This window comes from Physcomitrium patens, chromosome 11 (assembly GCF_059467195.1).
Source record: "Physcomitrium patens ecotype Gransden chromosome 11, ASM5946719v1, whole genome shotgun sequence".
Taxonomy (NCBI): Eukaryota; Viridiplantae; Streptophyta; class Bryopsida; order Funariales; family Funariaceae; genus Physcomitrium; species Physcomitrium patens.
The window spans coordinates 87,670-231,848 of record NC_143420.1 but is presented as its reverse complement, the minus strand read 5'-3'; the positions used below and the strand labels follow the sequence as shown (position 1 = coordinate 231,848).

The following is a 144,179-nucleotide window of genomic DNA, read 5'->3' as shown; positions in this document are numbered from 1 at the left end:
CCGTTACATGATGACAGATGGCACCAAAAAAGTTCAAATTGGTTAGTTCAATTCCCGACCATGAATTCCCACTTTGCCTGATGGAAACTAGCACAAAGGTACCCCTGATACTAAAATAAACAAATAAATAAATAGAAGAGGCTGAAGCATAACATAGCATTTATGAGTAATGTTAACCCATGTTACAGCTAGCAAAATGGAAAAAACAGTAAAAGAAGCAAGCTCAGGTACTGACCACAATAAGAGTGGTGACAATTGAAGACGTTACTGTACAAATCAAATGCTATCCAAAGAAGCAGAACTACATCCCCTCTCCAATCACATCTCTTCTAAAATAATGGGTGTTTCAGGTCAGAAAACTGCCAGAGAGGGCTGTATCAATGCAGTCTGCTGGTAAATCGACCAATTTAAGTGTCTCTTCCCAAACCAGGTGAGCCTTCTCCACGTCAAGTGCCTGTTTAGCGACAGACCAGATCTTTAGATCTGGCCCAAAATATGGAGCCAAAGGGTAGCCGAGACTACGCAGATGGCGGGCATGATCTTGAACCAGCTTGTCAGTCGCACAGAATAACACACTCCGAGCACCTATGACAGACAAATCACACCTCAATCAGTAGGGCCACAAAATCCGAAAAAAATAACTGGAACTCCAAAAGAGTCTTACGTACGCACAAAACAAGAATGAAATATTTTGGATTTTAAATGTGAAAGATGGGCTGAAAAGGATAAATTGTGCAGAATTCACCTTCTTCAGAGTTAAAGAGAAAGAACAATTTATGATAAGCAATTTGAATGAGTTTAGGCAAGTCCCGTGCCTGCAGATCCACCAAAACCAAAGACGTGTAGTTTAATACAAACCCAAACAAGGATATCGATCTGTAATTAAAACCCACGGCAGCATTTCACGTTTTAAACCCCTGCAGGGAAACTGGAAAATACCACTTTGGATTTGACCTCCCCGGGGTGCACACAGACAACGTCAATTCCAGCTTCCTTAGGTAGCCTACGCTGGAGTAGATTGGAGAACATAACCTGCAAATATCACAACTTAAAGTTGAAATGATTACATAATATATTGATATCCATGACAAAAGAACCATCAAGAAAGCACATGAGTGTTAGCATAAGTGTCAGCTACCAAGACTTAGAATTAAAGCCATAGTTAACTAAGGCCGAGCAGGAGACAAACTCTACATGTCCAAGTTGGATAAAACCTCGACTAATATAGCATCGAGGATGAAAAAAATTAAACACTTGACGATGAGAATCTAAACCAAGCACAGCATACATCGAAGATCTTGCATGTGGGGATGCAGAACTATACAAATCAAGGCACAGCATACTTGGTAATATTTTCAGGTATTTTGCCGCTGAGCAACTGCAGGCGCTCTTCCAAAATGCATTTTAAGAAGTTGAGTAATACATTTTTCACACAGAAACCCAGCTGTACAAACCTGTGCAAGCTTGCTGTTCGAGTAAGCACAAGTATTATTATATTTTCTTCCTTCGGCTTTCATGCTCAAATCTCTTGGCGAAATAAAACCCACGTAATGCATCTGCAAAATAGGGTAGTTGCTAAAAATCTACTCGAAATTCAAAGACACAGTACCCTTCAGTCATACAAGTAATACCTTAATGTAAACACAAGGTGAACTAGGCTGCACAATATGTAAAAACCCCAGACACTAAACCCTAAACCAGCGGCACAGTAAATTAAGCTAAACGTACCATGTGCTAATTTAACACCGAGACAAGACCCGGGCCTCTTACCTACTGTGCGTCGAATTACTTGAAAGGCAGCATCAACAACAACACCATGACTGGTTGCGGACACACGAACCATCTCATTCACATGCAAGAAGAGATATGATATGGCGAGCAGAAAATTTCTGGTAATGAAAGCTTCAGATTAGTGAGCTTACTATGGAGTTAACCATAACCACTCGAGAAGGGGCTCCACGCGCTAATGATGGTAAAAGAAGCACGGTCAGAAGAGCTGGGGCGAGATGATTCACTTGCATGTGCTGCTCACAGCCATCTTTCGAAAATTTCTGGGGGCCTGACATCAAAAAATTTCACTCACAAGAAATATTAAGCCAAGGAGTGCGGAGATTTGACCTTCATGTGCGTCATGGTGGACATCAGAAAAAGCTCGAATATTTGCAATATCACAACTTCGTTCCCATCCATTATTCATCTATGCATCTGGATAATCTCCCAGATGTAGTTTTCAGAAGAAAGCCAGATTCGTGGCTTCTAAATGAGTGTGCAGAAGCTCAAACGAATGTGAAGGACAAAGGTGGAAGATGAATACCAGTCATGCAGAATATTCCAGCGTTGTTGATTAGTAGGTTCAGCGGTAGTTTTCGAGCCTCCCAAGTTTCACCAAGTGTGCGGACAGATTGTAAAGAAAGACAGTCCAGCTCCATCACCTACACTTGAGAATAATATACGGTGATTTGAATGAGCTGACAGAAATTTCCAGTGGAAGCATCGACGATGTATTAGATGTCAATATGCGATTGGGATGTGAGCAAGCGTGCACTAAGTGTCAACCGCTTGTGCTCGATGTGGAAGAGAAATATCAGATGGTACCTCGCACTGGAGGGGCGGTTGGCCATGAGGTTGACTGATCTGCCACTGAGATATGAGGTCATTGGCAGCATTGGTGTTGCGAACGGCGAAAACCACATGGGCTCCTGAGAGAGCCAGAGCTCTGCAAGGCAAGCAAGAATGAGGATGGTTGAATGGACAGAAACAGTGTAATGCCAAGGGAATTGTGCGTATTACCTGGCAGTGTCGAGGCCAATGCCGGAGGTGGCGCCAGTGATCATGACGGTGAGGTGAGAGAGGGAGGGAAGGGGCAGACGACGGGGAACATGGCGGGCATGGAAGCGTTGAACAAGCGTGTCCCAGCCAACGAATAGCAAGCCAGCGATCCAATCGGGCCAGGCGATGGAATGAGCGCGCGTAGACGCCATGGCATGAGGAGGAGGAGAGAAAGGAGACAGGGGAAATCACGAGAGGAGCGTCACATTAAAAGAGTGGAGGAGGAGGAGCAGGAGAAGAGGACACTCGGAGGGAGAGAGGAAGGGAGGGGGAGGAGAAAGCGGAGGGAGTAGGAGGAGGAAAGGAGTCGAGAAACAAGGGCAGCAGACAAGAAACTGCGAGGCAGGGCAGGGCAGGCATTCATTCAGGATTCCTTCCTTCCAGGTCTAGCAGCAAAGCACAGCAAAGCAAGCAAGCAAAGCAGGATTGCAGGAATGCAGGCTCCACGCCCTTTCTTCTCCTCCCCCTCCTCCTCCTTACATGTCCTTCTCCTCCGCCCCCCACCCACGCAAATCCCCGCGACCCCCGCCCTCCTCGCACACACCCCCCCCCCCCCCCCCCCCCCAGGTCAGAGAAAGGTGTGAGCTAAAGAGGCAGTAAAACACAAATTACTCAAATCCCATGAGGGTGGTATTCATTCTTAGAATCTAATCTGTCCCGGCGTGGGTCTCGGTCCCTTCCTTCTCTCCCTTCCCCAGCGCGGGTCTCGGCCCCCCTCCCTCTCTTGCTTGTCATGGAGCATTTCTAAGAGTGAAGCCACCGCGCCTACCTCAACATCAAGTGATTGAATTGCTTAAGGCTTCGGAAACCAACACTTCACTTGTCGAATCAAATATTAAAAAATAAATACGATGAACCCCTAATAATTGAAGATACATTTTGTTTTATAAATGACCATGGGCAGATAACTTACCGACGTCCATTCTCTCACAGCAAGCAGAGTGCCAGCTAAGTCTTGGTTGCCCATTTAACAAGTTTAAGATGATTCTCGTCGCGCATGAAATTGTTGAGCGCCTCCATCATTCCAGGGCATGCACCCATTGTTCCCTTCAATCCTTCCTCCAAAGAAAGTTTCTCGAGGAAAGACATGCGTTCTCATTTGCATTGATGCTCCCCTTGCACAAATACCATGTCACCACTAGCAAGAATTCCACTGTGGCCATCAACCGTGTCGCTGATTTATCTTCAGACAAGATCGTCAGGGCGACGAGTGAGTCCTCAAGCACGAGGGATGCGTGGCTCTCGTCGACCGAGTATCGAGCTCGACAGCAATAGATCCTTCTTGCCAAAATCTGGAATGCCTGGGGGGAGTGCGGGGACTCAACACCGAGCTGGCACAATTGCCGAGTATGCCTCATATGAAGAGCTGCATACCTCTAGCCTGCTGCAACCTCGAATCCGACCTCTGATATCGCATCCCTCTCTGCCTATCAACTGATCTCCCAATTTGCCTTCTAATTGGAACCTAACAGCCTAAGTTCACCACCCGGGTAATACACCACCAGTCTAGCAACCTCATTCCAATAAAATAGCATTACGTCTAGCAACCTCATTCCAATAAAATAGCATTACGTCTAGCAACCTCATTCCAATAAAATAGCATTACGTCTAGCAACCTCATTCCAATAAAATAGCATTACGTCTAGCAACCTCATTCCAATAAAATAGCATTACGTCTAGCAACCTCATTCCAATAAAATAGCATTACGTCTAGCAACCTCATTCCAATAAAATAGCATTACGTCTAGCAACCTCATTCCAATAAAATAGCATTACGTCTAGCAACCTCATTCCAATAAAATAACATTACGTCTAGCAACCTACCTCTTCAAAGCCCAGCATCCAATACCTACAGCGCAGTCCCCGTCATCACACAACACTGCCGTTGTATAATTTTTCCTGACAGGAAAACGCACCAGGGCAAGGGAGGGAAAGAAGGGACAGGATCCCATGTAGAGACAAGGAAAAGGGGATCTGTATGAGCCAATTAGAAACTTTGGGGTTGTGTATAGATATAATGGGTGTGTGTATAGCAACTTGGGGTGGGCTTGTAACCTAAGCCATATTTTTACTACTCTATTTCTTGATAATATTAAAATTTCTATACAAGTATCTCATGTCTATTTATGCATAATAGAAAGCATGTTAATAAAAAAAATATATATATATATATATATATATCATGATTTTAAAAATAATAATAATTTAGGTTTTATAAATACATTCACAATTATATACACATATCCATGTTTAATTTGTGAGAAAAATCATCTGAACTATTTATTTAATAAGTAACTAAAATAGGTCCAAATTATACACAATTAATTTAATAAAATTGGTATTTATAATTTTAATCTTTTAAACTACATACATAAATTAATTAAATATTAGAAAAACACAATCACAATTATATCCTTAATAAAATGATATACAAAGTCTTATTTTACAACAATTATCACAAAACTAGAAATTGTATTAATTTTTAAAGTAAAACTATAGTAAAATATAATATTTTATAATACATATCAATTAATTTTAACTTTCATTCTTTTGAAGTATAAACCTTTTATATATTATAAATTATATATATATAAATATATTTGGTTATTAATAAAATAATAATTTTATATATTTTTAATTTATTTTAAAAAAATATACTATAAATTACACAAAATATTTATATGAATTCATAATATTTAAATATTTTTATACAAGTTGATTTAAAAAAATTAAAATCAAAATATTTTTAAAACATATTTAATTATATATATATATTTTTAATTTTTTTTTCTTTTTTATTTTTTGTTAAAAAAATACTATAAAAAATAATATAATATATCAAGCTTAATAAGTTATGTTCAAAGAATTTCAAATAGTGTACCAAAAGATATCCAAGAAATCTTTTATATCTCATGCAAAGAGCATAAAGTCTTATCAAAAACCTCTAAATATAAAATAATTGTACTAAGGTAATCCAAATTGTTCTAAACATCTATATTCCTTATATACTTTTCTAAAATATTATTCAAAAATAGTAGAAAAGAAATTTTATTTAATGAAGCAAAGTTGTATTCAGCTCGATTTGGCTCAAATAAGTCAATTTTACTTAGTCAATGCACTTTAATTAAAATAGTTCATATCTATTAGAGACAAATATCAACTTTTGAATTAGTGTTCGAACAAAAATTACATAAATCTCTAAGAAGAAAATATATATATGAAAGATATAGAAAAGACTAAAGATTTATTTTAAATGATCTAACTTAATTCACTTTAAAGAATATATAATACTTATTCTTTTAATCTACTTAAAAAAAAATTCAAACATAGAATAACCACACAATTTTTTTTTTACGGATTTAAAGAATATGCCTCATTTTTAAAAAATAAATACCAAAAGGAGTTAAATATTTTTGATATAAAACATATCTTCTAGTATTAAAAAAATAGATTGTATAAAATATATATATATATAAAAGATAAATTAAAAAAATACCTCTAGCAATAATATATAGATATATATATATATATATATATATTTCAATAATAAATACAATATCAACTTAAAAATTAAAAACTTGATTCTTTTAATATTATTCATCACAATAATAAGCTTTTGCTTCTTTAAAAGAAACATTTTTTTTACAAAATTATCTTGTATTATATATATTATTTTCTACTATTTATTTTAAGTAATTTAATCATTTTAAAAAAATATAAAGTTAAAATTTGGTATTTAAACTAAAATTTATAATAAAACATAATTTTAAATTCAAATGATTAATATTATAATATTATTATCTTTTAAGTATATATTAATCACATTTAAGAAAAAAAAATATTAAAAAAATACATTTTAAAAAAATACATTTTAAAAACCAATCGAATTAGAAAAAAATTATAATAGTTTTTTTATAATAAAATATAATAATTAATATTTTAAATTTATTTTAATTATATATTATAAATTTTAGTGCCATAAATTACAAAAAAAATTAAACCTCAATATATTCTCATCTCATTAAAAAAGAATAGATTTTTATTCAAAGTTTGTATAAAATTAAAATTAGAATGGCTATTACCAACAACAAGAATACTAAATAGAGTTGAAACAAGATCAAAGAATATAAAAGCATTGATAAGAATAAAGAAGATTTCACTCTTGTATCTATATATACTATCTAACTAAGAACTACATGACAATGTTCTATAGAGCCCTTAATACATGTCCAACTTATGAGATATGTGTTAAATTTACAAGAGAAGTCTCACATTTATGCCACATGACAAACTTCTACTATAAGTAGTTAACTTGTTGGCTAAGTTTTTAATATACCAATTATCTATAAATACGAATAAAGTTATCTCATTGAAGTACTTTCACCTATGCATATATATTTTCCTCAATATTTTCATGATCACTATTAATTAAATGCAACAAGATCAAAAATTAAGTGGTTCATCTTACATCCATAGATATAGCATTACTTTCTATCTTAAGCTTATAAGAGGTTGTTTTTGAGTTATTACATACGTGCTCTTTTAGATGAAATATTGAATTCTTATAAGACCTACTTCATATAGTTGCAACGAACTAAATGCCAACTTAAAATTACTTGAATCTTAAACTTCTATTAATTTTTTTCAGCTTTTTAATATAAAAAGCTCATAATACATTATTTTTTTGTTCAAATTGTTAATTTAGACTACAAGATCTTAATGCAATATAGAACGTTGCACCATTACGACATTTCTTGACTAAATTTTTAAGTAAGATGTCATATATAAAACAAACTTCTATGAAGTTTTTAAGAAGCTTCATTACAAGCTATTATCAAATCTAATTACTTCTATTTATTTCTATCTATTTTCTTTGTTCTAAAAAAATATGTATATTGATGATATTACTTCTTTTTTTAAAAAAGAATTCTATAAAAAATAATAATTATATATTAATAATACCTAAGATGCAACAAAATGTATTGCCACATACTTTGATTTTTTTTTTTTTTTTATAGATAGTTAGTAGGTTGTCTTAGCCATGAATAATATTTTATATTAGGATGAAAAGACTACCTTGATATTTGATCATTGTTGAGGCATTAATAACTTTCTTCAAATAAAACATTTAAGAAAATAATAATGTGTGGTTTCAACTTTCAATAAAATCACCAAACATTAAAATTTCTTCTAAGGTCATGATACCAAATACATTGTATTTCACTATTAATTTAAAAAAATATATATTATTCTTGAAAATCTTTATTTCTATTACATTGTCTAGAAGGTAATAATAATTATAACATCTAGTTTGATAATTCAACAAACTATAGCTCCTAAGTTGAATTTGTAAGTTATTGATTCTCTATCTCTTTAGTATCATAAATACACAAAAACTACAAATATAGATAGAAGACAAAATGAAATATTTTCTTTATCTTGTTTCTTTTATAGCAAAGAATTACTATTTTTTATTTTGATTTTGATGTATGTTGTCAATAAAATTTTTTAACATTTTTTGTTTTATATACAAGATTATTTATAGGCTTCTATCTATATTTACTAATAATATATTTATATCAATTAATAAGATATTCTAACCTATTTTGGCATTGCATTTAGTCTTAGATTTCTTCAACTTCATATTCTTGATTATTTTTATTTTTGTAGGAGAAAGTGGAATTTGTCTTCTTTCAAATATATCTATTGTCTTGTATAGCTCAAAAAAAGATAGTTCGAACTTAGGATGAATCTTTATAGACTTTGGTAGGTATAATTGATAAGCAAGTTTATAGATCAATTGAAAAATAAGAAATAGTTTAAGTCTACAATAATCCAACTTGTTACAAAGGCAAATAATAATGATATCAGAATAAAATAACCATATCTTTTTGCCCACATAGAATTGTGGATGTTTTTTGGAATAGGCTTCTATTATCATATTATGTGTATTCTTGCTTAAGAATGCACTAGATACTTTGCTGTAGAAGATAAGTAAAAATGCAACAACAAAACCCTATAAAGTCCAATAAAATCTTAGATAAACCTTAAATAGTCTTTAACAATTCTAATAAAATTTTAACCAATTCAATAGAAATTTAAAAGGAATTTTAAAAAATATATATAAAGAATTTATAATTAATCTTTAAAAAATAATATAATTTTTTTAAGAAATAAAAAATAAAACCTTAAAGAAATATCAACAATTGTAAAATAATATTAGAAATAAGACTCTTTTTTTAATCTTGATGTTGATATTTTAGAGTCAAAATTACTTAATTTCACCATTCAATACATCTCAAAATTTTTATAATTGTTCAAAGTTAGGTTAACTATTTATATACAAATTTTAATTTTAATCTAATAAGTAAATTAATGAATATCTTAGAAATTCTTATTAATCCTCTGAATTCCAATTTTAAAGACCTAAATATATTTGAGCTTCAATAAACTTTGAATAAATTACCAAATCAAGTTGTCAAAGATAAGAATTTCATAAAAAAAAATAAACAAGTGAGACTTTTCTCAAAGAAAGATGACAAAATAGAAATAATCAAATATGTATATTAAGAAAGAAACTAGAATGGCTATTGCCAAAAGATAAGAAAACTAGAGACCCTTGAAACTAGACTAGAAGTAAGAAAGGAGTTGACAAGAGTGAAGAAGACTTCACTCTTGCTTCTATATATACTATCTATCTAGGAGCTATATAGCGACGTTCTATAGGATCTCCAAAAATGTTTTGACTTTGAACAATATGTATCTTAACTTGCAAGGCAAGTTTTCTATGTGGATGCCACATACTTAGCTTATTCCACAAGCTACCAATATGTGTGGCACGTGGTTAACTTGTTGACAAAGTTTCAAACCTATCAATGAAGTATAAATACATGTAAAGTCAAAGCAATGTTTATGAAGCTTCTAAAAAGTTTTTTTAGAAGATATTATGAAATTAATCTATTTTTACTTACTTCTACCTTTTCATATTACCTAAGTAACAACTATAGTAAATATATGCCCATGACATTATCCTCTTTTCTAGAGACGAGTTCCACAAGGAGCGGTGATCACATGTAGAGGAAGTCTAAGATGCAGCGAATTGTATTTGTTACATATTCTAATCTTTGTTCTCTTCAAAGATGATTGATAGGGCTTCTCAACCATTGATAGTGTCCTATACCAGGTTGGAAAGACCACCTACTTATTTGATTGTTGTTGAGGCCTTCATAACTTCTTTCAAATAAAACATTTGGAATACCGTCAAGAGTTCTTTATACTTCTAGTAAAATCACCAAACATTGAGAGTTCCTTCCAAGGTCGTGATACCAAATACATTATATCTCACCATCTATTCAAGGAAGAACATGTTGTTCTTGAGGATCTTCATCTCGATTGCATCGTCTTGAAGGTTGTGACAATCGTAATGTCTTGTGTGATAAGTCAACAAATAAAGGCTCTTGAGTCAAATCTGTTGGTTGTTGATTCTCCATTTCCTCAGCGTTACTGCCACAAAGAAGCTACAAATAAAGATTGAAAGTACAATGTTATCTTGCTTGGATCTTGTCTCTTTTGTAAGAAAGGTTTTCATCTTGATTTTTATGGATATCGTTGATGAAAAGCCTAAACCACATTTTTTACATTTGCAAGATACTTTTCTAGCTTCTATGTGCATTCATAGATATCATATCCGCGCTAATAGACAAGATATTTCAATTTATTTTGGTGACGCCTTGAATCTTGGACTTCTTCTACTTTGAACTCTTCATTATTGTCCACTTCTATAGGAGGAGGTGGAGCTTATCTTCTTCTTGGTATGTCCATTGTCTTATATGGATAAAAAAGAGACACGTGGAATACTGGATGGATTTTTATTTTATCCAATATGTATAAACAATATGTAATTGGATTATTTTATACAAAAATAGAAAACGGTCCAAGCCTTCGATAGTCCAACTTGTCACAAAGATGAGTGGTCTTGATATTGCGACAAAGTAAACATATCTTGTCACCTATGTGGAATGGTGGTTGTTCCTTTCGATAAACATCTGCATTGATCTTTTATTGTTCTTGAGCTTCTTTTAATTGTACATTTATTGTTGCATGTAGCTTTGACAAATGGTTTATCAAATCTTTTGCCATAGGATTATTAGCTTTTGAAAAGTCAAAAGTATCAAGTTATGGATGATAACCATAATTGATAAAAAAAGACGTTAATTTTGTAGAAGAATGTATTGTGTTATTATAAGCAAACTCTGTCAATGGCAAAAGAATTGTTTAATCATCTTATTGGTAGTTGATAGTAAATCTTAAATAGTACTCCAAAACTTGATTAACATGCTCCGTTTGTCGATGACTTTGAAAATAGAATACTAAAAATAATTTTATAACTACTTTTAGAATCTTAAAAAGTGTCCGCCAAAATCTTGATACAAATTGAGTTCCCCTATGTAATATAATATCTTTGGATAATTCATGATAGCAATAGATATTATCAAGAAAGAGCTTAGCTATTTCTTTACGTGTGATAGATTTTATATATGGTACAAAATGTGCCATCTTCGTAAAATAATCTACTATCACGAATATAGAGTCATAAGAACCTGAGATTGGAAGATCTATGATGAAATCCATAGAAACAAAAGACTATGGTTGTTTTGGAATGGATAATGGGTGAAGAAGTCCGTAAGGTCAATGACAAGGAGTTTTTGATCTTGAGCAAATATCACAAGATTGTACAAAATCTTTGACTGCCTTCTATATTTGGGGCCACCAAAAATCTTTGGATATTAGTTCTAAAGTTTTATTATACACAAAATATCCTCTTGTTAAAAAGTCATGATGAGCTTAAAGAACATGTAATCGAACTTCACCTTCTGAAACATATAGGCATCCCTCACAATATAGTAGATTGTTTTTAAATTCAAACTTAGAAGTATCATAAGACTTTGAAGGATTTCTCTTAATATTACAAATAAGAGGATCAAAAGACATACTTGATTGAACTTGCTTAATGAAAGTTGAATCCATAGTTAGAGTTAATTTCATTGCTTCAAGATGACGATGCTCTAGCTTCAGGAGAATTATCCGTTGTTGATAAAAAGTAGCATCTCTTTCCTTTGGTGCTAGATAAAATCGTCTAGAGAGTGCATCTGATAAATCTTATTGTTTTTTTAGTCCATAGGTGATCTTGAATTCAAATATTGACAAAAATATACTTCAATGGATTTGACGATAAATTAAAACACGTGCTGACATAAAATATTTAAGGTTCTTATGATCTATATATATGGTGATTGGACTAAGAGCACCATCTAGATAATGGCGCCATTCTTAAAACAAATCCATAATTGCAAGAAGTTCTTTGTCGTGGATCTTGTAATTGATCTCGGCTGTTGAAAATTTTCTGGAATAAAAATTTACTGAGTGAAGTTTATCATTTGTTCCTATTTGTGACAATACAGCACCCAAAGCAAAGTCTAATGTGCCTGTTTCTATAAAGAATGGCTTAGAAAAATCGATGCGATACAAGGTTGGTGCAAAAACAAAGGCTATCTTTAAAGCTTCAAATACTACTTCTGCTTCTTTAATCCATTGAAGTTTGTCTTTACAAATCAAACGTGTAAGTGGAGGTAGAATTTGAGAGAAGTCTTTGATGAAGATCCAATAGTAGTTGGAAAATCCTAAAAAATATTGGATATCTCTTACCGTTTTTGGGATCTTCTAATTTATAATAGCTTGAACTTTCTTAGGATCCATCATAAGTCCATCATTTGAAATGCTATATCCTAAGAAGTCGACTTGAGTAGTGTGAAATATACACTTTTCTATCTTGGCATAGAGTCCTCCATCTCTTAGTTTTGTAATACATGACAAACATGAAGTTCATGTTCTTCTATATTCTTAGAATAGATTAAGTTTTCATCTAGATAACAAACAACAAAATCATCTAAAAACTCTTGAAACACATCATTCATTAGATATTGGAATACTGCTGGTACATTTATAAATTCAAAAGGTATGACATTGTATTCAAAATATCTATATCTTGTTCAAAATACAGTCTTCTATTCATCTCCTTCTTTGATGCGTATTAGATTGTATGTTCTTTATAGATCTATTTTTGTATAGATATTAGCTTGATTCAATTAATCAAGGAGTTCAGATATCAAAGATAGCGGGTACTTCTTCTTGATGGTGATTTTCTTGAATCTTTGATAATTGACACACATCCACAATGATCCATCTTTTTTCTTCACAAATAAAATTGGAGCTCGTGCTAGACATTTGGAATGGCATATGAAGTTCTTAGCCAAATTCTCTTCAATTTACTCTTTGGGTTCAGCCAACTCATTTTGCGATAAATTGTAGATTGGTCTAAATGGCTGTTATATTCCTTTTTGAAGGTCAATTGAGCACTCATAAGAACAATGTTCCAAAAGAGTATTTGCATTTTTCTTCTCAAATATAACTTAAAAATCTTAATATTGGCTTGGAATGCGACTTCAAATCTTTCTACTAGTAGAAACACGTGCGGCATAAATGATACAAGGTGATATTTTTTTTATAGCATACAAGAAAGTTCTTGCACCTACAAATACAGGTTTAACTGTATTAGACTTATAACTTTCTACTTGATTAAATACGTTCTTAATTATACTTTCAAAAAAGTTAAGACTACGAGAAGTCCAATCTATTTTAGGGTTATATTTTTTTAGCCATGATAAATCTAAAATGATTGGATTAGAGGAAGATCTAATGATATTAAATATTACAAAGCTAGTATGACTATTGGTTGCTACTTCTATAGGAAGGGTTTTATGAATAACATCTCTTGAAGACAATGGATGACCATCTATGACTTTTACATGAATAAGTTTAGTTTTCTTCACTAAAAGTTTGCTATGTCTTTTAGCAAATTCTTCATCTAAAAAACATGCTGAGGCTCTTGAATCTAATCAGGCAAAGACTTCGTAATATTTAGATCCTAAAATAGCATTTATTGTAAAACAAAGAGAGGGTTTTGAGGAGAGATTAGGACCTTCACTAGGTGTTGTACAAGGTTCTAGCCGCATGGTCCCTATTATAGCTGAACTAACTTATTTTTTGACATACTAGCTTCTATGATAGCCATACTCTTCATTTTATAGTTGCATCATTTCTTTGAGCAATGTTGAGTAGTATGCTTAGATTCTCCATAATATAAGCATAATCCTTTTTGACAACAACAAGTCTTTTCTTGCTCAATAAGAAGTTTGAAACATGCAGCATCAATTTACATATCCTCTACTTCTAAATGTATGTATTGAAGACATGTTGGTATTGCCATTGAATTATAATAATGTTGAGGTTTACTTGTACGGTTCTCAAATTGAAATTGAAAAAGTTGATTGTCACACTTTACAGCAAAGTCAATTGCTTGACTCAATGTTTTAGGATCAGGTAAGTTGAGCATTAATTTTTTTATCTCATATTGTAATCCGTAGAGAATTTGGCTAACAAGTGCAACATCATCCTACTTGATATTAGTTGTAAGTTGTCAAAACTGTGAAGCATACAACATTACTCATCGATTGCCTTGTTGTCAAATACAAATCTTGTTGGTTGCAACACAAATTACATCATGTTCTCCATACATGGATCGAAATTTTGCCAAAAAAACCTCCAAATTATCTAATATTGGATCTTGTCATTCAAGAATAGATGAAAACCATAATAATGCTGAACTTAAAAGAAGCGTACTAATGAATCTAACTTGTAATCTTAGACTTGGATAGCTTTGAGATTGAAGTTCAATCACAAGTTGTACTTGATTGATAAATCCTCTAAACTTTGATCTAGTGCCATCAAACTTCTCAGGTAGGACAATTCTTGGTTTTTTAACACTAGAAGGATTTTCCACCATAAGACAAGGAACATGATTTGATGCAGATGTTGAAGTAACTCCAATCATTTTTATATTTTCACTTCCTCCCAATCTTGTTGTTTCTTGTGGTGGTAAATTGAATTAATACATCGCAAGCATTAACTCCCTCAATTATTCTTGCATTTGTGCCATTGCACTCTTTATTTCAACAAGTTCTACCATGATAACACTTAAAAAAGAAAAGATGTCTAATATCGCTCAAGGCAAATAAAAGAAAGGACTTGAGAACAAAGAAAATACTAAGAACAATATTAGTTTAGAAGAAGGTAATTCGTAACTTCTAATATGCTTATGTCTTATGAAGAAAAATAAGTAATCCACTCTTAATCAAGATTAGACAAAGCTCTGATAATATAAATGCACTCTTGTCAATCTATCAAGGACAAGAACTTGATAAAAATAAAAAACTAGTGAGACTTTTCTCAAATAAAGATGAAAAAATAGAAATAATCAAATATGTATATTAAGAAAGAAACTAGAATGGCTATTGCCAAAAGACAAGAAAACTAGGGATCCTTGAAACTAGACTAGAAGCAAGAAAAGAATTGACAAGAGTGAAGAAGGCTTCACTCTTGCCTCTATATATACTATCTACCTAAAAGCTATATGGCGACATTCTATAGGACCTCCAAAAATATCTTGACTTTGAATAATACGTATTTTAACTTGCAAGATAAGTTTTCTATGTGGGCGCCACATAGTTAGCTTGTTTTGCAAGCTACCAATATATGTTGCACGTGGTTAACTTGTTGACAAAGTTTCAAACCTATCAATGAAGTATAAATACATGTAAAGTCAAAGTAGCATCTATGAAGCTTCTAAAAAGCTTCTCAAAAAGATATTATGAAATTAATCTACTTTTACCTACTTCTATCTATTCATATCACCTATATAATAATTACAATAAATATATGTCCGTGACACAAGTTCAAACTTGTAATACAGATTATACACAATAATTATCATGTAATTACAAAAAAATTCTTATAGATCAGCTTTAAATTTTGCACAATTGTTCGAAGTACAAACTCTTTGAATTTCTTAAAATTCAAAGTCTCTTAAAAACATCTCTAACTATATAAATCCTTCATAAAGTTTTTATATATTCAAATCACTTAAAATCAATGATCAAAGCAGCTCTCTTTTGTTTGATTTTACATCTTGCTTTTTAATTAATCAAAAAATCCTAAAATCACTATAGGTGCCGAATTTTGTGCTTTGTGGTCTAATTTCAATCTTAGTTTATAATTGATAATCTTTGGATATCAATTCTTTATAATCTAAAATAATATTTGATAAAACTATTTTTGATCTTTTTTTAAATATGTCTATATATATATATTTTTATTTTTGGCTCATTTATGTCCATACAAAAGAAATAGAAATCTCTTCTACAAAAAAACAACATTAAAACTAAAGTTTATACTACCTTCTTCTTATTTATCTTTCCACTAAGTTCTTCTATAATAATTTCTATATTTTTATTTTTCACCATATAATTATATTATCATTTAATACTGTATTGATCTTTTTTTATTCTTGATTTTTTTTATTGTATTTTTATTATTACATATAGCTCTAATAAGTGATTTATAAAATCTTTTACTATACAATTATAGACTTTTAAAAAGTCAAAAGTATCAAGTTATAGATAACAATCATAATTAGAAAAGAATTATGTTCTTTTGATAGAACAATGTATAGTGTTATTATAAGCAAACTCTATCAATGGTAAAAGAATTGTTTAATCATCTTGATGATAATTGATGGTCCATCTTAGATATTATTCCAAAACTTAATTGATATGTTCTATTTGTCGATATTTTTAAGGTTGAAAAATAAAAGATAGTTTTATATCCATTTTTAAAATTTTAATGATGATTCTTTAAAATATTGATACAAATTGCATTCCTCTATTTGATATAATATTCTTTGATAATCCATAATAGCAATGAATGTTGTCAAAAAAAGTTTTAGTTATTATATCATTTTTAATAGATTTTTTTATATAATACAAAATATGTCATCTTGATTAAATAATCTACTATCATAAATATAAAAACATATAAACTTAAAATTGAAAGATCTGTAATAATATCCATAGAAATAATAAACTATGATGGTTATAGAATAGGTTACGGTTGAAGAAGTCTATAAGGTCAATGACGAAGAGTTTTTAATCTTGAACAAATGTCAGATAATTGTACAAAGTCTTTGACTACTGTCCATATTTAATACCACTAAAAATCTCAAGATACTAACTTTAAGGTCTTATTTTATCCAAAATATCATATTATTGAGAAGTTGTGAGAAGCTCAAAGAGCAGGTAATTGTGCTTCATCTTCTAAAACATATAAGTTTCTCATTGAAATAAAATCAAATAATCTTGAACTCAAATTCAGAAGTATCATAAGACTTGGAAGACTTTTTCTAAATAATATGAATAAGATATTCAAAGGATATACTTAATTTAGATTTCTTGAAAAATATTATATCAATAATTAATATTGATTTCATTATTGAAAGATAAAATTATTTTTACTTCAAAAGAATAGTTTTTTGTTGATTAAAAGTTACATCTCTTTCTTTTGGTGTAAGATAAGAATGTTTAAAAAGAAAATTTGATAAATATTTTTATCTTTTTAATTGATAAATGAACTTGAATTCAAATTTTAATAAATATATGCTTCCATAGACTTCGCAATAATTTAAAATACGTGCTAACATGAAATATTTGAGATTCTTGTAATCTATACACATAGTAATTGAATAAAAAGCATCTTCTAGATAATAACACTATTTTTGAAATAAATCTATAATTACAAGAAATTCTTTATTATAAATCTTATAATAGATTTTAATTGCTAAAAATTTCTTAGAATAAAAATATATGAAGTAGAATTTGTTATTGCTATCATTTGTTGTAATAGTACATTTAAAGAAAAATTTGATGCTTTTATTTTACTAAAGAATGCTCTAAAAAAGTCAACACAATACAAAATTGGTGCAAATGTAAAAACTCTTTTAAAAGCTTCAATAATACTTTTATTTCTTTATTCTACTTAAGTTTTTTTCTACAAGTCAAATGTGTAGGTAGATCTGCAATTTGAAAAAAAAATCTTAACAAAGATTCAAAGGTAATTGAAAAATTCGAAAAAACATCAAATATCTCTTATTGTTCTTAGAATCTTCAAATTCATGATAGTTTGGACCTTCTTAGGATCCATCATAAGATCATCATTTGAAATAATGTATCTTAAGAAATCAACTTGAATAGTATAAAATATACATTTTTTTTATTTTTTATCTTGGCATATAATTTTATATTTCTAAGTTTTTATAATACATAAAAAAACATAAAATTCATATTATTTTATATTCTTGGAATGTATTAAAATATCATTTAGATAAAAAAAAAATGACAAAATCATCAAAAAACTCACAAAAAAATTTATTTATTAAATCTTAAAAAGCAACTAGTATATTAATGAATCTAAAAGATATGATATTATAGTCAAAATAACTATATTTGATTTAAAATGTAATCTTCTGTTCATGTCTTTTTTGATGTATATTAGATTATCTATTTTTTGTAGATCTATTTTATATAAATCATTACTTTATTGAGTTGATAAAAAAAATTATTAAAATCAATGGCAAAAGATACATATTCTTAATAGTAATCTAGTTGAATTCTTAATATTCCATACACATTTGTAATGATTCAACTTTTTTCTTTATATATAAGATTAGAACTTGTATTGAAGATTTTAAATTATACATAGAATTTCCAGCTAAGTTCTTATCAACATATTCTTTAAATAAAGCCAATTCATTTTTAATAAGCTATAGATTGATTCAAATGGAGGTTGAGGTCTTACTTGAAGATCAATTGAACAATCATAGAAACAATGCTTTAAAAGAATATTTATATTATTCTTTTTAAAAATATCTTGATAATATTGATATTAGCTTGGATTACATTATAAAGTCTTTTCACCATTAGAAATAGATGTGTAATATATAATATTAGGTGATTCTTGTCTTATAACATGCATAAAAGCTCTTACACCTATCAATAAAATTTGGTTGTATTGAATTAATAAATTTCTATTTCACTAATAAAATTTTGGATTAAACTATATAAAAAAAAAAAAAAAAAAAAAATCAAGAAATCTAAACTATTTAAGGATTATAATTTTTTACCCACAATAATCCTAAAATAATTAGAATAAAAAAAGATCTCATTACATTATATATTATTAAGCTATTATAATAATTATTTGCTATATTTAAAGAAACTATTTCATGGAAATATCTTCAAAAATAATTAACTACTTTCTATAACTTCTTCATCTACAAATTTAATTTTCTTGACTAAGGATATTTCTTATTTTTTTTACAAATTCTATATCTATAAAAAAAAATTGAAGCTCTTAAATTTAACTAAGTAAAGAATTAGTAATTTTTTGGTTCTAAACAAACTTCTATTATAAAGCAAGATGAGGAATTTGAGAAAAGAATAAAGCTTTTATAACATATTTCACAAGATTCCAGCCATACAATTCTTGTTATAACTTGAAAAACTTGTTTTTCAACATATTGTATTTTTTGCCAACCATGCTCTATTTTTTTTTTTTGATTATATTTCTTCTTTGGAAAATATTGAGTAATTTATTTAGATTCTCAACAATAAATGCACAAACCTTCTTCACGATTCAAATTTTTCTTTTACTTAGGAAGAGATTTGAAATATATCATGTTAATTTGCATAGATTTTTATCTTGATGAATTAGCTTTTGAAAACTTAAAAATTATCGCCATGACTTGACTTGTACTTCTTCAATCAAATCTTTGTTCTTAATGTCTTTTAAAAAATTGATTATTACATGCAATAGCTTGGATAATAAATTTATTCAAAGAATCTATTGTAGACATTGTTAATATTAAACCTATAATATTGTCTTTCAACTCATAACAAAATTGATTGATAAAGACTTTGTTATTTCAATCCATGTTGCAAGCAAGGTTTTGAAATTCAATAGCATATATGGTAGCTAAACATGACCATTATTGTAAAGGTAGATCTTTTTTTAAACACTTTTTTTAAATGTGATTGTAAACAATTCTAAGACTAAATTTAAATCATAAAAAAATTGTGATCATTTTTCATCAAAGATATAAACTAAAAAAGAATATTCTAAGATAGAAGTACATCTATAAATTCAACTTAGTTAAATCTACTAGGATATTAGAAAAGATGCAACTTTAGATAAAACTTCACTTGTTGTAAAAAATCCTTGAAATTTTGATCTTATTCTATTAAACTTCTTTGACATACTTATCATTACTTCCTTCATATTAATAATAATAAGACTTTTTAAATTTACTTGTGAAATAGATCTACTTGCTTTTCTTAATTGCACAATTTCTTGGCATAGACTTTCAACTTTATTATTAATTTCCTCTATAGGAATAGGAATAGTACCTCCATGGTTGACGTTGTTAATCTATAAAATTTTCAAGTTGAGAGTATTGATAAGCTTACAAAAATCAAAAATGGTTAAAAATTTATTTTTATTTTTATCAAATATAATATTTATTATTTTTTCTTCTATAAACAACTTCAAATTAATTCACAAGTTAAATTATAGAAATATAATCTACAACCTCTAATAAAAAATGAAATATTTTAGAAAAAGAAGTAATCAACTTCCTTCAAAAAAATAATTAGTCGAACAAAACTAAAATATTATTTTCATAATAGGTAGTCCACAACCTTTAAAATTATTAAGGACATGAACTTTAAAGAATTAAAAGATCAATTCATTCTTGTGTTACTCAAAAGGACTAGAAAATAACTTAAAGATGATATGATATTAAATTAGAATGGCTATTGCCAAAGACAAGAAGACTAGAAAGTCTTGAAATAAGACTAAGGACTAAAAAAAAATTGATAAGAGTAAAGAAGGCTTCACTCTTGCCTCCATATATACTCATAACCAAGAGCTATATGGCAATGTCCTATAAGACATCTAAAACATGTTGACTTTACAAGACATATATCTTAATTTGTAAGATAAAATTTCTATATGTGTGCCATATAGTTAACTTATTTTGCAAGCTATCAATACGTGGTTAATTTCTTGACCAAATTTCTAACTTATCAATCAACTATAAATACATGTAAAATCAAAGAAATTTCTATGAAGCTTCTAAAAAATATTTCTAAAAAATATTATCAAATAAATATACTTATCTTTTTCCACTTAATCATATAAATAAAGATTAGAATAAATATGTATGTTTGTGATATTATTCTCCCTTCTAGATACGAGTTTTCAAAGAAAACTCTTTAATATTTTGATATTATCATATATTAAGATAATCGAAGAATTGGCAAATTATATTTGTCACATATTTTGATATTTTTTTTCTTTGAAGATAATTGATAGGTCATTTTAACCTTCAATAGTGTCTCATATTAGGACAAAAAGACCACACTATCATTTAATCATTATTAAGGCCTTTATAACTTCCTTCAAATAAAATATTTGAAACACTATCAAGAGTCATTCCTACCTTTAATAAAATCATCAAATATTAGAAGTTTCTTCTAAAGTTGTAATATAAAACATATTATATTTTTTCATCTATTCAAGAAAGGATATGTTATTTTTGAAGATCTTCATTATAATTATGTTGTCTTAAAGGTTATGATAATCTCAATGTCTCTTTTGATAAGTTAGCAAGTGATAGCTCTTGAATTGAATCTACTTATTGTTGATTTTTCATCTTCTTAGCATCACAAATATACAAAAGTTACAAACAAAAGTAGAAGATAGAATGATATCTTTCTTATATCTTGTTTCTTTTATAGCAAATATTTCTTATTCTTTATCTTCATTTTTATAGATATCATTAATAAAAAGTTTCAACTTTCTTTGTTGTATTTATAAGATTCTTTGTTGTCTTCCATGTGTATTCATTAATATCATATCCACAATAATGAATAATATATTTTAATCTATTTTGGTTTCACCTTGAATCTAAGACTTCTTCTAAGTTGAATTTTTGATTATTATCCACTTTTATAGTAGGAGGTAGCATTTATCTTCTTTTCAAGAAATTCATTATTTTATATAGCTCAAAAAGAGACATGTAGATAGATTTTCATAGATTTTAATAGATGTAATTGATAAGCAACAAGATTGACTTGTTCACAAATAGAAAAAAGATCAAAGTTTATAATAATCTAACTTGTCACAAAGATCAATAGTCTTGATATTGTGATGAAGTAGCCATATTTTGTCACTTATAATGAATTGTGGTTATTTTTTATAATAGGCATCCACATTGATCTTTTATCATTTTTGAACTTTTTTTAATTATGCCTTCATTATTGCATGTAACTTTGATAAATAATTTTCCAAATCTTTTGTTACAAGATTATCAACTTTTAAAAGATCAAAAATATTAAGTTATAGATGATGAACTATGATTGATAAAAAATATATATTTATTGAATAGAAGAATGTACCAAATTAGTCTACATAAATTCTATCAATAATAAAAGAGTTGTCCAATCATCTTAATGATAGTTAATGGTACGCCTCAAATATTACTCCAAAATTTGATTTACCTATTTCATTTGCCCATTAGTTTCAGAATAAAAAATCAAAGAGAGTTTTATATCTACCTTTAGAATCTTAAAAAATATACTCCAAAATCTTGATACAAATTGAGTCTCTTTAGCTAATATAATATTTTTACATAATCCACAATAATAATAAATAATGTCAAAAAAAAGCTTAGTTCTTTCTTCACCTATAATAGATTTTGTATATAATACAAAATGTGCCATCTTGGTAAAATGATATATTATTAAAAATATAAACTTATATAAAAGTGAAATATGAAGATTTGTAATAAAATCCATAGAAATATAAGACCACGGTTGTTTTGAAATAGATAATGGCTCAAAAAGTCCATAAGATTGATAAAAAATAATTTTTCATCTTGAATAAATATTACATAATTGTACAAAGTCTTTAATTGCCTTTCACATTTGAAGCCACTAAAAATCTCTTGATATTAGCTCCAAAGTCTTATTGCATCCAAAATATTTGATTACTAAAAAGTCATGACAAACTTGAAGAACATATAATTGAACTTTCTTTCTAGAATTTATAATCATCTTTTCAAATAGAGTGGATTATTTTTGAACTTAAACTTAGAAGTATCATGAGATTTAGAAGAATTATTCTTAATAACATGAACAAGAAGTTTAGAGGACATATTTGATTGAATTTGACAAAAGTTGAATCAATAGTAAATTTTGATTTTATTCTTTAAAGATGAAAATGCTTTGAATTCAAGAGAATTTTTTTTTGTTGATCTAAAGTTACATCTCTTTTTTTTATGCAAAATAAGAACATCTAGAAAAGATATTTTATAAATTTTATTATTTTTGAAACCAATAAATAAACTTAAAATCAAATCTTGATAAATTCATATTCCAATAGGCTTAGCTATGATTCAAAACATGTGCCAACATAAAATAATCAAGGTTTTTATGATTTATATATATAGTGACTAGATTAGAAGTGCCTTTTAAATAATGATGCCATTCTTAAAATGAATCAATGAATGCAAGATACTTTTTATCATAGATCTCACAGTTAATCTCAACTATTGAAAATTTCTTAGAATGAAAAGCTCATGGATGGAGCTTTTCATCTACTTCTATTTTTGACAAAACAACACTCATAGCAAAGTTTGATGTATTTATTTTCATAAAGAACATCTTCAAAAAGTTGATACAATACAAGATTGGTGTAGAAATAAATTTTATTTTTAAGGCTTCAAAAGATGCTTCAACTTCTTTGCTCCATTCAAGTTTGTCTTTATATGTCAAGCAAATAAAAAAAGTCGTAACTTAAAAAAAAATCTTAATGAAGATTCAATAATAATTAGCAAATTTCAAAAAATATTATTTATCTTTAATTATTTTTGAGATCTTTAAATTTATGATAGTTTAGACCTTTTAAAAATCCATCATAAGACCATCATTTGAAATGATATATCATAAGATATTGACTTGAGTATGTGAAATACATACTTTTCTATCTTGGCATATAATCCTATATCTCTTGGTTTTTGTAACATATGATGAACATAAAATTCATATTTTTTTATGTTCTTTGAATAAATGAAGATATTACCTATACAATAAATAAAAAAATTATCAAGAAACTTACAAAATATATCATTTATTAGATGTTAAAAAATAGCTAGCATATTTGAAAGTCCAAAAGGCATGATATTATATTTGTAATATCCATACCTAATTTGAAATGTAATTTTTCATTCACATCTTTTTTTAATATTTATCAAATTATATATTATTCATAGATTTATTTTGTATAAATGTTTTTTTAATTTAGTTGAACAAAAATTCATAAAATCAATGATAAAAGGTACATATTCTTCATGGTGAACTTATTGAGTCTTTGATAGTCCACACACATCCATAGAAATACATCTTTTTTTCTTCATAAATAAGATAGGAGCCATGGCTAGAGATTTAGAATGGCGTATGAAGTTCTTTATCAAATTTTTATTAATGTATTCCTTAAGTGTAGTCAACTTATTTTGTAATAGGCTATAAATTGGTCCAAATTGTGGTTGAGCTTTTTCATGAAGATTGATGGAACTATCATAAGGACAAAGCTTTAAAAAAAATATTTGCATTCTTTTTTTCAAAAGCATCTTTATAATCTTAATATTAGCTTAGAATGCCACTTGAAAACTTTTCTCCATCAACAATAGGTGTAGTGTATATAACAAAAGTTGACACTTCTTTTAGAACATGCATGAAAGTTCTTACACCTATTAATAATGGTTTAGATATATTAATCTTATGGATTTTTACTTATCTAAGAAAAACTTGGACTAAAGTATGGAAAAAATAAATAAAAAATAAATCCGCTCTATTTGAGGATTATACCTTTTTAACCACAATATTCCTAAAATAATTAAATTAAAAAGAGATCTAATTTTATTAAATAGTATTAAATTATTATAACTAATAGTTGCTACTTCTACATGAATAACATCCCAAAAAGACAATGAACAATTATCTATGATTTCTACATGCAAAGGTCTAATTTTTTTAACTAAGAATATATCTTGTTTTTAACAAAGTCTTTGTCTATAAAACATGATGAGGCTTTTGAATCCAACAAAACTAAGACTTTGTGATTTTTTGATTATAAATAAACTTCTATTATAAAACAAGGTAAAAAAGCTGATGAGAGAATATGATCTTTATTAGGAATTACATAAGATTTCAACTGCTTGGTTCATATTATAATGGGAGAGACTTGTTTTTGGACACATCATCTTTTTTGGCAACCATGCTCCTCATTTTGTAATTGTGTTGCTTCTTAAGATAATGTTGAGCAATATATTTGGATTCTCTATAATATAGGTACAAACCTTCTTGAAGACAATGAGTCTTTGTTTGCTTAATAAGAGGTTTAAAATGTATTGTATCAATTTGCATTGGTTTCGGCTTTGATGAATAAGATTCTGAAAATTTGACAGCTACCATCATTACTTTGCTTGTACTTTAACAAAATCTTAGTTCTTGATGCCTTTCAAATAATTAATTTTTTCATGTAATGACTTAAGTAATAAATTATTCTAAAGATTCTATTTTTGGCATTATCAATTATAAATCTTTACTATTATTTTTCAATATATATCAAAATTGATTGATGAAGGCTTTGTCATTTCAATCTACGTAATAAACAAGGTTTTAGAATTCAGCAACAAATATGGAGGTTGAACATGATTTTTGACGTAAAGATAAGAATTTGTTTTTTATACTATTTTTTGATCACTTTCTCCAAATGTGGCTGTAAACACTTATAAGAATGAATTCTAATCATAAAGGAATCATGAATGTTTTTTCATCAAAGGAACAAATAAAGAGAAAGTACTTCTAGATAGAATTGTGTTTATGAATCCAAATTGAGTAAACCCATCATGATATTAGAAGGAATGCAACCTGAAATCTACAATAGTGGCAAATCTATTCTCATTTCCACCAAGTATAGTATCTATAATTTTTCTTCCATTTCAAATAACTTAAAAAATCTAAAATTCATATTAAAAGAAGATAATCTGCAACATCTAATGTCAAAAAAAGATTACTTTAAAGAAGAATAATTTAATTTTTTTTAAAAAAAATTAGTATTAGAAAACTATTTTTTTTTTAAAAGTGGATAATTTCCAACCTTCAAAATACAACAATAAAAGTGGAATAATCTACTTACTTCTAAAACAAAATAAGAAAAATGAATTAAAATTCTTGTCAAATTGTCAATAATATGAATTTTAAAAAATTAAAAGGTCAATAATCTCTTGTATTACTCAAAAAGACTAGAAAATAACTCAAAGCTGATATAGTATTAAACTAGAATGGCTATTTTCAAAGATAAGAAGATTAGAAAATCTTGAAAGAAGACTAAAGACTAAAAAGGCATCGTCAAGAATGAAAAAGGTTTTATTCTTCCTTCCATGTATATTCTTATCCAAGAGCTACTTAGCAATGTTCTATAGGACCTTCAAAACATGTTAAATTTGTAAGACACACATCTTAACTTGTAAACAAGTTTATTATATGTTTGCCACATATTTGGCTTATTCCACAAGCTATCAATATGTAGTTAATTTATTCACAAAGTTTCCAACCTATTAATTAATTACAAATACATGTAAAATCAAAAAAACTTCTACAAAGCTTCAAAGAAGCTTCTCTAAAAAGTATTATATATATAAAAAAAAATTATATACTTCTACTAAATCTTATATGTAAATATTAGAATAAATATATATATCTATTGTCAAGATAGAGAAAGTTGTCTTAAGAAAGTGTTAGGCTTTTGGCTATCATTAATTGCTCAATCAAGTCTTAAGCTAGAAAAGTACCAAGTTTATATATAAAATTATTCCTATAAAGGCAATTACATCAATATATAAGTCCTAAATACCAAAAAACATCCAAAATATAATAAAAATATTTTAAACACTTATATATCCTTAAAGGGATTTTTTTTAATTTCAATAATTCATATCTCATGATCAAACTATCTAAAAAAATTAAAATTTTACATGAAATATTGATGTAATTTTAATAATCATTAAAACAAATTTCAATTGCAAATTTATTATATATCTTGATATATCACTAAAATCCTAATAATAGCTTCAAATCCTTGCTTATATACATCTACATGCAATTTTCTTCATATCTCACAAATTAAGTATTCAAATTCCATAAAATTTTGATATATAGCTTTTTAAACTAATAATTTATATTTTTAAAAATTTTGAGCCAAAAATTCGTCCAAAAACTCAAGATATGGCTTCAATCATTATTATTGATAAAATAACTCACTTAATACCTTCAAGTTATATGTATTATCTTCAACACTCTAATTCATTCATTCAAATTCCAAATGTAGTACTTCTTTTGTAATAATTTTAGGTTTTGAAATCCCTTTGAAGGTGCACTCCTTGATTTTCAATATATCTTAAAAAGATACGTGAACTTCAAATGGCTATAACTTCATTATTTTAACTCCAAATCCTATAAAGTTTATATGCAAATTATAGCGTAAATCCCAAACCTTACAATCCTTACTTTTGATTTTCTAATGATCCTTTTGAAGTTGTCAAATTCTTATTATGGTCGTAGATAGCCTCTTGAGAGCCTATTAGATATGGTTTTTGACCAATAGTGATGAATACCTTTATCCCTTACCTTTATTTATCTATAACTTATTTTTATTCCTCTAAAGAAGCTTCTTAGTAGTTAAATCTTCATCTTTGAGTTCCTATCTTCTCTAAAATTTTATACCAAATATCTAAATATCATATAATTTAAATACTATAATCAAAATAGATGAACTTTAAAATAAATTTTCTTATATCAACTCTTTTTATTAACGTGATAACCATTCTAATATACATTGGGACTTATAAATATATTACATGTTTTAATTAATTTTTACATATCATAAGCAATTATAGTATAGTCTTGAAACAAAAATAAAGATTTAAAAGACATTAACAAGAATGAAGAATTCTTTATTCTTGTATATGTATATATTATCTAATTAAGAATTATATAGTAATATTTTATAGGACCTCCAACACATGTCCAACTTATAAGATACATGTCAAATTTACAAGATAAGTTTTACATGTGCATTATATGACAAACTTTTCTTATAGATAGCCAATTTATGAGCTAAGTTTTCAACCTATCAACCATCTACAAATATGTATAAAATCATACAACATCTATGAAGCTTTTAAAAAGCTTCATCATAAAATAATATCAAATTTTTTTACTTCTATTTACTTTTATTTAATTCCTTTATTTTCAATTAATATCTATGTTTATGATAGTAGATAAGATTTTATATTTTTATTTTATTAATAATTATATTTATTTTTTATTTTATTTTCATATAAATAAATAGATTAAAATTAAATTATTAAGAATCAATCTATTAATTATTAAATTTAAATTTATCTTATATCTAATTAGTTTTTCATTTTTTTTGTAATAAGATTTAAATTTGAAGAAGATTTTAGAAGTAGAAGATTTTTATATAATCTCATGATCTTATACTAGAGCTTTTTTTCATAGATCAACTAAAATATTTTTCATATTAACTAGTATCTTATAGGCATGTTTTAGATAAATCTTAATCATTCAAACATTAAATATGACCTTGATATGAATAAATTTGGAATAAAAATCTTTAAAAAAATATTTAAATATTAGTTATAATATTGCAAGTTAAAATGATGAATATAGAAGTTAAATTATCATACTTAAAAAAATTAAATCAAATTTAAGTCTAAATTTAAATCAATATATAAAATTATATTTTCTATTATCAAAAAATAATAATTATGATTTTTGGTTTAAATTATTATTTATGTATTAAAAATTCATTAAAGTTAAATATTTATTACATGAATTTTATAATAAATATTTAAATTTTTATACTTCTAAAACATTACCAATTTTTTTCTTTGATATCTTTATTGGGAAAAAAATAATGTTGCAAAAATATAGATCAAAGAGTATAATTCAACCTCTTCAAAATCTTCTTTATTCTAATAAATATTTTTTGAAATATTATAGTAGCTTAAAAAAATATATTAAAATTAATTTAGGAATTAAGTTATATTAGGTGATTTATTTAGGAGATTTTAAGACAGCTTAAAAATCAAACTATATTAGATGGCTTTTATAATAAGTTTGAATTAAAGCTTAGATAGTAAGTATTGTAAAACTCTTCTCAAATAGCTTTCTTATAACTTGCCTAAGAAGTATTTTAGGTTGATTGTGTAGCAAGGTGTTAAATGCTTTAGCAACAAGATTTTTGGCCTTATAAATAGTATAATTAGAATCAAGGTTTAAATATTTTCTATCTTATCATCTTATTTTTTAAATTAATAATTTCTTTGATTTCCAAGCCTTGTTATTTGTTAGTAATAATGATTTGGTTATTGTGATCTTTTTTGATCTTTGAATTTTTAGCATATCTTAAATTTCTTGCCTTAAAATCATCTCTTTTTGGTTGTAAAATCTATTATAAGTGTAATTTTTGTTTTTTAATTTTTAAAATTTTTATATAGTAGTTCTTTATAAAGATCTAAAAAGTAAAGATTGTTAAAATAAAGAACAACAAATTCGATTGTAATTGCTTCAAGCAATATAAATTAGATGTCTAATTCTATTAAAAAACATTATTTAAAAAAATCCTATTATGGAATTGATAATTGTAGTTTTGGATCTTGTAATATAATTTACATATTTGACCTAAAGTAATGAAATTTGACTAGTGTGGTTATTGTAGTTCAATTGTATGAATTTATTGGTATGTAAATATAAGTGTATACATGTGTGAATTGTACCTATTATTGTATGGACATCAGTTACAAGTTAAATCTATTGACAACAGACATGAATGTTTATCAATGTTGCACTATATGATTGATCTATATGTTGCATATTAAATGCATAAATTTTAGTATTTTCTTGTATTAATTTTGAATCCATATTTGATGTGATCAAATTCTTTTATCTAATTATCACACCAAATTCATTTATCCAATTATCGCATCACTTTTAATTATCACATCGAATAATTTTTTTTAAAAAAGTGATTATTTTAAAAGAAAAATCTAAAAAAATATCTTGACAAAATATTGTTAGTTTTACATATTATAGACATCATTGTTTAAAAAGTATTCTACTTCTATAAAGTTTTTAATAATTAAAAGAATCCAAAGTATTTCATGCCAATATATGATTTGGATTGTTGCTTAGTCTATTTTATTACAAATGACATTCAATATAATACATTACTCTAAAAAAAAACAACACAATTTATTAAATGCCCTATCTAAATTTTTGTAGAATGCTCTTAAATGAATAGATGTAATATACATTCAATAGCAAGCCATATCATTGCAACCAAAGTAATTACACTTTTAAGTTATAAATTCAATTATTAATGTTAATACTATTTTTTAAAAATTATTCAATTGTATTCTTAGATATTCTTTTCTTTAGAGTTAAAATTATATCTTTGTGATGATTAAAACAAATCTTGTTTTGAAAAAAATATTTTTTAATTTTAAAAGATGTGTAGATATTCAAAAATCTCAAGCATAATTATATGTCTTTAAAAGACATCACGACTTTCTAACATAATATTTAGTATACAATAAGAATCAAGAGCTTATTTCAAGAGGTTTTTAGTGATATTACATGTAGAATCTCAGTAAAGCATTTGTCCAACCTTGTAATTTATATTTTTCAAAAAAAACTTTATTTTATGTGTTTGATGAACCTCTTTAAACTTTTCTATTCTATAACAATTATAGTTGTTTGTTTCAATAGATTTTGTAGCAAATCTACCATCTTTAAATTCTTGTGATTTTATTCTTTCATTACTTATTGAACGTCTAATTTAAATGGGTCTTTTTTATTATTAATTAAAAAATACTAATTAAAAAATTTAATATTTTTATTTTTTTTTGAAATTAATTACTTTCAACTAATATGTTGTTTGATTAAAGATTAAAATTTTTAACAAGCTTTTGAAAACGTCTTTTTTCTAAGATTTAAATTAAATATCAAGTTGTCATAAGTATTTCATTATGAAATTTATAGATAAACCAAATATGTGGCTTAAGTATTCACAAAACATTTGCAATGTATTATTAATCATCATAAAAAGAATGGAAAATTCTCTTTTTACTAACAATTATTTTGTATAATAATACAATGCATTCTTTTATTTAACAAACATCCATTTTTGCATTCAGTTTTACCAATATTGTGTAGAATCTTTATCACTTTCCAAAATTATTTTGGTGTTGCTACATGTTTTTTGGAAAAAAATTAAATAAAAAAATACAATAATAGAATCATTTTGTCTTATCCTTAAAAATTCTACTAGGATGATCTTTTACTACTTTGATTATTTGTAAAATTGAATTGAAAGAGACATTGTACCGTGACTTTCCTTATTCCATAAAACCCCAACTACAAAGATCCACAAATTTACAAAAGGATAAAGTACATATGAAATAATAAAGAGGAGAAGGAAGTGTGGTCCAGAGGAGAATGATAGTGTTCAAAGTTCGTTCGTTCGTTCGTTCGTTCGTTCGTACTGCAAAGCTTCCATGCTCCGCTACAAACGGAACGATGCCGCGTGGCATGCATCCATCCATCCAAGATGATGATAATGCCTTGGTCATGCGGGGGGGGGGGGGTGTGCTGGGCTGGAGTGTGACTGGGCAGCAAATTCTTCTTCGTCCATGCAGGCAGCACTCTCTCTCACTCACTCTCTCACTCACTCTAACTCGTAAGCAACAAGCGAGGCACACCAAGAGAGAGGGAGCAACATAAGGGCAGCGTAGGGCAGGGCAGAGAGGGAGGTACTGTAGCATTGCATGCATATGCCTGCATGGCAACCCTGCCCTGGTCTCCCCCCATCCCCCCCCCCCGCCCGTCCCCCGCGCCACCCCTCCCTCATTCCTCCCCCTTCCCGTTCCCTTCCTTCCCCCACCAACCGAGAAAGAAGAAACAAAACTAACAGCAACGCCAGGGAGGGGAACAAGAAGGAAAGGAAGAAAGCAAGAAAGGCACACGCAGCACCCCTTCCCCCACCTCTACCCGCTCTCTCGCCACTTCCCCCGCCTTACCGCACCTGGCAACAGTTCGCTATCTTCCTCATTCTTCCTCTGTTTTTCTCCATCTTCTCCTTCTCCTTCTTCGCTGTGCTTCTATCGTGGTGGTGGTCTCGCGATGTCTCTCCCTCCCTACCTGATGTCTATCGCTACGTTCGGCGTTCTGGTCCTACGGCACTCCTAGTCCAGTCCATCCTCACAACTCCCTCTTCGCTTTCTTCTCTAACTTACCATATGTTGTTCCCATCCACTGCTGCCTCTCCCTCTCCCTGACCCTTACTCCCCTCCACACCTCCCCCTCCCCTCCCCTCTCTGTCCACTCTTTCTCCGCTGCGATGACGGACCCTGCTAATGACGACGATGACTATGACTTGAAGGACGAGGAGCTCGTCGACTTTGAGGGCTCCGACTATGGCTTCGAATCTGGCGAAGACGAAGACGATGAGTTAGAACCAACTACTAATCCTCCCTCCTCCATCACCATTACCACAAAGGGTGGATTCGGCAGTGTCGAAATTGAGAATGAGAAAGATGCTGCTCAAGTGGACGGAGTGCTTGTGCAACCTCCCGTTGTAGACCATCAACCTAGGGACAAATTGTTGCCCCCTAAGCCTGACCTTGAGGATGGCGAGCTTGACGACGCTGCCATGGTGATCACCCCTCTCTCTTCTCCATGGTGTCCCTCGCTACTATCCGTTCTCCCACCCCCAGTTTCCGGTCCGGTTCCTATTCCCACTCTTGGCTAGGGTTTCCATTCTCTCGTTCCACTACTCTTTTTATTATCTCGCATCTCTCCGATAGTGGCAGTAGTTACATGTCGTAGCCTCTGCTGTCGTGGTTTATCGCTATCTTCTTGTCGTCTTTCGGGGATTTTCGGCGATTAGAAAGGGAGAGAAGAAGCCGTATCAACTCTTGTTTATGTTTTCTCGTGCTGCCATTTTTCTGTGATCATTTCCTGAGAGGAAGGAATGGAGCGAGACAGAATGAAAGAGGGAAGGATACTTTAAAACTTCTGTTTGAGAAGCAGAGTGTTTTTTTTTTTTTTTTTTTTTTTTTTTTTTCAATTTTATCCTCCAATTCTTTTTAAAAATAATAACTTATTTTTTCGTTAGGGGACATGCACTGCTCGCTCTTATCACAGCATCATATTTAACATCATTCCATTCCGGAAGCGTCTCTCAAGTGTTTGTTGGGTAGGGGTTAGGTTCTTGTCTCGAAGTAATTATCCGCTCTTCGCTTCTAAGACGAGTGTTCGGAAATTTTGGGGCTGCATATCATATGAAGATTCAGATGTTATTCATTTGTCCCATAATCGGTCGTAGACTCCTGAGGACTGCACCTGTGAGAGTTACAGATTTTGGAATTTATAGTTTCCTTTTGTGCGGACTTTGGCTCTGTCGACTGGTTCGCATTTCTCTTTCAATTCCTCCTTTGGAAGTCCTCCTTTGAGATTGAAGATCTCTCTCCTCATTCTTCATATTGCTTCATCAACTCATGCTTCTTTCTCTATCCTGATAGAGTTGAAACGGAGTTTGAAGTTGAATTTTATTTTTATCTATTTAATCTTCTGTACATGTCCATAGACCTCAGATTCGTATCGAGGGAGAGTTGTCTCTGAGGTAAGGGGGTCATTGATTCTGCTCCATGTCTGGAAGCTCATTTCCTTTACGCGTTATTCCAAAGTCTTGTCCACGGGGCATGTCCTGTACGTATTTTCTCGAGTTAGGTGTTAGTTGCCTTATGGGATTGAGGGTTGTCAGTTTAGCTTTCATACTTGAATGAGACCAATTCGGCAGCTAAGCCACTGTTTCACTTGGCATTGGGAAACCATGAAGGAGACGGCTGGATTTAATCAATTCCTTTCAGAGGTTGAAGGCGTATTCAAAGCACTGGCGGGGGATCAAATATAACCAGAGGGACCATTTGGTGAACTTTCAAGTATCTAATTGAGTGTGGTATAACTTTTGTGGCTAGATTTGTGGCTATTTGTGGAGGGGAGGAGTCATTGCCAAATACATAGAGGCGGTTCTTTATGCTTTCATGTCATTATTAAAATTTCATCTTGTGATCCTGTTGTATTGGTTAACTGAGAGGGACATTACATTCACACTCGTTGGCCGTTATTGGCCTGGAACTCGGTTACTCATTTCAAAGTGAGATCACGAAGGTCTAAGCATCTACAGGAACAGTATTTCGTGAAGCATTCGGAGAAGATAAATCCCAATGACGATACTTTTTGTCTAAGAATTGAGAGTATAACATCGGCTATTTGAATAGCTAGAGAATTTGGAACGATTGACGTCTGCCAAACTACATAGAGTAATCATGAATGCCCTTATTCTTATCTACACTTAGAGAGCGCGTTTTTATTTAAAGGAAGTTTACTTTTTTGGTTTCACTCTCCTCAGTTGTCTCTGCATCCTCAGCTTTGCATGTGTGGTTCATTGTAAACATGAAGATAGCTTGAGGAGCCAATTTCTTTGATTCAAGTAGTAACTCTTCTAGTTGTCCTTAGTTGTCTCTTGAAATGAGTTATGAAGTGAGATCTTACAGATGTGTAGAGCTGAACGACATTGTCCTTCATTTTTTGGGCAAGAGGTATTGGATTTTGTAAACGTGATGTTTGCAGGAAGCCTCAACCCTGTTCAAGAGGGAAAGTAGATAGAAAGGATCAATTTAAACACTCATATGTGGAAGTTGGAAATGCGGGGAACAGCCCGAGGGTTGTGACCCTGAAGCAGTATCCAATGGTGGAGACGATGACGAAGGTGAGAATGATCGGCGTGAGCCAAAACGTAGGAAAGATCGATATGCTGCGGAGAGGCAATTGGAAAATAAGGAAAGAAGAGATGCGGATGAATCGGCTCTTGTGCACAGCAGGCAGCACAGAGGGCGGGGAAGGTAATGCATGAAGTCATTGGTCTTCAGAGTGGTTTAATAAATGGATTTGGCTTTATGAGATCCGATTTAGATCCCCCTGAGAGTTGATCGAACAGGTCACATATTTCTGTCGGCCCTTTGTTCACACTTAAATTCTTCTTTTGCTATTGAATGAAGTCAGTGTCGAGAGTATTCTCAGAGGCGTGTCACAAGCGACAAGATTTTGAAGGGAAAGCACAATTCATAGAACTTAAGTTAATTCTTTAAAGGCTTCTCCCTGTTCAAGGGCGTTTGTCTGTTTCTGTTGTATATTCTGGTTTTGTGGCTCTTGGATGTATTCACGCATAAAGGGCTTTTTGTCGGGCATTTGCTCTTGGCGTGTTACTGATTCGGACGGGATTTGAGATATGTGCGGAATATGTGCTTTGTAGTTTCAATTCGTAACATTTTGCTCCTTGGTTGTTCAGCGACAAAATGCATGGAAGTCAGAGGAATAACTATTTTAGAGGTAAATTTTGGTTTCAGTACATGTTTTTTAGAAGACATTCGATTCCCGGACTAAGTAGTGCGATTTTTCCAATCGGAATGTCATACATAGATTCCAATTTGCATTAATTGTTTGTGTTAGTGAAGGTCTGCACTCGTGTTTAAGTCGCACATTGTTTCGCTCTTGTGTGAGTAGAGTTCTGTAATTTTTGTAGAGGTCAAGCACAGCAGATACTGTATTTTTTTATCCAAGATTCATGCATTTATAGTATATGTCATTTTGTCTTGCTATTTTAAGACCAAGTTATTACTGGCGTGCCCACCAGCTGCTTCGAATGTAGCTCAAGTTCTTTATGATTATGGATGATGTTCTTACTAATTAAATGACATCCTCAGGCACAAGAGGTGTCAATGCAGCGCCCTTTCATCGAGGGAATTCTGGACCAGGCATTATGGGTCCAGGAAGACCTCCAGTCCCAATGGAGTATGGGGGGCATATGCCATTGCGACCTATTGACCGAGGATTTCCACGACCCATCGGAGGGATGGTGGCACCTGGAAGACTGAATCATAGTGAGGTTAGATTATGAAGCCCTACTTGAAGTAGCCTGTTTTTAATTGCTGCTCTTTTTGGCAACATGTGATCCTCTGATTCCTTTTTTTGCCATCAAGTATCGGTGTAAATGAAGTAGGCCACGTCATGGTTCATACTACTAGTCTAAAAGTGATGGTCATGTGTAGGGAGTCACTTTTAATTTTTAAATTTTTAAAAATTTCATACGTCTGTTTTGTCACATTCCTGAGGATGAAACTAGACGAGCGTGTTCTAAGTACAAATGCTGATGTGGACGTTGTCTCTGAATTTTGCTGTGTTCTGTATCTCATTTTAGGAGCTTGTGAAGTTCTCAGTTGATGGGCTCTTTTCTTTCATAATTTGCGTTGCATTGATAAATTAGTATTACTTACTAGCACTGATTCGTCGAAGAAGACTGTGATTGCTTACATTCATCAACATTGCTTGTTCAGCAGATGCAAAATCAAATTAGAGATAGCATGGCTGTTCAAGGACATATATTACGGTATCAACAATGTGTGCAATTAGCACAAGAAGTCCAACAAGCCCAAGCCCAGGCTCAGGCTCATGCGCAAGCTCAAGCTCAAGCTCAAGTCCAAGCCCGAGCACATGCTCATGCGCAAGCGCAAGCTCAAGTTCAAGCCCGAGCACATGTTCATGCTCACTCCCAAGGACATGTGCATGCTCATGCTCACGCCCAGGCCCAGGTCCACATGGCTAATTCTGAGGCACTTCGAGCTTCCATGAATAGTTCCACCATGCGGCCTATGATGGGTCTGGAGCTCATAGGAGGACAAGTACAGGCATCGCATGGTATAATGGATTTACATGTTCAAACACCTGACTCGGGACAACAGATGAATTTCCTTCGGCCTTTAGAAGGTTTTGGGTCTAGAGTTCCACAAAATACTGATTTCGCTGCAGGTCGAGGCAGCATTGGGTCGCATCTGTTGAACCAGTCAAGTAACCGAGATCGAGCAGCTGGAAGGCAAATGAATGCTTGGCTACCTGCATCTGCCGTGCATCACGAGATTTCAACTATTTCAGGTGCTCGAGCTAGGGCACAGGGCCAGAGTAGAGGTCAAGTGATGAGCTCTCTCTGGGGTGAGCCACCTGTAGGTGGTATTCCCACTGGATTTCCTTCACCACTTGGAGTCATTGGTCATGTAGCTCCTGTCAATGTAAGTCCAGGTATAGCTCCTGCCGGAGTAATAGCTTTGGGAACCCCCAAGAGACAGGGATCGTTGCCCATAGTAATGCCTAGCAGTACTGCATCTAACAGAGAAAATCCCAATGTGAAGAAAGTGGACACTCGTCCTCAGGTCGATGGCACCTGGAGAACAAACGGTGACAACAGAGGTAGTCTTCATAATAATGGGAATTCGGCCCCTAGTTCAAGGAAGGACGCTGGTGCATGGTCTAAAAGCTCAACAGGTCAGACTGGAAGTAAACGAAGTCGGGAAAATGGGGTTGATCGTAGGCACAGTTCTGGGAGTTCTGGGACTGGGACAAAGCCTATTGCTCCTCCAAATGTAGGAAATGGTATGGGAGCTACAGGGAACAATCTTATTCGACTTGGTGGTCCTGTCACGAAGAGCAGGTATTACTTAAACATCTGTAGAAGCAGCATATGAATTTTCTACCAATGAATTGTTAATATTAAGAGTTCGTGGTTGTTGTACTTTATCATCTTCCCGGTTGCATTTCGTATAGAGTTTATTATCGTCTAACTTATGGAAACCAAGGGATTACCAAATGAATGTGATGTTCGCTCTTAATACTCATTTAAGTAGAAATTTAGCTCGACAAGAGTGACAAAGCTTTGGTCCTTGATTTGGTGCTTGTAAAGATAATGACATGGATCTTCTGTGTAGAGTTTTGTCTGTGAGCGGTTTTCCAGAGAATACGTCAATGGCAGTGGTGGTGGAGGCATTTGAGAAGCAAGGGAAGATACTGGTAAGCCTTTGATCCCGGTTGTGTATATTTTCATGTTTACTTTCTAAAAAATGCCTTCCCACGTTGCATGAGACTGATTAGGACTTGAACAGTCATTTTCAATACGGTTATATTGAAGGTATGTTGACGAATTATGCTTCCTCCAACTTTTCTTCGTTTTTATTCCCGATTTCTATGTTGGATGAACTCGCAGGATTTTAAGAAAGACGAGAAAGGAAATGCTTTCCGTATAACTTTCTCAAGCGTGGATGAAGCTGTTTCAGCGAAACGAAGTCTTCATAGGTGAGCAATACTCAAAGAACCGTAGTCTGCAAACTTTGCGCTTTTCGTACAGCATTAGGCTGCAAGATGGATCATGGAGAATGTTCATCAAGATAGTGTTGTATTTTCCTCTTGTCCACATCCTGACAGGTTAAATCGCTCTCTGCAGGACTCTCTTGAATGGCCGGCAGATAACTGTAGATTACACGGTGCAGAGATAGTGACTGCCTTGATAGCCTTTTTTGTACGATCTAATAGTAATGCGACACTCCAACACATTTTCATGTTCACTCAATCTTGGAATTATTTGGGTTTTCCAGGACGAATTCACTATGTAACCTTTGCAATTACCATTGGATGTTTACTGATTCGGTGCAGTGGAGTACTTAGGAACTTACCCTCTAAAGCAGTTTGTTTGCAAAGAATCATGGGTTCATTTCAAGGTGGTACCTGCATGCGTAAAACAGTCCTTGCACCTACAGGTAGCACCTATGACATTTGTGGAGCTGGTATGGTAGGGTGCTTTTGCTAATCGAAATCAGTGCTTTGGACGAGATGAAGCTTTTTCATACTCAGTGATAAAGGTTGGTATTCTACTTTTGGACTGTGCATTCATGACCAGGATAATTTAGTCACGAGACTTCTTTTTGAGTCTACCATGTAGAGTAATTATGTTGCCAGTTTCATATGTTGCCTATCCAGACTTGTCACTTTGGTGTCGCACGGTTGTTTGTAGGGTACATCTTGATTCGTTATGTATTCTACAGGACTCTACGAGACTATTTGGCGAATATTTTTTCACTATTTTCAATACCAAGTAAATGAATTACTGTACTTCTCAGTTTATGTCTGTTGAGGCTGGATTAAATTTCCAGTATTCTGCAAGTTTTGATAGATAAAGCTTTTGTGATTAGTGTATGAACATTGTAATGCCTTTATTTGATTTATTATTAGACCTGTTCTCTATCTACGAGTACAAGTAATGTTAAGGTTTTGTTGTCGTTGTATAACAAATAGAATGCTATTTTAAAGATATACATAATAAGGTTCTAAACTAGTATAATTGTTGTAATTTTCTATAGAACACTTCATAATAAAAAAACAAAGCATTTATCAAAAAACCTAATCAATAGAGGTTATTGAAACAATCTCTACAGAAGTATGTACAACACGGTTTATAAATCACCAGGGGATAATATTGTAAAAACATTTGATTGTAAAGTTAAACAATTTTGCGGAATTCTCCTCAATAACCCTGGTAATTCATGAGATTTCAGGATTATAAGATGAAACCTGGTTACCAGGGAATAATCTTGTTAAAACTCTTGATTTTACAGCATAAACAACTTTGCAGAATTCTCCTCTAGGATTTTTGAAAGCATCAAGTTTTGTACGTTCTGCCTATGCATAAAACATGATTTAATACTGCCATTTTTCCTTGTGATATTTTTAGTTTACAAGTTTCCTTGTATTTGATTGTATTTATCATAACTTTTGGTTTTGTTTAATTCTTCTTTTATTTTCTAATTCTCTTTGGATGAGTTTTTTTTTTTTTTTTTTTTTTTTTTTGATAAAGAACAAAGCTGTATTCTTCAGAAATTGATTACAATAAACTATAGATTTGTTAAAGCTGTTATTTTATTTTATTTTATTTTGAATATATATATATATAGATATATGGTTTTAAAAAAGATTAGTTAATATGTGGTTGATGTGAGAGATGTACAATTAAGTTAATATAACATTGATATGAGAGATGTACAATTAAGTTTTCAACAACCTTGTTTATAAAATATATGTTATAATTATTTCAAAAGATACCTAAACCAAGTAAGAACATGTTTCTATACAAATTAGATAGTTATTGCAATTATATTTGTTTTTATGGAATTTGTTTAATCTATTTTGTACAATAGTTTGTGGCAATAAAGTGTTTTAATTGCTTGTATAGTGTGCAATATATTTGATAGATACAATAAAGAAAAGTTTCTATTTTGTGAATGGTTATACATGTAATTTTATTGTTAGAAATGTGAATTGACTTTGAGCTTTATACATATTCTTCACTAATAATCTCATGGATAAAAATATTTATTAAACTCTTTATGCAACATTGACTACAAATATTTTATATTGAGCAATTTCTAAGTCATGATTATTCAAGAAAAGTGCCTAATAGCAAAATCTAAATGTATTGTTTGTAAGATCTTGTGAATTTTGCTAAGTTGTAATACTTGACATGGAAGCAAATCTACATTGTGATAATAGAGTATATCACCTATAAGCATGAATAAATGGCTTTGTGTGCCAACATCATTTTTTGACCTCAATTAAAGAAGGTGCAAGTTGATCATAATTTAAATATTATAAAAAAAAAATGGGCAATTGTATAGATTTTATTTTTTTTTATTATTGATTTTATTGTTAAATTTATAGATTAGATTACTTTATTTTTTAAAATGTAATACTTCTAAAATCTTTTTAGTTTTATTTAAGAACTGCAAATTAAAAATTTAATAGAGTTGGATAAATTTATAAACATAGCCTAATTAAAATTGAGTATAACCAATCTTAAACATAAAACCATTGATTTTAATTAAGGCTATAGAATTCAATGAAATGAATAAGTTTCATTGTTAATCTAAAGGCCTTATTAATAATTAAGTTATTAGTTATTAATGCTTCATTGTTAGCCTCTAAGAAAAAAATCACATTATTTTCATCTCATAGTTGCAAGCTCAAGAACAACCAATTAATGGTAAAGTTCTTTAATATCAAATATCAAACTTCATAGCTCAATTAAAAGCAATACAACAACACATTGAATCATTAGAATTAGAACAAAGAAATCAAGACTACTAATATGCCCAAAATTATAGTTTCAATAAGATTCATACCAAATATGACTTAGCTATAGCTATTACAGCGAGACTAAAGACTTGTGTAGGTGATCTTGAAAATGAAATTTGGACAATCTTTCATAATGAGATAGAGTTTAGATCCAAATTCTTTTTGTTCTAAAAGACTTATTATAGCTTGGTTATAGAAGCCAACAAACTTTGAGCAATAACTAATAACTACTTTAAAAAAAAACGTAAATCAATATTGAGCAACAAGTTTTAATTAAATTCCTATAATCAATATTCATCTATTGGAAAATGTAATATTAAAATATTACCATAGTTGAAGAAGAAATCATAGATTTTTTATATTCAACTTTTGCATATAAATTACATTAATTACTACAATCCATGTCAAACCATGAAAAACTTAAATTCTAATTTTTAGCAACACTAACTTTGCTATGAATAATTCAAAAAACCAAAGATATTTATTTTTTTGGCAATTCAAATATGAGTATAATTTCATCTTATAGAGTTTGTGCTTTAATGGTGTGAGTTCCTATAACATGATATAGATAAGATAATTATATAGATAATTAGAACCATGGAAGTTTTTAGAATTAGAGTTAGATTAGTGGATCGGATAGGATCTATGTTAAAACATTCTAAAAAGGATTTAGGGCGGTTTTTAAGGTAGAGCCCACCATAAAACCTTATAGAAAAGGAGTTTAAGGCAGTTATCTAGTTGGAACCTATTACCTAAGCACAATCTAGAAAGTCTAGGGTGGTAGGACAAGGCATAAATACGACTGGCTAGGGCCTTTTGAGGCATCTAATCAAATATGGCTTCCGACCTTTTTTCTTAATAATGTTTGGTTCTGCATCTTTTTACTCAAATGTGTTCTGTTTTGTTTCTATTTGCTCAGTTTTATCTTTCATGTCCTATTCTGTTTCATTTTCTTCTAATCTATTTGATCCTATTTTGCAAAGAAGCCTTACGTTATTTTAGATTGGAAAGATAGATTCTTGAGTTAGACTAGTCCTGTTTCATTGGTTCTTGAAAAAGTATTAGACTATTTATTTTTGGTAGCATGCCAATAGTCATCATTTAATCCAAGTTCAGTTGTTGTAGTGACATTGGATACTGTATTGAGGCAATAACAAGCTACTCTTAAAAACTCAATTAGGAGATGAAATGACATTATAATAGTGAAGTCTATGAGAAAAATTACAATATGGGAGATATGGCAAAGCCATCCCATATGGAGGCTCAAATACAACACCTCTTACACAAAATAGCTACTTTGTAAGGGCAAATAGAAGCCTCGAGGACAAGAGAGTCTACATCTACTAGGTTGAAATTGAGTAAGCCTAGTACATACTTTGGAACTTCAAGACAAGAAGACATATGTCAATGGCTCTTCAACATGCAACAATATCTCCAACTATCTAGAGCAAATACTAGTAAAGAAATTATATATGCAATCTACTATTTCAGAGATGTATCAGCCATTTGGTGGCAACATCGAGTTTAAAGTTATAGAGCTCAAGGTAGATTTTGTGACTGAGAGGAATTTGAAATTCAGTTTAAGAATCAATTTTGGCCCATCAATGTAGTGAAGATAATACCCGATCACTTGAAAAATCTTACACAAGCTAGATCACTGCAAGATTATGTCTCCCGATTCAAGTCCTTATGCCTCTAAATTGGCAATGTTTTGGAGGCAAAGATAATGGATCGATTCCTACGAGATTTGAAACCTAGAGTCCAATGAGACGTGGAGCTAAAAGATCTATAAGCATTTGAAGAGGAAATTTGGATTACAGAGGGGGTCGATGCTATAGATTTCAAAAATTGTGGAGCATGACCTATAGTACTAAGTTGTATGTTCCTATCTAATATTACGACACAACAATCAATGCCAATGGAGATTGTGAGTATAAATTTTGACTCCTCAACTCAAGTTACAAGATGGCCTCAATTAAGAGTTTCTTGTAATTGGTGGTGTGAAGTGAAATAAGAAAATAACAAGAACAAAAGAAGAACAACCACAAAGCAATTGAAATAAATGACATGAAGTAATTGCAATACTCAAAATTAAGTCACAATCTGTTCATTATGTTTTCATCTAGTAAAAAGTAAAAAATAAAAATTATATTTTTACATAGATAATTTTATTATCTTTTCAATGATATAAGAAACATACAAATCCAAATTACTATAAATAAGTTATAAAGTTTTAAAGATATGAAGTAAATAATTGAAAAATGGAAGTGAAAATATTTTACCTCAAAGATAATTTGCTTATAGATCAAAAGTTCGAGCCTCAACAAGGCTTACATGTAGTGTATAAGGGTCTCTAAGAGAGGCCACAAAGCCTTAGTCTTATCCTCCTAACTACCTTCAACGTGCTACAACCCATATGAGACTTGTACATTCATCTTTCTACAAGGACTATATTAGCTGCTGGTCCTCCTATTTTCTACTAGAAGGACCAATATTTTTGTAATTTTGACCTCACCATGGTGTTCAAAAAAATCCAATTAGCAAAGGAACCTTGTGTAACTCTCAAATCTTATTCCATTTCTTCATAAAGGCTCCCAAGTGGTAAAACTCATTTTTACCAAGATCTTAAAAATTGCTCTAAAAATTCCTAAAATATTCTAAATAAATTCTAAAAAATTCTATAATATTTCTATAATACTAATATCCATTTAAGGCTATATTTTCCTATCTTATAAATTTTTGATAATAATATAAATCAATTTAAATCTATTATAAATCTTATTTTTTATATCAATAACTAAAATGACATGAGGTTCTTTCTCATGCTTCTTCTAACTACTAACATTTATAGTTTTTATAAGTAGTACATATATATAGAAGACCAATATTAATATTGGTCTTAATAAATAATCCTTAATATTCAATAATAAAATAAAAATACTAAATCAATGAAGATAATTGCCTCCAAGACTTATTAAGATTCCATTTCCACTACTAACATTCTAATTTTCTATTTTTTTAAGGATTTCTATACTAGTTACTATATGTTGTGATTTAAAGCATTCTAAATATATTTTTTTATCCTAAAACAATAAGTGAGTTAGTTTGATGACTCATAGAGATTGATGCCTTACATGGATCATTGACACCACAAAGACGAATTTTTTTGGTACAAAAAGGATTATATTTCTATTTTCAAGAGCGATGCCATCTGATTGGAGGTTGTATAAAATATCAAAGTATAAATATTAGAAAGATAAGGTAAATTCACAATCTCAAAACTCATCGAGTCAATGATGAGTTAGAGTAGGAAAATGGAGCTCTTTAGTAAAAGATCTAAGGCTAGTAGTGGAGGTAGCTACTGTCTCTCAGAGGCAAATGGCATAGCCTTGGACAACTATAAAAAGAGTCAACTCGTACTTTTAATGGGACTACTAAGAGGACAATCATGTTGAGTGCTTATAAATTGTGGTTCTATAGAAAATTGCATCTCAATTGAAATTTCTAACTGGCTTAGGAATAAAACTAAGAAAATCAAAGGAAGAAGTATACATCTTACAGATGACCAAGAAAACATATTAAGTGAGACATTTTAAGGAGAAACCTTGAGATTGATGGACACCTATGTCTTAAGAAAGACATTGAAGGTAACAAAGCTAAGGTATGATATTATCCTTGGTATGCCATGGCTGGAGATGGAAAATAAGTAAGTTGATTAAATAACAAGGACAATATCTTTTAAAGATGGATGACGCAAAGTGACTCTTTGTACCTCTACATCAAGTGAAGAAGAAAACAATCTACAATCAAAGACTTATTTGTAGGAACAACCTTTATAAAGAAGCAACTATAGTATGAGCAACCAATATATATAGTGGTTCTAAATCTTCCATTAGTGGTGGAAAAGATAGCCAAAGGGATAAAATAAGTAGAGCACCTCATACGAGAATATCAGTATGTCTTTTTAATTGACCTAATTAGTAGTATAGCTCTTAATTAAGGTGCCTCCTTTCAAATAAAACTATTGCTTAGGGCCAAAACAATAAGTCGACTAATTTATGGCCTAGCACCAAAAGAACTTAAAGAGCTACGGAAGACATTGGATGAACTCTTGGAGAAAGGCCTCATTCAAGAAAGTACATTACTATAGAGAGCACTTGTACTCTTTGCTCCTAAGAAAGATAGTGGACTTTGCATTTGCATCGACAATCAAGGTTTCAATAAGTAGACTATTAAAAATATATATCCACTTTCATGTATGGATGATCTTTTTGATCAACTTTAAGGTGCAACCATCTTTAATAAATTATATCTTTAGAGAGGATATTGAAAAATACCTATTGCAAGAAAGTATGTGAAAAAAATGGCATTTTATACGTGCTATAGATATTTCGCATGGCTGGTTTTACCTTTTGGCCTCACCAATATTCTAGCTTCTTTTATGGATCTCATGAATAGATTGTTTTGAGACCTTTTGAATAAGTATGTAGTCGTCTTCATTGATGATATCCTTGTATATAGTAAAATCATTGAAGAGCATGACCAATACCTATGAGAGATACTACACCAGCTGCAAGATAGTTGCTTCTATTCCAAGTAATCAAAATGTGAACTTTGGAAGTTGAAAGTCACATTTTTAGGACATGTGGTGTCTTTCAAAGGCATATATATGGAACAAGATAAGGTAAAAGGAGTGGAAGATTGGCCAACCCCCAAAGATACTTCTAAAGTTTGCTCATTTTTAGGCCTTGCTGGATACTAATACCACTTTGTTTGGCAATTCGCTCACATTGTTGTCTCATTGATAAACCTATTAGAGAAGGATGTCCCATTTGAATAGAAAATAGAACAATAAAATTTATTTCATAAGTTGAATTAGGCACTCATTATTGCTCCAATATTACAATCGTATGATCTTAATCTTCCTTGTATACTTGATATTGATGCTTCTAACTTTGCTATTGGAGCGGTCCTTCAATAAGACTTTGGCAGGGGCCTTCAACCTATGGCATATGAATCACGCAAGCTTAAAAGGATAGAGCACAATTACTCTGCATGTAATCAATTAGTGATTAGACTCACCATAAAGGTATAGTGACACTATCTATTAAAGAAGCTAGTGGTTGTTCGGATAGACTATCGATTCTTACTACATGATTTACCTCTGGAAGATATGAAATCACGGCATAATCATTAAGAAGAACAGTTGCAACTTTTTTATATCTAACTTGAGTACAAATAAAGGCGACAACATACTGTATCAAATAATTTATCATGAAAACCAGACTTGAAAGAAAAATTAGAGGACAAGGCAAATATTTTTATTATTAGTACTATCATTTCAAATCTAATCAAAGAAGCAAAATAAAAAAAAGCTATATAAGAGGATGTTTATTTCAAAATAGTTAGTGATTGATTGAAAGTGGGTGATATATAATATCAAGATTACACTTTTAGTAAAGGCTTGCTTTATTTCAAGAAGCAAATTTATATATCCAACAATGCTAAACTCTAGACCCACATACTTTAGAAGAGACATGATATTTCAATATCTAGACATTTGACATGAGAGAAGAACTTAGAATGGATCCCAAGGACATGGTTTTGGACAGGTTTGGATTATGATATTTTGTCAAGGACAAAGACTCGATGAGAGAAAATATACACAAAAAGGCTATCTCGATATAATAAGTCAAAATATAAACAAGTAAGTACATTAAAAGGAAACTGGAATGGCTATTGCCACAAGACAAGAAACTAGAGACTCTTGAACCTAGACTAGAAGCAAGAAAGGAGTTGACAAGAGTGAAGAAGTCTTCACTCTTGTCTCTATATATACTATCTAATTAGGGGCTACGTGGCGACGTTCTATAGGACCTCCAATATGTGTTGACTTTGTAGGACACATGCCTTGACTTACAAGGCAAGTTTTTCTATGTGTGGGCCACATAGTTAGCTTGATCTTCAAGCTAACAACATGTGTGGCACATGGCCAACTTGTTGACCACGTTTCTAATCCAAAAAGTCAATTAAAGATACCTATGAAGTCAAAGCAACGTCTAGGAAGTTTCTAGGAAGCTTTTATATTAAATATTATAGAATTAACTTACTTTTATCTACTTTTACTTACTTCTACCTATTTCTATATGTAATTATTAGCTTACATGATTATGGCCGTGACATTACCCCCCCCTTCTAGAGACGAGTTCCACGAGGAGCGGTCATCATATGTTGAGGAAATCTATGATGCGATGAATTGTATTCGCCACATACTCTGATCTCTGTTCTCTTCGAAGATGATTGATAGGGCCTCTCAACCATCGGTAGTGTCCCATACCAGGGCGGGAAGACCGCCCAGTTATTTGATCATTGTTGAGGCCTTCGTAACTTCCTTCGAATAGAATATTCGGAACACCATCAAGAGTTGTTCCTACCTCTAGCAAAATCACCAAACATCGAGAGTCCCTTCCCAAATCGTGATACCAAACACGTTGTATCTCACCATCTATTCGAGGAAGAACATGTCGTTCTTGAAGATCTTCATCTCGATTACGTCGTCTTGAAGGTTGTGACAATCGTAATGTCTCGTCCGGCAGGTCAGCAAACGAAGGTTCTTGAGTTGAATCCGCTGGTTGTTGGCTCTCCATCTAATTAGCGTCACAAATGCAAAGAAGTTACAAACAAGGATAAGAAATTGAATGTTATCTTGCCTCAATCTTGTCTCTTTTATAAGAGAGATTTTCATCTTGGTTTTGATGGATGTCGTTGATGAAAAACTTTGACTTTAGCTGATGCATTTGCTAGATTCCTGGATGGCTCCCATGTGCGTTCACTAATATCATATCCGCGCCAATGAACAAGATATTCCAGCTTATTTCGGCGCCGCCTTGAGTCTAATATCTCTTCCACCTCAAATTCTTCATTATTATCTACTTCTATAGGAGGCGGTGGCATTTGTCTTCTTCCTTGTATATCCACTGTCTTATATGGTTCAAGAAGAGACACGTGGAATACAGGATGGATCTTCATTGACTCCGGTAGATGTAACCGATATGCAACTGGGTTGATCTGTTCAGAAACAGAAAAAGTGCCAAGCCTACAATAGTCCAACTTGTCACAAGGTCGAGTAGTCTTGATATTGCGACGAAGTAGCCATACCTTATCACCCACGTTGATTTGTGGTTGCTCCTTACGATATAGATCTGCGTTTATCTTTTGTCGTTCTTGAGCTTCCTTCAATTGCGTCTTCATTATTGCATGTAACTCTGACAACCGATTTGCCATATCTTCTACTGCAGGATTATCAACTTTTGAAAAATCAAAAGTATCAAGTCGTGGATGATAGCCATAATTGACAAAGAAAGGTGTTTGTTGCGTGGAAGAATGTACCGTATTATTATAAGCAAACTCTGCCAATGGCAGAAGGGTTGTCCAATCATCTTGTTGGTAGTTGATAGTACACCTTAAATATTGCTCCAAGACTTGATTTACGCGCTCTGTTCGTCCATCAGTTTGAGGATGGAAAGCCGAAGATAGGTTTATGTCCACTTTTAAAATCTTGAAAAGGGTCCTCCAAAATCTTGACACAAATTGAGTTTCTCTATCCGATATGATATCTTTAGGTAATCCATGATAGCGATAGATATTATCAATGAAAAGCTTAGCTGTTTCTTCACCTGTGATAGATTTTGTACATGGCAAAAAATGTGCCATCTTGGTGAAACGATCTACTATCACAAATATAGAATCATAAGATCTTGAGCTTGGAAGATCTGTGATGAAATCCATAGAAATAGAAGACCATGGTTGTTCTGGTATAGGTAATGGCTGAAGAAGTCCGTAAGGTCGATGACGAGGAATTTTTGATCTTGAACAAATATCACATGATTGTACAAAGTCTTTGACTGACTTCCACATTTGTGGCCACCAAAAATCTCTTGATATGAGTTCCAAAGTCTTATTATATCCAAAGTGCCCTGCTGCTGGAAAGTCATGACGTGCTTGAAGAACACGTAAACGTGCTTCTCCTTATGGAACATATAGGCGTCCTTCAAAATATAATAGATTATTCTTGAACTCGAACTTAAAAGGATCATGAAACTTGGAAGAATTATTCTCGATATCATAAACAAGAGGGTCTAAGGACATACTGGACTGGATTTGCTTGAGAAAAGTTGAATCAACAGTCAATGTTGATTTCATTGCTCAGAGATGAAATTGCTCCGGTTTCAAGAGGACCGTTCTTTGTTGCTCAAAAGCTGCATCTCCTTCTTTTGGTGCAAAATAAGAACGTCTAGATAGGGCATCGGACAAACCTTGTTGTTTTCCTGGCCGATAAGTGATAATGAACTCGAATCTTGACAAAGACATACTCCAACGAGCTTGACGACGATTCAACACGCGTGTTGACATGAAATACTCGAGGTTCTTGTGATCTGTATACACAGTGACTGGACTAGAAGCACCTTCTAGATAATGATGCCATTCTTGAAAGGAATCCACGATCGCAAGAAGTTCTTTATCGTGGATCTCATAATTGATCTCGGCTGCTGAGAATTTTCTTGAATAAAAAGTTATCGGATGAAATTTGTCATCTGTTCCCATTTGTGATAAAACTGCACCCAAGGTAAAATCTGATGCATCTGTTTCCATAAAAAATGCCTTGGAAAAGTCAACACGATATAAGACTGGTGCAGAGACAAACGATGTCTTCAAGGCTTCAAATACTGCTTCCGCTTCTTGATTCCATTGGAATTTATCTTTACTAGTCAAGCGTGTAAGTGGAGCTGCAACTCGTGAGAAATCTTTGATGAAGATCCGATAGTAGTTAGCAAATCCCAAGAAACATTGGACATCTCTTACTGTCCTTGGAATCTTCCAATCCATGATTGTTTGGACTTTCTTAGAATCCATCATGAGACCATCATTTGAAATGATGTATCCTAAAAAGTCAACTTGAGTAGTGTGAAATACACACTTTTCCATCTTGGCGTACAATCCTGCATCTCTAAGTTTTTTTAATACTTGACGAACATGTATTTCATGTTCTTTGACGTTCTTAGAATAGATCAGGATATCGTCTAGATAGCAGACGACAAAATTGTCTAAGAATTCACGAAATACATCATTCATGAGATGTTGAAAAGCAGCTGGTGCATTCGTGAGTCCAAAGGGCATGACATTATATTCGAAATGTCCATACCTAGTTCGAAACGCAGTCTTCCATTCATCTCCTTCTTTGATCCGTACTAGATTATATGCTCCTCTTAGATCTATTTTTGTATAGATCTTAGCTTGATTCAATTGGTCAAGGAGTCCTGATATCAAAGGTAATGGATACCTGTTTTTGATTGTGATCTTGTTGAGTCCTCGATAATCAACACACATTCGTAAAGATCCATCTTTTTTCTTTACGAATAGAATTGGAGCTCCTGCTGGAGATTTTGAATGGCGTATGAAATTCTTTGCTAAATTCTCATCAATATATGTCTTGAGTTCAGCCATCTCATCTTGCGATAAACTGTAAATTGGTCCAAATGGTGGCTGAGTTCCTTCATTGAGGTCGATTGAATAATCATATGGGCGATGCTCAGGAAGAATATCTGCATTCTTTTTCTCAAAAACGTCTTGATACTCCTGATATTGACTTAGAATGCCAATTGAAGTCTTTACGTTTTCAGAAATAGGTGCAGCATAAATAGCAAAAGTTGATCCTTCTTTTGCTGCGTGTATAAATGCTTTTGCACCTATCAATACGGGTTTTACTATACTAGACTTATAATTTTTTACTTGGTTGGTAGAACTATTAATAACGCTTTGGAAAAAATCAAGTTTATGCGAATTCCAATCTATTCGAGGGTTATATTTTTCTAGCCAGGATAAACCTAAAATAACTGGATTGGACGGGGATTTAATTATGTTAAAAGCTATGTAGCTATCATGACCGTCTATTGTTACTTCTATAGGATGAGTTTCATGAGTGACATCTCCAGAAGACAAGGGACGACCATCTATGACTTTTACATGTACTGGTTTAGGTTTCTGTACAAAGGGTATTTTACGACTTTTAACAAATTGTTCATCTAAAAAACATGCTGAGGCTCCCAAATCTAATAAAGCAGAGGCTTTGTAATTCTTAGGTCCTAAATATAAGTCTATTATAAAACAAGGAGAGGGTTCTGAGGAGAGGATAGGACCTTCATTAGGAATTGTACAAGGTTCCAGCTGTACGGTCCCTATTGTAGCTGGACGAATCTGTTTCCTAACATGTTGTCTTCTTTGACCGTCGTACCCCTCATTTTATAGTTGCATTGTTTCTTTGGACAATGTTGAGCAGTGTGCTTAGGTTCTCCGCAATATAAACATAATCCTTCTTGACGACGACAAATCTTTTCTTGCTCAGTTAGGGGTTTAAAACGTACCGCGTCAATTTGCATGTCTTCTACTTTTGAATGTACGTTTGGCAAAGATGTTGATGTTGCCATTGAGTAATAACGTTGAGGTTCCCGTGAATGATTCTCGGATCGAAATTCAAAAAGTCGATTATCACATTTTACCACAAAATCGATTGCTTGACTCAAAGTTTGAGGATCAGGTAAGTTGAGCATCAATTTCTTTACTTCGTATTGCAATCCATAAAGAAATTGACTCATGAGTGCAGCATCATCCCACTTGATGTCAATTGCAAGTTGTCGAAATTGTGAAGCATATACTGTTACTGAGCGATTTCCTTGTCGCAGAATTTGGATCTTATTTGTTGCAACACGAGTTGCATCGTGTTCACCATACATAGATCGAAACTCTGCCAAAAAAGCTTCCAAATTGTCCAATATTGGATTTCGTTGTTCAAGAAAAGATGAAAACCACGATAATGCACAACCAGAAAGTAGAGTGCCAATAAACCTGACTTGTGATCCTGGAGTTGGATAGCTTTGCGGTTGAAGTTCAATTGCCAATTGTACTTGATTGATGAACCCTCGAAACTTTGATCTCGTACCATCAAATTTCTCAGGTAAGGCAATTCTTGGTTCTCTAGTGCTTATAGGGTGTTGTACAATTGGAGAAGGAACGTGATTTGTTGTAGATGTTGAAGCAGCTCCGATCATCTCAATATCTCCACTTTCTGCTATTCTTGTTTTTTCATGTGTTGGTGAATTGAGTTGATGCATCGCAAGCATTAACTCCCTCATTTGCTCTTGCATTTGTGCCATTGCACTCTTCATTTCAACAAGCTCTGCCATAATGACACTAAGAAGAAAAATTTGTTTGATATTGCTCAAGACAAAAAAAAAGAAAGACTTGATAACAAAGAAGATACTAAGAACAATATCAGTTTAGAAGTGGGTAATCCGCAAACTTCTAATACGCTTATGTCTTGTCAAGAGAAAGGGGTAATCCACTCTTACTCAAGAAAAAACAAAGCTCTAATATTGTAAGTGTACTCTTATCAATTTGTCAAGGACAAAGACTCGATGAGGGAAAATATACACAAAAAGGCTATCTCGATATAATAAGTCAAAATATAAACAAGTAGGTATATTAAAAGGAAACTGGAATGGCTATTGCCACAAGACAAGAAACTAAAGACTCTTGAACCTGGACTAGAAGCAAGAAAGGAGTTGACAAGAGTGAAGAAGCCTTCACTCTTGTCTCTATATATACTATCTAATTAGGGGCTACGTGGCAACGTTCTATAGGACCTCCAATATGTGTTGACTTTGTAGGACACATGCCTTGACTTACAAGGCAAGTTTTTCTACGTGTGGGCCACATAGTTAGCTTGATCTTCAAGCTAACAACATGTGTGGCACATGGCCAACTTGTTGACCACGTTTCTAATCCAAAAAGTCAATTAAAGACACCTATGAAGTCAAAGCAGCATCTAGGAAGTTTCTAGGAAGCTTCTATATTAAATATTATAGAATTAACTTACTTTTATCTACTTTTACTTACTTCTACCTATTTCTATATGTAATTATTAGCTTACATGATTATGGCCGTGACATATTTGAGCCTTTGTATACTCCTACGAGTCATGTGAAGGTAACAAAGCATGCAATGCAACATCTTGTAGACTATTGCACCTAATTTTCCTACCCACGGCATGTTGGAAGCAGGTGACTATAGATCTCATTAGGGATTTGCCATAGATGCCGCATAATCATACTGTGGTTGCTATCTTTGTGGATTGATTCTTGAAGCAATTTAACTTAGGTGTAGTGCGCTCAGATATTGATGCCTCAATGCTTGCACGAGTCTTCTTTGATACCTTCTTTTGTCACCATAGATTACTTCATGTCATCATTTTAGATTGGGATCCACGCTTCTTAAGACTTGCCATGTCTATAAGCTTCCATCTTTAAACAGATGGACAAAAAAAGCATACAAATCGGATCTTAGAAGATATGTTGTGGATATTTGTGGTGGTTCATCATAATGATTGAGATGAATACTTGACATCCTTAAAGTTTGTTTATAATGATGATATTCAAGCAAGTATCGATCACTCGCTATTTTTCCTTAATATTGGTCAACATTCAATTACGCCAGCAATTCTCCATCGTCCCATCAATACCAATAATTCAACAACAAAAGAATTTATACAACAGCTTATAATGGCCTTAAAAGAGCACCACCTTGTTACTGCACAAAATCAATAAAAGCAATATGTGGATAACCATTAGCAACACAAGATCTTTTTGGAGGATAATTAATTATTTCCCTCTACTGCCAACTTGCCACTTGCTACATCATTCCAAATCCATAAACTAGCACCTCAATGGCTTGGACCATTTCGCATATTTGTAGTGATATCTGATGATGCATACCGCCTCAAGCTTTCACTATATATTTGGGTCCATCCAGTCTTTTATATTTTGTAATTGAAGGAATTTCATACTGAGTCATAATGCTTTCCGGATCGATACCAACCACCACCACTACTAGTTGTAATTGATGACCAATAAGAATATGAAGTAGATAGTATTTTAGAGCATTGTTACCTTCATTGTGGTAATTGATGTCCACAATTTTAGTACAAAGTTCTTTAGAAAGGTTATTCCATTCATGATGCAATGTAGGAACTTGCACAAAACTTCACCAATTACCAAGAGACAATTCGAAGATACCTTTGAGAGAAAAATGAGGACATTTTGCATTAGTGGAAGAGAATTAACTGTAACAAGGTATAGATAACATAATTATATAGATAATTAGAACTATGGAAGTTTATAGAATTAAAATTAAGTTAGTAGACCAGATAGGACCTACCATAAAACATTCTAGAAAGGGTTTAGGATGGTTATTAAGGTGGGATTTTCCATAAAACTTCCTAGGAGAAAGCTTAGGACAGCTATCTAACTAGAGCCTACTATAGAACCTTCTAGAAAAGGAGTTTAAGGTAATTATCTAGGTGGAAATTACTACCTAAGAACATTCTAGAAAGTCTAGGATGATAGAATAAGGTATAAATAGGACTGGCCAAGGCCTTTTGGGGCATCTAGTCAAGTATGGCTTCGGACCCTTTCTCTTAGTAAAGTTTGATACTGCATCTTTTTGTTCAAATGTGTTCTATTTTATTTCGATTTGCTGAGTTTTGTCTTTTATGTCATATTTTATTTAGCTCTGTTCAGTTTTTTTCTAGTCTATTTTATCCTATTTTGTGAAGAGGCTTTATATTGTTGTGGATTGAAAAGATCTTGGGTTCTTGAGTTAGATTAGTCTTATTTCAGTTCCACTAATGCATTTGAATTGATGGCTTGTTAAAAAAATATTTTATTATTTTATATATAAGAATTTTTAAATTAAAAAATTAACTTAAAGATCTTAGTATTGATTATGATATAAAAAATACTATAAGTTACATAGTCTTATTAAATAAATATTATAAAAATAGAATCTTATGAAGTTTTGGAGATAATTATCTTATTGAATTTAGTAAGTTTTCTTATTTGTGATAATATTATTTAGTTTATAAGATCAATGTATAAAATATTTTCTACTCAAATATATTACTTATCAAAAAATTATAAATTATAATCAATAAATAAAAAAAAGCACAAAAAATAATATCATGATTTTTTAAGAATTTTTATAAAATATATCTAAATTTAATTTAAATAGATTGTATTATACTTAAAAACTTAAAATATGATAAAAAAAGCCTTTACTTAATATCACTATCTTAGAAGTATTAAATGACTCATTATAAATTATTTCAAAATATATTTCAAAATAATTTATTTTTTAAAAATATATTTTAAAGGTTTTAATAAAAATTTGATTTTGCTCCTTTCAAGGACTATTATGATTAATTGGATCAAGATTTAAAGGCCAACCAATTTTTTGAGGCTAATTATATGTTTTAAAATACTATAATTAAATTAAAATAAAAAATAAATAATTTAGTTTAAATAAATAAAAATGAAATATAAATTAATATTAATATTAGAATATTAAATATATATATATATATATATATATATATATATATATATATATGTTATACAAATTATAATAATTTAGAAGTAGTATCATGGACATATATATTTACTCTAATAACTATTTAGATAATATGAATAGATAGAAGTAAGTAAAAGCAGATGAATTTGATAATATGAATAGATAGAAGTAAGTAAAAGCAAATGAATTTGATAATATCTTCTAGAGAAGTATCTTTGAAGCTTTATAGACTTGATTTTATCTTTATATGTTCCTAAAGATAATTGGTCAACTAAAAACTTAGCCAACAAGTTGTCCATGTATTACACATGTTGGCTACTTGTACTACAAGTTGAACATGTATCTTACAAATTAGACATGTATCTTGCAAACTTGTTGGCTAAGTTTTTAGTTGACCAATTATCTTTAAACACACATATAAGAAGCTTGTCTTGTAAATGAGACATGTATCTTACAAATTAGACATGTATCTTGCAAATTAGACATGTATTGAAGGTCCCATAGAATGTTGTTACGTAGCTTTTAGTTAGATAGTATATATAGAAGCAAGAGTGGAGCATCCCTCATTCTTGTCAATTCCTATTGCTTTTAATATAATTTCAAGAATTCCTAATTTTATTGTCTTTTGACAATAGTCACCTCAAATTCTTTTTGGATATACATATTTAGTTTTAATTTTAGTTTTATTTTTTTTATTTTTTATTTTTATTTTTTATCTTTCTCTAAAAAACATCGTACTACTTTTCTTCAAGGTCTTTTTTTTGATAAGTAGTTAGGAAGATAAGATTGAGCCTTGTCACTTTAGAACACCTTACATATTACTTATGAACCTTGGCTAAGCTAAAATCCTTGACTACACAATCAATATATTTATGAGGTGAATCATAATTAATTATTTTTTACTTTAAAATTAACATAACTTTGTTATAGTAATTTGGATTTACTCATTTTTTATATTATTGAAAAGATAAAAGAATCAACTATACAAATATTTATTATATATTTTTATATTTTATCATTTATCAAATAAAAATATTTTATTTATTCATATTATTCTTACAAGAATTTATAATAAAACTTACCTTATAATTTTGGTTAAAGTGTGAATTTTATTGTTATAAATTCATTTAATTTGAGAATAGATCCAAACTTTTTATAAATCTAAGTCATACATGTAAAGCATTGAATTTCACCACTATCCTTTTAAATTATCTTTATTGAAGGTCTAGAGTTATATTTCAAATAAAATAGAAAAAATATTATTTGGATTTGTTAATTGAAGATAGTTAAAAAGAAACAACTTAAGAAAAAAATAGATCAATATGTATCAAAGACATGAATTATAAACAAAAAAATAATCAATACACTCTTGTATCAATAAAAAAGAGTAGATAATGACTTAAAAATGGTATATCATTAAGACTAGAATGGACATTACTAAAGACAAGAAGACTAGAGACTCTTGAAACAAGACTAAGAACAAGAAAGGTCTTGACAAGAATAAAGAAGACTCTACTCTTACTTTTATATATACTATTTAATTAAGAGCTATGTGATAACATTTTGTTTAACCTCCAATATGTATTCAACTTTAAGATACATATCTAACTTCCAAGATAAGTTTTTTACATATATACCATATGACTAATTTGTACCACAAGGTACCAGTATGTGTGACACATGGCCAAATTGTTGGCCAAATTTTCAACCTATCAATTAACACATATAAAGTCAAATTTGTATCTATAAAATTTCTAAAAAAATTATCTTTAAGATATTATAAAATTTACTTATTTCTATTTATTAATTAATTAAAATAAATATAATTATTAATTTTATCTATTATAATGGATTATAAGTAATAAAAAATAAATTAGAAATAATTGACATATATAAAAATTGAACTAATAAGGTATGAATAGTAGAAAGAAAGTTGGAGGTATCCAACCTACATAAGAATTGGACAATTTCTAATTTGAATAAGAAGAAAATAGCTCATAAGAGTAAATAGGCACAAATACAAAGATGGCTGAGTACTAATAATTAATTAAATTAATATAATTAAATATTAAAGTTAATATTTAGTGATATTAATATTAAAAAAATAAAATTATAAATTTATTTTAAAAAAATAATCACGTTTTTATTTTATTATAAATATAAGATATTTTATAAATTATTAATTTAAATTTTATTATTATTATTTGAACTATGTAAAGTCCTTGTAGTCTTTCTTTTGAAGTTAAATTATATACATTCTGGATCAAACTAATATTTTATGTAAAATTCCCATCACCATGATGTTGAATAATTTGGTTTAGCTTTGATACAAAAGAAATAATTTAAGTGATATCTTATTCTTATTTTTAAATAATTAAATAATATTTTAATATTTTATCTAAATTTGTATTATTAATATTATAAAGAAAACATATTTTTAATGGTATACATTAAATTCATATGAAATTTTATTAAATTTATTCAACAAAAAGTGAAAAGAAAATTCCATAAGCAATTGCATACAAATTCGTTATGTCTGAATTTACTCCAAAATCCTTCAATGTTAATAAATAAAAAAATAAATTATAAATAAATAAATATTTTGTGTACATGGGATTTCATAGCACTTGGGATTTATATATAATAAAAAAGAGGTGTCTATCTTGCGGTTCTTTTGATTTTATTATTTATTCTTCTAATTTTAAAATCAGAAATAGAAATTAATTATTATTTGTAACTGAAGAAATTATAGTTCTTTTTTGTTCTTTTTTAATATTTAGATTTTTTTGAATATTTATTAAGCAAAAAAATTAATAATTTAAAATCAATATTAAGGTTTTATTAAATTTTTATGGGCTTTTATTGTTATTCATCTACAAAAATGTTTATGTCATGATTTAAATAATAATATCACATTACTACAAACTTAATGCTGCAAATGATTATAAAGTTTTTTATTCTAAACTCAAAAACTTTAAACCTAATTATTATTTTTTTAATTTCATATTAAATTTAAGAATATTTAAAAATAAACGATTAAAATTAAACATTTAAATTATTTTTTGTTTTAATTAGATAAAAATAGTTTATATTTCTAGCAAATGATAGTCAAATAAACTAGAGGAGGTGGAGACTAGGGAGGGGGGGGGGATGTGTGTGGTGGATTGAGACTATGTGGAGTTGGGACATGGTGGGGATGAGATGGATTTGGACATGTATTGTCTTATTTAAGCATTTTCAAAAACACAGCAAGAAACAAACTGTCATTACATGTCTAAAATCACATTCAAATCATCATGTAATCACAAAACTTTAAGAGCATAAGTAATTGTGTTTTCTTCAAACATACCACACTTGTTTGAGATACATGTAATAGTAATAAAAGGATGCGCACCTGTAAGAACTGTGGGAGGGAGGGATTTTGAGAAGATGTATGGAAGTGGGATGATGCAGCTATGGGATGTGTAAGTGTGGATGATAGGAGTGGTTGAGTTGAGTTGGGTATCTGCTGGAGAGAGGCAAGGCAAGGAATGAACGAGGGAGTAATAGTAATATTGAAGGTGAAGAAGGCATGCATGCAAGTTGGTGGCAGGGAATGAAAGCAAGGCATGATGTTGGAATACATGGGCAAGGAAGAAGAAGAAGCAGAGGTGGTGAGGGAGGTGCATGCATATTTGAGCACATACCTATGTATGTGGGGAAATATATTCCCAACAACAACAACAATGTGGGAAGACGTATCTACAGGAATGGGAAGTATGGAACGGATGGACGGATGAAGAAGGGGAATGGTCGATGATGGCAGACCAGGGGGTGGGGTGGGGGTGTAGCTCTTCTTCCCTCCACAGCTCAAGTTCCAATTGCCAAGTGCGCACGAAGGAGGCACGAAGGATGGAAGACGAAGGGTGCTCTGAAAACAACCAACCCGCACACACACTCACACGCCGCCTCTCTCTCTCTCTCTCTCTGTCTTGTGTGGGATGGATGCAGTGCCCTAAGCCCGTGCAGTAGTAGCAGTAGTGTCCAGAGAGTTGGTTGTTGATGATGATGATGAACTAACTCTAACTCACTCACTGACTGGCATGGCACTGATGATTGCAACACACTGACTGACTGATGCCTCTCTCTCCCTCTCTCTGTGTCTGGCCATGGCGCTCCTTCCTTCCCTCCGTCCCCGCACCCTCCTCCACCGCCACCGCCATCTCCACCTCCACTGTCCCCATCCCCATCCCTGTGCCTTTTAGATCTACTGCTTACGTCTACTCTGCATCCCCACATTTGGTTTTCAACTATGCTGGTGCGTCTTTCAACCTGCCCTCCTTTCCCTGCCATTTTTCTACACCATTGTGTCGCGGTGCCCTCTTTCAGGTCACGTCGGAGTTGTGCCCTTGCTCGTCTTGCTGAAATTTCATAGCTCGGGATTCGGTTTGGATGGAAAGATACGTAGTTGTTGTTGTTGTCGTTGTTGTCGTTGTTTATTTTTCTTATTTTTTTCCACGGTCTCTGTCTCTCTTGCTTTATTATTTATTTATTTATTTATTTCTTTTTAATCTAATTTTTGCTGAGAGCTACCAATGCATTGATATTATGCCATCTGGTTCTATGGCTTGCTAGGAGCAAGTAGATGCTAGAGATGCTTTGTGTCACAATTATTCTTCTTCTGTGAACATATATTTTAGGTTTAGTTGGGATCTTGTCGACTGTGCGTAAATTTGAGTTTGATCCGTGTGCGGTGCCGAACTAGCAGGGTCTGTGCATTTTTGTTATGTTACAAGTAGTAAGACAGAGAGTGCGGCAATGCAGAGAGGAATAAAATCATTGTATAAAGAAAATTGTTATTTCTAAACCTGGCTGCAGGAGTTTTGTGCTCTTAGTGAATTTGGTTGGTAAAATCTTGCTGGTCTTCAATCATTGGAATCAATGCATAGATCCTGCATCGCTGTTGTTACCATATTATGAAGGTTCCTTGTTACCTTTTTGCTGCCCATTCTTCCGTTGATCCTCGGCATGATTATCCAGGCAAGACTTAATTTATGCATCTGATGTTCTCGAATTGTTGGGACTGATAGATAAATTTGTTGTTTTCGTTTTTGTCCCTTCAAGAAATGCGCGCTAGTATGAAGAGCGGTGGGCAAGGATGCGTGTCTTAATGAAGGATGTCTTCTCATGATGATATTTACTGCAATATGACTGCTTTTGTGAGAAGCAGACCTACGAGGTGGGTCGGTGCGAAATTTTGTTATGGAGGGTTAGCGAGTTGGTACTATTCTCTATCATGCTAATAACATGCTTATTTTCCTGATCACTCCTGTTAATCTTCAAGAACTGTGCGTAGTTGAAGGTGAGTAGCACATTTCCCATTGAATGCCTGGTATCTCTGCCCTTGTAACCACCCATGTTACGACTTCGTTTTAAGAACGATTTCAGCAACTGCTTTTATCCCTTCTGCTTTATGACTCTTGTGGTTTGTTTCAGGCTTTATCTGGGTGCAAGCGGCGTGTCTAAGATGTTTATCAGATACAGACGCATGCAATATTGCATGAAATTGACGCAATGCTTTTCTTACAAGGTTAATGATCAACCCAATCGCCAGTCGTGGGCTTTTAAAAATCATCAGATGTTTTTCCCTCTAAGTACTAGAGGCTGCATTTGATGAAAAGGCAGACTTCTACAGTGAAGTTTAGTTGTCTCATTGCCTCTACAAGACCATGACTACAATGAAACCACTCTTGATGATTCCTGAATCCTCTATTCACTCACCAACGCCTAGTAGTCCCTCGTCCCCTGTAAGCACGGTTGGAAGTAGCTGTCTTCCCTGTGTTTCCAATGATAAGGATCCTTATCTCAGCCAGAGCCCTTCCCACACCTTCCTTAACGGATCATTCCTTTCATATCAATCGGAACATTCCTCCTTTGGTCATGATCGTTCTTCGTCTAGTTTACCAAGTGTATCCTTTTCAGATCCACATGTATCTTTACCAACCATGCAGTCTTTTCCTCAGAAACGTTTAAACGATGTAGCTTCAGATCGTTCTGGTGAAACCAGTGAAAGCAGTAAGCATAAAGAGAATCGAAAGCAGACGCCTTTTGCTCTCAGAAAACTTAGGGGTCTTCTGCCTGTGCGTGAAAGTCTGAACTCCGAGTCAGACCCTAAACATCGGGCGCCTCCCAGTGGAGCAGGTTCACCAAGGCCACCCTGGAATGGTTTAGATGATGAACTTGGAGATCCAGAGGATTCTGCAGGACAAAAGAGTTCAATTAAAGAGGAAATTCCAAGAAGAATCGTCTTCATCAACAATCCAGTCCGAACAAATGAGAACTATGAGATGTCTGGCAATCAAGTCCGCACTAGCAAGTACACATTGCTGTCCTTTTTTCCAAGGAATTTGTTTGAACAGTTCCATCGTTTCGCCTACATTTATTTCCTCATCATCGTAATATTAAACCAAATCCCAGCTCTCGCAGTGTTCGGAAGAACCGCGTCGCTTTTTCCTCTTGTTTTTGTGTTGGTAATAACTGCTATCAAAGACGGATACGAGGATTGGGGACGACACAAATCAGACAAAGAAGAAAATAACAGGACGTCGGTTGTGCTTCAGGATGGGCACTACCACCCCAAGAGATGGAGACGTATTCAGGTCGGAGAAATGCTCAAAATTCATGCCAATGAAGCTGTCCCATGTGATATGGTTCTACTTGGGACAAGTGACCCGTCAGGTGTTGCTTATGTTGAAACACTTAATCTTGATGGAGAGTCCAACTTGAAGAGCAGATATGCGAGGCAGGAAACTGCCGACCAACATCCGGAGAGAGGCCCAATTGTGGGTGTTATTGTTTGTGAGCCTCCTAACAGGAACATATATGAGTTCACTGCTTATATGGATTTGAATGGACTTCAGATACCACTTGGTCCAAACAACATTATTCTTAGAGGCTGTGAGGTGAAGAACACAGCATGGATTGTTGGAGTTGCTGTCTACGCAGGTGGAGAGACCAAGGCAATGCTTAACAGTTCAGGTGCACAGTCAAAGAGGAGCAGATTGGAAGAATACATGAACAGAGAAACTGGGTGGTTAGTTGTATTTCTCGTAACTATATGCTTCGCGGGTGGATTGGGCATGGGGCTTTGGGTTGAGCAAAACTCGTCTTCGTTAACGATCATTCAGTTTTACAAGCTGACTGATGGCTATATGTATTCTGGCGTATATGGTGAAGGAATAATTGGATTCCTGAGCTTTATTATCATCTTTCAAATTATGATCCCAATTTCTCTGTATATTTCTATGGAAGTTGTTCGTTTAGGCCAGTCGTACTTCATGATCAGGGATATGGAGATGTTTCATGCTGACACTAATACAAGATTTCAGTGTCGAGCCTTGAACATCAACGAGGATCTGGGGCAAATTAAGTACATGTTTTCTGATAAGACGGGAACGCTGACAGAAAATAAAATGGAGTTCCACTCAGCTAGTGTAAATGGCATCGATTACAGTGATGCTTCTGCAGAGCAGTCTTCGGTTAAAGAGGAAGAGACCTGTGTCTCTGAAGGTTAGTTGCAACCAACCTTCCAGGCCTTTCAAGTGGTGTTGATGGTATCTTATGAAACTGTCGCTTGATTCTTTTACCATGGGTCTACTTGACGAGTCTAATTCGTGGCTTCATTTACTTGGTAAATTTGTGTACCTATTAGTGGGTTGTGTCAGTCAATTTGGGTTGTGATCGCTGCTACTCGACTGACTTTTTATTTCTTTGGCGGTGTATCAGCTTTTCTAAAGAAGTGGAGACCCAAAATGGGATCCAAGGTTGATACCAGGTTAGTAAGGCTTCTTCAAAGCCCTCTTCACACCCAGGAAAGAAAAATGGTTCATGAATATATGCTCGTTCTGGCAGCATGCAATACCATTGTTCCGACAAGAGTTAAGATGTCATCCACGGGGGAGCTTGTAATGCACGCTGCTAATGGTGAAGAAGATGTAGGAGTTATAGAATATCAAGGAGAGTCTCCCGATGAGCAAGCACTCGTATCGGCAGCTGCTGCGTATGGCTATACTCTTATTGAGCGGAATTCGGCTAAAATTGTTATTGATATTATGGGTGAAACTCAAACGTAAGCGTTACGTGTATTTCAGATTTAACAATGAAGCAGTGGCAATAACGCTCTTAGTATTTGTCGACTCAAAACAATCTTTGATCCTATGCCTCATTGATTTTCTTCAACCCTATGTACATATTCAGCAGTTCAGGTTTATTGTTAACGTGGTATCTGATTGCATTGTTGAACTCGTAGCGATAATAGAACTTGCACTGATGGGCAGGTACGAAGTTCTGGGGATGCACGAATTTGATAGTGTTCGAAAGCGTATGTCAGTGATCGTAGAATGTCCTGATAAAAGCATCAAACTTCTCGTGAAAGGGGCAGATACGACGGTGTTGGAGATTGTTGGCAACTCATCTGAGGTCGTCGAGTCAAGTGAGTCTATGAAGGTTGATTCACTTTCCGAAGTGAAGCATTGTGCCGAGGTCCTTGTTAGAACATTGGGACATCTGGACAATTATTCAAGGGAAGGGCTGCGGACATTGGTTGTGGCTTCAAAGGAGCTCACTCAAAGAGAAGTACAGTTCTTACCATGCCCATGTTTCTTAGCCAAAGTGTAGCAAGGTTGTTTGAGTGCCATAGAGTTCATATTGTTGTATATTTTATTCATAGTTATCGGACAGAGATTAACTATTGAAGACTAATGAGACACGCTTCAATGATGTATAGAAGATGCATTTTAAAGCAAAAGTACTATGATCAATTAATATGAGTCAATAGTAAGCATCCGTTTAATGAGTAGTATTAGTAAATGGCTTCGGAAAGTATTGCAGATTCTCTACTCTTATTCCTTTCTTTTTACACGGGATGTCAACAATGAACCTTCATACTTAGTAATTTAAAGATTGGTTTGACATGTGTGAAAATTTCAAGAGCGTTTATCCAACCATATTCAAAATATATGGCTGTTCGTTGTGGTGCTTTAAGTTTGGCGGATTCTCTGTATCCACCCATTCCAGTAGCTGTTTAGATCACATATTTCAAATTTTTAACTGTTAGGTGTTTTTGGTCTTTGTCCCTGACATTGATGATCAATATAGGGTGTAGTTATCGATAGTTCCGATCGTGGGCATGGTCATTGAAGTTGATACTGATGATATTACATGGTCGTTTGAAGCAGGTTGAGGATTGGCATTTTCATTACGCAAAAGCTAGTACGGCTCTCACAGATCGAGTAGACATGCTTCGTAACGTAGCTGCTCTGGTAGAGAAAAATTTGGTTTTGCTCGGAGCCACTGGGATTGAGGATAAATTACAGGTCAGTGTATTCAGCTGTTGCTGAGCGGTGTGGACTGGTTCGCTTGAGATATTTTTTGCTTGTGGAGTTCTCATTTATAGAGCTTCTTTGCCGCGGGGTCTCGTACTTGTGCGTCAACCGACTTCGAACCTGGTCATGCTAATGCGCTTGTCCTGATTGTTGGATGTTTGTCTGTAGAAGGGGGTGCCGGAAACCATAGGCTTACTCAGAGAGGCAGGCATCAAGGTATGGGTGTTAACAGGGGATAAACAGGAGACTGCTATCAGCATTGGCTTTTCTTGTCTATTACTTACACGGGATATGCATCAGATAGTTATTAATGAAATTTCCAAGGAAGGATGTCGTGAAGCAATTAGGAGCGCAAAAGCCACATACGGTCTCAAATTTGCTTCAAAAAGCCGAAGATTTTCTTTTGGAAGGCGAAATGCTTTGGATGATGATGACCGCACAAATAGTAACAAGCCCCTTGGAAGTTCTGTGGTCACGGCTTGGTCAACGTCTGTTTCTGGATGCAACGATGTTGGTGGTGGCGAAGGTCCTCTAGAACCAAAATCTGACCAGTCTTTAGCACTAATTATAGACGGAAACAGTCTTGTGCATGCTTTGTCGGAGGAGTTGGAACAAGAGGTATGTTTGTTTTCTCCTCACATTGGATATAGCACTGTTCTTTTTCTATTTGAACTTCCATCTTCTAAAGCATTGAAGCTTTGGACAATGTTGAATTTGTTGTGAGTACGTATGCTTGTTAGTTTACTGTCTTTGCAGTGTTTAAGTTCAAATTTTAAAACGTTTCTAATTAATTTGATGGTAATCAAAGCTCTAAACCTGTACATGAGCTTAGCTTCTGAAATTTGATGGATATTCAGTTTGGTTGTTGGGTTTGTGGTGGGACAGCTTTTTGAGCTTGCAACAGCATGTAAGGTTGTCGTATGTTGTCGAGTTGCACCTCTTCAGAAAGCGGGTATTGTCTCTCTTGTGAAACGCAAAAGCAAAGATATGACGTTGGCCATTGGTGATGGTAAGTTGGCAACTCCAGCTTTTTGTACAATAGATGTTGCAATTATTTCACGCTGACATTGTTGCTCATAGGTAGCACTTGCGACCTGGAATACGTAGTGCGTATTTTTTAGTGTTCGAATGAAGTTAGAGTTTAATAATCATTATGTGATTTCAAGTGAAGACCATTATCTTCATGTTCCTGCAATTCAGAAAGTAGTGTTTCCCATAACACTAGAAGAGGTGACAAGTTCACAAAAGGGGTTTTTATTTATTTATTTCGTTTTATTTTATTTTTGTTCGTGTTACTAGTAAGTTGAAGCTCTTCAAAACTTCAGGTTCTCTTACATGTGTCTTTAGTGCACTTTATTACATGTCACAAGGCTTGCTATTGTTCAGGGGCAAACGACGTGTCAATGATACAAATGGCTGATGTTGGAGTTGGCATCAGCGGGCAGGAAGGGCGACAAGCAGTTATGGCGTCTGATTTTGCAATGGGGCAGTTTCGCTTCTTGAAGCGCTTTCTCCTAGTGCATGGTCACTGGAATTATCAGCGCTTGGGTTATATGGTGCTTTACAATTTCTACCGAAATGCAGTTTTTGTCCTGATGCTTTTCTGGTTAGTCAAGGACATCTCATCGTACCATCTTCATTTGCATTACTGGACCCCGTAGTGAGAGTTATTTTCATGATCTACTTTTGTTCAATTGTATGCAAGTTTGGACACATTGTTATCAGTTTACGGGGATAGCACTTACCGAATTTGGCTTACGCATGCAGTTTGCATATCGGACAGTTAGTTCCAATTCTGAATTAACTTTAGCGTACCAATAAATTTTGAAGATGCAGTTGGAATTTTTGCTGATGTCCCATTTGTTGTCAACTCCAGGTTCATATTCTATACAGCATATTCTCCCCAATCCGCTCTTACTGATTGGAACTTAGTTTTTTACTCTCTGTTGTACACTTCTCTACCTACAATTGTAGTTGGAGTATTGGACCAGAATTTGAACCACAAGACCTTACTAGACTACCCTTCCCTATATGGCTCTGGTCAGTGTGAGGAAGGCTACAACCGAAGGCTCTTCTGGGCTACCATGCTGGATACGCTTTGGCAAAGCCTCGTCCTTTTTTATGTCCCATTTTTTGTTTACAATGAATCTGAAATCGACCTTTTCAGCCTTGGGTGCGTCTGGATTATAGATGTAGTTTTGCTAGTTAATATTCATTTAGCAATGGATATTCTACGTTGGAACTGGCTTACGCATGCAGCTGTTTGGGGATCTATAATTATCACCTTCCTTTGCCAGATTGTCATGGACGCGATACAATCAGCTGATCAACTTCCTCACTATTGGTACGCTAAATTTTGTTCAGAATTAGAATTATCTTTACGCTAGTGTTGGTATTCTTGATTAGCAAATGTTGGTATTTGTTTTTTCTTTATGAATGTACTAGCTCCTTTAGAACCCTGGGAAATAAGACTATAAACGTGAAGGTTTCTTATTGACCTTCCTGGGCTGGTTGCAGGGTGTTCTTTCATGTAGCTGCTGATATTCGTGCCTGGCTCAGTCTCCTCCTCACTGTGATCATAGCATCGATCCCCCGCTTTTTTGTTAAAGCCTTATTGCAAAGAGTATGGCCAACAGACTTACAAATTGCAAGGGAGGCTGAAATTATAGGGCGTTGTAATAGACGGTCTGGAACTTCGATGGAGCTCAACGAGGTCCCTCTCGCTGCTGATGCGTCGTAACCAATGTTTTATATTTATCTGGAAGGTTTCGTGACTTCACAATGCATTTTTCTCATTGTTAGCTTAAGTACCTGACGAGGTGCTTAACCCATTCGACCTGACATCGACAAACCCATCAGATCCTGCTTAAGCGCTACCTTGAGCGCATTTTCAAATGCCCCAATCAAAATTCAACCGGTATGCGTACACAGCGTTGATACCTGGACATGAGTTCTGGTGGTTAGCCTTTGTTCGAGTAGATAATTGATTCGGCCATTTTTATTCTTTATGTCCCATCATGAGAGCATCTACATGGGCCAGAGATTGTAAGCATCTATTAACTATTTTATTTTTCGTCCACCTGATCACTTTGAAGACAGTTTAGATTGTCACAGTATCATTTATTCAATTATTTACTGTACAGGACGTATTACTCTGGTTACATCTGTAATTACATTTTCAGATTCTCCGTTGCATTTGAAAGCGCAAAGTTTTCCATACATCGTTTGAACCATGAGCTACTTTATTGAAATGTCGATTACAGATGGGGCTGTGCTTTTACTGTTTAGCAGTTCAACCCAACTTTTTATTCGACTCGAATGTAACGAAATTGCTTTTTAGAGAAAACTTTGTCTTCAATCACCAGTTATGTCTTTTCAAACAGGGTAATTGCACACGCTGGAGCCTAAGAATTAACTTTTCCATTCTCTTGCCCATTCCACAACATAAATACTATGTATGGGAACGAATATCTATATATATATATATATATATATTTATATGTATTATTTATTATTGATCAGGTGCAAGAATTGAAATTATATAGAAGACCTGATTACAACAAATTGATATTATCTGATATTTCTTCTTTCTTACAAGGATCAAAAGTAATAATTATTTTCAAGTTGTACTTTCAAATAATCTTCTTTTAAAATATATGTCTTGAAGTTACTGAAATTAAATTACTGATTCAAAGATTTTTTCTATGAAAGGGTAATGGTAACAGTTGTTGATTAAACTTCTGCAATATTCTTTATACATATATTAGTTTCAAATCAAATTCACACTTGTGAAAGACAAGATTAAAATATTGCAATTTTAGTAAATCAAAATCAAGTTTTAGAATAACTTTGACGATTCTTCAAATTTATGCAATATTTATTAATAAGATCTAAATTTAGAATTTATTAGTATATCATTATGTGTTGTTTTAAACAATCTAACGCTAATAATTTAAATGGTAGAACATCAGTATTAGATTAAACCATTCACATCAAAATTAAAAAGAACATTAAACAAAATCTAATTTTTTTTACTTTCTAAGTAGTATAAGTTTTGTTTTGCTAGATATGTAGTTACAAAGTACCTAAAAAATTGTCAATTCATATATAGTATATACTAAAAAAATCAATACTTTAAAATATTTTATTTATTTACTTATATATTATTTAATTTTCTATTTTCTCATTGTAAGTTCCTCCAGCTCATTAATAAAACTACTAACAAAATAGCAATATAATGTGATTATATATTTTAAATATAGGTCTATACAGGTATAATATAATTTTGATATAGTTTTTATTGTATTGATATATTATAAATATGGTTTTTTACTTTTTATTTTTTTTGGAATATTGAAGAGTCATTCTTTTTGTGCTTGCATAGAATTTCATAGCTAGAATTTAAAAGTCCTCTTGGAATGTACATATACAATTTTGTTATGTTCAATGTCATAAGTGTAATACTTATTGTACAAAAGTATAAAATAGTAATTAATTAAATATAACATTTAAAATATCTTTAATTAAAAATATATTTGTGTCAACTATTAATTATTAATAAATAAAATAATTATTATGGATGTGTTTATTTTCTGTTTTTTACATATTAAAATATATATATATATATATATATATATATATATATATTTAAAATTAAGATTAAAATATTTAAATTCACTTGCAATTTATCAACTCTAACTTTAATTAACTTTAAAATAGAAATTTATCATTTTCTGAAGCGTTTTGAATGATGTTATATTCATTCATATCAAGTCTTAAATTTATCAAGTCAACATTTATTTTTTATGATGTATTGATTGAAATTAATGAAAAATCTGATGTGCATGGTGGTGTGTTTGAGATATTAGTTTGTACTTTTGGGTGTAGTGTTGTAACTGGTTGTCAAGCGAGTGCTTTGCAAAATTTTTGTGCCTCGATAGCTCCTGTTGACAATAATTCTCAAATTCCAGGAATTGAGTGCGAGTTTAGGTTTCACTTGATGCAAGTGAGAAGAGCCCTGGAGGTTGATTTGACGAATTGGGCATGAAACAACCTCTAAGTGAACTGCCTGTGAGAAACATGTTGCGTTTCAGCTGTGAAACTCATGTTCAAGCACCCATGGCTAGCAAACTCCTCTAACCGCAGATTCAAACATGACGATATCGATATCGATATCAGAATGCAGTGTCGTAAACAATTTGTTGAACACAGTGCAGCCAAATCAATGTTTAAATAGTTCTTCCATGCCGATATAGAGCGGAAATACAATCGTTCTTCTATGCTTGCCGCTTCTTGGAAGTACTAGCAACTGACCTGTTCTTGAACTTACTTTGAGACCTACTAGTTGATCGTGCGAATCTTTTAGATAATTTAGAATCACTTCCCCTACCATTCAAATGGGTACTATCTTGTACTTCATCAACATTACTACTAGGTTCTACTAATTGCATATCTGGCATGCTCATGACCTGCTCATACTCCGACTCGGACAAAGTACCCTTCTTCAACTTTTTCAGAAGTCGGTACTCCCGGTTCATTTCTTCGTCATCCTCTACCTTTTGGTGTAAGCGTCGCTTTTCAGCTGTCTCTTTTCGCTCCTTCTTAGGTGCACGGTCTGGCTCTGGTTCCCTAGGCTGTCGTGGTGGTTTATTTGCCAGATTCTTTTGACGCTGCTTTTCTCTGGCTTTTTCCCTAACAGCACATTAAAATTAAAAAAGATTAAACGCAAAAAGGCTACAACATACTTCACACACTCCTTGAGCTAGATATCGACAGAAGTAGTAAAAATGAATAAAGGGTGGATCCTTACTTAAATGCTATAGAAGACACATCGATTCCTTTGGCAGGTTGAAACCCCGCTATTGACAGCACATTTCTCTTTAGCTCAGGCATGGATGGCAGCTGCAAAAGTCCAAACCCCATGGCTGCCAGCCCTGCCTCCAGTTGCTTCCATCTAGTGTGACCAAACCAAACAATATTATTTTAAGCAAAGGTGAGAATATACATATATATATATATATATATATATATATAGTCACTCTCCAACAATTTGCAGCAGTAACTTAGCATGATAAAGCCAAAAATTCCAGTAATAACACACACTACTACCACGAAGTTTTCTTTCCAGCTAGAAGATGAAAAAAGCACATGGCAACTAGTGCTCCAAAACTAGGTTCATTCAGAAATTTCACTTGCTGTAAATAATTAATTACTAAAGCTAACAGCATGAATATGACTTAATAAAATGTACGTTACTCACTTAAATATGAAAGTGCAATGATGCTCTTTGTAAGCTCGTATGTAAGATACAAAAGCCCGTAATCCTTTTTCCATGATGTCCCTGTCTTTAGCGGCAGCTCCACGCAACTGCAGTAAAATGCGATGAACATTCTGTTGGACGAAGAATAAAAAATTTCTTCGCGATGCACTAACTCGCAAACCACACAAGTACACGGTGGCTGTAAAGGTGGCGTCAACCTCCCAAGTGCGTGAGAGTACTTTGTATGTCCTCATAACCATCGACCAAATGACAGGACAAGTTTGGCAAAGAATTACAAACCAAAATAACACTTACAATAACGATCCGAAGTGTACACTAATATATATCAGCACAGAATCGTGCATCAATGAAAGATAAGATAGTTAGAACTTAAGAAAAATATGATACTTACCACAGACACAATGTTGGGAACTGAACTGCATTTCGGCCTCTCTTCTATAGGCACTTTTCGAATACGTAGGAACTCCACATATGCATCTTCCTGTGAAATAATAGCCAATTTTGATGCTAAAATAACATTTCACATGCCGCCATGCGCGTGATGACTGCAGAATTTGGGCTATTGTAAAAGTGAAGCCGAATAGAAAAGCAGTGTTCAATTCTTTTCATAAATATATGAAACGAAAACCTCATGACTCAAATATACGCTCAATTACTTGCTTCAAACACACAGTGATTCACAACGTCATCCACCACGTCCATACCTTCGGTAAAAGAAACACAAGCGCGTCACCAGACTGACCCATTCGAGCAGTTCTACCCACACGATGAACAAACACATTTGGGTCTTGTGGAGGATCATACTGGATTTCACCATTAAAACATCAAATCCAAAAATTAAAAAAAAAAAAAAAAAAAAAAACCTAAATTAAAATTAACAATCCTTCTGCGGTTTCACAAAAACAGGAGCACAAAAAGGTGCCCCCGATAAAAAGGAAGACAACAGATAGTACTTCCCTTTATCAACACAAATGAAAACATAACCACATGAGGAAATTTACTAAAGTCACTCATTGCAATAAAGTGTATTTGCATAATTATACACAAGGACATCAAATCAGTGCTCCTGTTCAAAACACACATATGATATCCCCCCAGAAGACCATAAACTTTGGTTCTAAATTCATTAGGAAAGCTTGAATATAACATCAGGGAGAAAAAACAAATAACATTCAACTAACCTGGATGATCCAATCGACACCTGGAATATCAAGACCCCTTGCAGCCACATCGGTACACACCAGCAAACCTGCTGTCATCCCAGAAAACATTGCAAGTGCTTTCTCTCGAGCTGCCTAAGTGAGACAGACAAAAAAAATTTCAGGTAAAAATAACACTCACTACTTATTCGGACGTAAAAGATTGGAAACATAACAGAAAAAGAAGAAGCATTGTTCTAAATTCAAAAAGCAAATATAACCACGATCTCAGGATTTGAATGTTTGCTAAACGTTACCTGTTTCATCTTTCCATGAAGCGCAACAGCTTGTAGGCCCGACAGAGACTCCAATTGAGGGAGCATGATAGCCCAGTAGTCAACACAAGCACACGTCATAAAGTACCTGCACACAAAACTCGAGGACAAAAGCATGGCTCAGCCAAAACAATGAGACTAGAACGACAATACTCGTGTTGAAGTAACCGCAGTCATTCCAAGCAAACTCATCATTGCTGGCTCCCATAGACGAAACTGTTATGTTACTCTAGCTGCCCCGTAACCTTGATGGTTGGGTGCACTAACAGTATGATTTTATTTTGCCGATGCTGACATAAGAAATGCACCAGTTGTGACGGCTTCTCGTCTCCTTCACATATGAGATACTGCACACCACTTACCACGTCAAACAATGACTGCAAATGCAACAACGACACAATTGAGCAGGGATTGGAAAATGAAACAACCCACATCTAAGCCATACTAGAATCCCAAGCAAAACATCAGCATCTCACTGTTTGTAAAGACAGTAGGCAGGGCGAAAATACCTGCAAAGTAAGGCCGCTGGGTGTTTTAGACTGAAAGGACTCTGTATCTGCAGCTTGTGCCTTAGCCTGAGTGCGCACTTCCACACGGACAGGATTCCGTAACCCAGCCCGCGCTAGTTCCACGACAGCTTCTGTCTGCGTGGCAGAAAACAGACCCGTTCGACGCTGCTTGGGTAAATGGCCTAAAATTGCTGTCAATTGCCTTTGAAATCCCATGTCCAGAAGCCTGTCCGCTTCATCTAAAATCAAAACCTACATCCCTTCATGTCAGAACATAATTCGACTCAAGAATTTGGTTGAGTTTGAAAATGAATACGCCCGCTGCGACATGCAAGCAAAGATGAGGAATTTCAAAAGAAAGAACTGGATAGCTAGAAAGGCATTGTTCAAAGTAATGGAGGTTACTAAGGGTTTTTGGTCTGAACGCACACAGACATGTGGTTTGAATTAATGAAAAGTGCGTTCATTTTTCTTTGTCAGTGAACATTTCGCAAAACTGAAGAACACTGACTAAAATTTAGAACACATTTCAGCCCACAGTAGATGTATCAGTACCTCGAGGTTCTTGAAATCCAGAGCAGTAACGCGCTCCATAATGTCATACAATCGTCCAGGGGTTCCGATGAGCACATTCGCACCAGTCTGCTTCAGCTTTGCAACCTCAGCGGTAACATCAGTTCCACCTACTAAAAGCATCGCTTGTACGCCACGTAATGTCGTCAAGAATGGTCCTAATACATGATAAATTTGCGACGCTAACTCCCGAGTAGGAGACACAATTACAGCACCAACCTGCACCGTAAGTTCAACGATTCGTTCAGAAACCACAAACCCTTCTAAAATCTTCATGCCCATATCGAAATCAGAATGTGATCGGCATAGCTATTCCTATGCAAGTATTCAGACACAATCTTTCGTTTTCAATAACATTGAAGTGTGGAAGATACTATAATCTACAATTTTGAAGGTTAAACCGCACATTCTGGCATCAGAACGGCCGAAAGATGGATGGAATAAGTGGTGAAAGAAAGATAACTCTCCAGGAGTTGGATGGACTACGGACAAAAAAAAACAGAGGATGAATCTAACCTGAAAAGCTTTGAGGGGATCGGTCAAGCGCCTCAGAATCTCTACCATGGGTACCAAAAATGCAAGCGTTTTTCCGGATCCCGTAGCAGCATCCACAGCAACGTCCTTATAGGTACTCAACAACGGTATGGTGGAGGCTTGAACAGGGGTGGCTGTGTGGAATCCGAAGGAGTCCAAGACCTGTAAAGTTTCATCCGAGACCGGGGGCTTCAAGTTCCGAAATGCAATTGTGCCTCTAACCGCAGCCATGGCGGTCAAGGGAGCAAATTAGAGGCCCGTAAGATTTTGGAGGGAATTGAGAAGACGAACGCGGAGCGCAGCCGAGGGGTTGCACAAGTGCGTTGAAACCAAGATATCTAAATTATCTCAGAGCAACTTAATTCAGAAGAAGAAGAAGAAGAAGAAGAAGACTAAGGAAACTCTCTCTGGCTTCTGTGCTGATTTGGATACAGGAGAGTGCTTGTTTGAGAGAGCTCTTGTTTAGGGCAAGAGGAGAGGAGGACCTACTGGGGGGGGGACAGTCACTAACACGCATACTCATACATATACATACGGTCCCGCGTGATAGTGGGTGCCAACATCGTACCCTATTTTTAAAGCCCCAGCAGTTGCATAGAGAAAAGTAACATTTATCATATTTTTATTGATCACACTGTTCTTTTATAAAGAATAATTCCGAACGACCATCAATGTCTCCGGTCTACTTTTATCAGTGGGTCAGAATTAGGGTCTTTCTCGGCAGCTTAGGTTTTGTGCCCCTGCCTCCCAGTGCCCGAGAAGTCTCGTCCTCCCCAGGTAGTGATTAATGTCCATACGGAAGTGCGCACTCAGGCTAAGGCACAAGCTGCAGATACAGAGTCCTTTCAGTCTAAAACACCCAGCGGCCTTACTTTGCAGGTATTTTCGCCCTGCCTACTGTCTTTACAAACAGTGAGATGCTGATGTTTTGCTTGGGATTCTAGTATGGCTTAGATGTGGGTTGTTTCATTTTCCAATCCCTGCTCAATTGTGTCGTTGTTGCATTTGCAGTCATTGTTTGACGTGGTAAGTGGTGTGCAGTATCTCATATGTGAAGGAGACGAGAAGCCGTCACAACTGGTGCATTTCTTATGTCAGCATCGGCAAAATAAAATCATACTGTTAGTGCACCCAACCATCAAGGTTACGGGGCAGCTAGAGTAACATAACAGTTTCGTCTATGGGAGCCAGCAATGATGAGTTTGCTTGGAATGACTGCGGTTACTTCAACACGAGTATTGTCGTTCTAGTCTCATTGTTTTGGCTGAGCCATGCTTTTGTCCTCGAGTTTTGTGTGCAGGTACTTTATGACGTGTGCTTGTGTTGACTACTGGGCTATCATGCTCCCTCAATTGGAGTCTCTGTCGGGCCTACAAGCTGTTGCGCTTCATGGAAAGATGAAACAGGTAACGTTTAGCAAACATTCAAATCCTGAGATCGTGGTTATATTTGCTTTTTGAATTTAGAACAATGCTTCTTCTTTTTCTGTTATGTTTCCAATCTTTTACGTCCGAATAAGTAGTGGGTGTCAGCGCAATATTGTTTTCTACGAATACATTGCTCATTGCACTGTATTGGAATCGCGTGCACAGGATAGCGAAGAAGGAATTAGAATTTATTCGGAGGAAAACGATTCTTCAGTTCGCCCTGCGGAGGAAAGTAACTCTAACGAGGCCGCGGGGGACAATGAGGATAGTAAAGGCGGAGAAGGGAGTCCAAGGGAAAGATTTAAGTGTGTTGTTTGTGGAATTACACCATTGAAGCCGTCGTTATTGAAGCAACACTTGCGTGCTCATTCTGCAGAGGTAAGAGTTTTGTGCATGGTTTGTTTGATTTTATCTACATCTATCCAACAGATCACAAAACTATGAAATGCTTATTTACTTAAGTATGAACAAGTGTTCCTGAGTTTCGTTCGTCTTCAATTAAAAAAAACATTTTAATGTTCGAAGTTGAACTTCTTTGTAGTGACGATCTCATTGTTTGAGGATAATTTTACACTTGCGGCTTCTTTGTTCGCAAGTGAAGTTGTTACCAGAGCAGGGTTTTGGGATCAAAGCCCTTAATCTTTGTATGATGATGCCGTGATCAGCTGACTGTTTGTTCGCCAAGTCACTTGAGGAGATCATTTCTTTAAAGCAGTGGTTTTGGTTGTTCGCATGAATTGAGCAGGGTTCTATGCAGCGAAATCCAAAGGCCTACCAGATCCCATCCGAACTCTGAAGTCAAGGTGCCTTTGGCCGGATTAGTTCGGGAGGTTCGCACCCTCTTGGAACTTCCGGTGCTGCTTTATTATTTCCTGCTCACTTATAGTTTATCCTTTTTTGTTACAGCGTCGAAAACACGGAATTTTTGCGATCGTCACCAAGTTGTTGTTACTGAGATAATAAATCTTCTTTTGAAATGCAGAGGCCATTTTCTTGCTCATTTGAGAATTGTGGTAGACAGTACAAACGTCAAGACCATCTCAATCGTCATTTACTCACGCACAAAGGCAACCTGTTTTTCTGCACATGGGAGGGGTGCGATCTCTCATTTAATGTGAATGCGAACCTTCAGAGGCATCTAAGGCTTCATAAGAAGTGGGATTCAAATGTACTGCGAGGAACCAAAGTGGAGGATAATGCTCGTTTAACATGTTCTGAACCAGGATGTGGGAAAGTGTTCAAATATCCATCTTTGCTGCAGACGCACATTGAGAGCGTGCATGGTAAGCTCTCAAAATTGCACGATACCTGTCTCAGCTGCAGCTTTATCTGGGCGTGTCTGTCGTAAATGTCTTTCGTTTGTGAACTGCACATCGAAATGTTTAGACTGCTTGATTTGGGAATTTTATGCAGATTCTTCGCCAGTCACTCAAGGAATATGCGTGGAACCTGGTTGCGGGGAAATTTTCGATAGCCTCTCTCAGTTAAAAGCACATATCAAGGTTGCACACTGTTATGTTGTGTGTGAAACTTGTGGTGTATCCATGTTGAAAAACAAACTCAAATCCCACACCCAAACACATGAAGGAGTGCAGACCTTGATTCGGTGTCCACACCCTGGTTGCGTGCACAGTTACACCAAGGTACATGCGGGAGCACGACTATGTACTTGTTTTTCTGTTCGTTATTTTTAAAATGTTGCTGGTGTGATGAACAGTACTGTGGATTTTAATACGTGCACTAGTGTAGTTGCAGAGACTTTGTTGTAGGGTTGGTCTTCACAGAAGTTTCTTGGCCAGGCTCATTTTGTAAATTTAAGTTAATGTAGTGTGGTCGAAGATTTTCAATGGCTGGGATGGCCTTTTAACTCTCTTCTGATATGTCTACCCTTCTCTTATTCTATTTGCAGAAGTCAAACTTGGATACACACATCCGAGTAATTCATCAGAATGTGAAGCCCTATGATTGCTCTCATGCTGGCTGTGAAATGCGGTTTGCGTATAAAGTGGTTCGTGATAAGCACGAAAAGAGTGGTGTACATGCGCAACCGGAATTGGTTAGTAATCCATACCTCGCGAGTATGTGCATCTATTTTCGTTGACGTCTATTTATTAGTTTGCTTCGCGATGATTTTAACCAAACCGCACTGTAAACTGACCTACTTAACTAGTGAAATTACTTTATGTAAAGTTCAAGTTCACATGTTAATGTTCGTTGAGTTATTGGTTGGAAAGGGGCTATAGGTTCCTTCCTTGCCCCACCTAAGTTGCTTGTGAATTTCAGAACTTGTTTCAAAGTAATCTCCGTCTTCTTTTTCAAACGTGCTGTGAAGAGCATGAGTATGAGAGCGTATTGCATTTGTACTATTGTAATGTCTTTGGCTGGTCATGACAGGGAGGGAATTTCGAAGCTGAAGATTTAGAGTTTAGTTTGAAATCACGAGGCGGTAGAAAAAGACTGAGACTCAATCAAGTAGATGATCTCCTGCCCCGAAAGCATGTATCCCAGCCTCATGAATAGATGGTCGATTTTGTTACATTTTTACAGCATTAGTCTTAGCTTGAAGATAAATGTGTCATTGTAATTCTTTTTTTTGGTGTATATACATTTTATTAATGTAAATGCGCAGCTCGCTATTAAGAGAACTTAGAGAATCCGTCAATTGATCGGCGCCAAAGGTCTAGGATTTAGAGTTCAGCGTTTGAATCTAGCAAAGCCTAAACTAAATGAGGTAAGAATTATGTCTTTCCTTTTTAGTGCAGATATGGTATCTGAGGTAGAATTCAAATGTGATGCAAATTCTGGAAGATGGGATTTTCATTAGATTGTGAATCATATCTCTGCAAATTATATCTCTGCCTTTGAATCTAGATGTATTAAACCATAAACCTGGTTTAATTGGAGTAGAGTTGATGGTTTATGGTGTGGCATTTGGAATATAAATACATGCAAAATACCTGCAGTTGAATACTTTTATGTCAAGTACCTCTGTCAATTTCTCCAGGAGTTCGTTCACCAAAAAATCTTGATAAAGAAAATCCTGTTAAAGTATCTCCATTTGTATCTTGTATGTTGAATTGTCATCAAATGTGTACTCTAATTGTTATTCTCAACTAGACATTTATAAGTTTGAATTCAATCTATAAATATTAATTTATAATTTAGAATTAGATAAAAGAACATGATATTAAGGATTTTAAAGATTAGCCTTTTCCTTTTGTGGTAACTTTTAGTGATTTTTGATGTCATTTAGGGTTCAGGGTTTAGGATAGATTACATTGGGTCTAACCATAGAATCGTAAGGTATGAGATCTGTTAAACTTGGTCGTCTCATTGAGCCTAGTATACAATCCGTCGACCTCAACAATATTGATTGTGCATGTTTTTATGACTCAGATTTATACACCACTAGCTTTGCACAGTTTTACTTGGCAAAGAACAGTGCAATTTGTCGTTCAAAAGCTCACAGGTATTCCATCGGAGTGGCATGATTCTGTCCTGTTTATTCGTTTTCATTAGCATGTGCGATTTGTAACCAGGAGGTTGGTTGTTTAGAGATAACGCGAATCACTCTGAAATGCATGCGACCACCAACACTGGAGCAACAAAGTAACCTGTTGGTTTAGATGATTGTCCTTGACTTCAGCTCTCTTGTCACAACGGCTCAACAGTAATGTCAAACTAGCACAAGAATAGTATGTACCAGAGACTTTTTATCTAGACGTGCACAAGAGACCTTAAACCAACTTCAGTGACCTTTAATTTGATGATTTGGTCAGACACTTGTGCATCCACATGTGCCAGGAAATCATGCATAAGCCAAGTTGATCATTGTACTCGGTCTTTCCTTCACAAGTCACGGTGCAAATATGTGCATAGTGAACGTCGCCCGACACCTACAACGCACTTACACGATTGTAGAATAAAGTGAGAACAGTTGAAGGTCAAATACAAAAATCGATAGGTTTAATTTTCAATTGTACTGTTTTAGAAGAGAAACCTAAACCCACCACCCACCACCCGCCGCATTTACAACTTTATGTATATTAGAAGTTTCACAAATTGAGACACCTTACGTGCATCAGGGCCTCGAAGCGAATATTGAGTTCACTTTTACATTCAAGACCCCCGAACACAATATTTGTCTTTCTCCCTAGATGCATTTCCAGAATGTGATTGAGGCAATCAATTTTCTGCTACGCTCTCCAAAGAAAGTTCAAATCTGGGTTTCGGAACCAAGAACAGCGGTTGCTTCTTGCGGACGGAGATGCCTATTGTCTCAGTCATGTCCACCTCAGTTTGACCTTCCGGCAGAGACCAGTCGAATACATAGAGGAGATTCGCTAACATCAAGGCCACCATCGTATTCGCCAGCCTGTATCCTGGGCACATCCGGAGGCCTTTTCCGAACGGCATGAGCTCGTAGGGATCACTTGTGCTCATGTGATCCACGTGAGGGCGTGCAAGAAATCTATCAGGATCAAAGCTGTCAGGGTTGTCGTATACACTTGGGTCTCGGTGGATTGCGAAGGCGTTCACTAGCAGCTCCGTTCCTGCCGGGAAATGGTATCCAAGAAGCTCTGTAGGCTCTCTTGATTCATGGGGAAGTAAGAGCGGAGCAGGAGGATGCAGCCGGAAATTCTCTTTCATCACGGCTTGCAGAAAAGGGAGTTGTTGGATGTCGGATTCTTCCACGAGGCGCTTGGAACCTATCACTGAATCCATCTCAGTCTGTGCTCGCTCGATCAGTTCTGGCCTCCTGATGAGTTCGGCCATAGCCCATTCTGAAGTGTTCGAACTAGTCTCCGTCCCAGCATTCAACAGTTCCTCTTATACAGACCAGCTGTTGGTTACTCTCGATGCCCTACACGTCCTACGCCAGTGACTAAGAAATATCATTATGCAAAATAGTGCTCAAATGAGAGACACAAAATCTCTTACCTGTAGTAGCTTTAGAAGGTCCTGGTCAGGGAGATTAGTGCCGTTTTCGAATGGCGTCTCCATTAGTACATCTTCAAAATCTGGGACATAGCTTGGGTCGTTTTTCATTTTTTTATAATTGTTTCTGTGGCTGTCGAGGTCGAAAAAATCAGCCGTGAGTTTGTCTGAAACATCGCGGATCTTGGAAAACTTGGATGCATGTCCTTGTAATTTAGTGATGAAGCTCAAGTAGGGCACAAAGTCGCTTATGACTACAGAACCAAGAAGTTCAAAGACACTGGAAGTCATTTCAAGGCTCAGGATAGGGAGGATCAAATGGGAGACATCAACTGACAAGGCAACAGCAACAGAATTGTTGGACTGTGAAGGGAACGTTGGAGCCACACCTAACCGGAGATACATGAGACCTCCATACTTGCCGGCAAGTTTGTGCAGGTTTCTGTAGGGCAGGTCTCCCAACGCTGAAAAGTTTCCCACAACTGGCCAAGGCCAAGGCCCTGGTGGGCATCGCCTTCGCTGCAGAGCCTCAGCATGGAAGTAAAGCACCACGACAGAAATAAGCACTGCAGCTACAAGAACATCGGCGAGCTCAAATCCAAACAGTAGTCCACCCTCAGCCATGTTTATGATTCCTGTCGATCACGCTAGTAGTACGCCCTTTAAACCTACCAGGTGGCCAGGTTTTTGCAAGCTCTGGAAGCTAACTTGCGGCCGACGACCATCATAAGTACCCACCAATTTTGGCACCATGACAGTGGCAGAGTGAAATACTAGCGTCATCCAACGCCGTGAAATGACGTGTGCCACGACGGCTGCACAAAAGATCCAGTTGTAATTGGGTTTCAACGATGCGATGCGAGTGTGTGGTCCGCTAGGACCATGACGAGCATGGCCACACGATTCGGCACTGCGCGAGTACGAAAAGTGCCACTAGAAACTGCACACTTTCAAGCAGCCACGCGAAGGTCACCAAGGCAGCAACGCGGTCCAGCTCAGCCAGAGGATTACCCTTCCCCTCACTTTGTTGTGATCAGTTTGTTTTTCTCTTTGTTTTGTTCGGTGGTTGCGTTTTTTTCTTTTTTTATAAATAAATAAAGTTGAACCATTCATGTGGTATAAAAAAAGGTGTCAGAGTGGGAAGATATATGAGGGAAAATATGAGTGGGAAGATATATGTGGGAAAATAATGCAATTCTACATCAAAAAATCATACTTTTAAATGAAATCCTTGAAACTATAATAAATGAAACTTTTAAGCACAAAAAAAAACTATAAAATTTACATATTGTCTACAAAAAAATAAAAATGTGATAATCCAAATTAGTAAATGCTTTATAATTTGTGAAAAAATGTAATTTAGGATTTTGGGTTTAGGGTTTAGGGTTACAAGGGTGTGCCTAGTTTAGAGTTTAGGGGTTAGGTTTAGGGTTTAGGATTACAAGGGTGTCCTAGAGGTTTTTGATCCTAAATATCTCTCAATTTATCATAGTTTTTTTTGTTCTAAAATTTTGCCAAAGCTTAAATTGTTCCAAAGACCTCTATAAATATTTTTGTTTTTCAAAAATATATGTTTTATCTTTTGTAATTTAGGATTTATAAATCCTAATTAGGATTTAGGATTTAGAGTTAGGGTTAGAAATAGAATTAGGGTTGCATTTGAATAGAAACATACCTTTGTTATGGATATCAAGTAATGTAAAAGTAAGAGAATTTTATAGGAAATTAAACTAAATCCCTCAATATTCCTCTCTAGACTTTAAATTGCATTTCCCCCCTTTAGTATCTTTGGTTTTGATATTCTGCCTTTAGATACTTTGCCTTCATTGATACCTTGCTGCCTAGATACAATCTCTCCCTGATACTCTGTCTTCATCAATACCTTATCCGTCCATACAATGTCCCCGTCGATATCCTTCCTTCTCAATACCCTGCCTTCAATACCCTGTTTTTGTTGATATCCTTTCCTTTCAATACCTTACTGTCAATACACTACCTTCAATACTCTATTTTTGTCGATATCCTTCCCTTTCAATACCTTACTTTCAATACTCCATTCTTATACCTTGCCTTCAATACCTTGTCCTTAATACCTTGTCTTAGATACCTTGTATTTATTTATATCCTTCCTTTACTATATCCTACCTCATATATCCTGCCCTCAATACCCTGTCTCATCGATATCTTTTCATCTCAATATCATGTCTACAATACCATATTCACTTCAATACCTTGTCTCTATACATAGTATGAATACTTCTATACAATGTATCCCTCTATACATTGCTCCCTCGATACTATGTCCCCATCGATATCTTACCTTCTTGATATTATACTATTTGATACCTTGTCCTTGAATATCATGCTCCAGAATACCTTGTCTCCATCAATACCATGTCCTTTCAATATCCTGCCCTCTCCATACCATGCTATTAGATACCCTGTGCCCGGTTACTATTCTCCCTCAATATTATGTCTCCCTCAATATCCTACCTTTTTGATACCATGTTACTGTCGATACATCCCTTCTTGATAATATAGCACTCAATACCCTGTTTGTGAATACCATGTCCTTCAATACTATGTCTTCTTAATATCCTATCTTCCTAAATATCATGCCCCTTAAATACTCTATCTCTTATAATATCCCGTCCTTCAATACCATGTGTCACTCTGTATCTTGTCATTTTGATACCATGTCTTCTAGATACCCTACCTTTTCTATACCATGCAACTCAATACCTTGTCTCTAAATACTATGCTCTCTGTATATCTTCCCTCTCTGTACCATATCCCTATCAATATCCTATCCTCTCAATATCATTCTACGCAATGTCTTATCTTTTGATATCTTGTCCTCTTAATTAATTCTTTTTACTGATCTAATTTACATTCTCCCACTTATTTCAAATCATACTCAAAACAAATATAAACCTTCACCCTCAAAAAAAGAAGATGAAGATGACTCTTAAGTACTTTCAATATATAGTTCTACTCAAGTTACATAGTAGAATGATCACAAACAAGATCTCAAGAATTGCCATTATTGAAAATATGATATAAGACAAAAAAAAAATTGTGAAACATTTCAAGAGAGAATGCATACCTAGTGCCTAAGGTATGAGCCATTCATCGTCCTTCAACTCCCTAGTATTGTACTATTTATCTCAACTCTTTATTGCTCACAACTGCCAACACAACTCGCTATACTCAATATACAATTACTCCTTTCAAAGGCCGTTCCCACAATCCAAGACAAACATTGCACAACGACCATCCTAATCCGACTCTCTGTCCATGGTGCGTGGGATTAGCCTAGAACAATGCCATGTCGCACTTCTCTCCTCCTCAGATTGCAGCAATCATTCCTTGCGTAGGGCTTTCGACGCTCGTGCATTTGTGTGTAGAGAAGAATTAAAATACTTTGCATTGGACACAGTTTGGGAACTAGCCCTCACACTAAAAGGCTTTCAAGCGCCTATCCAAGAGCGAAGGACAAAGCTCAATGCTCGGCTTCAAGACACCAAGGTCAAGGCACAATAAGTCTAAGCTGTCTGGAAGAAGTTGATTGTGATGACGAATGAGGCATGGCATTTGTTCAGCACCATGGCACTAGATGCATCCATTTAAGCAATGCATCGCAAAAGCGAGACCCCCCAAGATGAGTCACTAGTTCTTGGATCTTACTTCATAGGAACCAGGTTTAGGATTTAGGATTTAGGGGTTACAAGGGTGTCCTAGAGGTTTTTGATCCTAAATATCTCTCAATTTATTACTAGTTTTTTCATTCTGAAATTTTTCCAAGGCTTATATTGTCCTAAAGACCTCTATAAATATTTTTGTTTTTTAAAAATATGTATTTCATTTTTTATGAATTAGGGTTTATAAATCCTAATTAGGATTTGAAGACCCTAATTCAGGATGTGAGTTTCATTTTTCTTATTATGTGAGAATTGTGTCTAGAGTTGAAATATATATCAAATTCTGCTTAGCCAAAACAAATCCTGACAGACGGGTCGTTCACTTGGTCCAAGTCCAGTTGTGACTTTGATTTGCCCGCTCTCCACCCACTACACCATTGGCTCTTCGTCCTCGTTCTCCTCTATTTGCCATTGCTCCTTTTGATCCCACCATCCGAACACCTTTGTCGACTTCCCAGACATGCTCTATGAGCTCCGACGCAGTGGCGATGGTGTCGTCGTGTATTGTTACTGCAGCCACTGCGCAATCGATGCGGGACGTGCACCTCCAATTTCCATCATCGACTTCTGAGCGCACTTCCTTCGACAACGTCCGTGTCGACCCCGGATGCATCCTTGAGTACAACCTCCAATGCTCTCTTACGCTTTGTATTGACAGCGTTGACATCAAATTCAAACGATCTAAATGCCACGAATGTACTGGCACTGCGGACGACTGCCTGTGTCCGCCCAGCCCCCGAGCCTGCACTGCTTGCTGTGACGTTGCTTGCAGCGACATCCCAGATTACACTCTTCACATCGACTCGCTCATAAATGACTCTGCAAGTATTTTCCATTCTTCTGTCCACCTGAGTGACGACAAAGGCAACCCCGACGGAGACAACAGAAGGCTCACCGACGACGAGTATTGCGCATGTCCGACAAGCATCGGCCTGGACGATAATTTTTGTGACGCCACACACCTTGCATCCGAGTGGGCCGAGCTCTTGTACTCAATGAGTGGCTCAGACTGTGACCTCCCAATGCTCTTTTGTGAGATGAGCTCTCGTACTCGAACGCCCCATTGTACCTCGTTGCTACACCTGCTTGCGGCAACTCGACGTAACCCACTCTGCTCCGACCTCCCATCCTCGCTACTTGTGGCACCGTGGGTAGCAATCGCATCTGCTCCGACATGTCTATGGAAAAACACACTCGACGATGGCAATTTTGTCCATCTTTGCATGGCTATGCTCGATATTGAGCCGGATGCGGCCAATACTCATACACTTCGTGTGTAAACTTGCACACATCGCCTCTCCAACAATTCTCGTTCCAAAAGTCCATACAATACCTTGCTTCTTTCAATACCTTCCATTATACCTGGCTTCATACAATATCCTCCGTCATACCCTGGTTCCCTTGATATCCTCCCTCTTACAATATCCTCCATCGTACCTTGCATCCCTTGGTACCCTAACTCTCACAATATCCTCGATCGTACCCTGAACCCCTTGATACCCTACACCCCCTCACAGACTTCAATTCATACTCAAAAGAAATGTAAACTCTCACCTTCGAAAAAAGAAGAAGAAGATGACTCGTAAACACTCATGTACAATGATTACAAACAAACATGTAGAATGATCAGTCAATGTATAGCTTTTCTCAGTTCACATAGCACAATGATCACAAATTAGATCTCAAGAATTGCCATTATTGAAAATATACTATAAGACAAAATAAATTGCCATTATTGAAAATTATAATCTAAGACAAAAGAAATTGTGAACATTTCAAGGGAGAATGCATACATAGTGTCTAAGGTATGAGCCATTCATTTTCCTCCAACTCCCTAGTGCTGTGCTATTCATCTCAATCCTCCTCCTCCTCCTCCTCCAACTCCCTAGTTCTGTGCTATTCATCTCAATCCCTTATTGCTTGCAATCGCCAATGCAACTGACTATACTCAATATGTAATCACTCTTTCAACCGCCGCCAGTACAATTGGCTATACTCAATATACAATCTCTTCTTGTTCGCGTAGTGACTTCTCTCACAGGGCGTTTGCACGATCTAGGCTCTCCATCTATGGTGCATGGGATTAGTATGGAATAACACCATGCCGTGCCTCTCTCCTCCTCAGGCCGTTGCAGTCACTCCTTACGCAAGACACATCCATGTATCAGGATCTAAGAAAAACATCCCATGGTGCTCGTCCCCTTTTGCCTCTCCATCCGTGATACGTCGGGCCTCTTTTTCCCCTCCCCTCCCCACGCCTCTCTCCTCTTCAAATCGTTGTAGATATTCCTCATGGGAGGTGCATGCATGCTCTGTGATCTAAGATAGATACCTCGCGATGCTTGTTTAATTCGCACTGCTTCTCCTCTCATGACGTAAACCTCGATCCTGCATCACTCCTTGCATGGGGCACATATTTGCACCTCGATCTAAGATAAACTACCCACGGTGCATGCCTTTTCCTACCTCTCCATCCGTGGTGCTTGGAATTGGCGTGGAACAGTGCCATGCTACACCTCTTCTCCTTTAATACTATGGTGTCCTTCCCCGACTCCTTATTGTTGTATTTACCTCGATTCTCTATTGCTTGCAATCACCAAAATAACCAACTTTACTTAGTCTGCAATCACTCCTCCTATGGTCAATTTCTACAATCCAAGACAAATGCCCTGCGACGCCCATTTCCTTTTGCCTCAAATTGGCGTGGAATAAAGCCATGTCGCACCTCTTTCCTCCTCAGACCGCTGCAGTCACTCATCGCACGAGGTGCATGCGTGCACCATGATTCATGATGAATGCCCTACAATGGCTCTTTCAATCCGACTCTCTGTGTATGGTGCATGGAATAGCACCATGCCGCGCCTCTTTCTTCTTTACACTGCTGCAGTCACTCCTCTTGTTGGGTGCATGCATGCACTACAATCCACATCAAATGCCTTGCTGCGCTCGTTCTCTTTCGCCTCTCCATCCATGATTTGTTGGGTCTCTTTCTCCTCCACTCCCCCCCACCCCTTCACCCAAACCGCTGATTCACACTACTTCCCATCGCATGACCTTAATCGTGAGGACGACAAGCAAGATAAGGACCAACTACGAGAGAAGGGGACTACGAGAAAGGGGGACTACGAGAAAGGGGGACTACTTTGAATTGGATGTCACATGCATGGTCATCCAATTCTCTCACACTGAACTGGGCGATGTGAGAAAGGGGGATAACTTTAAATTGGACGTCACATGCATGGTCGCCCAGTTCTTTCAAACTGAACTAGACAATGGTATCCTTGGCCTTCCCAATGTCACCCTTTCTCTAGCTAGTCTCGAATGTAAGTTGTACTAAAATAATGTAGCACTTTCATACTACATGCTGATAGTCAATCTTTTCCTCGTGAAACAAAAAAAGAGATCATCTGAGTGCTCATTGTCCCAGTGTAGTACCTTGGCCGCAACTTGATCTATTTGTTGCATCTTGTTTATAGATCAATCTTCAATACTCGAAAAACTGAATAATCTTATGTGGAGCCACCTCTTTTAATTTCACGAATTCTATGTGTGTTTGGATATTAAAACTATACCAAATGTCCTGTCAGCTTATAAATAGTGGAATTCTTTTATGAATTGTAGGTTATTATTGGGAGAATAATATGTTTGTCGATGTCCACTCATCGACAAGTCCTCGACCCTGAGCTTTCTTTACTCACATTTCGAAGGTTACAAATTGTGTCATCCTTTGTTGTATTCGGTGTGAGAAGCATGCATCATCTTCTTTTTTTGCATATCATGCATGCAGGTAGATGCTTTTTGTTTTAAGATTATTTTCCATCTCCATGATATTAGACTAGAAACTTTTTTACTGGGATATGGTTTTCTACAGAGTCGAGTTATGGAAATCAATTGGAGTTCTTGTGGGAGGACTTGATTCTCATGTTGGCCCAACTACGTTAGAATAGATTACATCGGGTATAATTATAAAATCGTATGGTATGACATCTGTTCAACCTTGATCATCTCATTGAGCCTAGTATATAATCTATCGACCTCCGCCAATTGGAAACTATACATACACACACACACACACACACATAGAAGCATGTAGAATTTTAGACACAGGTTGACATGTTATGCAGGTGGTGGAGTAGACAAGAGTTGACCTAATAAGGAACATGCGAAGCGATATAACGTCCGTTTGTCTCAAGCTCCTATTTCAACCTAAAACACAACAAAGGAATACAATTACTCAATATAGAAAACACACACACACAAAAAAAAAAAAAAAAAAAAAAAACAAAAATAAAAAAACAAAAACAAAAAAAAAAAAATAAACAAGAAAAAAAAAAATAAACAATGCAAATCGCCCCAAAAATGTCTCAACTACACTTCGAAAGAAGAAAACAATTCAACACAAGGCAGCGGAATTTTGATCCAACACAGGAGCACCTCCAATGCTTGGAATTTGAGCTTGGAGTCTAGCTCACCTCGCCTTACATCACAACTTCACCTTTGACTAAACTACATAAACCTTATTTAGGGTTTTAAGGTTTTAAGGTTTAGGAGTTTTACAACACTCGCAAATTATGAAGCTCAGTTCACAATTGCTTTCATGCCTCTACTTATTCTCAACTCCACAATTCAAGATTACTGGCTACTTCATATCTCAGACTGCAATAGCTTTCATCATTTCATGTGAGCCAAGGGAAGCAGCACTCCTTCACAAATAACCAACACATTTTATATAACAGAAAATAAAAAAATACAAACAAAGCCAAATACACAAAATGGACCAACAACCCGAACAAAGCAACAAAATATATAAAACAAATGTGTCATACAAAACTTGAAAACCTAGAAATGAAAAAAAGTCGACATTCTCCACCAACACAAAAATCCCAATAACAACAACAACACACAGAAAAAAAAAAAAAAAAAAAAAAAACCTGTAATACCTTCTGAGAGATCGCAGGCAAAATCTTATACAAAATATATTTCTAAATAAACCCAAATACTTTCGAGGACGGCGAATACATGTGTCAGCTTATGAACTTGAGCAATAAATCTTATCCTCGTATCCATAACAAGAGCCCATAGATTTGTATAAGAAGCCACATTGTTTATATATAGACCGTATTTATTACCTTTTTTCACATGCTCCGTAAGCCAAGAATCAACTGTATCGTAGTGATATCTATATGTCAAAACAAAAATAGGAATGAAAGTTCAGTAAATGGGTCTGTCCGAATCCAGGCTGCTTGCTGAAAGTAAACGTATGTCGTAAAAATTAGAATCATTGATTGACATCCAAGACAACAAAGTCAAAATTGACGATACACACATGACCGAGTTGATGCCTAACTGAGCAACATCACACCATATTAATGACGAAAGCTTGCACCACCTTACCTCTGCTTTATTTGGCCATCGAGCATTATAAACGTTGTAATCCATTGAGTTGCAGGCATTCCTAACTAGATCTTTTTCTTAGGTTGGTCATCTTTATCTTCTTCAACATCTCATTTGCCCTCTCTTCTGACCAACCTGTATGAAATACTAGAATCAAAAGGCTTTATTAATATGATGATCAAATGAAGAGTAAGTTCAAAAAAAGAATCCTCAGTATCGGAATAAGAAAAATGAAGCAAAAGAAGGTCATATAATGTACCTTTTCAACACCGTCTGTGTTTATGGGTCTCATAGTAGGATTAGGACCCAAGATGGAATCAAAGAGTAGAATAAGCTTGTCATGATTTGGCTCTTCATCGAACTTCATATTTGTGACCATCTCCAAAATATCTATTTAAAAACAAAACCGGACAGAAACAGCACATCATTTCGGGAGAAGTTGCCATTTTCTTCTTTCACACCAAAAATCCTTTTTTGTTGCCCTACAAAACCAAATATATAGAGCACGTCCAAATAAAAAATAGTGAGCAAGAAAGAAGGAAGGAAAAATAAATATATATATATATATATATATATATATCGCATTGATCACTTCCTCATTAGCTACTAGCCACAAAGTTAATCAGTACTTGATAACCTTAGCAAGGAAGACTATCCTGCAGAAGGAATACCAAAGTATGCACTAGTGATTCCAAGTCGTCCTTCCTACTCCTAGTCCTTCCCATATGTGCATGCACACTCGCATAGTGAACAATTCTAAGTTTAGGATTTAAGGTTTAGGATTTAGAGGTTAGGGTTTAGAGTTTAGGATTTAGGGTTACATAGATGTCCTAAAGATTTTTGATCCTCAATATCTCTCAATGTATCACAGCTTTTTCTGTTGTAAAATTTTGCCAAGGCTTAGAGTGTTCCAAAGACCTCTATAAATGTTTTTATTTTTTAAAAATATGTGTTTCATTTTTTATAATTTAGGCTTTAGAAATACTAATTAGGATCTACCGACCCTGATTAGAGATTTGACTTTCATATTTCTTCTCATGTGAGAACTGTGTATGGAGTCTAAATGCGTACATAACTCTACTTATCCAAAGCAATCTCCAATAGATAGCTCGTTCATCTAGTCCAGGTCCAGAGAGTCCTTCACGCTGCTCACTCGTATGTCTTTGCCCGCTCTCCACTTGCTGCAGCGCCGGCTCTCCTTCCATCAAGATCATCATTGATGGAGTCAATATCAGCTCCATCTTTGACTTCTGCAGTACTCCTGCAGGCAACATTGGTGCCTATCCCTAATGCATCCATGAGTGCTGCCTTCGAGACTACGTCGCTTACTGTAGCGTCGCCTGTAGTCACATTACAGATTCTACAAAATCAGACATCGATATGCTTGTTAATCACCCCACATTCACACTCATTTCTCAATCAACCCTGACCAAGACAGTAGAGGGCTCAACGGTAGCGGGTATTGTGTGAGCCCGACTAGGATCGACCTAGGCAATGAGTTCTACAATGTTGCACATCCTACACTCCAATGAGTCGAGCTCGAGTGCCCCAACAACTGGCTTAGATCGTCACATCCTGATGGTCCGTCGTAAGACAAGTCCTCGTACCTGAAAGCCCGATTGTAGCTCGTCGGTGCACCCGCTCTTAGTAACCCTTCGTGACGCCATGTGCTCCAATCTCTCGTCATTGCTTCCTCTCCCGCCGTAGGCATCCACCTCAGCTATTCCGACGAATGTATAAAAAATCACACTTGACGATGATTATTCTGTCCATGCTTGCACGACTGCGTCCAAGTACTGAGCCAAATACAACCAATACTCAAATATTTAAATGCAGCCAAACTTGCATACATCGCCTCTTTGAGAAGTCCCTTTTTCAAAAGTCCCTACATGTTGTCCCTAAGTAGTCATACCGTCGTGGATTGTGACGCCTAACTTTCTCACCCGGATGGGTAAATGGACCCTCCGTCCAATCATAGCTCCTCCCTCTCATACACAACATCCGGAACTGATTGCACCCCTACATGTCTATCATTGGCTATGCCTCTTCATCCTCGTTGTTTGATGACAGAAAATTATTGAACGATGCATCAAAAAATATTTGTAATCCTAGCGACCAGGTCCCTCGACCCCCAACAGTGATGCCGATCCCAAGTTCAATCCTCGCATGTCTGTTTGACTTACTCTCTTTCCGCCTCCACATAAAAGCTCCCTTGTCCACTCCCCGCCTCAATCCGCGACTCCTTGTTTGCCATCAAAAATCCCAAAAACTCACCCTTGGACACCGACGACCTCGATGGGCTCCAAAAAAAATTGTTGAATGCATACAACCTTAAATCCTATCCCCAAAAGCTGTGGCTCTTCTGGTACACCCCACCCAATGCGTCATCTCGAGACGTCTCTACATCGTGGATCACCGCAGTAAGAATGAGGTCCATCGTCAAATTGCATGCTACGCTTGCACATCCTACAACATAGGCACGTAGTCACTCATTGATTTATACAATGATAGCGACGATAAATTCCCTCATCTAGCGATGTCAATCTCTCCACTCTGCCGTTCATAAACGGTGACTTTTTTCCTCTTTCCACTAAACCCTAAACCTGCTGCCTCTACAAAACAACCATTGTCTCCCTCGCAAGCCCCTGCTTCTCTTCACTCAACGTCTTTTTCCACTCCCTTCCCTCAGTTGCATCTCATTGGCTATACTTCCGTCTCTTCCAACCTCGAACTGCCCTCCGATTGCTCATTCTCCTCATGCTTTGCAAGCAAACCTAAATGATATGTTCGTTGAGACATGCACTATATTATCTTGCTCTTCTGTGAAGGCTGAGGCAGCCTTCGATCGAAAGACTAGGCGACTAGGATTTGGACGAGCCCGTAGAAGGGGAAGGGTAATGAGAGTGGCATCTAGGAGACGGTGGTAGTATAGGATGGACGGTGCCCTTGATATGCCTTTCTCTTATGCGGACGCATGTGCCAGGTTTTGGGTGTAAACCTGGTCGCGAATAGAACCTCGCAGGTGATATTGAGTTCTATGAACCCGCATCTATGAATTCATAATTTTCACAGCATGATTACCTGCTCGTATATTTGGCTCACAGTTTTGTACTTCGGCTAATGTTTGAGTTGAGATAATTGTCAACTATCTACTTATAATGGTTCGGGTCCTTACAGAAACGATAGTAGATGAGGGTGTTGGTTTGGGTGAAGGAAGACGAAGAGATCACTTCTTGATTATGACTCATGGCACCCAAGGTGAAAACTCTCTTTTAATGAACACATATGGATTCTTTACGCGGAAATCTTACTTTTTTAAATGGAGGTGTAGTGGTGGCATTGTTGAACTGGTATTGTTCTTCTGCAGTGGGAACTGAAGTGCATCTCTAAGTATTTTCTGTCTTGATATTGGAAGTGCAAATGGCATCTAACAAGTAGATTATTGCTATATAAGGGTGATATGGCGAGGGAGTTGTATTTCACAACTGTATTCACCTCAATCTCCTACTGTTCACAACTATTGAAACGACCTACTTTACTCAGTCTACGACTACTCCTTTGGCCAGTTTTGATGATCCAAGACAAATGCTTTGCAGCAGCTATTTTTTCTCATGACTTGAATCTCCACCATGACAACGATGAGTGAGATGAACTGTAGGAAAAGAGGACTGCTCTGAACTGGGTGTCACACGTATGGTTGACCACTTCTCCCATAATTCATTTGTGTCTTTTACTTTTGACACTACAGTTCCGAGCTTCTTCATTAAACCTGATTTTAGCCATATGATCTCATATATTTCTACGTATTCCATCTACCTCTCCGACTAGCTGTAGGATATCTAGGTTTAGGAATAAAAATTCAGATCATCGCTTGTTTGTAGGATATACTTTGGACCTACAAATTGACTTTAGAAGCTTTTATTTCGAAGACTAAGAGTATAAATTGTATACCCTTAACCAAGGTATTGATCTATTGTGAGATCATCAGCTTTGGACATCACCATTTGAAGCAGGACTAGAAGCTTTGTGTAACTGATATGATTATGAGTGGATGGCTCACATACTTTGTAGTAATTTGCGTCTTCGATCCTAATGTTGTTGTTGTTGTTGAAGCCTAACCATATTGCTGAAGCGTTGGACACAACCAGCACTTGTGCTTCCAACATTGAAATGCATATTATAAAATGTGCGATAAGGAGGCGTTAGGACCCGATCTGAGAAAATGTGGAGCAAATACGAAGGACTCACGCTCTGATAGACATTTCTCTATCTCCCATCCATCCCTCCACCCTGCTCCGTAATTCACATCCAATTGGGCATTGCAGTGCCAATAGCCATACACTGCATTCATTTCTCGTGTCATGCCATCGTGTTTATTGCCATCAATTCCAACCATCGTCCTTATCGTTACATTGGCCGATTCCTTTATGCTTACCAACCTATTAAAGTTTCTTCGTGCCAGGCCCTAGAAAGAAGCAATAGTAGCAAATGAAGGCGGCCAATTTTAATTGTCGATCATACAATTCTAATTAGCAGACATGTATTGAGCTCTTGGCAGCCGATTTTGATTGAACCTGCTCTTAGCAACCAATTCCAACTAGACTTGCTCTTGGCAGTCGATTCCAATTGAACCTTTTCTTGGCAACTAATTCCAACTAGACTTGCTTTTGTGAGTTGATTCCAATTGAACGTGCTTTTGGTAGCTAATTCCAACTAAACCTACTCTTGGCAGTCGATTCCAATTGAACCTACTCTTGGCAACCAATCCCAACTAGACCTGCTCTTGGTAGCCAATTCCAATTGAACCCTGTGTTGAGTATCATCAGCGTTGGCATCGAGTTCAAATGTTCCAAATGTCGTCGATGTATCGACAGTACCGACATCTTTTTGTGTTTCCTAGCTCCTGAGCTTACGCTGCTTGCTGTAGCATCGCTTCTAACATCCCACGTTGCCCTCATGACATTGATCTACTTGTAAATGACCCCGCATTTGCTCCCATTCCTGAATTGATCCACGCAATGGCAAAGGTGATTCCAAGGGAGATAAGAGAGGATTCAACAGCACTGCATATTGCTTGAACCTGACTACCGTTGATCTCGACGATGAATTTTGGGATGTCACACATCTTGCACGTGAGTCAGCTAAACTCGAGTACCTCGATAAGTGGCTCGAATCTTGACATGCTGATGCTACGTCGTAAGACAAGCTTTCATATCTAAATGCTTCATCGTAGCACGCCGCTGCTGTAGCTCGCGGCGACTCGTCGTAACCTCCTCCGCTCCGACCTCCCATTGTCATTGCTTGTGCCATTGTAGGCAGCAACCAAAGCTACTTTAGCGTATATACAAAAAATATACATCCAAATGACGATAATTCTGCCCAACTTTACATGATTACATCTAATATCGAGCCAGATATAACCAATATTCGAATACTCTGTGCACAAACTTGTATGCATCGCCTCTCCGAGAGCTTTCCTTCCAAAAGTCCAAATATGCCATCCCCATGTAGTGATACTGCCCTAGATTGCAATGCTTAGTTTTGTCGCCTGGGTGAACAAACGGGCACTCTGTTCAATCATGGATCCTCCCCCTCATCCATTTTTTTACCTTGAATTCAAACATCCACAACTGGTCAATCTATATATGTCCACCATCGGCTATGCCTCCTCGTCCTTGTTCTTTGACGGCAGAAACTTATTGAAGAGTGCATGAAAAAGTGTCGGTGAACCTAGTGACAATCCCCTGGCCCAAAGTGACGATGTCGATTTCAAGCTCAACCCTCATAGGATCGCTTGAACTGCTTCACTTCTCATTTCTCGCTCCCCGTCTCAATCAACGATTCCTTATCCAGCATCAAAAATCCTAAGAACTCACCCCTTTATATTGGCAAGCTCGATGGACTCAAAAAGAAATTGTTGAATGCGTGCAACCGTGCACTCTTCCTGCCCCTCACGTTGTGGCTCCTTTGATACATCCCACCCAACGTGCTATCTACAAGCACCTCATTGACAGGACACTGACCCTGAGTTTTCCTGACTCACATTTTGAAGGTTACAAATTGTGTCATCCTTTGTTGTCTTTGGTGTGAGAAGCATCCAACATCTTCTTTCATTGCATGTCATGCATGCAGGTGGATGCTTTCTATTTTAAGATTATTTTCCATCTCCATGATATTAGACTAGAAACTTTTTCACCGAGATATGGTTTTCTACAGAGTCGAGTTATAGAAATCAATTGGAGTTCTAGTGAGAGGACTTGATTCTCATGTTGGCCTGACTACGTTAGAATAGATTACATCAGGTGTAATCATAGAATCGTATGGTATGACATCTGTTCAACCTTGATCATCTCATTGAGCCTAGTATACAATCTGTCGACCTCTGCCAATTGGGAACCATACATACACACATATATACAAACACACATAGAAGTATGTAGAATTTTAGACACAGGTTGACATGTTATGCAGGTGGTGGAGTAGACAAGAATTGACCTAATAAAGAACATGCGAAGCGATGTAACGTTGTCGTATTATGTGCTTTCTTGCTCAAGAACGTGCCGAGCGTCTCGCTGTAGAAGGTAGTATGGAGATTCGCTAATCTTCAAACAGTCTATCAGTTTTTGACTATTGGAATATAAACAACTGTAAGAATACACCGTAAATCTATATGGATGCCCTTCGACTGCTCGTCGAAGTCTTTTTTGTCCTAGCCGGTAGGTCTCTAGACATTACAGAGAACCCCGAACAATCCAAACTGCTAATCTTCGATACCGCTTTATATTCAAAATCTTGTATCCACTGACTGTCTCGTTAGATTAACCCAATAAATTTCATTCACTCCGCAAACTCAATCCTATAGACACCCTTTTAATTCTTTATTATAGATGTAACTCAATTTCACAAAACAGTCAAGAGTAATCAAACCCACTTCATTAAAAATCTCGATTCACCATTACAACACTGACTTCAACAACGATTGCCTCAGACTTCCCAAAACCCTATGAAGAAAAAAAACCCAATTTTCTGTCTTTTTTCCCCGCCTAAAGCATGAAGCTAGTTCTCTTGATCCTTCAAAACTCCCCAAAACTTCTTCTCTCCTCCCATTTCTTAACCTTAATTCTGAATTTCTTCAATCTTCCGTCTTAGATCTGAAATTGGCTCCCGCCGTCAGAGCTTGGATCCAAAATTGGCTCTCGTCGTCAGAGCTTTCTCTTCCATTTTTACATTTAAGAGATCCTTTTACTGAAAACAACATTCCTTGAAATGGCACAGAAAACAGGACAACCTAAAACAAAATCGAAACCTCGTAATTGGGACCACATTGAGTTGCCCGACCAATTTAGGTCTCATATTGGGTAAGAGGTCCATAGTAACCTGGTTGTTCCTGAAATTGGTCTGCATTGGATTGTCTGATCAAGTCAAGTCTCATATTGGGTAAGAGGACCCGGATTGGATGTCTTGAAATTGGATCCAATTGGCTCTTCGAACCACGCTCACCCGTCGTTGAATTGGTCCTTTCCCTTTTTGCTGTCTCCCATTATTGGAATCGAACAGAGCATTTCAGTGTGCCCCGGCTGACTGTAATGGGGTGATTGAACCTGGCCTCTCAATATTTGCACTGGAGTTGGTCGTTGCTCCCAATGTTCGAGGTAACAGAATATTAATAAAAGTCTTCTTTCTTTATATTTTCATGGTATACTTGTGTTACAACATGACATCCACCCCCTCTGAACCTGTGCATCCTCCGGTATGCATCAATTTACCCAATTGCTGTTTGATTTAGAATATATCTTCTACGTCTTTGTCCAGTTCGTCTTCGTCACCTTCATTATCCAAATCACTTTCATCTTCTTACTGCGGAATCTCTATACCTTCATTAAGGTCTTCCATATTCATCTCCGTGTGTCTTCATTTAAATATTTTTACTCACTTCCCTGCAATTGGTATTTTCAATTTTGTACCATCTAACTCCCGTAACGAGTAAGTTGCATTATCATGAACTGTTGTTACCACATATGGTCCAAACCAACGTTTTAAAATTTTTTGCAAAGTACTATGTTGATTATCCAGACTATTGTCATAAACAAGTATCCAGTCACCTTCTTCGATTGCTTTAGGTCTCAATCGATGTTGCTTATCGAATCGCACCATGTTTTGTAACCTTGCTCTTTTTAACCTTTCTAATGCTATTTGCACATCTTCCGATCTTTGCTCCAATTGTCGAATCCTAATAGCCAGAAGTTCTTCTCTTATCAATCCATCTTTTCATGGTAGCATACTCCAAGTAAGTACCCTTTCTTCAATCGGCATAATTGGTTTTTGACCTGTCATAAGTTCTACTGGCATATATCCTGTCACCAAACTATGTGTTGTTCGATCAGCCCATAATGCAAATGACAAAAGCCGTGGCCACTCTTTAGCTTTCCCATTACAAGCTTTAACTAATGCTTTCACAATCGGTGGGTGACCACGTTCGCTTTTTGCATTCCCTTCTGGATTATAAGCAGTAGTTAGTGATAGTTTAACTCCACATCTTTCAAAGAATTTACGAGCTTCTTGTGCATTTAATTCTCCACGACCTGCAGTGATTTTTCCTACGCACCCGTAATGGCAAATGACATCTTCAAGCAAAAATCTACAAATCCCTTCTGTAGATTTTGTCCTCAATGCTCTTCCTTCTACTTGATTTGATAAATCTTCACGAGCTAAAATCAAATATCTCATCTGCCATAATCCAACTGGCATAATAACCAAATCAACAACCCATTTAAAATGAATAGCCAAAGGATACGTAGGATGAAGACCATCTCGATGTCGGATATTAGAATACGATTGATAGATTTCACATGACTCTACAAATGAGAGCACATCTCGATACATATTTTTCCACCAATATCGTTCCTTGAGTTTAGCAAAAGAAGCCTAGATTCCTCTATGCCCTGTCCATAAAATATCATGAAACTCCTTTAATAATTTTAGTTTTTCTTCTTTTTTGCCCATCACTCGTTGTGGCATCCCAATTCCTTTCTTCGGTCTCTTCCATAAGAATCCATCTCGAAGTAAAAATCCATATGCTTTTTTTCTTATTTGTTTGAATTTTTCTGTAGACCAATTCCCCTGCTTAGTCAAGGTATTCAAGTAATGATCAATATCCAATAATTCTCCTTCATAAGATTCTTTAAGAAATAGCTTGTCTTCCCTGTTGAGATTTGATATTGAATAGAATTTCAATCCGACATCATCAATGTCTTCAACCATTTTGTCCTCCCTCTCGTATCTTGCTCGAGATAGCATGTCTGCTACTAAATTGTCTTTCCCAGTAATATGCTTAAATTTTGGATTTAGTGACTTAATATAAGCAATCTATCTCAACATCGCAATATCTGGCATTGAACAGTTAATAATCATTCCAAGCAATGGCAAGCAATCTGTTTCAATTACTACTACTGCCTCAATCAAATAGTCCTTTTCAGCTTTCATAACCGAAACGACTCCGCAAAGTTCTCTTTTAACTTGCGAATATGCACGCTGAAGAATACTTAAAACTTTAGCCCCAAATCGAACTACAAATCTACTTCCATTTGAATCATCTTGACCCACAGCCCATCCCATGGCAATTGGACTAGCGTCCACAGTAAGAATCACTGGTCTATTACACTTATAATCAACCTTCCTCAATATTGGAGGTGACATCAATAATTTCTTCAATCTTTGCATTGCCTGAATATGCCTTTCTTCCCATTTAAATCGGTAATCCTTGCGTAACAGTTCATATAATGGATCCGCCATGTGAGCATAATGAGGGATCCAGATTCGATAAAATACACATGCACCTAAAAACTTGCGAACCTTTGTTAAAGAATCACAATCCTCTTTCATCCTTCTAATTGCATCAACTTTAGTCGGATCTGATTTTCTTCCGTAAGATCCACATAAATGTCCAACAATCACAACCTCTCGTACTCCAAATACAGACTTCATATCCGATAATGTAAGATGAACTTCTCCAAGCCGAGTTAAAATCTTTTCACAATCTTGTATATGATCAACAACATATTTGCGACACCCCCTCGTATCTAAAGTTTCATCCTTGTCTCCTTCTCTGCACCCTTTTATAAGAACATCATCCAGAAAAGGCATAGTCTTTTCCGGAATAAAATCTCTCAAGACCTTATTCATCCCATTCATCATATGCGCGACTGAGTTGGTCGCGCCTTGAGGAAGAGTGCACATTCTACTCAATCCAAGTGGTGTCTTCATTGTTGTCATATCTCTACTTCCTTCGACAAGTTGAAATTGATCATAACCTGAATACAAGTGAGCCATTGAATAGATCGCCCTTCCAGCAAATGCCTCAGGAAATTCATCCACAATAGGTCCAATTCCTGCATCCCTCATAATTATTGCATTCACTGGTTGCATATCTTGAATGAACCGTTGTCGTGTTGTGGTTCGGCTACTATATAAAAATAATGTAATTATGTACTTAATATATAATTTATTAAGTAACATGGTAAGAGCCATGTTTGTAGATTTTAGTTGGTTGTAGGATATAATTTGATTATTACTTTGAGAAGATGTTGTTTAAAAAGATTACTATAGAATTTTTATAACTTTAATTTCTTTTTGATAGTGGTTTTTAAGATTGGTTTTGGTTGATAGTAACTTCTAAATATTTAGAGTCACCTTTGTTAGACATTGGTGACATTTAAAAACTTATTTTGGTTCTTTTATTTGGTGTTTAGAGCATACATTATGTAAATCTTATAAGAAAAAAGATTGAAGAAGGATTTTGGTAGCAAAGGGAGTAATTAGGGCACCAATATAGATGAATGGAGATGAATGATGAAAATCTCCATTCCTATTGGTCAAAAATCATGACCAATGGGCTTTGAGGAGGCTGCCCGAGGCCATATTAGGGATTAGGGTTAGTTTCTCGAGGCCATTCGAACTTCGAAGGCTAGTGTCAGAAGGTTTAGATTTTTGGTTAAGGTTTTGGTGCAAGTTTTGTGTCATTTGGGGTCTTTATGAAGAAGTTATAGGCGCTCAAAGTTAAGGTGTTAGTTTTGGACCTACTGTCACTCTTTTGAGCATAACGCACGCGTACGGATGGCAATTGAGGATCGGCGACCGCGAATGGAGAGAGCACTTTTGCAGCTATACTTTTCACATACTGTTTACTGGATTCCAAGTTGGGATGAAGGAGTTATTGGATTTTGAAGTCAGCCCATGCAATCTAAGGGTAGTAAGTAAACCGATTTATTAGTGTTTTTCTCTTGAGCTTTATCTTAAGCAATTTTGTGAGGTTTTGGCTCAAAATTTCAAGGAACGTGTAATTTTATGTTAGTAAAATTTGTACATAAGTTTTATGACATTTGAAGTTCAGATTTTTGTGATATAAGGAAAATAGTTTTCGGGTGCTTGTAAATTAGGGTTTGGAGTGTCTGCTAGGGTTTCTTAGATGCCAGAAGATCGGGAGTGATTTTGCAGTTGGTTTTTTTTGTGGTACAAGTGAAGGGTAAATTTTACCTATCTTGTAAATTTGAAACAAACTGAACGGTTCGATCAATAGTTATGATTTTCTAAAGTTCCGAGCGAGAAAACCCTTCGAAGGAAAAATATGTTTTGAAGGGATTTTGTTATATTAGGAGTTTTATATAAAAATAAAGGAGTTTTGGAAGCCAATAAAAGAATCATATAAAGGTTTAAGGTACACTCTCTACAGCTAGATACCCAGTGTATTCCCAGATAGTAAATCACGCCATACGACACCATAGTGACCCATTCTTCTTAGGTACCGTAAACCATCCACTAGAATACGGCACAAATGAGGGTTCTAATATTTTCATCTTTATCTTTTCTTTTAATAGTTCCACCAATTTCGGTAAATGAATCCTCGGTACTAGAATCGGTCTTAGATTCCAAGGTACATGTGGTACAGTGAAGATAATCATAGGTGTTATAATATTCGGATCCACACACCCAATTTCATGAGATTCGAAAGCAATAGATCTACCTTGTTTAGCCAACATCTTTTTGAAGCAAGTAATTTTCTCCGGCAATAAAGAACCATCAGAACCAATCTTCAATTCTTCAAAAGTCTCTTTAGTAAACTGATGTCCAATACTCATTGGATCTCTTAAACTTGCTTCTTTTGATGCTTCTCCCATTTGTTCTTTAGAATCCTCTGGTAATGGTCCGGCAACAGGCTTTACCTTCTTATCTGCCGTTTTATATCTCGTCTCTACTGTGACTTCTGGTGCTTGAAAAGATTCAAGCATGGTATAAACCTCTCTCGAATGAATCTCAACAATCTTATCATTATCCCCTAACCCAATAGATGTAATCAATTCCAATGAATCTTCCAGCCCATTTTCTTCATAAACACCCAAAATCCTCTCATCATCTTGCAATGTACCTATCTTGCGTAACTGTCCTTCAATATCATATAATCTTTTTCTTTATTTTCTTTTAAAATCATCAACTTTCTTATACATAATATTTCCATTCTCCAATATACCAATAAAACTCGCATCAAAGGCACCTTCATCTCGCGAGAGTACCTCTTCTTTTGTACCTCCATAATCTCGCTTTACAGTGGTACCTCCCCAAAATCCTTAAATCCTTCAACAATCTTTGGCAATGGTTTCTCCCTCAACCTATCTCGATTCCGTTCATGGTTAGGAGGTACTGTTAGAAATTGTACAGCTTTCCTCCCATCTTTGCTCCGTACCCTTGCATAAGCAAAACCATCGTCAAGTACCTTTGTTTCCATCCATGTTGCCGTGATATAAGGTTGTCCTAAAATCAACGGATAAGACGTTGTATCTTGAACGAAGAAATGTTGCTCCGTCGCAACATCCCCAATCCGAATTTTGACATTTGGACAAGCTCCATATAATTCGCCTCGTGTGTTATTAGCTGCTCGTATTGCCCATCCATGTTCCATATAAATTGGCCATTTTTGCTTCTTATAAAGATCTTTAGACATGAGATTTATTTCAGAACTATGGTCCACCAAGGCAACTATTGGTTCTTCTATATCTCCTACCTTCACCAATACCTCAGTAGTTGCCCTTGCCCAATGCTTTCGAGTATAATGGCTCAAAGTTTCCATTTCCTTGTCACTAGAATCTTCGAAATATACTCGCTGATTATACCCATTCTTTTCATTTGTTGGTTGCTTGTAACTAATATCAACCTGTTCTTCATCTCTACATATTTTTGCATCAATAGCATGACTCATTCCAGTTTCGTCCATTAATTACCTCTTTCGCTTAATGCTATCAATGATAACATTATGAAACTCCTTCTTTATAATTTCCAAAACTTCTTTCAATGTAAATTCCACCTTAGCGTTTAATATACGTTCTTCTAACATCCCTTTCAAATTTGTTGCCGCTTCAATGTCAGAAAGTAGCTTATAAGCAATTGATTTGTCCTTATCTTTTGTCTCCCTTCTTTTTTCTTCCAATGAAGCTGAGGTATCTTTTACAGGCAATTCTTGTGAAGCTGCCTCCCGAGCCTTGTCTCCTTGAGTTTGCCTCTTAGAAGAATTTCCTTCTCTAGTATCATCAAAATTTCCTCATCTCTTTTCTTCCATCAAAGCTTCATGTTGGCTCTTAGCAATATATGCATGAACTGAAAGAGACTCAACATGATTCTCCCAACCTGTTCTACCTCATATTGTAGCTACAGTCCTCAATAACGCTTCTCGAGGTAATTTCCCTTCTTGTATTGTAGTAACGGCAAAAGCCCAAAACTCACTAGTTTCCGTACTTCCACCAAGGTCATCATCTACTCTAGCACCATAACTTGTACTTTCTCGTGCTGTTGTTTCACGCTCTTTTAAGTAATCTTGAACCAATGCTCTCATTCCTCCCTTGCCAAAATTGGTTTGAAGAAGATCCTCCCTATCTTTTAATGCTATCTTCCTATCTTTCGAACAAATAATTCCCTGCCGTATCATATTATTAAATTCATTGCAATCTTTTCTAGTGTATGAAGCGTCATCACATCAAATGCATCTTTGTACATATCCTTGTTTTGAAACATTCTTTGAATTGTTTGTAGAAGTATTCTCTTCAAGTCTTGCCAATTTGATTTGAAGATCTCGCATTCTTCGTATAATTTCTTCCATCTCCATATCTGCTTTCTTTGATAAGGATGTCGAAGGTTGAACTGTAGGCATTGTTTATGGTGTTGTACATACTGGAGCTTTGGGTGCTTGTACTGTTTTCGGAATATTGCTCCTATCCTTCCTCCTTTCTTTTTTTGTAAGCAACTCCACCGTATCTTCAACGTTCTTCCACTTCGTTGTCAATCCTTCATCTTCTTCTTTGTCTTCAAGAAGGAGTTCTAATTTCTCTTGCAATTCTCCATCAGCAGCTTGAAGAAATAGATCAACTTTGTTCGGCTCCAATGTCAATTTTTCTACCTTCAATAATTGAGAGTACTGCCTCTCAAATTCCCTTAGTAGCTCTGTTGCTTGTAAATTCTTATTCGGCCGTTCAATCCATTCCAGAAACAGCTTCTTAGTAACGCAATCAGTATCTTCCAAGAAATATTCGTCTTTCAATGCATGTGAGAAAACCTCCCATGAATTCTTATAACGATCCGTAATCGATGTAATGTGATCTCTTATCTCCGGTATCGTGGCAAGTCTAAATAATTCAACCATTTTCTTCTCAAAAACCCGATTTAATTCCATTTCATGAACATAACATCTTAAATACCTTGAAATATTCCTTCCATCAAATTAATCAATTTTATTGTCCACTGCTTGCAATGCTTTGGTTGCCAAAGCTTCCTTTCGATCATTGCTTTGCTGTTGCTGCATTGATAATGAGAAGGCTTGAAACAAACTAGCAATAGACGGATCCATGTGCATACCTTGTCCTTTAGAAGAACCCCCATCAGAAACTCCTCCCAAAAATCCTTCAAAATTTTTATTTTTGTTTTCCATAAAATAAAAATATAAATAAAATCAAATAAAATCCAATAGCTTTCACTTCAAGCTTTCACGTCGGGTTCACCACTTATGTCGTATTACATGCTTTCCTGTTCGAGAACGCGCCAGGCGTCTGGTTGTAGAAGGTAGTATGGAGATTCGCTAATATTCAAACTGTCTATCGGTTTTTGACTATTAGAATATAAATAACTGTAAGAATATACCGTAAATCTATATGGATGCCCTTCGACATCTCGCCAAAGTCCTTTTTGTCTCAGCCGGTAGGTCTTTAGACGTTACAAAGAATCTCAAACAATCCAAACTGCTAATCTTCGATACTGCTTTATACTCATGATCTTGTATCCACTGACTGTCTCGTTAGATTAACCCAATAAATTTCATTCACTCCGCAAACTCAATCCTATAGACACCCTTTTAATTCTTCATCACAGACGTAACTCGATTTCACAAAACAGTCAAGAATAATCAAACCCACTTCATTAAAAATCCCGATTCACCATTACAACATTGACTTCAGCAACGATTGCCTGAGTCTTCCCAAAATCCTATGAAGGAAAAAAATCCAATTCTCTGTCTTTTTTTCCCGCTTAAAGTATGAAGCTAGTTCTCTTGATCCTTCAAAACTCTCCAAAACTTCTTCTCTCCTCCCATTTCTTAACCTTAATTTTGAATTTCTTCAAACTTCCGTCTTGGATCCGAAATTGGCTCCCACCGTCAAAGCTTGGATCCAAAATTGGCTCTCGTCATCAGAGCTTTTTCCTCCATTTTTATCTTTAAGAGATCCTTTTACCGAAAATATCATTCCCTGAAACGGCACAGAGAACAAGACAGCTTGAAAAAAAATCAAAACCCCGTAATCGGGACCACATTGAGTCGCCCGACCAATTTAGGTCTCATATTGGATAAGAGGCCCGTAGTAACCTAGATGTTCCCAAAATTGGTCTGCATTGGGTTGTCTAACCAAGTCAAGTCTCATATTGGGTAAGAGGACCCGGATTGGATGTCTTGAAATTGGATCCAATTGGCTCTTCGAACCACGCTTACTCGTCGTTGAATTGGTCTTTTTCCTTTCTGCTGACTCCCGTTATTGGAATCGAATGGAGCATTTCAGTATGCCTCGGCTGACTGTATCAGGGTGACTGAACCTGGCCTCTCATTATTTGCACTGGAGTTGGTCGTTGCTCCCAATATTCGAAGTAACTGAATATTAATAAAAGTCCCCTTACTTTATATTTTCACGATATACTCGTGTTACAACGCGACAACGTTCCTCTGTCTCAAGCTCCTATTTCAACCTAAAATACAACAAAGAAAGACAATCACTCACTTTAGAAAACACACACATACACACACACAAAAAAAAAAAAAAAAAAAAAAAACAAAAGCAATGCAAATTACCTCAAGAATGCCTCAACTTCACTTCAAAAGAAAAAATCGATCAATATAGGGCAATCGAATTTTGATCTAGCACAGGATCACCTTCATTGCTTGGAATTCGAGCTTGGAGTTTGGCTCACCTCACCTTACATCACAACTGCATCTTTGACTAGACTACGTAAACCTGGTTTAGGATTTTAAGGTTTTAGGATTTAGGGATTTTGCAACACTTGCAAATTGTGAAGCTCAGTTCACAATTGCTTTTATGACTCCACTCATTCTCAACTCCATAATTCAAGATTACTGGCTGTTGCATAACTCAGCCTGCAATAACTCTCATCATTTCATGTGAGCCAAAGGAAGCAGCACCCCTTCACAAATAACCAACACATTCTATACAACACAAAACAAAAAATAAAAACAAAGTTAAATAGACAAAATGGACCAACAACATGCATGCATCACCTCTCCGAGAGCTTTCCTTCCAAAAGTCCAAGTATGCCATTCCAAAGCAGTAGTACTGTCGCGAATCGCAATGCTTAGCTTTGTCGCCCGGGTAGACAAACGGGCACTCCGTTCAATCATAGATCCTCACCCTCGTCCATCGCTTTACCTTGAATTCAAACATCCACAACTGGTCGACCTATATATGTCCACCACCAGCTATGCCTCCTCATCCTTGTTGTTCGACGGAAGAAACTTATTGAATAGCGCATGAAAAAGTGTTGGTGACCCCAATGACAATTCTCTGGCTTCCAGCAATGACGCCGACCTCAAGCTCAATCCTCGTAGGGCCGCTTCACCTGCTCCACTTCTCGCTTCTCACTCCCCGCCTCAATCAACGATTCCTTATCCAGCATCGAAAACCCTGAGAACTCACCCCTCGACATCGGCAAGCTCGACGGGCTCAAAAAGAAATTATTGAATGCGTGCAACTATGCGCTCTTCCTGCCCCTCAAGTTGTGGCTCCTCTAATACATGCCACCCAACGCGCTATCTACAAGCACCTCATCGACAGGATCCCAACTCTCAGCTTTCCTGACTCACATTTCAAAGGTTACAAATTGTGTCATCCTTTCTTGTGTTTGGTGTGAGAAATATGCAACATCTTCTTTCGTTGCATGTCATGCATACTGGTGGATGCTTTCCATTTTAAGATTATTTTCCATCTCCATGATATTAGACTAGAAACTTTTTTACTGGGATATGGTTTTCTACAGAGTCGAGTTATGGAAATCAATTGGAGTTCTTGTGGGAGGACTTGATTCTCATGTTGGCCCAACTACGTTAGAATAGATTACATCGGGTATAATTATAAAATCGTATGGTATGACATCTGTTCAACCTTGATCATCTCATTGAGCCTAGTATATAATCTATCGACCTCCGCCAATTGGAAACTATACATACACACACACACACACATACATAGAAGCATGTAGAATTTTAGACACAGGTTGACATGTTATGCAGGTGGTGGAGTAGACAAGAGTTGACCTAATAAGGAACATGCGAAGCGATATAACGTCCGTTTGTCTCAAGCTCCTATTTCAACCTAAAACACAACAAAGGAACACAATCACTCACCGTAGAAAACATACACACACATATACATACAAAAAAAAAATTAATTAATTAATAAATAAAACAGAAACAAAAAAATAAAAAACAAAAAACAAAAACGATGCAAATTGCCTCAAGAATGCTTCAACTTCACTTCAAAAGAAAAAATAGATCAACACAGGACAGCCAAATTTTGATCCAGCACAAGATCACCTCCAATGCTTGGAGTTCGAGCTTGGAGTCTCGCTCACCTCGCCTTACATCACAACTTCATCTTTGACTAGGCTACGTAAACTTGGTTTAGGATTTTAGGGTTTTAGGGATTAGAGGTTTTGCAACACTCACAAATTGTGAAGCTCAGTTCTCAATTGCTTTTATGCCTCTACTCTTTCTCAATGCTACAATTCAAGATTATTAGCTGTTGCATACCTCAGACTGCAATAGCTTTCATCATTTCATGTGAGCCAAGGGAAGCAGAATCCCTTCACAAATAACTGACACATTCTATACAACACAAAATAAAAAAAATACAAACAAAGCCAAATACAAAAAATGGACCAACAGTCCGAATAAAGCAACAAAATATATAAAACAAATGTGTCATACAAAACTTGAAAACCTACAAATGAACAAAAGTTCTAATTCTCCATGAACATAAAAATTCCAACAACAACAATAACAATAACAACAACACAAAAAAAAAAAAAAAAAAAAAAAAAAACTGTAATACCTTCCGAGAGATCGCAGGCAAAATCTTGTACAAAATATATTTCTAAATAAACCCAAATACTTTCGAGGACGGTGAATACATGTGACAGCTTATGAACTTGAGCAATAAATCCTGTCCTCGCATCCATAACAAGAGTCCATAGATTTGTATAAGAACTCTTATTGCTTATATACAGACCGTGTTCATTACTCTTTTTCACCTGCTTTGTAAGTCGAAAATCAGCTGTATCGTAGTGATACCTGTACGTCGAAACAAAAATAGGAATGAAACTTTAATAAATAGGTCTGTCCGAATCCAGGCTGCTTGCTAAAAGTAAACTCTAAATCCTAAACCCTAAACCTGGTTGTAGAAATAGGAATCGCTGATCAACATCCAGGAGGACAAAGTCAAAATCGACGATACACACATGATTGGGCTCATGCCTAATTGAGCAACATCACACCACATCAATGACGAAAGCTCGCACTACCTTACCTCTGCTTCATTTGGCCACCGAGCATTGTAAACATTGTAATCTATTGAATTACAAGCATTCCTAACCAGATCTTTTTCTTAGGTTGGTCATCCTCATCTTCTTCAACATCTGATTCGCCCTCTCTTTTGACCAACATGTATAGAACACTAGAATCAAAAGGCTTTATCAATATGATGATCAAATAAAGAATAGGTTCAAAAAAAGAATCCTCAGTGTAGGGACAGGAAAAACGAAGCAAAAGAAGGTCATAGAATGCACCTTTTCAACACCGTCTGTGTTTATGGGTCTCACAGTAGGATTAGGATCCAAAATAGAATCGAAGAGTAGAACAAGCTTGTCATGATTTGGCTCTTCATCGAACTTCATGTTTGCGACCATCTCTAAAACGACTGTTTAAAAATGGAACCGGGCAGAAACAATACAGCATTTCGGGAGAAGTTGCCATTTTCTTCTTCCACACCAGAAATCCTTTGTTGTCGTCCTACAAAACCAAATATATAGAACACGTCCAAATCAATAATAGTGAGAAGGAAGGAAGGAAGGAAGAAAAAAAAAATAAATGAATAAATAAAATATATATATATATATATATTTATCGCATTGATCACTTCCTCATTAGCTACTAGCGACAAAGTTGATCAGTACGTGATAACCTTGCCAAGAAAGACTACTCCGTAGAAGGAATACCAAAGTGTAAGCTAGTGATCCCAAGTCGTCATTCCTACTCCCAGTCCTTCCCAAATGTGCATGGACACTCGCATAGTGAACAGTTTTACTGCATGTACGGAAATTATACAGAATTAAAATTTAGCTCAAAAATAAAACAGTCGCTCCCAACCGCCAAAACAGAAATGGCAACTATAGATCAAGAAAAGGGGAGGGGAAAAAAGAGCCTCATCGGAACACATCAGGCCTTTGGTCATATTCTACATACTGATCGGTTGTACCATCCGTCTATCGAGTAGCTGCGTATATGGGAGAAAGACGTTAATCTTGGTATAAAATTGACTTATGTATGGACGTAACAGTAATAAACTCATCCAATTCTCAGTCCAGATGCTCTTCATATAACAGTTAACTGATGTAAAAAAATAAAAAAAATAGATGTAATAGGTATAGGGTTTAGGATTTAGATTTTTAGGGTTTAGAGTTACAAGGGTGTCCCCGAGTTTTGGGTACCATTATTTTTGGATTTTGACTTGACCAACCTCCCCGATTTATGGTCTCTAGGATTTCAATGGTATAATTCTTTTTCTATACAAGTTTATAGTTTGAAAGATTTAGCTACTTTAACTTGGAGTTTAGGATTTTGACTTTTGTCATACAAGGCTTTTTGAAATTTTTAAAAAGTCTATTGGATTTGTTTGATGGTTGCCAATTCTAAATATGTGCTTGAAGTTTTTAAAAAGTGCATATATTTGTAATTATAAAGTATTTGACTATCTTGACTTTTGAATTGACTTTGCATATGAATAGGAATTTTGAAGTTTTGATTTGACCTACCCTCCTATTTTAAGGGTCTAGGAATCTAGTGATGGTTTTGAAATCTAGGTTTTAGGTTTTAGGGTTTAGGCTTACATGTATGTCTTAGAGGTTTTTGATCCTCAATATCTCTTTATGTATCACAGTTTTTTCTGTTGTAAAATTTTGCCAAGGCTTAGAGTGACCCAAAGACTTCTATAAACATTTTTGTTTATAAAAAAGATGTGTTTTATTTTCTGTAATTTAGGATTTAGGAACCCTAATTAGGATCTTTACATCCTGATTAGAGTTTTGACTTGCATATTTTTTCTCATGTGAGAATTGTATATGGAGTCTAAATGCGTACAGAACTTTGCTTACCCAAAGCAATCTTCGATAGATAGTTCGTTCACCTAGTCCAAGTCTAAAGAGTCCTTCAGGCTGCTCGTCCATATGTCTTTGCTTACCTCCACCTACTGCACCATCGGCTCTCCTTCTATCAGGATCATCATTGATGGAGTCAATATCAATTCTATCTTGACTTCTACAGTACTCCTGTAAGCGACGTTGATGCCTACCCCCGATGCATCCGTGAGTGCAGCCTTTGAGACTACGCCGCTTACTGTAGCGTCGCCTGTAGTCATATTATAGATTCTATAAAATCAGACATCGACACGCTCGTTAATCACCTCACAGTCACGCCCATTCCTCAATCGATCCCGACCAAGACAACAAAGGGCTAAGTGGTAGCGGGTATTGTGCGAGCCTGATCAGCATCGACTTAGGCAATGAATTCTATAATGTTGCACATCCTCCACTCCACTGGGTCGAGCTCAAGTGCTCCAACGACTAGCTCTGACCGTCACGTCCCGATGTTCCGTCGTAAGACAAGTCCTCGTACTTGAACGCCCAATCATAGCTCGTCGGTGCACCCACTCGTGGCAACCCTTCATGACGCCTTGTGCTCCGATGTCTCGTCGTTGCTTCCTCTCCTACTGCAGGCATCCACCGCAGTTGCTCCGACGTATGCACGAAAAACCACACTCAACGATGGTAATTCTGTCCATCCTTGCACAGCTGCGTCCAAGTACCGAGCCAAATGTAGCCAATACTCAAATACTTAAATGCACCCAAATTCGTACGCATCGTCTCTCCGAGAGCTCCCTTTTTTGAAAGTCCCTACACGTTGTCCCCGAGTAGTCGTACCACCGTGGATTGTAATGCCTAGCTTTCTCGCTCGAGTGGGTAAATAAGCCCTTCGTCCATTCATGGCTCCTCTCTCTTATACATCGCCTTACCTAGAATTCTAACATCTGAAATTGATTGCACCCGTACATGTCTATCATTGACCATGCCTCCTCATCCTCGTTGTTCGATGACAAAAAATTATTAAACAACGCATTCAAAAATATTTGTAATCCTAGCGACCAGGTCCCTCGGCCCCCAACAGTGATGCCGATCCCACTTCAATTCTCGCATGTCCTTTCGACGTGCTCTCTTCCTGCCTCCTCATAAAAGCTCCTCACGACTCCTTGTTTGCCATCAAAAATCCCAAAAACTCAACCTTGGACATCGACAACCTCTACGGGCTCAAAAAGAAATTATTGAATGTGTGCAACCCTAAACCCTACCTCCAAAAGTCGTGCCTCCTCTGATACACCCCACCTAACGCGTCATTTTGGGCGCCTCTGTATCGTGCATCGCCATGGATAAGAACGAGGTCCATTGCCAAATTGTACGCTACGCTTGTACATCCTGTGATATAGGCATGTAGTCACCCGTCAATTCATACAACGATGGCAACGACGAACTCCCCTATCTAGCGATGCTAGTCTCTCCGCTCCGACGCTCATAAATGGTAACTTTTTTCCTCCCGCCACTAAACCCTAAACCTGCTGCCTTTGCAAAACTACCATTGTCTCCTTCACAAGCCCCTGCTCTTCTTCACTCAACGTCTTTCTCTACCCCCTTTCCTCGGTTGCATCTCATTGGCCACACTTCCGTCTCTCCCAATCTCGAACTGCCCTCCGACCGCTCAATCTTCTTGTGCTTTACAAGCAAACCTGAACGATGTGTTCGTTGAGACATGCGCTGTATTATCTTGCTCTTCTATGAAGCCTGAGGCAGCCTTTGATCGGAAGACTAGGCGACCACATTTTGGACGAGTCCGTAGAAGGAGAAGGGTAATGAGAGTGGCATCCAGGGGACGGTGGCAGTATAGGATGGATGGCACCTTTGATATGCCTTTCTCCTGTGGGGACGCATGTGCCTAGTTTTGAGTGTAAACCTGGCCTCGAGTGGGACCTCGCAGGTGGTATTGAGTTCTATGAACCCGCATCTATGAATTCATAATTTTCACAGCATGATTACCTGCTCATATATTTGGTTCACAGTTTTGTACTTCGGCTGATGTTTGAGTTGAGATAATTGTCAACTATCTACTTATAATGGTTCGGGTCCTTACAGAAACGATAGTAGATGAAGGTGTTGGTTTAGGTGAAGGAAGACGAAGAGGTCGCCTCTTGATTATGACTCATGGCACCCAAGGTGAAAACTCTCTTTCAATGAACACATATGGATTCTTTACGCGGAAATCTTACTTTTTTAAATGGAGGTGTAGTGGTGGTATTGTTGAACTGGTATTGTTCTTCTGCAGCGGGAACTGAAGTGCATCTCTAAGTATTTTCTGTCTTGATATTGGAATTACAAATGGCATCCAACAAATAGATTATTGCTATATAAGGGTGATATGGCGAAGGAGTTGTATTTCACAACTGTATTCACCTCAATCCCCTACTGTTCACAACTGTCAAAATGGCCTGCTTTACTCAGTCTACGACTACTCCTTTGGCCAGTTTTAATGATCTAAGACAAACGCTTTGTAGCAGTTGTTTTTTCTCATGACTTGAATCTCCACCGTGACAACGATGAGCGAGATGAACTACGAGAAAAGAGGACTGCTCTGAACTGGGTGTCACACGTATGGTCAACTACTTCTCCCATAGTTCACTTGTGTCTTTTGCTTTTGACAGTACAGTTTTGAGCTCCTTCATTAAACCTGATTTTAGCCATATGATCTCATATATTTCTACGGATTCCATCTTCCTCTCCGACTAGCCGTAGAATACCTAGGTTTAGGAATAAAAATTCAGATCATCGCTTGTTTGTAGGATATACTTAGGACCTACAAATTGACTTTAGAAGCTTTTATTTTGAAGACTAAGAGTATAAATTGTGTACTCTAAACCAAGGTATTGATCTATTGTGAGATCAACAAATTTGGACATCACCATTTGAAGCAAGTCTAGAAGCTTTATGCAACTGATATAGTTATAAGTGGATGGCTTACATACTTCGTAGTAATCTACATCTTCGATCTTAATATTGTTGTTGTTGTTGAATCTTAACTGCATTGCTGAATCGTAGGGCACAACTTGCACTTGTGCTTTCAACATCGAAATGCATATTATAAAATATGCGATAAGGAGGCGTCAAGACACGGTCTGAACAATTATGAAGCAAATACGAAGGGCTCATTTTTCGATAGATATTTTCTAATCCCCTATCCGTCCCTCCACCCTGCTCCAAATTCACATCCAATTGGGCATTGCAGTGCCAATAGCAATACGCTGCATTCATTCCTGCTCTCATCCCATCGTGTTCATTGCCATCAACACCAGCCATTGTTCCTGTCGTTATGTTGGTTGATTCCTTTATGTTTGTAATCCTAAACCCATAAACCTAAACCCTAAACCCTAAACCCTAAACACAAAAATAGAAACAATGTAAATCATCTCAAGAATGCCTCAACTTCACTTTAAAAGAAAAAATAGATCAACATAAGGCAGCCAAATTTTGATCCAGCACAAGATCACTTCCAAGGCATGGAGTTTGAACTTGGAGTTTGGCTCACCTCGCCTTACATCACAACTTCATCTTTGACTGCACTTGGTAAACTTGGTTTAGGATTTTAGGATTTTAGGATTAAGGGATTTTGCAACACTCACAAATTGTGAAGCTCAGTTCACAATTGCTTTCATGCCTCCACTCATTCTCAACTCTACAAGTTAAGATTACTAGCTGTTGCATACCTCAGACTGTAATAGCCTTCATCATTTCATGTGAGCCTAGAGAAGCAGCATCCCTTCACAAATAATCGACACAATCTATTCAATACAAAACAAAAAAATACAATTAAAGCCAAAGACACAAAATGGACCAACAGCCCGAATAAAGTAACAAAATATATAAAAATAAATGTGTCATACAAAACTTGAAAACCTAAAAATGAACAAAAAGTCCACATTCTCCATCAACACACAAATTCCAACAATAACAACAACAACAACACAAAAAAATAAAATAAATAAAATAAAATAAAAAAACCTATTATACCTTCCGAGGTACCGTAGGCACCAGTTTCTAAATATATTTCTAAATAAATCCACATGCATTCGAGGACGGCCAATACATGCGACAGCTCATGAACTTGAGAAATAAATCTTATCCTCGCATCCATAACAAGAGCCCATAGATTTGTATAAGAAGTCACACTGCTTATATATAAACCGTCTTCATTACCCTTTTCCACATGCTCTGTAGGCCAAGAATCAGCTGCATTGTAGTGATATATGCACATTGAAACAAAAATAGGAATGAAAGTTCAGTAAATGGATTTGTCCCAACAACTATCTTAGACCGTCACGTCCCGATGGTCCGTCGTAAGACAAGTCCTTCTACCTCAACGCCCATCGGAGCTCCTCGGTGCATCGGCTTGCGATAACCTTTTGTGACGCTCTGTACTCCGATCTCTCGTCATGGCTTCTTGTGTCGCCGCAAGCATCCATCATAGCTGCTCTGACGTAAGTACAAAAAATGACACTCGATGATGGTAATTCTGTCCATCTTTGGACGACTGCATCCTAGTACCGAGCTGAATATAGCCAATACTCAAATACTTAAATGTAGCCAAACTTGCACGCATCGCCTCTTTGAGAGCTCCCTTTTTCAAAATTCCCTACACGTTGTCTTTGAAGAGTCAAATCTCGACGGATTGTAACGCCTAGCTTTCTCCTCGGGTGGGCAAATGAGCCCTCTATCCAATCATGGCTCCTCTCTCTCATATATCGCCTCACTGAGAATTCCAACATCCGAAACTGGTTGCACCTGTATATGTCTATGATTGGTCATGCTTCCTCATCCTAGATGTTCGACAATAGAAAATTGTTGAACGACGCATCAAAAAATGTCTGTAATCTTAGCAACCAGATCCCTCGTCTCCCAGTAGTGACGCCGATCCCAAGTTCAACCCTTACATATTCATTTGACTTGCTTTCTTCTCGCCTCCTCATAGAAGCCTCCTTGGCCGCTCCCCGCCTCAATCCGCAACTCCTTGTTTGTCATCAAAAATCCCTAAAACTCACCCTTGGATACCGACGACCTCGGCGGGCTCTAAGAGGAATTATTGAATGGATGCAACCCTAAACCCTACCCCCAAAAGCTGTGGCTCCTCTAGTACATTCCACCCAATGCATCATCTCGAGACGCCTCTACATCATGCATTGCCGCGGGCAAGAACGAGGTCCATTGCCGAATTGCATGTTGTGCTTGCACATCCTGCAACATAGGCATGTAGTCACCCATTGATTCATACAACGATGGCGAAGACAAACTCCCCTGTCCAGCGATGCTAGTCTCCTCGCTCTGTCGCTCATAAATGGTGACTTTTTTTTTCTTCCCACGAAACCCTAAACTTATTACTTCTACAAAACTACCATTGTCTCCCTCGCAAGCCCCTGCTCCTCTTCACTCCATGTCTATCTCTACTTCCTTCCCTCAGTTACATCTCATTGGCTACACTTTCATCTCTACCAACCTCGAACTGTCCTTCGATCGCTCATTCTTTCCTTGCTTTGCAAGCAAACCTAAATGATGTATTCGTTGAAACACGCGCTGCACTGTCCTGCTCTTCCATGAAGCCTGAGGCAGCCTTCGATTCAAAGACTAGGCAACCAGGTTTTAAACAAGCCCGTAGAAGGAGAAGGGTAATGAAAGTGGCATCTAAAGAACAGTGGCAGTATGAGATGGACGACGCCTTTCATATGCCTTTCTCCGGTGTCGTATTACGTGCTTTCTTGCTCGAGAACGCGTCGGGCGTCTGGCTGTAGAAGGTAGTATGGAGATCCACCGATAGTCAAGCAGTCTATCAGTTTTTACTGCTGGAATATAAACGACTACAAGAATACACCATAAATCTTTACTGATGCCCTTCGACTGCTTGTCGAAGTCCTTTTTTTGCCCCAGCTGGTAGGTCTCTAGACGTTACAGAGAACCCCGAACAACCCAAACTGTTAATCTTCAATACCCCTTTGTACTTACGATCTTGTATCCACTGACTGTCCTGTTAGATTAACCCAATAAATTTCATTCACTCCGCATACTCAATCCTATAGACACCCCTTTAATCCTTCAATCACAGATGTAACTCGATTTTACAAAACAGTCAAGAGTATTCAAACCCACTTCATTTAAAAATCCCGATTCACCATTACAACACTGACTTCAGCAGCGATTGTCTCAGTCGTCCCAAAACTCTACGAAGAAGAAAAATCCAAATTCTATGTCTTTCCTTCCCCGACCCGAAGCATGAAGCTCCTCTCTCTCATTCCCTTGATCTCCCAAAAAAAACTCCAATGAAAACCGAACTAGTAACCTTGCAAAAGCTTGAAAACTCTCTCCCCCCCGATTCCCCCCTAACCTTATCCTCTGAATTTCTTCAATCTTCCGTCTTAGATCCGGAATTGGCTTCCACCTCAAGCTTGGATCCGAAATTGGCTCTCGCCGTCAAGCTTTCTCCTCCATTTTTACTTTTAAGAAATCCATTTACCGAAAACAACGTTCCCTGAAACGGCACAAAGAACAGGACAGCCTGAAACAGAATCGAACCCCGTAATCGAGACCACATTGAGTCGCCCGACCAATTCAGGTCCTATATTGGGAAAGATGCCCGTAGTAACCTGGATGTTCTCGTAATTGGGTCAAATTGGTCCTCGCGTCAGATTGGCTAAGACCCATAGTAAGACCTGGATTTCCCATAATTAGACTGCATTGGGTTGACCGGCCAACTCAGGTCTCATATTGGATAAGATGACCTGGATTGGATTATCAAAATTGGATCCAATTGGCTCCTCGAACCCGTCGTGTGAATTGGTCCTTCTCTTCCTGCTGACTCCCGTTATTGGAATCGAACGGAGCATTTCAGTATGCCTCGGCTGACTGTAACAGAGTGACTGAACCTGACCACTCAGTATTTGTACTGGAGTTGGTTGATGCTCCCAATATTCGAGGTAACAGAATATTAATAAAATTCCCCTTTCTTTTTATTTTCACTGTATACTCGTGTTACAACACGACATCCACCCCCTCTGAACCTGTGCATCCTCCGGTATGCACCAATTTACCCAATTGCTATTTGATTCAGAATATCCCCTACGTCTTTGTCCAGTTCGTCTTCGTCACCTTCATTATCCATATCACTTTCATCTTCTTGCTGCGGGATCTTTGTACCTTCATTAAGGTCTTCCATATTCATCTCTGCGTGTCTTCGTTTAAATATTTTTACTCGCTTCCCTGCAATTAGTATTTTCAATTTTGTACCATCTAACTCCCGTAATGAGTAAGTCGCATTATCATGAACAGTTGTTACTACATATGGTCCAAACCAACGTTTTGAAAATTTCTGCAAAGTACTATGTTGATTATCCAGACTATTGTCATAAACAAGTACCCAGTCACCTTCCTCGATTGCTTTTGGTCTCAATCGATGTTGCTTATCGAATCGCGCCTTGTTTTGTAACCTTACTCTTTTTAACCTTTCTAATGCTATTTGCACATCTTTCGATCTTTGCTCCAATTGTCGAATCCTAATAGCCAAAAGTTCTTCTCTTGTCAATCCATCTTCCCATGGTAGCATACTCCAAGTAAGTACCCTTTCTTCAATCGGCGTAATTGGTTTTTGACCTGTCATAAGTTCTACTGGCATATATCCTGTCACCAAACTATGTGTTGTTCGATCAGCCTATAATGCAAATGACAAAAGCCATGGCCACTCTTTAACCTTCCCATTACAAGCTTTAACCAATGCTTTCACAATCGGCGGGTGACCGCGTTCGCTTTTCGCATTCCCTTCCGGATTATAAGCAGTAGTCAGTGATAGTTTAACTCCACATCTTTCAAAGAACTTACGAGCTTCTTGTGCATTTAATTCTCCACGATCAGCAGTGATTTTTTCTACGCACCCGTAACGGCAAATGACATCTTCAAGCAAAAACCTACAAATTCCCTCTGTAGATTTTGTCCTCAATGCTCTTCCTTCTACTAGATTTGATAAATCTTCACGAGCTAAAACCAAATATCTCATCTGCCATAACCCAACCGACATAATAACCAAATCAACAACCCATTTAAAATGAATAGCCAGAGGATACGTAGGATGAAGACCATCTCGATGTCGGATATTAGAATACGATTGACAGATTTCACATGACTTACAAATGAGAGCACATCTCGATACATATTTTTCCACCAATATCGTTCCTTGAGTTTAGCAAAAGTAGCCCAGATTCTTCTATGCCCTGCCCATAAACTATCATGAAACTCCTTTAATAATTTTAGTTTTTCTTCCCTTTTGCCTATCACTCGTTGTAGCATCCCAATTCCTTTCTTCGGTCTCTTCCATAAGAATCCATCTCGAAGTAAAAATCCATATGCTTTTTTTCTTATTTGTTTGAATTTTTCTGTAGACCAATTTCCCTGCTTAGACAAGGTATTCAAATAATGACTAATATCCAATAATTCTCCTTCATAAGATTCTTCAAGAAATAGCTTGTCTTCTCTGTTGAGATTCGATATTGAATAGAATTTCAATCCGACATCATCAATGTCTTCAACCATTTCGTCCTCCCTCTCGTATCTTGCTCGAGATAGCATGTCTGCTACTAAATTGTCCTTTCCAGTGATAAGCTTAAATTTTGGATTTAGTGACTTAATATAAGCAATCTATCTCAACATTGCAATATCTGGCATTGAACAGTTAATAATCATTCCAAGCAATGGCAAGCAATCTGTTTCAATTACTACTACTGCCCCAATCAAATAGTCCTTTTCAGCTTTCATAGCCGAAACGACTCCCCAAAGTTCTCTTTTGACTTGCGAATATGCACGTTGACGAATACTTAAAACTTTAGACCCAAATCGAACTGCAAATCTACTCCCATTCGAATCATCTTGACCCACCGCCCATCCAACGGCAATTGGACTAGCGTCTACAGTAAGAATCACTGGTCTATTGCACTTATAATCAACCTTCCTCAATATTGGAGGTGACATCAATAATTTCTTCAATCTTTGCATTGCCTGAATATGCCTTTCTTTCCATTCAAATCGGTAACCCTTGCGTAACAGTTCATATAATGGATCCGCTATGTGAGCGAAATGAGGGATCCAGATTCGATAAAATACACATGCACCCAAAAACCTGCGAACCTCTGTTAAAGAACCACAATCCTCTTTCATCCTTCCAATTGCATCAACTTTAGTCGGATCTGGTTTTCTTCCGTAAGATCCGTATAAATGTCCAACAATTACAACCTCTCGCACTCCAAATACGGACTTCATACCTGATAATGTAAGATGAACTTCTCCAAGCCGAGTTAAAATCTTTTCACAATCTTGTATATGATCAACAACATATCTGCGACACCCCCTCGTATCTAAAGTTTCATCCTTATCTCCTTCTCTGCACCCTTTTATAGGAACATCATCCAAAAAAGGCATAGTTTTTTTCGGAATAAAATCTCTCAATACCTTATTCATCCCATTCATCATATGCGCGACTGAGTTGGTCGCGCCTTGAGGAAGAGTGCACATTCTAACCAATCCAAGCGGTGTCCTCATCGTTGTCATATCTCTACTTCCTTCGGTAAGTTGAAATTGATCATAACCTGAATACAAATCACCCATTGAATAGATCGCCCTTCCAGCAAACGCCTCAGCAAATTCATCCACAATAGGTCCAATTCCTGCATTCCTGACAGTTACAGCATTCACCGGCTACATATCTTGAATAAACCGCAGTGACCCATTCTTCTTAGGTACCGTAAACCATCGACTAGAATACGGCGCAAATGAAGGTTCTAATATTTTCATCTTTATCTTTTCTTTCAATAGTTCGACCAATTTAGGTAAATGTGCCCTCGGTACTAGAATCGGTCTTAGATTCCAAGGTACATGCGGTACAGTGAAGATAACCATAGGTGTTATAATATTCGGATCCACACACCCAATTTCATGAGATTCGAAGGCAAACGATCTACCTTGTTTAGCCAACATCTTTTTGAAGCAAGTAATTTCCTCCGGCAATAAAGAACCATCAGAACCAATCTTCAATTCTTCAAAAGTCTCTTTAGTAAACTGATGTCCAATACTCATTGGATCTCTTAAACTTGCTTCTTTTGATGCTTCTCCCATTTGTTCTTTAGAATCCTCTGGTAATGGTCCGGCAACAGGCTTTACCTTCTTATCTGCCGTTTTATATCTCGTCTCTACTGTGACTTCTGGTGCTTGAAAAGATTCAAGCATGGTATAAACCTCTCTCGAATGAATCTCAACAATCTTATCATTATCCCCTAACCCAATAGATGTAATCAATTCCAATGAATCTTCCAGCCCATTTTCTTCATAAACACCCAAAATCCTCTCATCATCTTGCAATGTACCTATCTTGCGTAACTGTCCTTCAATATCATATAATCTTTTTCTTTATTTTCTTTTAAAATCATCAACTTTCTTATACATAATATTTCCATTCTCCAATATACCAATAAAACTCGCATCAAAGGCACCTTCATCTCGCGAGAGTACCTCTTCTTTTGTACCTCCATAATCTCGCTTTACAGTGGTACCTCCCCAAAATCCTTAAATCCTTCAACAATCTTTGGCAATGGTTTCTCCCTCAACCTATCTCGATTCCGTTCATGGTTAGGAGGTACTGTTAGAAATTGTACAGCTTTCCTCCCATCTTCGCTCTGTACCCTTGCATAAGCAGAACCATCGTCAAGTACCTTTGTTTCTATCCATGTTGCCGTGATATAAGGTTGTCCTAAAATCAACGGATAAGACGTTGTATCTTGAACGAAGAAATGTTGCTCCGTCGCAACATCCCCAATCCGAATTTTGACATTTGGACAAGCTCCATATAATTCGCCTCGTGTGTTATTAGCTGCTCGTATTGCCCATCCATGTTCCATATAAATTGGCCATTTTTGCTTCTTATAAAGATCTTTAGACATGAGATTTATTTCAGAACTATGGTCCACCAAGGCAACTATTGGTTCTTCTATATCTCCTACCTTCACCAATACCTCAGTAGTTGCCCTTGCCCAATGCTTTCGAGTATAATGGCTCAAAGTTTCCATTTCCTTGTCACTAGAATCTTCGAAATATACTCGCTGATTATACCCATTCTTTTCATTTGTTGGTTGCTTGTAACTAATATCAACCTGTTCTTCATCTCTACATATTTTTGCATCAATAGCATGACTCATTCCAGTTTCGTCCATTAATTACCTCTTTCGCTTAATGCTATCAATGATAACATTATGAAACTCCTTCTTTGTAATTTCCAAAACTTCTTTCAATGTAAATTCCACCTTAGCGTTTAATATACGTTCTTCTAACATCCCTTTCAAATTTGTTGCCGCTTCAATGTCAGAAAGTAGCTTATAAGCAATTGATTTGTCCTTATCTTTTGTCTCCCTTCTTTTTTCTTCCAATGAAGCTGAGGTATCTTTTACAGGCAATTCTTGTGAAGCTGCCTCCCGAGCCTTGTCTCCTTGAGTTTGCCTCTTAGAAGAATTTCCTTCTCTAGTATCATCAAAATTTCCTCATCTCTTTTCTTCCATCAAAGCTTCATGTTGGCTCTTAGCAATATATGCATGAACTGAAAGAGACTCAACATGATTCTCCCAACCTGTTCTACCTCATATTGTAGCTACAGTCCTCAATAACGCTTCTCGAGGTAATTTCCCTTCTTGTATTGTAGTAACGGCAAAAGCCCAAAACTCACTAGTTTCCGTACTTCCACCAAGGTCATCATCTACTCTAGCACCATAACTTGTACTTTCTCGTGCTGTTGTTTCACGCTCTTTTAAGTAATCTTGAACCAATGCTCTCATTCCTCCCTTGCCAAAATTGGTTTGAAGAAGATCCTCCCTATCTTTTAATGCTATCTTCCTATCTTTCGAACAAATAATTCCCTGCCGTATCATATTATTAAATTCATTGCAATCTTTTCTAGTGTATGAAGCGTCATCACATCAAATGCATCTTTGTACATATCCTTGTTTTGAAACATTCTTTGAATTGTTTGTAGAAGTATTCTCTTCAAGTCTTGCCAATTTGATTTGAAGATCTCGCATTCTTCGTATAATTTCTTCCATCTCCATATCTGCTTTCTTTGATAAGGATGTCGAAGGTTGAACTGTAGGCATTGTTTATGGTGTTGTACATACTGGAGCTTTGGGTGCTTGTACTGTTTTCGGAATATTGCTCCTATCCTTCCTCCTTTCTTTTTTTGTAAGCAACCCCACCGTATCTTCAACGTTCTTCCACTTCGTTGTCAATCCTTCATCTTCTTCTTTGTCTTCAAGAAGGAGTTCTAATTTCTCTTGCAATTCTCCATCAGCAGCTTGAAGAAATAGATCAACTTTGTTCGGCTCCAATGTCAATTTTTCTACCTTCAATAATTGAGAGTACTGCCTCTCAAATTCCCTTAGTAGCTCTGTTGCTTGCAAATTCTTATTCGGCCGTTCAATCCATCCCAGATACAGCTTCTTAGTAACGCGATCAGCATCTTCCAAGAAATATTCGTCTTTCAATGCATGTGAAAAATCCTCCCATGAATTCCCATAACGATCCGTAATCGATGTAATGTGGTCTCTTATCTCCGGTATCGTGGCAAGTCCAAATAGTGCAACCATTTTCTTCTCAGAAACTCGATTTAATTCCATTTCACGAACATAACATCTTAAATACCTTGAAATATTCCTCCCATCAAATTGATCAATTCTATTGACCACTGCTTGCAATGCTTTAGTTGCCAAAGCTTCCTTTCGATCATTGCTTTGCTGTTGCTGCATTGACAATGAGAAGGCTTGAAACAAACTAGCAATAGACGGATCCATGTGCATACCTTGTCCTTTAGAAGAACCCCCATCAGAAACTCCTCCCAAAAATCCTTCAAAATTTTTATTTTTGTTTTCCATAAAATAAAAATATAAATAAAATCAAATAAAATCCAATAGCTTTCACTTCAAGCTTTCACGTCGGGTTCACCACTTATGTCGTATTACATGCTTTCCTGCTTGAGAACGCGCCGGGCGTCTGGTTGTAGAAGGTAGTATGGAGATTCGCCGATAGTCAAGCAGTCTATCAGTTTTTACTGCTGGAATATAAACGACTGCAAGAATACACCATAAATCTTTACTGATGCCCTTCGACTGCTTGTCGAAGTCCTTTTTTTGCCCCAGCCGGTAGGTCTCTAGACGTTACAGAGAACCCCGAACAACCCAAACTGTTAATCTTCAATACCCCTTTGTACTTACGATCTTGTATCCACTGACTGTCCTGTTAGATTAACCCAATAAATTTCATTCACTCCGCATACTCAATCCTATAGACACCCCTTTAATCCTTCAATCACAGACGTAACTCGATTTTACAAAACAGTCAAGAGTATTCAAACCCACTTCATTTAAAAATCCCGATTCACCATTACAACACTGACTTCAGCAGCGATTGTCTCAGTCGTCCCAAAACTCTACGAAGAAGAAAAATCCAAATTCTATGTCTTTCCTTCCCCGACCCGAAGCATGAAGCTCCTCTCTCTCATTCCCTTGATCTCCCAAAAAAAACTCCAATGAAAACCGAACTAGTAACCTTGCAAAAGCTTGAAAACTCTCTCCCCCCCGATTCCCCCCTAACCTTATCCTCTGAATTTCTTCAATCTTCCGTCTTAGATCCGGAATTGGCTTCCACCTCAAGCTTGGATCCGAAATTGGCTCTCGCCGTCAAGCTTTCTCCTCCATTTTTACCTTTAAGAAATCCATTTACCGAAAACAACGTTCCTTGAAATGGCACAGAGAACAGGACAGCCTGAAACAGAATCGAACCCCGTAATCGGGACCACATTGAGTCGCCCGACCAATTCAGGTCCTATATTGGGAAAGATGCCCGTAGTAACCTTGATGTTCCCGTAATTGGGTCAAATTGGTCCTCGCGTCAGATTGGCTAAGACCCGTAGTAAGACCTGGATTTCCCATAATTAGACTGCATTGGGTTGACCGGCCAACTCAGGTCTCATATTGGATAAGAGGACCCGGATTGGATTATCGAAATTGGATCCAATTGGCTCCTCGAACCCGTCGTGTGAATTGGTCCTTCTCTTCCTGCTGACTCCCGTTATTGGAATCGAACGGAGCATTTCAGTATGCCTCGGCTGACTGTAACGGAGTGACTGAACCTGACCACTCAGTATTTGTACTGGAGTTGGTTGATGCTCCCACTATTCGAGGTAACAGAATATTAATAAAATTCCCCTTTCTTTTTATTTTCACTGTATACTCGTGTTACAACACGACACCGGTGTAGACGCATGTGCCCAGTTTTGGGTGTAAACGTGGTCACGATTGGGACCTCGCAGGTGATATTGAGTTCTATGAACCCGCATCTATGAATTCATAATTTCCACAGCATGGTTACGTGCTCGTGTATTCGACTCACAGTTTTGTGCTTCGACTGATGTTTGAGTTAAGATAATTGTCAATTATCTACTTATAATGGTTTGGGTCCTTATAGAAACGGTAGTAGATGAAGGTGTTGGTTTAGGTGAAGAAAGACGAGGAGGTCGCCTCTTGATTATGACTCATGGCACCCAAGGTGGAAACTCTCTCTCAATGAATACACATGGATTCTTTGTGCAAAAATCGTACTTTTTTAAATGGAGGTGTAGTGGTGGCATTGTTGAACTGGTATTTTTCTTCTACAGCTGGAACTGAAGTGCATCTCTAAGCGTTTTCAGTCTTGATATTGGAAGTGCAAATGGCATTTAGCAAGTAAGTTATTGCTATACAAGGGTGATATAGCAAGGGAGTTGTGTTTCACAACTGTATTCACCTCAATCCCCTACTATTCACAACTGTCAAAACGGCCGGCTTTACCCAGTCTACGACTACTCCTGTGGCTAATTTTGATGATTTAAGACAAATACTTTGCAGCAGCCATCCCTTCTCATGACTTGAATCTCCACCGTGACAACGATAAGCAAGATGAATTATGGGAAAAGAGGATTGCTTTGAACTGGGTGTTATACATATGGTCGACCACTTCTCTCAGAGTTCACTTGTGTCTTTTGCTTTTGACACTACAGTTTCGAGCTCTTTCATTAAACCTGATTTTAGCCATATGACCTCATATATTCCTACGTATTCCATCTTCCTCTTCGAATAGCTATAGGATACCTAGGTTTAGGAATAAAAATCCAGATCATGTCTTATTTGTAGGGTATACTTTGGACTTATAAATTGCCATTCAAAGCTTTTATTTTGAAGACTAAGAGTATAACTTGTGTATCCTAAACCAAGGTATTGATCTATTGTGAGATCATTAAATTTAGACATCACCATTTAAAGCAAGTCTAGAAGCTTTGTGCAACTGATATGGTTGTGAGTGGATGGCTTGCATACTTTATAGTAATCTGCGTCTTTGATCTTAATGTTGTTGTTGTTGTTGTTGAAGCTTAACCGCATTGCTGAAGCGTTGGGCACAACCAACACTTGTGCTTCGAACATTGAAATGTATATTATAAAACGTGCAATAAGAAGGCATTAGGACCCGATCTGAGAAAATGTGGAGAAAATACGAAGGACTCATGCTCTGATAGACATTTTCCAATCCCCCACCCGTCCCTCCACCCTGCTCCGCAATTCACATCCAATTGGGCATTGGAGTGCCAATAGTAATACGTTGCATTCATTCCAGGTCTCATGCCATCGTGTTCATTGCCATCAACGCTAGCCATCGTCCCTGTCGTTACGTTGGGTGATTCCTTTATGCTTGCCAACCTACTAAAGTTTCTTCGTGCCAAGCCCTAGAAAGGAGTAATGATAGCAAGAAAAGGTGGCCAATTCCAATTGCCGGCCATGCAATTCTAATTGGTAGACATGCATTGAGCTCTTGGCAGTCGATTCGAATTGAACCTGCTCTTGGCAGCCAATTCAAACTAGACCTTCTCTTTGCAGCCGATTGCAATTGAACCTGCTCTTGGCAGCCAATTCCAACTAGACTTGCTCTTGGCAGGTGATTCCAATTGAACTTGCTCTTGGCAGCCAATTCCAACTGAACTTGCTCTTGACAACCGATTGCAATTGAACCTGCTCTTGGCAGCCAATTCCAACTAGACTTGCTCTTGGCAGGCGATTCCAATTGAACTTGCTCTTGGTAGCCAATTCCAACTGAACTTGCTCTTGACAACCGATTGCAATTGAACCTGCTCTTGGCAGCCAATTCCAACTGGACCTGCTCTTGGCAGTCGATTCCAATTGAACCTGCTCTTGGCAGCCAATTCCAACTAGACCTGCTTTTGGCAGTCGATTCCAATTGAACCTGCTCTTGGCAGCCAATTTTAACTTGACGTGCTTTTGTCAGCCGATTCCAATTGAATCCTGCACTAAGTATTATCCACGTTGGCATCGAGTTCAAATGTTCCAAATATCGGCGATATGTTGACACCACTGACATGTGCTTGATATTGACACTACCAACATTTGCTTACTGTAGTGTCACTTGCAACATCCCACGTTGCCCTCATGACATCGACTTGCTTGTAAATGACCCCGCATTTGTCCTCATTCGTGAACCGACCCAGGCAATGGCAGAAGCAACTCCTAGGAAGACAACGGAGGGTTCAACAACATTACGTATTGCTTGTACCTCATTACCATCGACTTAGGCGATGAATTCTATGATGTCACATATCCTACACCCGAGTCGACCAAGCTCGAGTACCTCGACAAGTGGCTTGGATCGTAATCTATCCATGCTACGTTGTAAGATAAGCTCTCATATCCAAACGTCTAATTGTAGCATGCCGCTGCTCTAGCTTGCGGTGACCCATCGTAACCTCTTCCGCTTTGACCTCCCGTCGTTACTACTTGTGCCATTGCAGGCAGCAATCGAAGCTACTTGAGCATGTGTACAAAAAATATACATCCAAACGAGGATAATTCAGCCCATCTTTGCATAATTGTATCTAGTATTGAATGCGTGCAAGCGCGTGCTTTTCTTGCCCCTCAAGTGGTGGCTCCTCTGATACATCCCACCCATTGCGCTATGTACAAGCACCTCACCGACAAGACCTCGACCTTGAGCTTTCTTGACTCACATTTCAAAGGTTACAAATTGTGTCATCTTCTGTTGTGTTCGGTGTGAGGAGCAAGCAGCATCTTCCTTCGTTGCATGTCATGCATGTAGGTGGATGCTTTTCATTTTGAGATTATTTTCCATCTCCATGATATTAGACTAGAAACTTTTTCACCGGGATATGATTTTCTATTGAGTCGAGTTATAGAAATCAATTGGAGTTCTAGTGGGAGGACTTGATTCTCATGTTGGCCACACTACGTTTGAATAGATTACATCGGGTCTAATCATAGAATCGTATAATATGACATATTGGCCGGACTATGTTAGAATAGATTACATCAGGTGTAATCATAGAATCGTATGGTATGACATCTGTTCAACCTTGGTCATCTCATTGAGCCTAGTATATAATCCGTCGACCTTCGCCAATTGAGAACCATACACACACACACACACACACACACACACACACATAAAAGCATGTAGAGTTTTAGACATAGGTTGACATGTTATGCAGGTGGTGGAATAGACAAGAGTTGACCTAATAAGGAACATGCAAAGTGATGTAACGTCCCTCTGTCTCAAGCTCCTAATTCAACCTAAAACACAACAAAGGAACTCAATCACTCACCCTAGAAAACACACACACACAAACACACATAAACAAACAAAAAAAATCAAAAAAATAGAAATAATGTAAATCGTCCCAAGAATGCCTCAACTTCACTTTGAAAGAAAAAACAGATGAATACAGGGCAGTCGAATTTTGATCCAACATAAGATCACCTGCAATGCTTGGAGTTTGAGCTTGGAGTCTAGCTCACCTCGCCTTACATCACAACTTCATCTTTGACTAGACTAAGTAAACCTGGTTTAGGATTTTAGGATTTTAGGATTAAGGGATTTTGCAACACTCACAAATTGTGAAGTTCAATTCACAATTGCTTTCATGCCTCCACTCATTCTCAACTCCACAATTTAAGATTACTGGCTGTTGCATACCTTAGACTGTAATAGCTTTCATCATTTCATGTGAGCCAAGGGAAGCAGCACCCCTTCACGAATAACCGACACATTCTATACAACACAAAACAAAAAAATACAAACAAAGCCAAATACAAAAAATGGACCAACAGTCCGAATAAAGCAACAAAATATATAAAACAAATGTGTCATACAAAACTTGAAAACCTAGAAATGAACAAAAAGTCCACATTCTCCACCAACACAAAAATCCCAACAACAACAACAACAACACAAAAAAATAAAATAAATAAAATAAAATAAAAAACCTGTTATTTCTTCCGAGAGACCGCAGGCACCAATTTCTAAATATATTTCTAAATAAATCCACATGCATTCAAGGATGGCGAATACATATGAAAACTCATGAACTTGAGCAATAAATCTTATCCTCGCATCCATAACAAGAGCCCATAGATTTGTACAAGAAGCCACACTGCTTATACACAAACCGTCTTCATTACCCTTTTCCACGTGCTTTGTAAGCCGAGAATCAGCTACATCATAGTGTTTCCAGTATGTTGAAAGAAAAATAGGAATGAAAGTTTAGTAAATGGGTCTGTCCGAATCTAGGCTTCTTGCTGAAAGTAAACGCATGTTGTAGAAATCAGAATTGCTCATCGATATCGAGGAGGACAAAGTTAAAATTGACGATACACACATGACCGGGCTCATGCCTAACTAAGCAATGTTACACCACATCAATGACGAAAGCTTGCACCACCTTACCTCTACTTCATTTGGCCATCACGCATTGTATACATTGTAATGCATTGAGTTGCAGGCATTCCTAACCAGATCTTTTTCTTAGGTTGGTCATCTTCATCTTCTTCAACATCTGATTCACCTTCTCTTCTGACCAACCCATATGGAACACTAGAAACAAAAGGCTTTATTAATATGATGATTAAATGAAGAGTAGGTTCATAAAAGAATCCTCAGTGTATCGACAAGAAAAACGAAGCAAAAGAAGGTCATAGAATGCACCTTTTCAACACTGCCTATATTTATGGGTCTCTCTACAGGATTAAGACTCAAGATGGAATCGAAGAGTAGAACGAGCTTGCCATGATTTGGCTCTTCATCGAACTTCATATTTGCGACCATCTCCAAAATGTCTATTTAAAAATGAAACCGTACAGAAATAGCAGAGCATTTCGAGAGAAGTTGCCATTTTTTTCTTGTACACCAAAAAATCTTTGTTGTCGCTCTACAAAACCAAATATATAGAGCACGTTCAAATAAAAAATAGTGAGAAGGAAAGAAGGAAGGAAGAAAAAAAAAAAAATAAATAAATAAATAAATAAATATATATTGCCTTGATCACTTCTTCATTAGCTACTCGTCACAAATTTGATCGGTACCTGATAACCTTGTCAAGGAAGACTATCCCGCAGAAGGAATACTAAAGTGTAAGCCAATGATCCCAAGTCGTCCTTCCTACTCTCAGTCCTTCCCATATGTGTATGTACACTTGCATAGCAAACAGTTCCACTGCATGTACGAAAATTATACAAAATCAAAATATAGCTCAAAAGCAAAATAGTCGCTTCCAACCGCCAAAACATGAATAGCAACTATAGATCAGGACAAGGGGGGAGGGGGGGGGGGAGCCTCACCGGAACACATCAGGTCTTTGGTCATATTCTACATGCTGACCGGTTGTACCATCCCACCATCGAATAGCTGCATATATGAGAGAAAGACATTAATCTTAGTGTGAAATTGACTTGTGCATGGACGTAGCGGTAATAAACTCATCCAATTCTTATTGGAGATGCTCTCCATGTAACAGTTAACCGATGTTTAAAAAATAAATAAATAAAAAAAAATAGATGTAATGCCAAATTAGAGCGAAGGAAGTTGCTAATGTGTGAACAAAGAACGAATTACAGCACAACGATAATGAAAACTCACCAAGCCCGAGATATACAAGAAAAAGCTTCTTCTCTTCAAGTGTATTGGATTGTCCCAGGAGAAAGTTCTCGGACTTCACGTCTCCATGTGCATACGTGCTCAATCAGAACGAGTTGCCCTAAATACTTGCACTTGATCCGAAGAGTTTCAAACATCCTAGGGACTTGGCTTGAGCATGTGCATAACCTACAGTATGTGAACGAAGTCAAAATTGGATTAAAATAAATAAATGAATAAATACATACATAAATAAATAAATCATGAGACAAGTTTGAAAAAAAGACGACTACATGAAAATTGAAGGTCTACTTGGACTACAACAATACAATAGGTGACTCACCATAACGTAGTAGTCACCTTGTCGATCTTTGCAATATATGTGACCAACACCATGGCTACCACCAAGAGTGCTGGAGAAAGAATCCACGCCAACTATGGAAATTTAGGAGATAAGCCCTAATCACATTTGAATGATGAAAATATGAAATGTAGAAAGGTAATTGTGATACTAGTAATCACATCCCAAGAGTGAAATCACAATGGTATGAGCTTGAGACACACTTGTAAACTTTCCACTCGCAAGGAGGACCATGATTGCAGCCCTTACTACTCCGATGCTCAAACTTGCTCAAACTTCAACCCGCAACCTACATAAACGAGTTCAACGTGAATACAAAAACTCATTACATTAATACCTACAAGACCTGGATGTAATGTGCAGAGCATCTCTCAAACATGCCGTTGCAACCAAGGTTTAGAGCAAAATAAATTGTAAGAAATTGAATACCTCAATGGCTTGTGGACCAGCACACTCCGTTCCACCGCTATGTCCCTGCCATTACATTGGTCGATTCCTTTATGCAATGTACCATGGAATGATTGCAATAGTGAATGAAAAATAAGAACCATGAGGAGGCTTAAAACAAATCCCATGTTCATTGAGCCAAAAAGTTGTCAAATCTTTTAATTCCATTCTAAAACAAATTCAATTCTAAACTAAGTTTCAACAATCCATAAAATAATTAAATTGGAAACCATACACCACACAAACATGGAAGCATATAGAGTTTTGGACAACGTTTTACATGTTATGCAGGTGGTGGAGTAGACAAGAGTTGACCTAATAAGGAACATGCGAAGCGATGTAACGTCCCTCTCCTTCAAGCTCCTACTTCAATCTCAAACACAACAAAGGAGCACAATTACTCATTTTAGAAAACAAACAAAACAAACAAAATAAAATAAAATAAAACAAAAAAATAAAAAAATAAAAAATAAAAAATCGATTCAAATCGCTCGAAGAATGCTTCAACTTCACTTCAAAAGAAAAACAGATCAATATAATGGCAACAAAATTTTGATCCAGCACAGATTCACCTCTAATGCGACTAGGTTTATGAGCTTGGAGTCTGGCTCACTTCACCTCACCTCGCTTCACATCACAACTTTGCCTTGCCCTCAATACGTACCTAAGTTATGATTGTGAGTCTGAACACAATACTTTTGCATTCAGAGATCTTCACTACACATGCAACAAAGTACATTTCATTCTAATACTTATTCATGTCAGTGTTATAATTATTTAAAATAGAATTTATCTAGCATCAAAAAACAAAAAAATCAAAGAATAAATATAAACTTGGTCTATGGAGACAAAGAATTGAAGAAGTTCAAAGAAATTCAAGAAATTTCAATTTAAAATTTAGAAACTTGTGCCGAACTGGGACTCACACCAAGACTGAGAGTCACAGGACTAGGGAGACTCGTACCAGAATCGAGGCTCGTAGGACCAAAACTCGCATCAAGAATGGGACTCACAAGACTGGGACTCTTACCGGGATTGGGACTCGTAGGACTGAGACTCGCGTTGGGAGTGGAATTCATGCCAAGCCTGGGACTCATGGAACTGGGACTTGTGTCGAAACTGGGACCCACTCCGAGGTCCGCTAACTGGTGTCACATCCAATCCACACTCTCATTGTGAGGGTACGAGTCTCAGTTCCACTACGAGTCCCTATCCTAGTTCAGGCCTCCTATATCTTATCCTTAAAGCTAACACCTCTTCTACCTCAAATTCAACATGAGCATTGATTCCAACCATAGTAGGTGGTGGTTGTCTTCAACTTCATATGTTTGATTCTTTATATCTTTCAAAAAGTGAAACAAAAAAGATTAGATGAATCTTCATGGATGAAGGTAACTTCAAGCAATAAGTAATATTATTGATTTATTTTTGAATCACAAATGGTCTCAATCTTCATTAGTTCAACTTATCATTTAACCTGTTGATTTTTATATTATGCCAAAGAAGCCATACTTTGTTACCAATTTAGAATGGAGGATATTTCTTCCTCAATTTATTTGCTAATATCTTATAATGTTGTTGAGCTCTTTCTAGGTGAGTCTTCATGGTTGCTTGAAGTTTGGCCATCTTCGTAGCAAACTCTTTTGCTGTTGGATTTGTTCACTTTGAAGGCTCTATCATATCCAACTTTGGATGATGACCATAATTTGAGTTGAATGGCATTTGTTACATAGATGCATGGATTGTACTATTATATGCAAATTCTACCAATAACAAGTAGAAAGTCCAATTTTCTTACTAATAGTTGATGGTGTACCTTAAATATTGCTCAAGAATTTGATTGATCCACTCTGTTTGGTCATTAGTTTGAAGGTAGAAGATAGAAGAAAGGTTGATTTCAAACTTACAAATCTTTAAGAGTGCCTTCCAAAAACTTGATACAAATTGTGGTCCATGATCTAATACAATGTCATCTAGTAACCTGTGGTAATGATAGATATTATCAATAAAAATTCTTGCCATCTCTTCAACAGTAATTGACTTTTTGTAAGCTATAAAATGTACCATCTTATTCAATTAATTAACAACTACAATGTTAGTGTCAAATGAGCTTGATGGTGGAAGATCTATAATGAAATCTATGGAGATAGATGACTATGATTGTCTTCGAATAAGGAATTGAAGAAGTCCATATATCCAGTGTGAAGGATTCTTTGACCTTAAATAAATATCACATGATAGTACAAATTCTTTAATGTCCTTCCACATTTTAGGCCACTAAAATTTTGTAGAGAAAAATTCCAAGGTCTTGTTGAATCTAAAATGTTTGGTTGCAGGGAAGTCATGGCATGTTTGAAAAATATGCAGGCAAGTTGGCCTTTCAAAAATGAATAAATATTCTTCAAAGAAGAAGAAATTATCTTTAATCTTGACTTTTGAAGAGTCTTCACAAAGGTTGTTAGCAAGATGCTTGATATTGATGCAAAGTCTGAGGCGTTGGTCTCCATAAACTAAGATTTGTTGAAATCTGGATGCATCTAAATTGGAGCTGTTGCAAAAACATCTTTTAAGCTTTGAAAATCTTTTTTTGCTTTGGAGCCATATTCTAACTTGCCCTTGTATGTCAACTACATAAGTAGAATAGCAATCTTGAAATAATTCCTAAAAAAATCATGTAGAAGTTTACAAATCTAAGAAAATATTAAATATCTGATACAATTTTTGGCTTTGTTCAATCGATGATTATTTATACATTCTTTGGATCCATAAAAAGGCTTTTTTTGGAAAATAATATATCTAACAAATTCGACTTGAGGTGCATAAAATACACACTTTTTTAGTTTTATATAAAGCCCAGCACTTTATAGCTTTTTTAACACAAGGCGGATATACTTTTTGTGGTCTTTTAGATTCTTAGAAAATAATAGAATATCATCTAAATGAATCACAACAAAGTTATTAAGATTTTTGCAAAATATGTCATTCATTAAGTGTTTGAATATGGCTAGTCCATTTGTAAGTCCGAAAAGTATGATATTGGATTCATAATGTCCATACTTGGTGCAAAATATTGTCTTTCATTTATGTCCCTCCTTAATGCATACCAAGTTATACGTGCCTTGTGGATTAATCTTTGTAAAGATCTTTGCTTGGCTAAGTTGATTAAGAAGTTTGGATATCAATGACAATGGATATTAATTCTTTACCATGATTTTATTAAGACTGTGATAATCAACACACAACCGTAAAGATCCATCTTTCTTCTTCACAAATAATATTAGAGCACTAGCTCTTGACTTGGAATGTCAAATAAATTTTTTAGCTAGATTTTCATCAATGTACTTTTGTAAAGTCTCAAGCTCATTCTAAGATAAATTGTAGATGGGTCCAAATAGTAGTTGAGGATCTACTTGAAGATCATCGCATAATTATAAGAGCGATGCTTTGGCAAGATGTTTGTATTTTTCTTTTCAAATATATCTACAAAATCCTTACAAGCCTCTGGAATTGTTGTTGTAGCAACTAAAGGTTCTGATCATAGATTTGTATGGACAACAAATATAATGCCTTGTTTAGACACCATCACAAATGCTTTAGCTCCAATAAATAAATTTTATTTAAGTTTTGTCTTATTGGATGTTAGAAGTTTTTTCATAGATTTGGGGGTTCTATGATCTACTAAAAAAAATTCTAACTTTTAAGATATCCAATCTATCCATGGATTGTATTTTTCAAGCCATGAGAGTCCTAAAATGATTAGATTTGATGGTGGTCTAGTAACGTTAAATATTACTTGGCTACTATGGTTGTCAAATGTTATTTCTAATGGAATTGTTTCATGAATGATGTCTTTAAAGGATAAATGTCGACCATCTATTACTTCTACATGTACGGCTTTGGATTTTTTGATCATACAAATTTTATGTAATCTAAAAAATTCTTCATCAATAAAACATGCAGAGGCTCCGAAGTCAAATAATGCATGATACTTTAGTTTTGTGACTCCTAACTATACATATATAATAAAACAACAAAAAAGGTTGGCAGAGAATATAAGATCTTTTTTGATTTGTGATAGTAGAGAATTCAATCGCACAGTCCCTACTATGGCTGAATGCCTTTATTTTCTTGCAAAGCTTTTAATGATGTGGCCACACTCTTCATTCGATATATATGCTAGCATTTTTCTATACAATTATCAATATGGTGGCTAGATTTTTTTAATATAAGCATAGGCAAAGTTCCCTTTGACACTTTTTTCCTTGCTCAGAAAGAGGTTTGAAGTAAACTTCATAAATCTACATATCTTTTGCTTTCAAATGCTCATTAGAATTGGATGGTGAAGAAGTTGTAGAATAATTGATGTATACATAAGATATAATTCATGAACATTTATCTTGTTATTGTTGAAATAAATGGTTATTACACTTCATAGCTTCATTAATGGCTTCATTGAGTATTTAAGGATCTAGTATAGAAAAAAATAAGTTCTTGATATTGTCTCTTAATTCTCAATGAAATTGGCTCATTAATCCATCTTCTCCTCAATTTATATCACATGCTAATTATTAAAAATCTGAGACATATGTTAATACAAAATATATTTTTTTATGAAGGTTTTGAACTTTAATTCTTGAAGAACAAACCTTATCGTATTCACCAAATGCTTTTGCAAATGCTACCAAAAATGCTTCAAAATTGTGCAATATAAAATAATTCTTTTCAAATTGTGGAAGGAACTAAGTTAAAGCTTGACTTGAAAGCAAGGTTTTAACCAAATCAACACAAGATGTTTCAGTGGAATATTGTTGAGGTTGAAGTAAGGTGATTAGTTGTACTTGATTTACAAAGCCACAAAATTTTGAGCAAGTGCCATCAAACTTTTTTGGAAGGCTGATCCTTGGTTCTTTTACTGTTATTATTGTCAAATCATTACCTTCAGTGGATGCACCTCCCATGTTTGATGAAGCGGTTATAGTTGTTTGAGAATTTGGAATATTTATTACCATTTCATGTGGTGGTTGATGCACTCTAGCTCCTTGACCGTTATATATGGTCATGTATAGTTCTTCATTCAGCTTTGACAAAGTCTCTATCCTAATCTTCAATGCTTCAAGTGCATTAATAATAAAATCTAACTTGATTTCTTTAAAGTCTATCATATTGAAATTTTTCTATAATCATCTTCATCCATCTTTGCTTCATTCAACTAAATCCTAGACTCATCTTAATCTATCAACCACTTTAAATCTAAGCCACTACATTAGTAACTTATCTTCATTTTTTTACTATCTTTTGATTATTAGTAATTTATTTAAAATAATAGTATCTTATTCTTACTTTAATATGATATCCATCTTACTTTTATATTTTTATCTTATTTCTGTAACATAATATCAGAGCTAGATGAATACTTCTATAAATGAATATCAATTTGGATGAATTGTCATAGATGAATATTAATTTTGATAAAATTGGATTTTTTTTGTAGATAAAAAGTTTGGATGATTTGCCTACTGCTAGAGCTCCATCACCCTTAGAATGCTATCAAAGCTAAAGAGCTATTAGAGCTAAAAATTAACTCTATTGATATTAATTTTTTCTTAATTAAATTCTATTTGTTACTAATAATGAAGACAAGTCTTTTTTGCTCTAATATAGCTTAATAATTTTATTTCTTAAATATTCCATTTTATAGATTATTTATTAACTGATTTCTTATAAATATTTATTGCTATTGTATTAATTATATTTGACAACGGTATTTTCAATGGATCATTGCATTGATCAATTAGATGAGAAAAAAATATGGTATATGGACATGCATTATAAAACACTTAATACAAATTTGTAAGCTTTACATACATATAGATAGGTTATTAAATTATCTTATAAACATTGATGAAAAATTAAAATAAAAATCAAGCAAAGCATTGATTGCACTCAATATTAAGCCTTTGCAATTATCTCATATTTGCAAATGTAATATTGAAAAAGAAATGTGGGACATATTGGCTAAGATCCTTAGATCCTTAAGAATTATTATTAAGATATTTTTTAATGAAGAAATTGTATAGTCTTTGATACATGGATAGAAAATCTATGGAGATTTTTCTTAGAGAGATTTTTGACATTAGAGATCAATATATTGAAGCCAATGATGAAATGGACAAATAAAGCATGGCATTTCTTATACATACTATATTTCTAAAATCTTGGAATTCACTTATTTAATTGATTGCATTAAGAAAAATAAAAGATGTTATAAAAAAGATAATATAATTTATTTTCTTTGAAAAAGAGATGCAAAGGAAGGAGAAGACTAGTTTTTTATTTTTTGCTTTAGTAGTGCATGCAAGAAGAAAGCAAGTCTTAAAGAAGAACCATCTACAACAAAAGTAAAAGCCTAAGATCAATAAGTCTAGAAGTATTTGTAGGACTTATAGATAGAAAGGATATTAGTAAAGAGATGTAAAATATTCTAAAAGAAATAACATTGGTATAATAAATGTTGGCATTGCTATTGCTCTTTCAGCTCAAGAAACATCATTTAATTCAAAAATAATAATTATATTGTTGTCTCAATTACAGCATTATGTATGCATTGATATTGCAGCAAATGTATACATCTAAAGAGACAAGAGTAAGCTTCTCAATTTTGATAAAAATGTGGCTATCCAACTCTAAGGCTATAATGGTGGCATTATCAAATTACAAGGCTCAAGTAAGATATATTTTATAATTTTAGATCCTATAAAAAAAATACTTTCATGTCGTTATGAAGAATATCCATTAGATTCTTAGAACACATGATAATTTATTACTAGTTGCAACTTTATGTAAGAAAGTTGTAAATTTAACTTGAATGTTAATGGAATCAACTAGATTCTTTCTTTAAGTGACTTTTTTATACAAGATATGCTAACAAGTAAAGCTTACCTTATGCCTTATGAATTTGAAGAAGTTGCTATAATTTCTAGTTTATCTATTTCAAGTCATATATATATTGAATGGCATCAAATATTAGCACATGCTTAAATGTATATAATAAAGAAGTCAAAGGAGATGAATTGTATTGAAGGATTAAAGATCAAGGGAAAAAAAGATAAAATATCTATATTTGAGTCATGCATAATTGGCAAGGCCTATAGGCAAGCTTTTTCACATATGCATAAGCATGATAATGGTATTTTAGATGTAATAATATTTAATCTTAATTATTTTGGTATGGCTTGCTTTGATGGCGCCAAATGGTTAGTTTTGTGGATCAATGAATATTCAGGCTATTATGGCCTTACATTTCTTTATACTAAGGAACAAGCACATATGGCTTATAAGACTTGAAAAGCAAAGGCACAAAGAAGAATTGGTAGAAAGATAAAAACTTTTTTTTTATTGATCAAGGAACTAAATTTTTGAATAATAAGTTTGGTTTTTACTTTAAAGCTAAAGGCATTTGGTACATGATCACTCTTGCATATACACATGAAATTCTTGGCATGGCAAAACATATAATACTAACTATTTTTGAAGGAATACAAACACTTCTAGACAATGCTAAGTTGGATCGTCAATATTGAGCATTTGTAGAAAAATTTGTCACTTGGACTCACATTCATCTTCTACTTGTAAGATTCAATGGTAATACATCACATGAAGTTTTTTACAATGACAAATCTTTTCTTCAAAATACTCATTGCTTTGGTTTTTTTGTTTGGTATTCCATACCAAAAGAAAAATGTCAAAAGCTTGATGCAAAGGTAAAGAGGGATATTTTTATTAGATATTCAAAAGTAGAAAAAAAATATGAATTTTTTTTACCTTAAAGAGAAGAAGGTGATCTTTAGTCAAGATGTGATTTTTCTAGATAATAAGGATGAATTACTTGGTGAGCCACTAATCCCTCAAAAAAAAACTGAAAAAAATATAGATCATAGAAATAATCTTAATATATTAGATTCTCAAAATGCAAATGAATTAGAAATATTTCAACCTCAAGCCTCAAGATTATATGTGCATGATGGATTGTATGGAAAAATGGTTGAAGAAGAAGCAAACCTTATACTAATATAAGTAGTGGATAATCTTAATATATTAGATTTTCAAAAATAGGCAATAATTTTATTCAAGGAGATTATAACTTCTTGATTGAAATAATGGATATGATTAATATTGATGAATATATAAAATCGAAGATTGTTGAACAAGCCATGAATTCACCTTTTTGCAAAGAGTGGAGTCATGCTATGAAAGAAGAACTTGATTCTTTAAAAGATCATGGTATATGGAAATGTTTATTTTTACCTAATAATAGAAAGACTATAGGTTCAAAATAGATTTTTTAAAAAAACTTACTAATAACAGCTCCATTGAATGTTTTAAAATACCATTGGTTCCAAAGAATTTTAAACAAGTGAAGAATCTTGATTACTAAGAAACTTTTGTACCAAATGCTTGCCTTGCAATAATTTGCATATTTGTTGTAATTACCACTATCTTTAATTGGAATATATTACAACTTGATGTTGTTTTAGCTTATTTAAATGGAAATTTTTAAAAATATGATATTTATATGAAAATTTTAGAAGGTTTGGAAGTTCTATTAGAATATAAAGGCAAGGTGTTACAATTGCTAAAGACTTTATATAATTTGAAGTAATTTGGACATAGATAGAATAAGAGTTTGAATAAATTTTTATTAAATCTGGATTGGAAGCTCTCAAAATTAGACCTTTTTTTGTAGATAATATATATTGAGAAACTAATTCTTGCACTAATTATCTATATTGATGATTTACTTATTAGTGGCAAGAACTTTGACATCCTTATGAAATACAAGAATGAATTGCAAAAGTGTTACAAGATGAAAGACCTTAGAGAATCTAATATTTTTTTTGCATTGATTTTTTGTAAGATAAGAAAAATGATACTATTAATTTGAACCAAACTAAGTACATTTGTTTAAAGTTATAGAAATTTGGGATGAAAGATGCAAAGGCAATTACAACACCAATGGTACAAAGTCATGATAATAAGCAAGAGAATGATGAGCTTTTAAATACAAAAAGTCTAAAGTTATATCAAAAAGCTTAAAGTTCGTTATTATATCTTCCAAATAGTCAAAGGTATGATATTATATTTTCTTATCAATACATTGCTCAATACATGGCACATCCATATGTTTCACATTAATAAGGAATCAAAAAAATATTTTTTTATTTGCAATGAACAAAATATTTGGTATTAAAATATGGAAGAAAAGAAACAAATTTGTAACTTGTAGACTACAATGATGTAGATAGAGCAAGTTGTGTAGAAATGTGCCATTTAATAGAAAGTTGTGCATTTATATTAGGTGGAATAATTATCACTTGGTTAAGCAAAAAATAATCTTTAGTTTTTGTTTTATTAGCAAAAAACAAAGTATGCAACTTTGGTTGCTGCAGCAAGGGAGACTTTGTGGCTTTGTAAAATACTTAGAGATTATGACATTCGTAAGCCAGAAAAGATTTTTTATTTATAAAGATAATCAGAATGCCATTGCTATTGCCAAGAATCCAATATACTATAGCCCTAGAAAGCATTAGGATACTGAACATCATTTTATTACACAATGTGTGGAGAAAGGACAAATTAGTTTAGAGTATTGTACCATGGAGCAAATGGCAGCAGACATCTTCACAAAACCTCTCCCTACAAATATTTTTTTTTCACTTTTAAGGATATTAGGTCTTGTTTCACTTGAGAATTAAGTTCCACTTCCGGAAGAGAAGTGATTAATGTCCCATATTATTTGTACTGAAAGCTGTGACTTATCTAGCATTTAACTAAGACATCAAAAGTGCCCTTCAATTGGTTTCCGGTACTTTTCGTATGCAACAAATGATGTCTATCTTGCTTTCATGTTTTCATCTTGTTTTAGTAACAGAAATAGTATCAACTCGATTGCAACTATCACTAATTTGCCTTTGTCTGGTACCACAGATCAGGTTGCTGAACCAATGGTTGATACTCAGGTTGATTAGGAAGATACGCTTGCTGAGCTCCTCCAGGCGGACACACCACCATTTGTGCTTGCGGCTTAATGCACTCTCCCATTTGAACGGAAGGATATCCATGAGGTTGCCCTTGAGGATACATGGGCTGACCCTATTGAGTTCCATAATCTGGCAGCTGCTGGACATAAGTCGGATTGGGTAGCGAAGTGTATGTTTGCGCTGCAGCCGCTGCCTGATAGTATCCGGCTGGTTGAGGCTGGAACTGTCCTCCGACCTGAGATTGGAAGAACGAGGAGTTCTTCGGCGGTTCGTATCCCATGACAAAGCTACCCGTCGGCTGAGGTTGGAAGTACGACGAGTTCGCAGGCGGCGCGTATCCCATGACTACAATCCCCGTCGGCTGCAGTGTAGCCTGCGGCTGGAAATAATTCGAGCCGGTTGCTGGTGGCATCTGCTGAGGCTGTGGCGCGTAGCTGGGAGCCGTGCCCGGCATCATAACAGGGTTAGCGATATGACTATAACAGGGAGCTTGGCTCGAGGAAGGATACGGCGACCATTGCTGAGATTGCGCTTGTTGCTGATGGTATCCGTTTGTTTGGGCACCGCTGCTGGTTGCAACCTGCGTAGCGGAAACCTCTTGCGTTTGAATGTGAATGCCTTGGACGTTTCCAAACGCGTCAACCTGCATGCCGTCGACGACTTGAGAGACGACCGTGGTTTGCACAGCGACTTTGGTGACGCAATTCTCCTCCATCCACTGGGTATGCACGATCTCCGCCTTGTCACCGAGCTTGCGGTACATTTTTTTGATGAGGTGCCGGTGCATCATGTACTTGGGCACGGTCAGCAGCGGCGTCATGATCCAGACGACGTCCATTGCGGAGTCGCCGATCATCTCTAACAGAATGTCCCTCAGAATCTCCGTCCAGATCCAGTCTCCGAGACCGAGCTTCTTCAGAACCTCGAGCACGGCGGTTTCCACGCCCGCCATCACCGAGCTTTTCCCCGAGTTCCTAATCGACCTACCCACATTCTTGCTCATGTCCCGCAGGTCGTTGAAGGAGCGCACGTTGAGCAGCGGGATGAGGCCCAGGGTTAAGGAGAAGTCGAGGCACTGGATCAAGGTCGCGGCCACCACCACTGCGACGCCGCTGAAGGGGATGACCGTGGAGCTCAAGGACGATAGGGCCACCGTCGTCAGGTCCATCACTCGCTTGCTGCATTCCTCATCCACGATGCCGTTCAGCCGCTTCTTGATGAACTCCTTCACTCGGAGACATATCTCAGCCTCTGCAGAATTGGAATCCACAAGTTCGTCAATAAAGTCCGGAATAAAAGAACAAAAAGAAGCCAGCAACTCTAAATGTCCAAAATCTAACACGTCTTCTGTTGTGAGATTGAGATTTGCATTTCTGTCTCGCTATTTCCTCAAATGAAAATGGTGCAAGAATTTTGACAATATTAGCGGTCACAACTAGTGAATTAACAGAGCTCCGACAACTGATCAAACTGCAACTATATTTTTCCTCCGTTAATGAACACATCCAAAGCTACAGAGGGGATGAGCCTTAAAATAAACCACAAACATTCCAACAACATTTTTAGCCTCTAAAAACCACGCACTATGTGTCGAAAAGCGACTACTGCAGACGGTTAGCACCATGAACGTTTCAAGTCAAAACTCACCAGTAGCGTTTCTATGCTTCGAGCGCTGATTCTCAAACTGCTTGTAAACCGCGATCGACTTGTTGTCGATTAAGGCAGCCGTCCCCTGCGCACCAAACTCGGCACCCATCTTGACTCAACCCCAGGCTCGAAACACTCTCGACGATGGGAAGTTGATACCGAAGGAGGTCTCAAGTCGAAGCCTGTTTGTATCGAACTAGTAGCTAGCGTCTCCTCATCTGCCCACAAGCGAGCGAACTCAGTGGCAACTAACTGCAAATACCTAAGCTGATCTCTTACGCAAGCTGGTGCTCTAGAATGAAACTATGCTGGCAAGTCGGCTGGCTGTAACAGTTGATGATGAAACTGAAGGACTGGTGTTGCTAATTATATAATGGAGGTGCCGAAAGTTCACAGAGGATAGATTCGGGTCTGAAGCTGTCCTGGTGATCGACATGGAATCCAAGTTGACTGCAGTGCGCGTATTGACAAATGACCCTTACCGACAACATTGAATGCAGCGGTAAGTCCGGTCAAGGCATTTGAATGTCCGCAATCACGTTCAGCTGGGTACCATGGCCATATCATGATGTATTGGTTTATGTGGTGAGCATCAGTCGAGGTGGGGCCGGTAGTGACGGATTAGGTCGGGTGCCGCCTCCGATGCTAAAGGAGGCAGCTATGTGTATTATCAGAGAAGCTTCCATTGCGCAATCCACCATTTTCTTTTATGATCCTTTGGAATAGCCTTTCAAACTGCTGTCGGGTCTCTTTGTGAATGTTTAAATTACATGGCGTATTCATATTTTAATAACAAGGCACGTTGGTTTTTGAGCATATGACATATGCAGCTTATGAAAAAGCAATCTCCAGAAAATAACATGTGTTACTTATCCACTGACCTAACATCAGGAATCAGTGTGGATTTTCAATATTTTAAAAAGCTTGCTACATTAAAGATGTGCAGTGATGTAACTTAGGCTATTGACAAATATTAGTGCCAAATAAAA

At 35.8% G+C, this 144,179-nt stretch overlaps 7 protein-coding genes, 1 long non-coding RNA gene and 1 pseudogene across 19 annotated transcripts; 4 read left to right on the top strand and 5 right to left on the bottom strand.

The window, feature by feature from the left end:
- Positions 1–111: 111 nt before the first annotated feature.
- On the bottom strand, positions 112–3,499 carry LOC112289136 (dehydrogenase/reductase SDR family member FEY). The gene is made up of 8 exons (XM_024534096.3): positions 2,791–3,499; positions 2,596–2,716; positions 2,315–2,432; positions 1,923–2,059; positions 1,455–1,556; positions 940–1,032; positions 746–815; positions 112–585 (listed from the first exon to the last, which is right to left on the bottom strand). The coding sequence occupies exons 1-8, from the start codon at positions 2,979–2,981 to the stop codon at positions 347–349; spliced, it is 1,071 nt and encodes a 356-aa protein (XP_024389864.1). The 5' UTR covers positions 2,982–3,499; the 3' UTR covers positions 112–346.
- A 28,524-nt stretch (positions 3,500–32,023) lies between these two features.
- Positions 32,024–38,491, top strand: LOC112288254 (uncharacterized). Of its 2 annotated transcripts, none has more exons than XM_024532265.3 (8): positions 32,024–32,694; positions 34,761–34,945; positions 35,392–35,432; positions 35,807–35,988; positions 36,437–37,584; positions 37,859–37,940; positions 38,134–38,222; positions 38,371–38,491. In XM_024532265.3, exons 1-8 carry the CDS (start codon positions 32,380–32,382, stop codon positions 38,420–38,422), a joined length of 2,094 nt encoding a protein of 697 aa, XP_024388033.1. In that variant the 5' UTR covers positions 32,024–32,379; the 3' UTR covers positions 38,423–38,491. The 2 variants fall into 2 exon arrangements, with proteins under 2 accessions (XP_024388033.1, XP_024388035.1); XM_024532267.3 differs by having other exon boundaries at positions 32,046–32,694; positions 36,440–37,584.
- Positions 38,492–38,644: 153 nt separating this feature from the next.
- On the top strand, positions 38,645–39,419 carry LOC141045906 (uncharacterized). Its single transcript, XR_012218477.2, has 3 exons — positions 38,645–38,785; positions 38,969–39,018; positions 39,284–39,419. It is a non-coding gene; the product is annotated as an uncharacterized LOC141045906 (long non-coding RNA).
- Positions 39,420–59,379: 19,960 nt separating this feature from the next.
- LOC112288705 (phospholipid-transporting ATPase 1) lies at positions 59,380–68,082 on the top strand. 6 transcript variants are annotated; one of them, XM_073537333.2, is made up of 12 exons: positions 59,386–59,808; positions 60,615–60,729; positions 60,987–61,080; positions 61,692–63,059; positions 63,276–63,618; positions 63,827–64,124; positions 64,727–64,864; positions 65,042–65,491; positions 65,759–65,882; positions 66,260–66,479; positions 66,750–67,217; positions 67,391–68,082. In XM_073537333.2, the coding sequence occupies exons 3-12, from the start codon at positions 61,065–61,067 to the stop codon at positions 67,611–67,613; spliced, it is 3,648 nt and encodes a 1,215-aa protein (XP_073393434.1). In that variant the 5' UTR covers positions 59,386–59,808; positions 60,615–60,729; positions 60,987–61,064; the 3' UTR covers positions 67,614–68,082. The 6 variants fall into 6 exon arrangements, 5 of the variants coding, with proteins under 5 accessions (XP_090110127.1, XP_073393434.1, XP_090110128.1 ...); XR_016505333.1 differs by having other exon boundaries at positions 59,380–59,808; positions 60,987–63,059; positions 66,312–66,479; XM_090254001.1 differs by having other exon boundaries at positions 59,384–59,808; positions 60,987–63,059.
- A 2,014-nt stretch (positions 68,083–70,096) lies between these two features.
- LOC112288168 (DEAD-box ATP-dependent RNA helicase 18) lies at positions 70,097–74,738 on the bottom strand. 2 transcript variants are annotated; one of them, XM_024532058.3, is made up of 11 exons: positions 74,226–74,738; positions 73,692–73,928; positions 73,137–73,388; positions 72,895–72,974; positions 72,610–72,715; positions 72,335–72,448; positions 71,858–71,956; positions 71,545–71,634; positions 71,133–71,239; positions 70,683–70,826; positions 70,097–70,564 (listed from the first exon to the last, which is right to left on the bottom strand). In XM_024532058.3, exons 1-11 carry the CDS (start codon positions 74,472–74,474, stop codon positions 70,150–70,152), a joined length of 1,893 nt encoding a protein of 630 aa, XP_024387826.1. In that variant the 5' UTR covers positions 74,475–74,738; the 3' UTR covers positions 70,097–70,149. The 2 variants fall into 2 exon arrangements, with proteins under 2 accessions (XP_024387826.1, XP_024387827.1); XM_024532059.3 differs by lacking the exon at positions 71,858–71,956.
- Positions 74,739–74,930: 192 nt separating this feature from the next.
- Positions 74,931–78,315, top strand: LOC112288170 (transcription factor IIIA). Of its 2 annotated transcripts, XM_024532065.3 has the most exons (8): positions 74,931–75,122; positions 75,285–75,364; positions 75,544–75,649; positions 75,836–76,048; positions 76,653–76,953; positions 77,084–77,313; positions 77,580–77,726; positions 78,065–78,315. In XM_024532065.3, exons 3-8 carry the CDS (start codon positions 75,551–75,553, stop codon positions 78,188–78,190), a joined length of 1,116 nt encoding a protein of 371 aa, XP_024387833.1. In that variant the 5' UTR covers positions 74,931–75,122; positions 75,285–75,364; positions 75,544–75,550; the 3' UTR covers positions 78,191–78,315. The 2 variants fall into 2 exon arrangements, with proteins under 2 accessions (XP_024387833.1, XP_073393580.1); XM_073537479.2 differs by lacking the exons at positions 74,931–75,122; positions 75,285–75,364 and having other exon boundaries at positions 75,378–75,649.
- A 1,292-nt stretch (positions 78,316–79,607) lies between these two features.
- LOC112288169 (cytochrome P450 76C2) lies at positions 79,608–81,293 on the bottom strand. 4 transcript variants are annotated; one of them, XM_024532061.3, is made up of 3 exons: positions 80,998–81,293; positions 80,612–80,862; positions 79,608–80,497 (listed from the first exon to the last, which is right to left on the bottom strand). In XM_024532061.3, exons 1-3 carry the CDS (start codon positions 81,230–81,232, stop codon positions 79,856–79,858), a joined length of 1,128 nt encoding a protein of 375 aa, XP_024387829.1. In that variant the 5' UTR covers positions 81,233–81,293; the 3' UTR covers positions 79,608–79,855. The 4 variants fall into 4 exon arrangements, with proteins under 4 accessions (XP_024387829.1, XP_090110126.1, XP_024387828.1 ...); XM_090254000.1 differs by having other exon boundaries at positions 79,608–80,401; XM_024532060.3 differs by having other exon boundaries at positions 80,612–81,293.
- A 48,137-nt stretch (positions 81,294–129,430) lies between these two features.
- LOC112288681 (casein kinase 1-like protein HD16) lies at positions 129,431–141,646 on the bottom strand (annotated as a pseudogene).
- LOC112288428 (uncharacterized) lies at positions 140,388–143,604 on the bottom strand. Its single transcript, XM_024532582.3, has 2 exons — positions 143,191–143,604; positions 140,388–142,794 (listed from the first exon to the last, which is right to left on the bottom strand). Exons 1-2 carry the CDS (start codon positions 143,297–143,299, stop codon positions 141,656–141,658), a joined length of 1,248 nt encoding a protein of 415 aa, XP_024388350.1. The 5' UTR covers positions 143,300–143,604; the 3' UTR covers positions 140,388–141,655.
- Between the last annotated feature and the right edge of the window lie 575 nt (positions 143,605–144,179).

What these genes read in the sequence shown, in the direction of transcription:
- LOC112289136 (XM_024534096.3), bottom strand. Translation starts at nt 2,981, where the DNA reads ATGGCGTCTACGCGCGCTCATTCCATCGCCTGGCCCGATTGGATCGCT. An exon ending in AACCGCCCCTCCAGTGCGAG is followed by an intron (nt 2,433 to 2,595) that starts GTACCATCTGAT and finishes TCTCAAGTGTAG; the next exon opens with GTGATGGAGCTGGACTGTCT. An exon ending in GGGAGGTCAAATCCAAAGTG is followed by an intron (nt 816 to 939) that starts GTATTTTCCAGT and finishes GTGGATCTGCAG; the next exon opens with GCACGGGACTTGCCTAAACT.
- LOC112288254 (XM_024532265.3), top strand. Translation starts at nt 32,380, where the DNA reads ATGACGGACCCTGCTAATGACGACGATGACTATGACTTGAAGGACGAG. An exon ending in GAGGAATAACTATTTTAGAG is followed by an intron (nt 35,433 to 35,806) that starts GTAAATTTTGGT and finishes TGACATCCTCAG; the next exon opens with GCACAAGAGGTGTCAATGCA. An exon ending in GCGAAACGAAGTCTTCATAG is followed by an intron (nt 38,223 to 38,370) that starts GTGAGCAATACT and finishes CGCTCTCTGCAG; the next exon opens with GACTCTCTTGAATGGCCGGC.
- LOC112288705 (XM_090254001.1), top strand. Translation starts at nt 61,220, where the DNA reads ATGACTACAATGAAACCACTCTTGATGATTCCTGAATCCTCTATTCAC. An exon ending in ATTATGGGTGAAACTCAAAC is followed by an intron (nt 63,619 to 63,826) that starts GTAAGCGTTACG and finishes ACTGATGGGCAG; the next exon opens with GTACGAAGTTCTGGGGATGC. An exon ending in AGGAGCTCACTCAAAGAGAA is followed by an intron (nt 64,125 to 64,726) that starts GTACAGTTCTTA and finishes CGTTTGAAGCAG; the next exon opens with GTTGAGGATTGGCATTTTCA.
- LOC112288168 (XM_024532058.3), bottom strand. Translation starts at nt 74,474, where the DNA reads ATGGCTGCGGTTAGAGGCACAATTGCATTTCGGAACTTGAAGCCCCCG. An exon ending in ATCCCCTCAAAGCTTTTCAG is followed by an intron (nt 73,929 to 74,225) that starts GTTAGATTCATC and finishes CTTACGGTGCAG; the next exon opens with GTTGGTGCTGTAATTGTGTC. An exon ending in CGGCAAAATAAAATCATACT is followed by an intron (nt 72,716 to 72,894) that starts GTTAGTGCACCC and finishes TTTTGTGTGCAG; the next exon opens with GTACTTTATGACGTGTGCTT.
- LOC112288170 (XM_073537479.2), top strand. Translation starts at nt 75,515, where the DNA reads ATGCTTTTGTCCTCGAGTTTTGTGTGCAGGTACTTTATGACGTGTGCT. An exon ending in TGCGTGCTCATTCTGCAGAG is followed by an intron (nt 76,049 to 76,652) that starts GTAAGAGTTTTG and finishes TTTGAAATGCAG; the next exon opens with AGGCCATTTTCTTGCTCATT. An exon ending in TACATGCGCAACCGGAATTG is followed by an intron (nt 77,727 to 78,064) that starts GTTAGTAATCCA and finishes TGGTCATGACAG; the next exon opens with GGAGGGAATTTCGAAGCTGA.
- LOC112288169 (XM_024532060.3), bottom strand. Translation starts at nt 81,232, where the DNA reads ATGGCTGAGGGTGGACTACTGTTTGGATTTGAGCTCGCCGATGTTCTT. An exon ending in ACCTTCTAAAGCTACTACAG is followed by an intron (nt 80,498 to 80,611) that starts GTAAGAGATTTT and finishes TCTGTATAAGAG; the next exon opens with GAACTGTTGAATGCTGGGAC.
- LOC112288428 (XM_024532582.3), bottom strand. Translation starts at nt 143,299, where the DNA reads ATGGGTGCCGAGTTTGGTGCGCAGGGGACGGCTGCCTTAATCGACAAC. An exon ending in GAAGCATAGAAACGCTACTG is followed by an intron (nt 142,795 to 143,190) that starts GTGAGTTTTGAC and finishes CCAATTCTGCAG; the next exon opens with AGGCTGAGATATGTCTCCGA.